This window comes from Desmodus rotundus, chromosome 1 (genome assembly GCF_022682495.2).
Source record: "Desmodus rotundus isolate HL8 chromosome 1, HLdesRot8A.1, whole genome shotgun sequence".
Lineage (NCBI taxonomy): Eukaryota > Metazoa > Chordata > Mammalia > Chiroptera > Phyllostomidae > Desmodus > Desmodus rotundus.
Genome location: NC_071387.1, coordinates 86,772,518 through 86,916,696, shown reverse-complemented (window position 1 = coordinate 86,916,696; position 144,179 = coordinate 86,772,518). Strand labels below are relative to the sequence as shown.

The window sequence follows — 144,179 nt, the reverse complement described above, 5'->3', positions numbered from 1 at the left end:
AGCGGGTTTACTTGTATTCACAACTCACATCTTGTGTTGTATGTGATCAGGGGCGGGGCAACGGTGAAACGGTTAAGACAGCAAGAGAGTATTCTATGGTATTTAAAGAACTAACAGGTAGAGAACAGAGAGGAGATCCTTTGGAGAAGTTCAGCAATAACCGTGATATTTCCCCCAACCAGCCTCTTTTTATAAAAGCTGAAAAAGAGATGACTCTTATTAAAAGGGAAAAAGAATGTGAGCTGACTTTAGAAAACAGAACACTTATACAAGGTTAGATGGTGAGATATAGTGAGAGTAAGGGATAGAAACTTGGCGTAGTATGTGAAAGTATAAAGTTAACCACAATATTAATTAAGCTCAGGAAGATGAGAAAATGAATTAAGACTAGGGTAAGGTGCTATGTGGGATTTGTAATAACAATAATATAATTAGAAATACATTATCTGAATAAAAGAATAGAATGTAAAAGATCAAGAGTAGTGTGTTATTAAATATGAGTGAAGTGAAAGAAGAAATTTTAAAATGCAATATCAAAGGGATAGTAAAGAAAACTGATCAAACAATAAAATCAAACACAAACAAATAGAACCAAAAAAAATGCTGAACAGAAAGAAGAGAAATAGAAAAAATAACTAAAAATAAAAAATAAAAATAACAAGTAAGTTCTGGCCAAGATGGAGGCATAGGTAGAAACCCTTCACTTCCTCACACAACCAAAAGGAGGATAACAACCAATCTAAAATCAATAAACAACCCAAAGTGCCAGGAAATCAAACTGCATGGAACTCCGACAACAAAGGAATTAAAGAAACAGTCAACCAGAACAAACAGACCAGTGCCCTGGGACAAAGAAACAGGGCCCAAGTGAAAGAACAGAAACTTCAAAAGCAAAACTTCAGAAAGAAAGCTAAGTAATGAGATACTCAACCTATCTAATGGAGAATTTAATGCCCTGGTAATCAAAATGCTCACAGAACTGATTGAGCTTGGTCAAAAAAATGAAAGAACAAATGACAGATACCCAAAATGAAAGAAAGCAAAATATTCAGGGAACCATCAGTGACAGGAAGGAAACCAGGACTCAAATTAATGATTTGGAAGAAAAGGAAGAAATAAATTTCCAACCGGAACAGAATGAAGAAACGAATTTGAAAAAATGAAGAGAAACTTTTGAACCTCTTTGACAACTTGAAACGTTCCAATATCTGAATTATAGGTGTGCCAGAAGGAGAACAACAGCAAGAAATTAAAAACTTATTTGAACAAATAATGAAGGAGAACTTCCCCAATTTGGCAAAGGAAAGATTTCCAGGAAGTCCAGGAACCCCAGAGAGTCCCAAAGAAGTTGGACCCAAAGAGGAACACACCAAGGAACATCATCATTAAGTTACCCAAGATTAAAGATAAAGAGAAAATATTAAAAGCAGCAAGAGAAAAGGAGAGAGTTACCTGCAAAGAACTTCCTACAAGACTATCAGCTGATTTCTCAAAAGAACCCTTGCAGGCAAGAAGGGGCTGGAAAGATGTATTTGAAGTCATGAAAGGCAAGGACCTACATCCAAGATTACTCTATCCAGCAAAGCTATCATTTAGAATGGAAGGGCAGATAAAGTCAAGTCAATTTCTTCTTTCACTTCACTCGTATTTAATAACACACTACTCTTGATCTTTTACATTCTATTCTTTTATTCAGATAATGTATTTCTAATGCTTCCCAGATAAGGTCAAGTTAAAGGAGTTCATCATCACCAAGCCCTTATTATATGAAATGTTAAAGGGTCTTATCTAAGAAAAAGATCAAAACTATGAACAGTAAAATGACAACAAACTCACAACATCAACAAATGAACCTAAAAAGAAAAACAACAAAAACAAAAACTAAGCAAACAACTAGAACAGGAACAAGATCACAGAAATGGAGATCACATGGAGGGTTTTCAATGGGGAGGGGGAAGGGAGGAATAGGGAAAAAGGTACAGGGAATGAGAAGCATAATTGGTAGGCATAAAAGAGACGGGGAGAGGTCAAAAATGGTATAGGAAACAGAGAACTCAAAGAACTTATATGTACAACTTATGGACATGAACTAAGCGGGCAGGGGGGGAATGCTGGATGGTTGGGAGGTGCAAGGCAGAGGGGGGATAAAAGGGGGGGAGTTGGAAAAACTGTAATAGCATAATCAATAAAATATACTTAAAAATAAAAACAATAAAAATAAAATGCAAGTTCTGAAGGATAATGAAGAGAAATTTGTCTCAGCCCTTGCTCTTAACCTTCTGACTTCTTTCTGGATCTGTCTTTGAACTTCTCACAGCTCCAGGTCCTTTGGGCTTACCGTTAAGGAAAAAAATAAAAAAGCCTGCTGCCTTTAAACCTGCCAAGCAGGTTTTTCTGTTCTTCCTGGATGCTGCAGGCAGGATGGGAGCTGGACTCGGTACTTTTTTCTCTTTCCTGTGTTTCTGCAAAAATGGGGGCTCAGTCTGGTCTACAATATTCATGGGTGCCCAGTTTCAGACCCATGCTCTCAGAGCATTGTGCAGTCCACACTGTCCACTGTGTATATACACCAGGCCTCTAAGTCACCTTGTTGTGTTCTGCACTCTTTTAAGTAGATCGTTAACATTGCCTTGCCAATACCTACTCAAAAAAATAAATGGTGAACCTATTTTAACTTCTAAACACACACTGTTAACTATTATCCTCACAAAGACACACCCAACTTTGCTAATACTCGAAACCCTTGAGCCGTCATTATTGCAAACTCTAATCAATAGCCAGGTGCAACAGCTTATTCATACCTGAATATTCACTGAAATATTAACCAGACTTCAAACTGAACTGTATAGCTAAGGATAACTTCCATTCTAATATAATTCAAGCAATAACACGGGACAAAGCAAAAGTGTTTTCTCTTGTTTAACCTGGAACTTGAAACCAAGACTAACACTGACTGTAACATTTCTCTCACAGAATGGTCTAATGTGTAAGAATTCACTTGAATGTTATCTTCAAATCCATTGTGTACACCAACATTAACTCAAATGCCAGCCCTTAAATTCTGACTTCCTATAGAAGTGATCATATTTCACAAATATACTCAAAAAGATCTTTACACAGAACAGTACTTATTATCTCAGAAGCCACTAGCATTCATCACATGCTGAACTTATGTCTATATGGCCTATAAATGCCACAGAAGTGTTTACAAAATACTCACTAAATACAAAATAAACTTTGTCCAAAGTGATTTTCAGGTGTTCTAACACTTCGCTACAGTTTCCTCAGAATGAAATGTACTTGGAAGAAGAGAAGTGGACTGTTATGTTCATATTCATTTTGACATTCACAAACCTGCATAGTCCAAGTCATGTAGGAAACTGTACATGCATGTCCTAGTTGGATTATGCTTTTCCACTTGGAAGAATACATTACAGAAAACTGTGGTCCAGAAACTTATTCTACGAGAAATTTGACATGGTTGCATGAATTGAGTCATTGTTTTGCACATGAAACAGTGATTTTAATAGGTCTTTAGCAACCAAACAGACCACTGAAGTGATCATATTTCACCAAAATACTTCAACAGAAATTCACAGACAGAATATACTATCTCAGACACCACTAGCATTCATTACATATTGTAAAGTGTACATGAACATATCATATAATTGCTGCAGGTGTGGTTTCAGGAAAACCCACTTCATATGAAATATTCTTATCCCCAAATGGTTTTGAGGTGTTCAAACTCTTCACTACAGTTTTATCAGAATATAATGTACTTGGAGCATGATAATTGTACTGTTAGGTTCATATTTAATTTGATATTCACAAACCTGTATAGTCCAAGTCATATAGTAGACAATATGTGCATGTCCTAGTTAGGGTATTCTTTTCTGCTTTGAAGACTGCATTATAGAAAACTGTGTTTCAAAAGCTTGTTCTACTTCAAAGCTGACATATTTGTATGAATCCATTGACTATTTTGCACATGGAAGAGTGATTTTGAAAGCTCATTAGCAATGAAAGTTACACTAAAGTGATCATAGTTCATAAAAATACTTCAACAGATGTTTGCAAAACAGGACTTATTATCTCAGGTACCACTAGCATTCATCGCATAGTGAAATGAGTACAAGTACATGGTGTATAAATGCTGCAGATGTGTTTCTCAGAGTACCCACTTTATACCAAATATTCTTATTCCCAAGTGGCTCTGAGGGGTTAAAACTCTGCACTACAGTTTTATCAGTATGACATGCACCTGGAGCTGGACTGTTGTTTTCATGTTCACTTTGATATTCACAAACCTGTATTGTACAAGTCATGTAGTATACTGTACATGCATATCCTAGGTATGGTATGCTTTTCTGCTTGTAAGAATATATTACTGAAAACTGTAGGCCAGAAGCTTATTCTACTTAAAAACTGATATAGTTATGAATCCATTCACTGTTTTGTTCATGGAACAGTGATTTTAATGGCATGAAACTTACCACTAAAGTGATCATATTTCACAAAGACACTTTAGCAGATCTTCACAAAAACTGTTTGTTATTTTATTATCTTAGACACCATTAGCATTCATCACATATTGAAGAGAGTACATTTACATGGCACATAAACACTACCGATATGTCAACCTGAAAACCCGTTTCATATGAAATATTCTTATTACCACGTGATTTTAAGGTGTTCCAACTATTCACTACAGTTTTATCAGAAATGCATTGCAGCATGAGAAGTGGATGGTTATGTTCATATTTACTATGATATTCTCATACCTGTATAGTCTAAGTCATATACTAGATGGCATGTGCATTTCATAGGTGGTGTGTGCTTTTCTGCATGGAAGACAACATTACAGAAAATTGTGATCCAAGACTTTATTCTACTTCAAAAATGACATATTCATATGCATTCGTTCACTCTTGTCTTCATGGAACAGTGATCTTAACAGTTCTGTAGCAATGAAATGATCATATGAGCACTGAAGTGATCATATTTCCTAAACATACTTCAACAGGTCTTTACACCAAACAGTACTTATTAACTGAGACACCACTGACATTCATGGCATACTGAAATAAGTACATGTCCAAGGCATATAAATGCTGTAGATGTGTTTTCAGGAAACCCACTTTATATTAAATATTTTTATTCCCAAGTGGTTTTGTGATGTTCAAACTCTTCACTACAAGTTTATCAGAATAAAATGTACATGGAGTATGACAAGTGGACTGTTATATTTATATTCACTTTAACATTCACAATACTCTATAGTCCAAGACATGTAGTGGACTGTACATGCATGTCCTAGTTCTGGTACACTTTTCTGCTTGGAAGAATACATTGCTGAAAACTGTAGTCCAGAAGCTTATTTTACTTAAAACCTGATATAGTCCTATGCTTCCATTCACTCTTTCTTTTTTACTGTTGAACATTCAAGTACAGTTATCTCCATTTTCACAGCACCACACCTACCCTCCCACCCTCAAACCTACCCCCCTTGGCTTTGTCCATATGTCTTTTATACATATTCCTTGATGGCTGGTCCCCTGTTATCCCCTATTATCTTTCTCCCCCCTCCTTTCTGGTTAGGATGACACACAAATTTGTGAAGTGTTCCACTCACTCTTTTGCACATGAAAGAGTGATTCCAGTAGATCTTTTGCTATCAAACTTACCATGGAAGTGATCCTATTTCACAAGACACTTCAAAAGATCTGCTGAAAACAACTTTTATTTATCTCAGACACCTCTAGAATTCATCACATAATGAAATGAGTACACTTAATTTGCTTTATAAACACTACAGTTGGTCTTTCCCAAAAATGAGCTTCGTATGAAATATTGTCATTCCCAAGTGATTTCAAGGTGTCAAGGGCTTCACTACAGTTTTATCAGAGTGAAATGCACTTGAAACTTGACAAATGGACTATTATATTTATATTCACTTTGACATTCATAAACCTGCATAGTCCAAGTCATGTAGTAGACTGTACATAAATGTCCTAGTTGGAATAGGCTTTTCTGCTGGAAAGAATACATTGCAGAAAACTGTAGTCCAGAAGTTTATTCTACTTCAAAGCTGACATAGTCCTATGCATCCATTCACTCTTTTACCCATGAAAAAGTGATTTCAGTAGCTTTTTTGCTATCAACCTTACCGCTGAAATAATCATATTTCAAAAAGATACTTTAACAAATGTGCTGAAAACAGCAGTTACAATCTCATAAACTACTAGAATTCATCACATACTGAAATAAGTACCAGTACATGATAATACATAGCCTTTTAATGAGATTTCCTGAAAACCTGCTTCGTACAAAATTTTCTCATTCCCAGGTGGTTCCAAGGTGTTCAACCCCTTCACTACTATTTTATCAAAATGCAATGCACTTAGAGTATGGCAAGTGGACTGTTATATTCATATTCACTTAGACTTTCACAACCCTGTATAGTCCAAGTCATGTAGTAGACTGTAAATACATGACCTAGTTGGGGTGTACTTTCGTGCTTAGCAGAACACATTGCAGAAATCTGTGGTCCATAAGCTTACTCTACTTCAAAACTGACATAGTCCTATGTATCCATTCACTCTTTTGCACATGGAACAGTGTTTCAGCAGTAGTTTGGTTATCAAACTTACCACTGAACTGACAATATTTCATAAAGATACCTCAACAGTCCTGAAAGCAGCCCGTATTATCGCAGACACCACTAGTATTCATCTACTACTGAAATTAGTACAATTACATGGCATTATAAACTCTGCATATGGGTTTTCCCAAAAACCCACTTCCTATGAAATATTCTCATTCTTGAGTGATTTTGACATGTTCAAACCCTTCACTACCATTTTATTATGTCAGACACCACTAGAATTCATCTTGTATGGAATGAGTAAATTCACATGGCGTTATAAATGCTGCAGATGAGTTTTCCCAAAAACCCACTTGATATGAAATATTCTCATTCCTGAGTGATTTTGAAGTGTTCAAACACTTCACTACCTTTTTATTATTATGGACTCCACTAGTATTCATCTCATACTGAAATTAGTACATTTGAATGGCGTTATATACATTGCAGAAGGGTTTTCCAATAACAATGAAACATCACCGCACAAATGGTTGTGTCTGTGTTCATGTTCTTCCCAGTATTACCTACACAGCTGCCTGAACCATACACTTCCGTGTAACTGCAGTTCTGATGACATGAAGAGAAATAACAGTATACCAAGTGCAACGCAGTTTCAGCCTTATTCTAAAGCTTCCAATGAAAACTCACACTGCCAAAACCTTTGCCTGTCTATGAACATTCTCAGGTGTAGAAGTAACCAGAATTTTATCCTCCAATCCATGCTCAATCCTATACTTCTCCCTTGAACACAGCTTATATATATGGCTTTACACACACATAGCTCTTCAATTATTGAACTTTCCTTTTCACACCATCAAATGTCTTCTGTATGTTTTATCATGAGTAAAGGCAACGTTGTGTATTACATCATGATGAGAGTTTGTATTTATGAATGTTAGCCTCTGCTAAGTGCTCCCAAATCTCACTTGGTATTCGTCAAACTTAAGCATGTTCAAACACTGCACTTTTGCTTTCTGAAAAGATAAGCAGACTGAGAGCAAGCAGTAGATTCTTCTACACACATTTTCTTTTTCTTGGGGGGGTGTTATGCTGACTCCTTTTCCTTTTTTATTGTTTTTTTTTCTTATGTACTTTTTAATGTTTTTTTAATATATTTATTGATTATGCTATTACAGTTGTCCCATTTCCCCGCCCCTCACTCCACTCCATCCTGCCCACCCCCACCCCCTCCCTCCCACATTCCCCCCCTATAGTTCATGTCCATGGGTCATACTTGTAAGTTCTTTGGCTTCTACATTTCCTACACTATTCTTACCCTCCCCCTGTCTATTTTCCACCTATCATCTATGCTACTTGTTCTCTGTACCTTTCCCCCCCCTCCCCCTCCCACTCCCCTGTTGACAACCCTCCATGTGATATCCATCTCTATGTTTCTATTCCTGTTCTAGTTGTTTGCCTAGTTGGCTCGTGTTTTTGTTTTAGGTGTGGTCGTTAATAACTGTGAGTTTGCTGTCATTTGTTTTGTTTTTTTGTTTTGTTTTGTTTTGTTTAGATTTGGTTGTTGATAGTTGTGAGTTTTCTGTCATTTCACTGTTCATATTTTTTATCTTCTTTTTCTTAGGTAACTCCCTTTAATATTTCATATAATAAGGGCTTGGTGATGATGAACTTCTTTAACTTGACCTTATCTGAGAAGCACTTTATCTGCCCTTCCATTCTAAATGATAGCTTTGCTGGATACAGTAATCTTGGATGTAGGTCCTTGCCTTTCATGACTTGGAATACTTCTTGCTAGCCCCTTCTTGCCTGTAAGGTCTCTTTGGAGAAATCAGCTGACAGTCTTATGGGAACTCCTTTGTAGGTAACTGTGTTCTTTTCTCTTGCTGCTTCTAAGATTCTCTCCTTCTGCTTAATCTTGGGTAATGTAATGATGATGTGCCTTGGTGTGTTCCTCCTTGGGTCCAGCTTCTTTGGGACTCTCTGAGCTTCCTGGACTTCCTGGAAGTCTGTTTCCTTTGCCAGATGAGGGAAGTTCTCCTTCATTATTTGTTCAAATAATTTTTCAATTTGTTGTTCTTCCTCTTCTCCTTCTGGCACCCCTATAATTCAGATGGAACGTTTCAAGATGTCCTGGAGGTTCCTAAGCCTCTCCTCATTTTTCCGAATTCTTGTTTCTTCATTCGTTTCTGGTTGGATGTTTCTTTCTTCCTTCTGGTCCACACCGTTGATTTGAGTCCCAGTTTACTTCGCATCACTATTGGTACCCTGTACATTTTCCTTTGTTTCTCTTAGCATAGGCTTCATTTTTTCATCTGGTTTTCGAACAAATTCAACCAATTCTGTGAGCATCTTGATAACCAGTGTTTTGAACTGTGCATCTGATAGGTTGGCTATCTCTTCGTCGCTTAGTTGTATTTTTTCTGGAGCTTTGAAGTGTTCTGTCATTTGGGCCTTTTTTTTTTTTTTTGTCTTGGTGCGTCTGTTGCTTAAAGTGGCGGAGCCTTAGGTGTTCCCCGGGGCGGGGTAACACTGGTCACTGCGCTGTGACGCTGTACGTGGGGGAGGGGCCGAGAGGGAGCAATGGCGCCCGCTCCACTCTCCACCAGACCCCAATCTTTCACTCCGCTACCCACAATCAAACTGGGCCCCTCTGGTGCTGGTTCCCAAGTGGGTGGGCTTGTGCACGCCTTAGGCCTCTGTGGGTCTCTCCAACAACCTCTCCTGTGAGGCTGGGAGTCTCTCCTGCTGCTGCCCCAACCCCCCATGGGCGTTTTCAATCAGAGGTTTAAGGCTTTATTTCCCGAGCTGGAGCCCTGGGTTGCGTGGTCTGCTTCGCTCCCTGCCATTTGTCTGGTTTATCTGTGCACAAATGTGGGGCCAGGGTGCTACCTGCCACTCTGCCTGCCCCGTTCTCTGCCACTCTGAGTCCGGCCCTCTCGGCCTATCTGCCCGAATGTGGGGCCGCAGGATCTGCTAGTGGTCGGACTGCCTGCCCTGTTCGTCCCACACTCTGCCAGTCTCGGTCCCGCCAAGGCAACGCGAGTCCTCTCCACCCGGCTGCCCATCTCCACCCCTCCTACCGGTCTGGGTGAATGTTTATTTTTTATTTCCTTGGTGTCGGACTTCCCTGCTGTTCGATTTTCTGTCAGTTCTGGTTGTCCGACTGTCAGTTCTGGTTGTTCGAGGAGGCGCAGTGTGTCTACCTACGCCTCCATCTTGGTTCTTTCTCCTTTTTTTTTAACATTATTTTATTGTTATTCAAGTACAGTTTTCTGCCTTTCCCCCCACCCACCCACTACCCTAGCCCTCCCCATCTCCCTCCCCTGTTTCTACCCCGCCTTGTTATTGTCCATGTGTCCATTATAGTTGTTCCTGCAAACCCTTCACCCTTCCCCCCTATAATCTCCTCCCCTCTCCCCTCTGGTCACTGTCAGCCTGTTCTCAATTTCAATGTCTTTGGTTATATTTTGCTTGCTTGTTTGTTTTGTTGATTAGGTTCTTGTTAAAGGTGAGATCATATGGTATTTGTCTTTTACTGCCTAGTTTATTTCACTTAGCATAATGCTCTCCAGTTTCCCTTGTAAACTTGAGCAACTTCCTGATCTCAAATAATTTAAGACCATGCTTTCACACAGCCCCAACCTGAGACCTGGCTTCTAACCTGGATATATGCCTGATTTTGAAATGAATCAGTGAACTTTCAGTACTGGGTTGATGCCCAACCCACTGAGTCACACCAGTCAGGGTTCTTCTTTAGATTTTTTGTTATTTGTGTATATGAATGTGATAAATTTCATCATATTACTGTTGTATTTTGACACCTCAGTAAATGTGTTAATTAATTCTATCCATTTTTGTTTGATTGTCTAGGGTTTCTCTACGTACTTTGATATCACCTGCAAAAAGTGACAGTTTTACTCTTTTACTTATTCTATAAATGCATTGAATCATTTTTAGTACACTGTAGCTAGAAATTCAAGCAGTAGGTTTAATTAGAGTGGAGAGAGTGGACTTTTTTTATTATTATTTTTATTCATTATGCTATTGCAGTTGCCCCAATTCCACCCTTTATACACTTCTACCCTGTACCCATCGTCCCTCTAGCATGCCCCCCCCATTAGTTCATGTCTGTGGGTCATACACATAAGGTCTTCAGATTCTCCATTTCCTATACTATTCTTAACATCCCCCTATTTTGTATGTAGCATTTATTCTTCTTTTTTAAAATATATTTTATTGTTTATGCTATTACAGTTGTCCCATCACCCCCTTTATTTCCCTCTGCCCTGCACAACCCCTGATACCCACATTCCCGCCCCCTTAGTTCATGTCCATGGGCCATACATATAAGACTTTTAAGTTCTTTGGCTTCTACATTTCCTGTACTATTCTTAACTTCCCCCTGTCTATTTTCTACCTACCATTTATGCTACTTACTCCTTGTACCTTTTCCCCTACTCTCCCCCACCCCTTCCCCTCTGATAACCCTCCATGTGATCTTAATTTCTGTGGTTCTGTTCCTGTTCCAGATTTTTTCTTAGCTTGTTTTGTTTTTTTGTTTTGTTTTGTTTTGTTTAGATTTGGTTGTTGATAGTTGTGAGTTTTCTGTCATTTTACTGTTCATTCTTTTGATATTTTTTTTCTTAGTAAATCCCTTTAACATTTCATATAGTAAGAGCTTAGTGATGATGAAGTCCTTTAACTTGACCTTATCTGGGAAGCACTTTATCTGCCCTTCCATTCTAAATGAAGCTTTGCTGGATAGAGCAATCTTGGAGGTAGGTCCTTGCTTTTCATGACTTTGAATACCTCTTTCCAGCTCCTTTTTGCCCATAAAGTTTCTTTTGAGAAGTCAGCTGGTAGTCTTATGGGAACTCCTTTGTAGGTAATTTTCTCCCTTTTCTGCCTTTAAAATTTTCTCCTTATCTTTAAGCTTGGGTGATGTAATTATGATGTGCCCTGGTGTGTGCTTCCTTGGGTCCAACTTCTTTGGGACTCCTTGAGCTTCCTGGACTTCCTGGAAGTCTATTTCCTTTGCCAGATTGGGGGAGTTGTCCTTCATAATTTGTTCAAATAGGTTTTCAATTTCTTGCTCTTCCTGTTCTCCTTCTGGCACCCCTATGATTTGGATGTTGGAACATTTAAAGTTATTCCAGCGGTTCCTAAGCCTCTTCTAATTTTTTTTTTGAATTCTTATTTTTTCATTCTGTTCTGGTTGAATGTTTATTTCTTCCTTCTGCTCCAAACCATTTATTTGAGTCCTGGTTTCCTCCCCTACACTGTTGGTTTCTTGTACGTTTTCTTTTATTTCACTTTTCATAGCCTTCACTTTTTCCTCTATTTTGTGACCAGACTCAACCAATTCTGTGAACATCCTGATTACCAGTGTTTTGAACTGTGCATCTGATAGATTGGCTATCTCTTTGTTGCTTATTGTATTTTTTCTGGAGCTTTTATCTGTGCTTTCATTTGGGCCATTTTTTTTCATCATTACGTAGTAAGTGCAGAAGCATTAGGTATTAGCCAGGGCAGGACAACCCACGTGGCTGAGTTGTGCAACTGTATGTGGGGGAGGGGTCTGAGAGGGACCAATACTGCCTGTTCAGATCTCTGCCAGCTTTCAGTCACCTCCGCCGCTACCTACAAAAAAATCAGGTCCCTCTGGTGCTGATTCCCCAGGTGGGTGGGTTTGTGTACATTCTAGGACCTTGTAGGTCTCTCCAACAAACTCTCCTGTGAGTCTGATAGTTTCTCCCTCCACTTCAACCCCCACAAGTTTTTTCAATCAGAAGTTTTGAGGCTTTATTTCACCACACTGGAACCCTGGATTGCGTGGTCTGTCTTGCTCCCCAGTTTTTCCTCCCTGTTTATCCACATGAAAATATGGGACTTCCCGCCTTGCTAGCCACTGTCTTGCCCAGTATACCAGCTGCCACCTTGCCCTCCTGGTCCTCCAGCCACTGCCTTTCCACATGTTCTCTCTGCCCTGGTTGCCCATGTCCGCCCCTCCTACCAGTCTGGATGAATGTTTCTTCTTTAACTCCTTGGTTGTCAGACTTCCATACAGTTTGATTTGGTCAGTTCTGGTGTTTTTTTTGTTTGTTTGTTTTTAAATGCGCTGTTTTCCTCCTTTTGGTTGTGCGAGGAGGCACAGTGTATCTACCTACACCTCTGTCTTGCCTGGAAGTCCATTTTTTTTCTTTCTCTGATCTTTTTAAAAAAGCTTCCTTTTCCCCCCACAATTGAGTATGATAATAGCTGTGGGATTATCCTACATAGCCATTATCAAGGTGGATTTTCATTGTATATTCTCCTTGTTGAGAGTTTTTTAAATCATAAATTGATGTTGAATTTTGCTAAACACTTTTCTTCCTGCATCTTTTTTAATAATCATAAGACTGTAATTCTTGATTTTGTTGATTTGTAAGTCACCTTAATGTTGAAAAAGATGTTGAGCCACGTGTGTATTTTTTGGAATGATTACTACTTGATTATAGTGTATAATTCTTTTAAACATACTGATCAATTCACTTTGCTATTATTTTGTGAAGAATTGCGGCATCTGTGTTTGTTAGTGATATTGGCTTGTATATTATTTCCTTTGTTGTATCCTTGCTTGGTTTTGTTATCACATTAATGCTGGCTGTAGACTATGAGTTTGAAAGTATTATTCTATGGTTTTTAAAATAGTCTGAAGACAAAAGGTACTAATCATTATTTAAATATTTGGTAGACTCTACCTGTAAGCTATCTGGTCCTGGGATTTTGTGTTTTGGGAAATTTGATTACTGTTTCAATTTTGTTGATAGGAATTGATTTATAGACATTCTCTGTTTCTTTCTAGTTGAGCTTTGGGAAGCGCTGTTTTTGAAGAAAATCCATTTTACATAGATTGTCAAATGTGTTGGTATGTAATTGATCAAAATGTTCTTTAATGATTTTTTAAATCTATGGCATCACTTGAGATTTTGCTTTACATTTTGATTTTATGCATTTTTGTTCCCTCTTTCTTGCCTTTTTTGATGAGTCTGACTATTGGGTTGTCCATTTTATTTATTTTTCTTTGAATCAGCCTTTATTTTCTTTGTCTTTTATCTTGTATTTTTATTTTACTTATTTGTGGTCAGATCTTTGTTATATAAATTTTCTTCTACTTATTTTTGTTTGCTTTTATTTCTGTGATTTCTTCAGTAGTAAATTGAACTGATGTTTTGGATTTTTTCACCTGCTTTGTTGGTAGCCCTATATATCAATACTGTTTTCTCTTTTAACTGCTTTTTCTTTATTTTTAAAAGTATTTTATTGTTCAATTACAGTTGTCTGCATTTACACCCCCAACCCTCTCCTGCCACCCCATCCATCCTCACCTCCCTCCCTTGCTTCCACCCCCCCTTGATTTTATCCATGTATCTTTTATTGTTGTTCCTGACAACCCTTCCCCTCTTCCCCCCATTATCCCCTTCCATCTGCCCTCTGGTTACTGTCAGATTGTTTATAATTTCAATGTAATTTCAGGTATTATGATCCCTCCTACTTTATTTTTCTTTCTCAACATTGCTGCAGCTATTCGGGGTTGTTTATGGTTTCATATAAATTTCTGAAATGTTTATTCTATACTGTGAAATCTGTCAAAGGTACTTTAATAGGGATTGTGTTGAATCTATAAATTGATTTGGGTAGTATAGACATTCTGATGATGTTAATTCTTCCAATCCATGAGCATGGTGCATGCTTCCATTTGTTTTTGTCTTCCTTAATTTCTTTCTTCACTGTTGTGTAGTTTTCTGAGTACAGGTCTCTTACCTCCTTGGTAAGGTTTATTCCTAGGGGCTTTATTTTTCTTGTTGCTATATCAAATGCTTATTTTTCCCCCTTATTTCTGTTTCTGATATTTTGTTGTTCGTGTACAAAAATGCCTTTGATTTTTGGATATTGACTTTGTATCCTGCTGTTTTGCTTAATTCACTTATTAGGTTGAGTAGGTTTTTCGTGGAGTCTATAGGATTTTCTATGTACACTATTATGTCATCTGCAAACAATGGCAGATTTGGATCCTCCTTTCCAATTTGGATGCCTTTTATTTCTTTTTCTTGTCTGATTGCTGTGGCTAGGACTTCTGATACTATGTTGAATAGTAGTGGTGAAAGTGGACATCCTTGTCTTCTTCCTAATCTTAGTGGGAAAGCTCTAGTTTTGCTCATTGAGTATGATGTTGGCTGTAGGTCTCTCATATATGATCTTTATTATGTTGAGGAATCCTCCCTCCATTCCCACTTCACTGAGTGTTTTTATCATAAATAGATGCCGTACCTTATCAAATTATTTTTCCACATCTATTGATATCATGTGATTTTTGTCTTTTGTTTTTTATGTGATGTATTACATTTATTGATTTGTGAATATTATACAATCTTGTATCCCTGTGATGAATTCCACTTGATCCTAGTCTGTGATGTTTTTAATGTATTGCTGGATGAAGTTTACCAATATTTTGTTGAGGATTTTAGCATCTATGTTCAGCAGCAATATTGGCGCTGAAGTTTTCTTTCTTTGTTGTGTCTTTATCTGGTTTTGGGATTAGGATGATGCTGACTCATAAAAAGAGTTTGGGAGTCTTCCAGTCTCATGGTTGTTTTGGAATAGTCTGAGAAGGATAGGGGTGAGCTTATCCTTAAATGCTTTGTAAAATTCTCCTGTGAAACCATCCAGTCCAGGGCTTTTCCCTGTTTCTAGTTTCCCTGTTGTTTTTGGTAATTCTCAGTGAGCTCATTGAGCTTCCTTATAACTATTGCTTTGAACTCAATGTCTGATAGTTGAATTGCCTCTATTTCATATAGTATTCTTTCTGATGCTTCCTCCTTTCCTCTCACTTTGGGTTTGTTTGTTTGTCTTCCCATGTTTGTAAGAGTCTACTAGTTAACCTCTACTTCTTAAATTGATCTGTTCTGACACCCTGTATTTGTGGTGTGAACTTCTGTGGAAGGAGACCTGTGAGATTTAATGGTGCAGTCTCCTTGATCTCATGAACTAACTGCTCTTGGGATGTCATTTATGTTGGCTCTCTGGATGTCTTTGGGTTTTGATTGATGTTGGTTCATTCTTTTGTGTGTCCTTCTCTCCAGCTGGTTAACTGAGGGTCCCTCAGCTCAGCACATATTGGATGCTGTTTTGTAGTGCAGACAGGTTTTTTCGAAGCTAGTTTTTCTGTCTGTCTGAGGTTATGTGGCTTCTCTCTTGCTATTGCTTAGTTTTTTGTTCTGGGTAATTTCTCCACTATTTAGTTGTAGTTCTAGATTGGTCCTGGGTGGAGGTTAATGTGGCTTCCACTCAGTACTTCACCTTCTTCCGTTATGTTTTGGTGGTTCCTTTGTTGGTGGATTCTCTTCCAACAGGTATACTTGTTTTCACAGCTCCCACCTACTCTTTTATGTGATCAGTTAGAGGAGGAAGGCAAAATGGATTAAGACAGTGGGAGTGTATTCTATGGGACTTAAAACACCAAGTTTTACAGAAAAGATAGGAGATCCTTTGGACAAGTATAGTGTGAACAGTGGTATTTCACCCAACTAGTTACTTTTTAGACAGGGTGGAAAAAAGATAAGACTCTTGTTAAGGGGGAAAGAATTATGAGTTGGATTCAGAAAACAGTGATCTTGTGGGATGTCAGATTATGAGATATAGTGAGAGTAAGTGATAGAAAATAGGTGTAGTGTGCAAAAGAATAGAATTAACCACAAGAGTAATAAAGTTCTGGAAGACAGTGAAATGAACTAAGATCCAAGAGGTGTGCTGTATAGTATTTACAATTGTATGGAACAACAATTATTGACAATAGTAATGGAGCAACAATCATATGACAGAATCTATGTGATCTGAATAACAAGAATAGGAAGTACACGACCTAGAGTAGTGTGGTATTGGAACACAAGTGAAGTGAAAGACGGAAAATTAAAAATACACTATGAAAGAGAACAAGGAAAACCAGTCAAACAATGCAATTAAAAAAACAAATAATTAATTAAAACTAAAAGAAAGAACAGAAATTAAAAAACTAATAAAATAAAAGAAGTAAAATAATAAAAAAATAATAATAATACAAATAAACAATCACTTGCAAGTTCTCTAGAATAGCAAGGTGAAATTTGTCTCAGTTTCTCAGTTGTTGGGATGACCCCTCTTTGTGTCTGACTCTGGTCATTTCACAGCTCCAGGGTTTATTGTCTCACTTGTGGGGGGAAATATAAAAAGAAAGAAAAAAAGGAAAAAAAAGAAAGAAAGGAATAAAAAGCCTCCTGCTGGCTTGAACCTGGCCAAGCATCTGCTGGTCTTCCAGGATGCAGCAGGCTGAGAGGATTGGGTTTCACTTTTCTCCCCTTCCTGTGGTTTTGTGGATGGAGGCCAGGTCTGAGCTGCACTCTCCACAGTTGCTCAGTCTTCTGCCAGGTTCCTTCAATTCCCCAGTGCCCTTCTGCGCCAGTCCTATGCCTTCAGTCTGTCTTTGTGCTGTCCTTGAAGTGCACCAATTAGGGGCAACTCACATACCAACTTCTCTCTCTTTGCGTCCTAGGTGCTAGGGACTCTCAGAATCTCTTCAGGGTAGTTCAGCTCCCCCACTGAGTTAACTCTTTCTGGGGACTGCTGAGCCCTGCTGCTCTCCTCTGTGGTGGTGGTTGGGGGCGGGGGGGTGGGGGGGGTGGGCAGAGCTCAGCCTTCCTCATAGCAAGCCCGTACTGCCCTGCAGGGAGGGAGTGCCACCTCAGCTGCTGGGGCAGGGGCAGGGAGAGCAGCTGTGGTGGTGGCTGGGTTGGGCGTGCCAGCCCCAGAGCTGCTGCACGGGCGGGCACTCTCTGCTACTGTGGCTGGGGGAGGGGTGGGGCGTGGCCGCAGTCTTGATGGCAGGGACAGGCCCACTGCTGAGTCTGTGGAGGCTGCAGGGGTACGGTGGGGAAGGCGGGGCGGCTGCTGTGGGAGAACTCCACTGTGGGACAATTCCCTAAACAGCCACTGAAAGCCTCTTTTTCTGAAAAATTCCTCCTGTTCAAGCCTGCCACTCCAAACAAGCACCTGACCTCTCACACAGCCCAACTTAGCAACCAAGCCAGAGACTATCCGGGCCCATCATGGCCCTACTCTTCTCCCTTTTCTAGGCATCACCGGGCTCCCCAATTTCTCTGTTAATGATCCAGCCAGCATCTACAGTTTCAGCAGGTGCACAGCGGCCTTGTGTGTTTGCCACTTTGTCTTTATCCCCTCCAGAGACTTCAAGCACCCAGGTACATCCTGGTGCTGCTCAAACTTCCCAATTCAGCAGGGGAGGAAGCCATTTACCTGGCTCTCTTCCAAGAATCCTGTGGCTGGCCAGGCAGGTGCCTCGCCTGGGGCTTCAGCTGCCCTGGTCCCGGAGCTGGTCCCTGGGACCTTATTGTCCCAAAGCAATCTCCTTATCATCTGATTTTTCAATGTCCTCTACAATTTTGGCCTCCAACCTTCATATATGTTGGGATACTGTTGGCTGTTTACTCTGTTCTTCAGAAGATGAGCTAGGTGTTCCACTTGTGTGCAGGGGGAAGTGGACTCTGCTCTGACCTATCTCGCCACCATCTTTGTCAGTTTAATTGCTTTTTCTTCACAGTGGAGTTTGTTAGGTTGTTTTTCAACTTGTGTGAGTCTCAAGGCAGATTCAGTTTTCTGTTTGGTTTCTTCTTTGATCTATTGTTTAGAAGCATGTTGTTTAATCTTCACACATGTGGTTTTTTCTTTTATTTTTTTATACTTAATTTTAATTATAAAAATAACATGGTGGTCAGATAATATAGTAGATATACATTAAGTTTCTTGACTTTCTTGAGGCTTGTTTTGTGGCCTAGTACATGATCTATCTTGGAAAAGTTTCCATTGAACTAGGAGTAAATGTCATAAAATGCAGTGTTTGCATTAAATGTTTTATAAATGTTGATGAGTAAAACTAATCCACTGTGGCAATTAGGGCCATTTTTAAATTAATTTTAAGATACATTATTTAAAATAAAATGACTTTTTAAATTTATATTTATATTTTATTTTATTTTCTCTCTGATATTTTTTATTTTGGCAATTGCAAAGGTATCAAACTGAATCTTTACTTCTTTTATTTTTCCTTTTCTTTTTATTGTTGTTCAAGTATAGTTGTCTTCATTTTCCCACCAGTACTTCCCCCCCCTCCACCTACCCCACCTCCCACCTTCAATCCTACCCTCTTTGGCTTTGTCCGTGGGTCCTTTATACATGTTCCTTGATGACCCTTCCATTTCTTTCCTCCATTAAGCCCTTCCACCCTCCCCTCTGGTTACTGTCAGTTTGTTCTTTATTTCAATTTCTCTGGTTATGTTTTGCTTCTTTTTTTGTTTTATTGATTAGGCTCCACTTATAGGTGAGAGCATATGGTATTTGTCTTTCATCGCCTGGCTAAAATGACTCTTTTTAAACATCTCATACCACATTTCACTTAACCATTAAAGACTGGACTTAAGGTGGTAAAAGCACAGTACAATATATGCATTTCTTATTATAAACTTTTACCCTTGAAATGATATAATTTTAATAACCAATGTGACACCAATAAATTCAATTATAACATCAAAATAGTCCTTTGGGGAAAGTGCTTTTTGAATTGCTGTATTACAATGGAGAAAATAATAAACATGTTCAATATTTGAGTTTACATAATTTACCAGTGTCAGGTGTAAAATTATTCCTGTTATTTTAAACTGAAAGCTGGAAACTTAAAATATATGGATTGTTTCTAGCAGGAACTATCCCCAGGTTTGTACAACTGACTCTGTGGTCTGACTTCAGATTCTTGCTCTATGTCCTCTATATTGCACAGGTTAATGATGGTGAAGTGAAGGTTGAAGGGCACCAAAGCTAGGCCAGAACCTGAGGTGGAAATGACAAAAAAAGAGACAATATCTTCAGACAGACTTGAATCCAGGGTGATGCCAGGCCCTCCTAACACCCAACCCCATGCTCTTCTTTCCAAACCGTGTTTCATAAAAAAAAGAGGAAGAAAAAAAGGCCCCTTTTTAGAGACTCAAAGTTCACTAAAATTTTTACATAATCCTGTCATCAATTATTCCAGTCAGCATTAAGGCCATTCCTCCAGGTGCACAGAAGACTGTGAACACACTCTCTGACTAAAGCTAAAGCTCAGGACTGTGTCAATTATTTCACTGAGGTATGCTAAATGTTTCAGAAAGTTACAACATATATTAATGTATGGGGAACCGTTCCAAGCATGGGAAACGTGGCTCAGCCCCCACTCAGAAAAGCCAGTGGGGAGCGAGGTTGGCGGGCAGGACCCACGTCCATGGATAGGTTCTCCAGGGGGAAATCAGGTCTGCATTGTACCTTGACTGCTGTGAGACTTGCTCTTGCTAAAACTCCCTCACCCTGAATTGAGGCAGCAAATGTTTACTGAGTATCTTTGTCTTCCTAAAATCTGTGCTAAACCACCCAAGTATGGAGTGTGAGCAGTTTCCACCTTGAGCTGTAACATCCTTCTCTTTGAAGTAATTAGCAGTGTTCTGTCCTTTGTTTTCCTTAAAAGGTAACTGTCCTTTGTTTTCCTTAAAAGGTAATCACCTATGGTGAACCTGTGCATAGTAAATGAGGACCATCCTCCATGTAATGTGCCCAGAAAAGCAATAAAAGCCTGTCTAGGCTGGGGCAGCTCTCTCTCTTGGGCTCTATCTAGCCCTTTTGCCCTCTCTCACTTAGAGAGTGGCCACGCAGCCCCTTTTTCTCCACAGGATTTCTGTAGTCCGTGTGTATTTGTATATTGCCGCCACAACACAGGATCCCGTGGGCCGGGATCCGCGTCATTAATGTATCTTACCCATAGTTGCATGAAGGAACTCCATCTAAATTCACCCAAATATCTGAGTTGGTCTGTGCATTCTCTCCTACTTCCAGAGATCTCTAAACTGGCAAGAAGAGATTGCACCTTAAACTCCATGACAGGTTCATTTCCAGGTGCTTTTCCAAACCCAGAAAGGCAACAAGCCTTGAGAAAAGAGGCAGATAGCTTTCATGCAGGAGTGGAAATTTCTAAAATTAAATGACCACAGCAGGTCCTGCAGCATATTCTGTAGAACCAGGCAGCAGGTAACCACCTGTCTTGGATGATCCAATTAATTTCATAAAATACATATATACTAACACTCATTTTTCAGAGAAGAAAACTGAGCCTCATAGAGATGAGTGGACATTCCCCAAAGACAACGTAGAGTTGGCAGGGTCACTGTTTATGAAGAAGGTGGCCAGTGTTCACCTAGTATTAATTTGGGCTGGATGTGTTGGATCCTGTTGAATGCCATATAGGTGATAGGGTACCTAGTTGTGAATGATGCTTCCACATAGGAAAGCTACTACCATAATCACTTTGGGACACTTTACTATTATGGTGTCTGGCAACTGGGTGCAAATTAGACCAACCTTGATCGCCTAGCTACAGATGGATTCATCATCCTTTAATTAGGATGACAGCCAGCCACACACTCCCCATTCCCTCGCTTGCCCAGTTATTCCCTTGGGATTGTTATCTTAAAGGCTTCCACTTTATCTATTCTAGATCACATAAAGATACTCCACATGATATGTCCAAATGACAGATAGGCAGACATTCTCATCAGACACTTAAGAAATATATCTTCTTGACTCTATTTACAAAAGAGGAAATAAAGACCCAGGGCATTGGAAGACCTCCATGAGTCCTCACAGAGTGGGGTTTCTGAGGGGATTGATGATACTGCTCTCACTTAGGGGCAGCTGTGGCTGATCAGAGGTGATTGGCCTGAGAGTCCCTGTTTAAGATAGAAAATACCCCATATCTTCTCAAATGTGGCAGAATTGTGGGACTTCACCTTGGAGATTTCTGATTTCTATTCACTGATGAGAAAACTGAGTCTGAAAAGTTTTAGGATATTTCTTTGAATACATAATGTACAGGTTCTTGCACAAATAACAGCCCCCCTTTTTTATTACAAAAGCTTCTATCACAAAATCATGAGCATGTAATTCTGTAACAGAACAATATCACATTCAAACACACCATATGACATTTTAGGTGAAATGTTCAAATTAAAATTATAAGTTATTACACACATATTATGGTACCAACCACACTCAAGCAGGTGTCAATTTTGCCAGATGCTGTATTTTCAGGGATAGTTATTTTACCTCAGGATTTTGTTTTTGAATTCCAGACTAAGAACCAAGGAACATGGAGAGGATTATTTATTTATTTATTTATTTATTTATTTATTTATTCATTCATTCATTCATTCACTCATTCATTTAGTATTGAATGTGTATGGTTGACATTCAGCAGTAATTTTAAATAGATTTCAAATGTACAATTTTATTATAATTTATCTGAATATATTATTGTGTTCACCATCCAAAGTCAAGTCTTTTTTAATCAACAATTAATTATTCTTACCCTCTTCTACTTTGCTCCACCCTTCTCCCCTGCTTTGATCACCATATTTTTGTCTTTGTTCATGAGTTTTTCCCAGCTTAATTTTACTCTGTTTATAAGCTACTTTCCAAACCTATCTCCCCTGACACCTGTCAGTCTGTCTTCAGTATCTATGACTCTATTTGTATTTTGTTTATTTGTTTGTTTTGTTTATTAGGTCATAAATATAAGTGGATTCATATGGTAGTTTTCTTTCTCTGACTTGCTTATTTTACTTAGCACAATATACACTAAGGCCATCCCCATTGTTCCAAAAGTTACCTTTTCTTCATATTTATGGCTGAGCAATATTCAATTGTGTACATACTCTCATGCACTCTTGCTGAGCATACAGATTAATGCAGCAACCAGACAAAACACTATGTAGTTTCTTCAAAAAATTAAAAATTAAGCTGCCTAATGATCCAGCAGTTCCACTTCTGAAAATCTAACTGAAGAAAGCTGGAACACTAACTAGAAAATGTATATGCACCCCGGTGTTTATTGCAATGCTATTTAAAATAGCCAATATTTGGAAGCAGCCCAAGTGCCCATCAGTACATAAGTGGATATACTCATGAGCTCTCAATTCTGATCCACTGTTGTACGTGTCTGTTTTTGTGCAAATACTTTACTGTTTTGATCATTAGAACTTTGTAGCATAGTTTGAGACCATGAAAACAAAATAATATCTTCAGCTTTATTCTTTTTCTCAAAATTGCTTGGAACATTTGGGGTCTTTTTTGGTTCCATATACATTTGAAAATTATTCAACCCAGTCCTGAGAAAAATAACATTTGCATGTTAAAAGGATTTCACTGAACCTGTAAATTGGCTTGAGAACTACAGTCATTTTAACAATTTGAACTTATCAATTACTTCACACAATTTTTTCTTTTATTTTTTCTTCTCTAAATTTTTTCAATGTCTTCTAAATTTTTTTATTATCTTATAATTTTGGTAGTACATGTTATTTACTTGTTTGCATACATTAATTCCTAAATAGTTAATTCTTTCTCATGCAATTGTAAATGGAATTATTTAATTTATTTCTTCTTCTGATTGTTATTACTATATATGAACATGACAGATAGGTAGATATTTTTATTTTATTATTTTACTGAATTCTATTTTTAAAGATTTTATTTCTTTGTTTTTAAAGAGGAAGGGAGGGAGAAAAGGGGGGTGAGAAACCTCCATATGTGGTTGCCTCTTGCACGCTCCCTACTGGGGACCTGGCTTGCAACTCAGACATGTGCCTTGACTGGTAATTGAACCTGCAACACTTTGGTTCACAGGCTGGCACTCAATCCACTGAGCCACACCATACAGGGCTACTGAATTCTTTCAATAGTTATATTAATGTTTTTGGATTATCAAGTTTTCTATTTATAATATGTCATCTGCCAAAAATGACAATTTGTGTCCATATTTTTGTTGTCTTTAAATTATTTTTCTTGTTTGATTGCTATGGCCAAAATAATAAAGTACTGTGTTGAATAATAGTGGTAAGAGTGAGCATTCTTTTCTTCTCCCTGATCATAGTATTCATTCATGATTCTTTTCTTACTTTTGGTGTTAGTTGTAGTTTTTCCTTTTTAATTCCTGATTCTATTCATTTGTGTTCTTCTCCCTTTGTTGTGATGAATCTTTGTTTGTCAGTATATTTATGTTTTGAAACAACCATCCTTCATACGTATTGGGTTTTCCTCTCTTTTACATTTCATTACTTTCTGCACTGATTTTTAGTGTCTTCTTCTTCTTTCTTTTTATTTTCTTTGCTTTTCTAGTGGCAAATTTAAATTCTTTCACTGGGATTTTTTTTTTTTTACTCTTCTGACAGTCTTGTACAGATATAAACTTTCTTTCTTCTTACAACCATTTATGATGTATCTCTGGCTTAGTAAGTTTATTTTCATTTTCATCAAGGACTATTTTTGCTTTTAAAAAATTTTTCTCTTCTCTGATGTATTGGTTGTTTAGAAGCATGATGTATAATTTTCTCATAATTTTCATTGTTTTTTCTTTACCTATTTTTGAATATAAGTTACCACTGTGTTCAGAAATCAATAATGATATAAGTTCAAATCTTTTGAATTTTTTGGATCTTCTGTGTCACTTTGTAAGTTATCTATTTTGAAAATATTCCATGTGCACTAGGAAACATGTCAAAGTGCCATTTTTTGATGAACTGTTCTACAAGTATCTGTCAAGGCAAAATGAACTAACATGGCACTTAAGGCCAGTATTTTCTTATTAATTTTTAAAACACAATATGTTAAAATATAAATACACTTTCCACACTTAACTAGAAAATAACACTGTAGGATCATTGCTTTGTAGCACTCAATATTACTGATAAGGAATTCAAAAGGCAAGTTTGCTACTTTCCAGTCACATCACTTATTTGTGGCAATTCCAGATTAGACCTGAAACTGTTCCTTATCAGTCCACATCATCATAGAATTTAGAAAGAAAATTCAATGAGAGGGGGGAGAAAGCTGAAAAAATGGGGAGCTTTTATCATGTGTTCTAACGAGGTTTTCACAGCTGACTTTGTGCAGTAGAACTTCCACAGAGTCTGGCCTCATGCCCTCTGTATTGCACAGGTCAATGATGGTGAATTTGAGGGTGAAGGACACCAGGACAAGGCAGGCAGTTTTATTGGAAAAGAATAGGAGGTCCACACTTTAAGACAGGATTGGGTTACATTTAAATTTGTGCCAGATCCTCCTCACCAACAACTCAAATTCTTTTCCCCCAAAACAAGTTTTTGGAAATATGAGGCCTTTCTGCTGGACACAAAATTTACACACATTTCAATGTCCTATGATTTGTCATTCTGGCCATAATTTATACAATGTTTCCAGATGCAGAGAAGATTATAAAAATAACATCTGCAACTAAATAGAAATGTGACTTCAAATGATTTCTAATGTGACTGTCTGACCCTCTAAGACTTAGTTTTAGGCTTCTGTCTGCATCTTTTATTGAGATATGCTACGTGTTTCAGAAAGTAACACAGGTAGCAGGTGTTTTAAATACTAGGTACATGAATGAACTCTATCCAAAATTACTCCAAGTATTCCTAGTGGGCCTGGTGTTTCTCTGCTGCTGCCAGAGATCTCTAATCGTTCACATCAAAAACCAAAACTGGGGCCAGAGGCATGGCACCACGAACTTTGGACAGGTTTATTTCCATGAGCTTCTCCAAAATCACAATGACCATAGGCCAGTGACAAAGCAGGCTTGTCATAGAGGAAGGAAAATTTACAAGATGAACAGACATAGTGGGTAAAGCAGTATATTTTACAGTCAGAGGCCCAGAGAAGCACCAGCCATGTCTAATCCAATTAAATTTACACAATCTATTCAAGGTTTATTTTCTACATCAACTTGTTTAGACAATCCAAATGAACCTCAGAGAGATGAGGGGATATTTCAAAGACAGAAGCTGGAGGTGGGCTGTCTCACCTTGTGCTGAGGAGCTAAACAGTGCTCACTTAGTAACCAGTCTCTACAAGATATTTTGGATGGTGTTGAATGTCAGAGAAGTGAACAGGTAGGTAGTCATGGAAACAATGGTTCTGCATGAGAAGATGGTATTGTGGACAAACAAAAAACTCTGGTTTTAGGTTTTCTTTTTTTTTCAGATTCTACCCGTTTTTTAAAAATATATTTTATTGATTATGCTATTACAGTTGTCCCATCTTCCCCCCTTCACTCCCCTCCTCCCTGCACACTCCCCCATCCACATTCCCCCCACCCTTTAGTTCATGTCCATACATCATACATATAAGTTCTTTGGCGTCTACATTTCCTATACTATTCTTATCCTCCCCCTGTCTATTTTCTACCTACTATTTATGCTACTTATTCTCTGTACCTTTTCCCCCTCTCTCCCCCTCCCACTCCCCTGTTGATAACCCTCCATGTGAGCTCCATTTCTGTGATTCTGTTCCTGTTCTAGTTGTTTGCTTACTTTGCTTTTGTTTTCATTTTAGGTGTGGTTATTAACTGAGTTTGCTGTCATTTTACTGTTCATATTTTTTGTCTTCTTTTTCTTAGATAAATCCCTTCAATATTTTATATAATAAGGGCTTGGTGATGATGAACTCCTTTAACTTGGCCTTATCTGAGAAGCACTTTATCTGCCCTTCCATTCTAAATGAAAACTTTGCTGGATACAGTAATCTTGGATGTAGGTCCTTGCCTTTCAAGACTTGGAATACCTTTTTCCAGCCCCTTCTTGCCTGTAAGGTCTCTTTGGAGAAATCGGCTGACAGTCTTATGGGAACTCCTTTGTGGCTAACTATGTCCTTTTCTCTTGCTGCTTGTAAGATTCTCTCCTTATCTTTAATCTTAGGTAGTGTAATTATGATGTGCCTTGGTGTGTACTTCCTTGGGTCCAGCTTCTTTGGGACTCTCTGAGCTTCCTGGAATTCCTGGAAGTCTATTTCCTTTGCCAGATTGGGGGAGTTCTCCTTCATTATATTTTGAAATAAGTTTTCAATTTCTTGTTCTTCCTCTTCTCCTTCTGGAACCCCTATAATTCAGATGTTGGAATGTTTAAAGAAGTCCTGGAGGTTCCTAAGCCTCTCCTCATTTTTTTGAATTCTTGTTTCTTTATTCTTTTCTGGTCAGATGTTTCTTGCTTCTGGTCCATACAGTTGATTTGAGTCTTGGTTTCCTTCCCATCAATATTGGTTCCCTGTACATTTTCCTTTATTTCACTTAGCATATCCTTCATTTTTTCATCTAATTTGTGACTAAATTCAACCAGTTCTGTGAGCATCCTGATTACCAGTGTTCTGAACTGTGCATCTGATAGGTTGGCTATCTCTTCGTCGCTTAGTTGTATTTTTTCTGGAGCTTTGATCTGTTCTTTCCTTTTGGCCACTTTTTTTTTTTGTCTTGGTGCACCTGTTATGTAAAGGGGAGGAGCCTTAGGTATTCACCAGGGTGGGGCAACCCACTGCCCTGTGATGTTGAATGTGGGGAAGGGGTCTAAGAGGGAACAATGGTGCTTTCTCTGCTCTCTGCAGGCTTTCAGTCACTTCCCCCGCTACCCACAAGCAAAGTGGACCCTTCTAGTGCTGATTCTTGGGTGGGTGGGTTTGTGTACATTCTGGGACCCTGTGGGTCTCTCCAACAAACTCTCCTGTGAGTTTGGGAGTTTCTTCCACTGCAGCCTCAACCCCCAAGGGGTTTTCAATCAGTGGTTTGAGGCTTTAGTTTCCCTCGCTGCAGCCCTAGGGTTGCGTGGTCAGTTTTGCTGCCCCTTTGTTCCTCCCAGATTATCTGCGTGTGAATGTGGGACCACAGGGTCTGCCAGCCACTGCCTTGTGCCATCCGCCAGCTTCTCCTTGCCGGCCAGATGCAGCCTGCACTGCCCAGCTCCACAATCCCCCGCCGCACTGGGTCTGCCAGCCACTGTTTTGCTGCAAGTCCTCTCTGCCCAGCTGCACATCTCCGCCCCTCCTACTGGTCTGGATGAATGTGTCTTCTTTATTGCCTTGGTTGTTGGACTTCCATACAGTTCTATTTTCTGTCAGTTCTGGTTGTTTTTTGTTTTTAAGTTGTTGTTGTCCTTCTTTTGGTTGTGGAAGGAGGCACAGTGTATCTACTTACGCCTCCATCTTGGCCAGAAGTCCTTGGTTTTAGGTTTTCTGAAAGTCTTTCCAAATGCAAGCCTCAGCCGAAGCAAGTTGATGTGCTCTCCACACTAAGAGAAATAAAACAGAACTTAAGGAACACCACCAGAAACCACTGAAAGAACCAATATCTGGTGCTCGCCCTGAGATGTCCAGTTTTTGAGGGACGTGAAGACCTGAGCTAAAAAAATAATCTCAGAAAAGTACAATTTGGGATTAGTCAGATGGGTGTATTTCAATTATATCCCTCAAAGCATTATGTTACCTGAGGAAAACAAACCTATTTGTGACAATGTCATTACCCCTCTTTGATGATGGCTAATTTCTTGCATGCGGCATGACGTTGAATTTATCATTCTTTTAAATTTAAACCACTCTTGTGTTCATGTTCCATTCTATCACAGTGGTTCTTATGTACACTTTTTTCAATGACACTTTGAGTCATCTGTTAGGTATTTAATATTAAAACTGATGTGCTTTTTCCTAAGTCATCTCAGATTCCTTCCCTGAAATGGGCTGTCTTCCTGAAATCTTCAAGTATTTGTCACTTTTCTAAGTCTGAAATCTCCAAAAAGAGAGAATCACAATTCAGTTTAAAGTGAAACAAAGAACAAGCAGTATCTTTACTTAAAATTAACATTCTCATTGTGTATGTTGTCCCTGCACACGGTCTCCAAATTGGGGACAAGTTACATTCACCAGATTATTTCCCATCATGCCAGGGGCAGATGAAGCCTCATAGCATAAAGGGAATGTGGTTCACCCAGACTTTAGAGGGTTCTCAGTGCTGACCTGTAGGATCGAGCAGCCAACTGATATCTGTATGCTTCTCTCTTCCTTTTTCTACAATCAGGTTGTTTGACTGGAATTTTCTCAAAGGCAGAAGGAGGACTCAGATTTGGTAGCATGTGGAAAAATCCATCACCTAATTATTTGAGATGGAAGGCTTATGATAGGACACTTTGAAGCCATACAAAGGAACAAAATACTGATACATGCACAAACATGTGTGACTCTACATGTAGTAAACTTTGTGGTACATGATATGAGCCCAGTCATCAAACATGACAGAGTATGATTCCATTCCCATGCCATAGCCAGAAGAGTGAAACCCTAGAACAAGACAGCAGATTCGGTGGTCTGGATTTGGGATAGGGAGAGTGGTTGTGTTGGTGATGGTGGTGTGGTGTGAGGTGGGGTAGGATGGGTTGGGATGGGGTAGGAGGGAAGAACACCACAGAAGCCATGTGCTTAATGACACTAGGAATGGGTATTATTCTGAGTGCTTTGCCTTTTTTTTTTCTCAATGTTTTCTCTCCCCTGAACCTAAGGAAAAATAACCTGGAGAGTTAAACAAGGAACAGCCACTACACTGCCACTGGAATTTAGCAGAAAATAAAAATGAAGGCAGGGGGAAGAGTGGGAAGTAATCACATATTTACACTTCTGCAGGTACCAGGCATCAATATTCTGAAGTGATGTGACCTCATTTCACATGTACATGAAAGAAATTTATAATTGATAAATTATAAATTTATCAATTATGATAGGACACTTATCTCATAAGTGTCCTATCATAATTGAGATACTTCTATGTGTTATTTCTAAATGATATGAATAAGTGAAAACTGTAATGGCTGTTATGAATGCCTACCTTGATCCTCAAAACTGCCTTTGGCTCTCCACTGCACAATGTGTGCACCTATCTCCCCTCATTCCCTATCCTCTTTCCCTGCTTGCCTCCATCAGCCCTCCACATCTCCTGTCACTCCCAGCCCAGCCATGTGGTCAACCTTTTTCTTCTGGAAGCTATAAAAGTGACCACCAGTCCAGTGGGGACTAACTACTATGGGCTCCATACAGAGCCCTCCAGGTTAGAAACATGGCCAGCCACTCAGCTGCTATGCCTACTCTAGTATCATGGCAGCAGAAGAGGACTTTGGAAACTTTATTCTCTCTCTTCCTCTTTCGTCTTTACTCTGTCTCCTCTCTGTCCTTTCTTCCTTCCTTTTATGTTCCAACACCACTGGGACTGGGATGTTCACCATGTCAAGGAATGACTCCTCCCCTATGCTTCTACAGAGACAATGCGAGGCCACTGAAGAGTTTATTTGAATGCAAGTTTGGTGAACTTGGAAAAGTCACACAGGGCTTCCACCTGGGACAACTGGTTCTGTGCCAATTTAGAAATTTCTTCAAAGGAAGGGGTCAACTGTGTACCCTTTGTGGGCAGAGACACTGTGAAACATCCATAAGCAATAGGCAGTAAGAAATGGTAATCATTGCAATGATGATATGATAAATGGTGACAACTGATGGTGACAACTGATGGTGAAAACTCATATTTACTCTTTTTTTAAAAATAGAGGTATAACTTTAATAATCTCATCATAAGTTTTCATGGTGACAACTGAACAGATATTGTGGGCTGATCACACTATAGGCAAGGTAAATGTCAAATCGCTGTATTGTACATCTGCAAGTAACAGGCTGTTCTGTACCAGGCATAGTTGCAAAAAATAAAAAGTGTTACATAGCATTTATACCTCTGCCTTCCATCCCCTTCCACTTGGAGAAAGCTTAACCATACTGTATGCAGTATTTTCAAGTGAGCAAGTTGGCAAGTATGTGACTGACCGGTCAGTTTCTCGACCCAGTTGCTGTGCCCAGCAGTCTTGAGTCCAGGCCTGGTCAATTTGTCAACATCAGCACCCAGGTAAACAGTCATCCAGGTGGCCAGAGATGCACCTTGTAAAGTCAAAAGTCATGGGTGGGTGGCGCTGGAGAACCAGGAGTGGACACCTGCTCTGCTGGACACCTAGGAAGGATGTGGGAATAGGAAGAAGTGGAGAAGTCAGTAGGCAAGACAAAAACAGTGTCCAGCCTTCCTCAACCACAGGACAGCTCACTGCACTCCCCAAATTGGGGACTTTGGAGAAAACAGTGTAGAAAAATTAAGTCCAATAGCTGGGACCAAGGCTTACCCATGTCCAAAAAACTCACCTCCAAGTGCCTCCATGCAGAGCCCATGGCTGTCCTCACCTCTGGAACTTGACTTAGCAAGAAAGTCTGCTTTGGTGACCAGCACCCAGGCCAACACACACACAGGCCAGATAGACAGCAGCTGGAACCCACATAGGCAAAGGGTTGCCTGTCTCTTCACATCTTCGGATCAGGACTTAGAAAAATTTCAGAGGCACTGCCAAGGAAGGGAAGGACCCCAGGAGCAAGACAGCCAGGTGTGGACCACCCTGTCCATCCACCCCATACACCCAGAGCTGGTAGGCACCTCTGGAGCAGACTCCAGCCATCAACATCTGCTGTTGCCAGGCAGCATCACCATTTGGTCTTTGGGTCCCAGTGGGTGAAGGAGCAGCATGAGTGAGTGCAGGTCATCCTTTCCAGGTGTCCTTGGAGATGCAGGGAGCCACTCTCTCAATAGTCCTGCAGGTCCAATTGCCAGAACCCAGGCTGGGCGCTGAAGCCCCGTATCACCTGCAAGATCGCCCCAGTGCCACTGGCGCACTGGAGTCATCCTTCTCCACCACCGCTGCCAAATCACCTCCTTTGTGGCTCTGCAGAAAAGAAATATACAAGCGGCCGATAGGTGGCACCCAACAAGAGGCTCGAACACCAGTGGGACTGAATCGGTTGGCCCTCTTTGCAGGATGATCTCATCCTCAAACAACTGGGATCATGTCTCTCAGCCCTTGGTGGGTGGTGGGGAGTCTACCTGGGAGTTCCTGGCTGGCACACTGTGACCATAGCAGGGGAAGGAGGACAGGGAAAATCGTGGGGTCTCTGGGGGCAGCAGTCAGAACAGGGGACCAACCTGGCATCACAGATTTGAAAGATTTCCCTGAAGTCTGATGCATGCAGGCCCAAGCGTTCCAGTGAGACACCAACTATTGCTGGGCTCCCAGGAGGACCTAGGAAAATTTTTGCACCTAGGAACTCTAAAACCTAAGCCAGGTGAGTATTCACAGGACAACAATGGAAGAACCATTTTCTGGTTTTTCTTTTACTTTTTCCTCTTTTAAATATTAAATTTATTTGGGGTGCATTGATTAATAAAACTATACAGATTTTAAAGAAGTAATTAAGCAGTATAAAGAATCCTTCTATGGAATTCCTAAAAACTAAAAATCCCTACAGATTTTTAAGTCTACACCTGAAAGAAACGTCATCTAGCACTCACTGCACAAATTATAAGGTGTCATTTCCTCCTGGTTTATCCCCACATTTTCCCTTCGTTGTCTTTGATTTCCCCCACCCCACCATAAATCTACTACATCCAGAACAGGTAGGCGGTCTTTCCAAGGCATACAAATGATACTGGAAGCCATACAGGCAAACAACCATAAACCGGACCACATAAAAGTTTAAGAAAAACGTTCTGCCCTCTCTGATGTGGCTCAGTGGATTGAGCACCAGCCTGCAAACCAAAGGGTCACTGGTTCGATTCCTAGTCCGGGCACTTGGCTGGGTTGTGGGCCAGGTCCCCACTATGGGGGGCGGGAGAAGCATCCCCACTGATATTTTCCTCCCTCTGTTTCTCCCTCCATCCCCCTCTCTCTAAAAATAAAAAAATTCTTTTAAAAACAGTTTAAGAGAAATATGTCTCTGCATATACCACAACAAAGCCCAACGAAAGTAAGTGGATGGATGTTGGGAACTTTGGTGCAATGTGGGTTGGTTGTGGATTTCAGCATTACTTACCATAACAACAACAACATGAGAGCAATGTGTGGATTATGTAGGTTTGAAATAAGTTAATAAGTGATGAAATGTTCCATGAAACTTAAAAACCAATTGATCTGGCCCTGTCTAGGTAGCTGAGTTGGTTACAGCATCCTCCCTATATTATACATTAAGGTTGCAGGTTTTGTATGTGCCTTATGCCCATAGTCAGGACATACAAAAATTGAACAAAGAATGCCTAAATAAGTGGAATAACAAATTGATGTTTCTCACTCTCCTACATTTCTCTCTCCAAACCATTAAATTCATAAAATAAAAATTATAAATATATATACGCATATATGCAGCAAGAGATCTGCTGAAAACCGCACAGGAGCAAAAATAGAGCATATGGCCAATGGCCTAGTGATGCGGTCACCAGCCTGCAGTGTCCACATCATTGTGGCTGATACAAGACAAATTCACATAGACTACTGAGTCATGTGGAGGAAAAGGGACAGCATGGCCACTCTCTCAAGGCGAGAGTGCCTTGGAGTGCCTCAGCCACTCTTTCAAGAGGAGAGCACACAGACCCTTGCTTTGACAGGCTCTTACCACTTTTCTGGGCACATTACATCCAGGATGGTCCTCCTTTACTATGCACAGGTTCACTTTAGGTGGTTACCTTTTACAGAAAACAAAGGAGAGGATGTTGCTAATTACATCAAAAAAGAAGGATCTTTATAAATGTAAAGGGAAAAGCGGTTGAACTGGTTACACTCGTCCTTGGAAGGCTTAGCATAGATTTTAGGAAGTTACTTTGAAGATATGCAGTAAACGTTTGCTGCCTCAATTCAGGGTAAGGGAGTTTTTAGCAAAAAGCAAGTCTCAAAGCGGCCTAGATACAATGCAGGCCTGATTCCCCATGGGAGGACCTATCCTTGGGCAGGGGTCCTGTGTGCTGGACCTCGCTTTCCACTGGCCTTTCTGAGTGGGAGCTGGACCCACACCACGAAGAACGGTCTCCTATACTACCTCATGCTTTATCCTCTATTCCCTCAGTGGCTGGGTGTCCATGAAGTGATTGTGCAGATTTGCCCATGATCACATCAACATGGTTGGGAAAGGAAAATAATGGAATTTGCCAACATATTTGATAAGGGTTTGATATCCAAAATTCATAAAGAACATAGAAAATAAACACCAAAAATGCAGCAATGCAATTTAAAAAATAGAAAAAGAACCTTAATAGACCCTTCTGCAAATAGGGCAGAAGAGGTTAATAGACTATGAAAAGATTCTCAATGTTTCTAATCTTTACAGACATGCAAATTAAAAGCTGTAATAGTAAAAGTCAAATGCCAGATGTTTTGAGGTATTTCTTTCTTTTTTTTTTTTAGGCAATAAAACTTACCCAGTGATTCGCATAGTAAATTTTTAATAAAAGCCTTTTTTTTAAAAGATTGTGTTTACTTATCTTCAGAGAAAGAGGGGAGGGAAGGAGAAAGAAAGGGAGAGTAACATAAATGCATGAGAGAAACATTGATATTTTGCCTCTCAGGTGCTCCCGAAAGGGGACCTGGCATGTAACCCGGGCATGTGCCAGCTACCATTTGGTTCACAGGCCAATGTTCAAACCTCTGAGCCACACCAGGCCAGGCAAGAAAATATTTTGTAAATATCTATGGTGTCAAGAGTTTTAAAGTGGCAGTTGAGGTCATTATTTATAATTATTTATTAACATACAGTATTATAAGTTAAAATTACTACTTTAAAAAATTTCACTCCACGTTTATTATCTCAAGGACATTTTGAGTCAAGTCCCTTTTAATCTCAGCATTTCAGATAAAGAAACAAAAGGTATATTTTGTACATTAAAATGACCACCTACCTCTGGCTGTTCCAAAATTTTAAACTTGGAACTATGTATGCTTTTAGCTCTTCATATCCTCTATAAGTTTGGAAAAAAAACTCAAGGAGAGTTTGGATAAACCTGGAAAAAGAAGTGGGCTTTCTTGCTAGTGGTTCTACCCAGGTTTGTACAGGTGATTCTGTGGAACTTGACTTTACAGGGTCTGGCCACATGTCCTTTTATGGCACAAAACAATGATGGTGAAGGCAATGGTGATGGACACCAGAGCGGGGCCAGCATCTCCAGTGAGAACAAATCAAAGATGATACACATTAGGGTGGACTTGGAGGAAATCCAGGATTCTGCCAGGCACAAACTAATGCTGTTGAATTAATCCTATGTTCTGTAGAAACATGAGGCCTTTCTTCTGAACACAAAAATCACTCTCTTGTATATGGTCCTGTGATCCATCCTGATCCATCCCACTAGTCGCCATTTGAAAAATGCCACCAGATGCAACAGAGGCTATGAAAATAGTCCAAGTAAACTATGGCAAAGAGATTTCAGGTAATGTCTTCTACAACTTATGTTGTAATGTCTGACTCTCTTACTAAAACTGAAGTTAACTGATTTTGTTCTGCATCCTTCACTAGTGTTACAACTTGTCTCAATGTGTCTGCATTAGCAGGTGTATAATATATAGTTTTATGGATGAAGTGTATTCAAAATCACATGAAAAATCTGAGTGGGCCTTGGTATTTTTGCCATCTGCCTAAATGCCTAATCTGGCTACAGAAAAACACACCAGGATCCCATAAGTGGCATGACATGCCATTTGAATGTGTTTTTCATGTACTTTTTATAACTCACAATGGCCACAGGTCAGTGAGAAAAAAGGCAACTGATTTTTATGGAGCGTTGAAATTCATGAAATACAATAAGCGCAGCTGGGCCAGCTGCATATTCTGCAGGAAGAAGCACCACTTGGCAGGGGAAACCTGCCAAGACTGATCCATTTAATCCATCTAAAATTACCCAAGGTTTATTTTATGCAATCCAGTTTTCAGATATGCAAACTGAGTCTCATACAGATGAGGGAAATCTCCCATGAGAGAAGCTAGATGTTGGCAGAATCATCTTGAGCCAAGAGGATGACCCAGTGCCCACTTCCTTGAAAAGCAGTCAAGAATGTGTTTGGTGTTATGCCAGATAAGTGAGCAGGTAGGTTGTCATATAAACAATGGTTGTACAGAGGAAGGCTGGTATCATACAACACTTTGTCTCAATAGATTCACTCAGAAATGGGGCTGTGGATAGAAAGATAGGCATATGAAATATTTATATATATTATAGCTATAGCCTGATTCCAAACTGAATAGTCTGTAGCTGTCACATTGTCATAATGTCTCTCTGATTTTAGCTACTTTATTGCAAACAGCCGGACCGTGAATTTATCATTCTTTTAAATGGAAACCACCCTTATGTTCTAGTCTCCAAATGTGTTTTTCCATTGGTCATTGACGAGCACTTGTTTTAATGGTAGTTTGAGGCACCTGTAAAATGGTTTACCAGCAAAACAGATTTCTTCCATCCCGAGTTATCATACAGATTCTTTGCTGGAATGTGCTATTTGTCTTCTTGAAATAATTAAGTATTTGCCACTTTTAGAAATTTGGAATCTCCGTAATAGGAGAATCAAAATTCAATTTAAAGTAAATCAAAAAGCAATCAGTATCTTCATTTGAGATCAAGAAGGTTCTCATTGTGTGTGTTGTTCCTGCACACTGTCTCCAGATTGGGAAGGAAAGGCATTGTGCAGACATTTTCCTCCTTTTCATGACTGATGAAGGTTCATGAGCTTAAACCAAATGTGGCTCATCCAGACTTTAGTGGGTTTGTAGTTCTGGCCTTTAAGCCTTTGAGGGACAATTTGAAATATTGAATATTGAAGCCTCCCTTTTCTTTGTTTAATAATCTCTAAGCCTTTCATTTTTTTATTATTGTACTCTTTATTTATTTATTTTTAATTTTATTTTGTTCATTTCTTTATTGTTGTTCAAGTACAGTTTTCTCCTATCCTTATTTCTATAGTCAGGTTGTCAGTTTCAGACTCATTGACACAATGCTCTTAATATAGACTACCCATAAAGGGAGACCAGTTGTTCCTTAGCTAACAAAATACCTTGAGAACAATAATTGAATAATTTTTCTCACCATTAAATTCAAATTCCACATTTATAGCTTAGAATTTTTTCATGTTGTGTACACCTGTGACTGCAAAAATATCTCTGAAGTGCTGAGTGTTCCTGGGTGAACTCCAGAAGTTTATTTTTCTGTTTGTAAATGTAATGTGGCTGACATTTTGTCCCTTTTTAAAAAATCATTTATTGTGAGCATGACATCAATTTGTCCCTGGATGAGGCTTGCACACTGAGTGATCTCCAAAAAGCATAGTGCTTGAAGTGCCCATAACGTCTATGCAACTAAACTTCACATGTAGGACCTTTGTTTACATGACTACCTACCTTTTTTCCTTTCTGACATTCAACAGCACCCAAAATATCCTGGACCAGTTTTTCACTAGGTGAGCACTGGCCAACTATACTCACATGGAGACTCTGCCCATTTCTAGGGTGTGTCTTGGGGCTAATCCCTCATCTCTCTGAGTCTCAGTTTGCTTTTGTGAAAGATGTTACAATATATATTTTATGCAAATTTGCATGGATATATTGGATCACCCATGGCTGTTGTTTACCTGGTACATGGTTTTACAGAATATATTGCTGGAATTGCTGTGCTTTTTGATGTTTATAAATTTCCACTCACTCATAAGAGGCCTTCTGCCTCCATCTTCACTTGCCTGTGGTCCTCTGAAGTTAGAAACAAACACCTGGAAAGTAAACTGCCAAGGAGTTTCAGATGCCATGTATCTAGTCCGGGTTTTTGGTTTTGGTGTGGCCTGTTTAGGGATTTTGGGGGGCAGCAGAAAATCCCCACGCCCACTCAGATATTTGGAATCATTTTGAATGCAGTTATTTCATTCAACTCTGTATCTCATATACCTCATTCAAACAGGCCCACCCTGAAACACTTATCATAACTCAGTAAAAAAAAAGCAGACACATCAATTAATCTTCAGTTTTGTCAAAGGATCAGGGAGTCAAAAAATACATCACTTGATGTCTCCTCCATATATGGCTTATGTGGTATTTTCTTAGAATGCTTTGTATCTGGACGCATTTTCCAAATGTGGACTTGAGTGAAGGATCACAAGACAATAGATATAGGTTAGTGATCTTTCAATCCAGAGGAAACACCTTCCATTTTTATAGCATGTACAGAATGGCATTATGAGTGAGAAGTGCCTGCAAATACCCTGGATTTGGTTCAACCCCTTCTAAACTTGTTACCACTTTGTTATTTTTTACACTTCAACTGCTGTCCTTGTTCTAATGCCTTTGCACCATCAACTGTATCATCTTCATCCCGTGCCATATAGACAACCTGTGGCTAGACTCTGTGACCTTCAGACACACAGAGTCAGGTGTAAAAATACTGCTAAGAGTCCCTTGCTAGAGCCACCTAATCCTCTTTTCCATCCATCTTGCTAATCTATTTAAACTTCCTTAGTGTATTATTACTAGATATGGATGGCTGGGGAAATAGACAGTTCCTAGATGAAAAATTAGAAATGCTATTAATGGTGTTGTGAATTTAAAGTAGCTAAAAGACCTTTTACTTTCCTCCTCTGTAATGCTGAGGTAAAAAAGCATTTATTTCAAGGGTTCCTTTTGAGAATTAAATGTGGTATGAGATGATTAAAGAAGAATAATCTTATTTTAAAACACTGTGTTTTAGACAATTAAAAACATAAAATTAGACTAACTCCAAAATAGGTATCCTTAATAGATATTTATAGACCATTGCATTTAAAACTGCAGGGTACACATTTTTTCTCTATTTCACATGGAAAACATTCCACCACAGATCTTACACTAGGAGAAAAAACAACCCTCCATAAATTTAAAATTGTAAAGTTATATTAATAATATTTTTCTTTGCTCTTTAAAAAAGATTTTATTCATTCATTTTTAGAGAGAGCAAAAAGAAAGGAGAAAGTGAGGGAGAGAAACATCAGTGTGTGATTGCTTCTTATGTGCTCACAACTGGGGACCTGGCCTGCAACCCAGGAAATATGCCCTGACAGGGTATGCAACTAGTGACCCATTCATTTGCAGGCTGAGCTCAATCCACTGAGTCACAACAGCCAGGGCTATGTTAAGTGTATTTTCTGACCATAATGGTAAGAAACTGGAAATCAAATATAGGAAAGAAAACAAAAACAAGCAATACATTTGCAAATTAATCAACATACTACAAAACACTCAATAAATCAAAAATTAAAACAGAGGCCCTGTCTGGTGTGGCTCAGTGGATTTTGTCCCAGCCTGTGGACCAAAGTGTTGCTGGTTCGATTCCCAATCAGAGCACATGCCTGTGTTGCAGGACAGGTCCCCCGCAGAGGGTATGTGAGAGGCAACCACCCATTGATGTTTCCCTCCCTCTCTTTCTCTGTAACTTCCCCAGTCTAAAAAAATAAATAAATAGAATATTAAAAGAAACAGAAAAATCATATGTACACTGAGACAAATATAAATTCAAATATGATCTTAGAAAACCTGCATATATGAAAAGCTCTTATAGAAGGAGACTATAACTATACATTTCTAACTAAAGAGCAGAAAAAAATCAATAAAATCATTTGAATTTCTAAATAATTTTTAAAAGAATTAAAAAGGAGTAAGTTGAATTAAAAATAAAGCAAAGATCAGTGCCATAATAAAAGATGGAGAAAAATGTAAAGATAGATAAAACTAATGGATCCTTCTTTAAAATGATAAATAAATTTGAAAAACCTCTAATAAGACCCATTAAGCAGTAGAGAGAAAAAACAAAAAGAAATAAAAGCATAAAAAAGAGAAACAACAATCAACAATAGAAAAACACAAACAATTTTTAAAGAATACCATCAACAATTATATACAACACATTTGACCATGTAATAAAATGGAAAATTTTAAAATCATACTCCCTTTGAAGGCCAAATCATGACAAATCACACTATCTGAACAAACCAATTCCTAGAAATACATTTGAATCAGTAACTAACCCCACCTCCCAAAAAGCCCAAGCCCACAGAGATTTACAGGGGAATTATAAGAAATATGACAACAATGATTAGTACATAGCCTTCACCAATTTATCTTAAGAGGCCAGCATTACTTTGATACCAAAACTGATACAAGAAACTGCAAAAAAAAATGAGAAAGACTTACAGGCCTATATTCTTGATAAATCTACACACTGAAATTCTCAAGAAAATTGTAGCAAACCAAATTGAAATATATAGTAAAAAGAGTACACACCTTGATCAAGTGTGAATTATACCAGTGATGCAAGAATGGCTCAACATCCAGAAACCAATTATGTGATTCACCACTTCAAAAAATTCATATGAATGTTCAAGAGATTCTGAAAAAGAATAGAATATACATTACTGATAAAAATATTTCACAGAAGGCTTCTACAAGGAAACAATCTCAGCTTGATAAAGAGTATATGTGACCACCTCATGACTAACTATATACTCGACTGTGAAATGATGAAAGCGATCTCTTGAAAAATCAAAACAAGTGAAGGATATCCACTTTCATTTCTATTATTTGAAGTAGCATTGGAATAATTACACTTGCAATCACAAGGGGAAATAAATAAGACACATCTAAATAAAAAAGAATTAAAACTGTCCCTATTTGCAGATGATATGGTGCTCTATAAAGAATTAATTAAAGAATTCAACAAAATTAATTGAATTAAGAAAATGATTCATTAAGAAACAAAATGCAAACTGTACAGAAATCTGTCACATTGATATAGAATAATACACACAGGAAGAAGAAGTAAAGAAAGTAATCCCATTGACAATTGTATGAAAGAGAAATGATTGCCTCTGAATTGACATCAACAAAGAGGTGAAAGACCTGACTCTCAAGATTATAGGACAGTGAAGGAGGAAATTGAAGTTAACACAAAAAAATGGAAGGATAGACAATTCCTATTATTGGAATGATTAAATTGTTGTAATTACCATATCTCCCGAAGCAATTAATTGGTTCAACTGAAATCCTATCAAACTATAATTCACTTTCTTCTCAGAAATGAAAATCTTAAAATTTACATGGAATAACAAATAGCTTAATAAGAAAATATGTTTAGAGAAGAAAGAACAAAGTTATAGATGTCATTCTCTGTGTTGTCAAACTATACTATAAAACTATAATAATCAAACTAGAAAGGTATTGGCACAAAACAGACCCTTAAAACAATGGAACAGTATAGAGTGTCCAGGATTAAATCCTCTTACATGAACAACTAATGTATGACAGAGAAGGTAAAGATGTACATTGTTGACAGACTTTTCAACAGCTCATCCTGGGAAAACAAAATAAACATAATCAACAGAAACTGGACACTCTCCTATAGCATATTGAAAAATAAACTTAAGCTGATACCAACCTTGCCCATCTCTTCCATATTTTCAATTGATGCCAGCCCTGCTTCTCTCTTACCCTCATCTCCTGGCCTTCCAATAGAAGTTAGCACCCAAAGCATTCCCTCCTTCACAAATAATTCTAGATCCACCCACCACATTTTGCCTGCCAACTAATGCCTTTCTTGCCTATGTTCCCTGCTTTCCAACTGATGCCAGGTATGGTTTAGTCACCTTGTATTTTAACTTATGCCAGATATAGGGTAAATGGAGGCAGTCTGGTTTCCTCACCCAGATGTCTGGGTTATTAAGGGAAGAAGTCTCCATAACCTTGAGAATGGGCCTGATAAGTATTTTTCTCATAGCCTTGAGACTGTTTCTGAAAAACTGTTCCCATAGCCTTGATTGGGCTTGCATGCATACAATGAAGCTCTGTTGCATAATTCTGTTGGCACCTAACTGGCTTTGTCTATTATCTAGTATTTGAAGATGTAGGGGATCCCTTTGGCTGCCACACTCGGTGAGGAGAGGCATGCGGTAGGCCACGGTGGATGCCATGCTGGGGTGCTGTGCAGAGGGGACAGGTGACATGCAGGGACATGCAGGGGGACACGCAGCTTGCAGCATGTGTGGATTGCCCACCCTTGATGTGAATAAACGCACATCAGACATCCCAATGACTCCGGGAATTTTCTTCTGTCTGCCTGAATCTCATGAACCTGTCTGGCTCTGAATGGATACAACACGCCTGATGTTTCATAATGTTGAATGAGTGAACTTCATCCAAAGCAGTACCAGTTATCGCAGTGGGCATTTTACTTGTCTACTCCCCTGATAGACCTTTGATCTGGCCACAGAAAGGACAAATTTCATGACCTGGTGGAAACCATCTCAAATTCCTTGAAAAGATTGGATTCTACATCTTTTTCAAACTGTCAAGGTCCACGAGCCAGTGAAGAAGAAGGTAGAAAAGTTTCATAGGTGAGTGAAATGCATTTAGATGAAAACTCCCAGCAGATCCAGAAGTATGTACTGAAAGATCAGGTAGTAGGTAAGCACTTGCCATGGCTGATCCAGTTGATCCCACCAAAATAACACAAGGTTTGTTTTCTGATATGCAATTTGTATACAAGCAATCTGAGCCTCAGAGAGATAAGGGATATTCCCAGGACAAAACATGGGGTTGGGAAGAGTCATGTGTTACCAAGGATGTGGCCAATGCTCACATAGTAAAAAGCTGGTATAGGATATGTTGTACTGTAGTAAATACCAGACAAATGAACAGGTGGATCATCATTTTTAAAATGTTTTGACAGGGGTAGGCTGCTACCATGGATATTATGAAATCCTATGTATTATACATCTAAATGGCCCTCAAGGTGACAAGCAGATATCACCTTCATATTTAGTTAAAAAAAAAGGACACACTGTAAACAACATCACCAATAACCACAGAAAGAACAATGAGGAGCTCCTGTAGCAACTCAGAATTCTTCAGGGGCACATGTATAAAGACAAGATGCCCAAAGTGAAACAATTTCTGACCTTTAAATGTATTATCATAAGATAGTTGATCAAGAAGAATTATATGATTTTTCTTTTCAAGGCATTTTTTAGCTTAGGATTAAGAGACCTCCCTTTATGAATAGTCTATATAAAAGGATTTTCCCAGTGACTTCACAACAGGTAGCCCAAATGTAGGGATGGAAGTACACAGACTTAAATATGTCAAACAGTTCTCAAGTTCCTGCAGGCCAGTACTGAGAACCACCAAAAGTCAGGCAATACCACATTCAGTCTGAGATACTGAGCCTTGGCCTCCCCTGACATGAAATGGCAATTTCTGGAGAATTTTATGCCTCTGCAATTTTAAGACAGTGTACAGGAAACAGAATCATGAAAGGAATCCACTTGATTTTGTAAAAAACAAGGCACTGATTTTTTTTTTATTTAATCAAGTTTTGAAGCCTTCATTGTAGAGGTGACAGAATTAGTAAAGAGACAAATACTTGGAGATTTAAGGAAGAAATATAGCTCTTCCCAAGGACAGTATCTGATCACGTGACATGGAAAAAAAAGTCCACATCTCTGGTAATTGGCTGACATCTGACACATAATATTGGTAAAAGAAATACTGCACACAATGACAACTGTGATAGCATTGGACAACTTGACACCATGAGGATTGGGTTTGAAACAATTATAAATTTCAGGTGAGACTTGATTCAGAAAGCAACTGCCATCAGAGACTGCTGGTGGCAGTGTCATTGGGAAAGAACATTTAGTTCATATGTGGCTATACCTATGACACACATGAATATATTACATATGCATGTCTTTCTACCTATAGCCTCATTTCTGTGTAAGTCTCTTCAGCCAAGCAGGAGCAAGTGTTAAGAGCTCAAATGCCTGGGGTGGGGTGGAGGGATGGGGATAAAAGGCAGACAATTGTAACTGAATAAAAATAAATTAATTAATTTTTAAAAAGTTAATGTAAAAGCTTGTCCCATTGGTGGTACTACTCAACAGGCTGGAAAAAGCAAAAACCAAATAAACAAAGAAGCTACTTTGGAAAAAAAAATTCACAATTTGAAGTCTAAAGGCCCATTATTTCCCAGTGTGCCTGTATTTCGACTGATAGTTTTTAGGGGAATAATGTTAAGTGAGTTAATCTGTGGGAATCCTAATCCAGTAAAAGTGGAGCCTTTACCTAATGGTCAGGTCACAGAGAAGCATAGAGGGAATACCTGGGAACAAGAAGTTTAAACACACTCACCTGCAAGACAAAGAAAGGGTCCTCAGGAAAAAACAATCCAGCCCACAACCTGATCTCAAAATTCAACCTTCCAGAACTGTAAATAAAAAAATATGTTGTTTATACCCACCAACACAGCACTACATTTTGACAGCACAAGCAACTAATATTACTTATCAGGAGACATTTTAGATATTTTTGGCAGAACTGCTGACATGGCAACTCAATGGAATCATGTCGTGTTCTAGTGGCATTGGTAGGTTGTAACCCTGTGAAAAATGGTATCCACTGTGGAAATTCATGAAAAGAACTGAGGTTGCAGCTTCTGACCTTAGTGGTCTAGGTTTGTTATGTGATGAGGTGCAGAAAAACTGCTGGAATGACACATCTGCCATTTAGTGTATAAACATGCTATTAAGTATGATATTGTGTGATGGGGTGTCTCCTCCAGCAGAGCTCCCCTTTGTCATTGCAGATGAGAAAAAATGGCCAATGTGTGATCTGCTTTGAGAGGAAACATTACCAGTCCCTCAAAGGAGAAAGGTACTGAACACCTCTTTCCTCATATTTTTATTGAGTTCAGCTCATACAGAGAGATACATAGTATGCACATAAAGTTCATCAACTAATGTCCAAAAAGCTACAGTCATGAGAAACTGACATCATTTATATATAATAGTTGGAGAAACACAGAGATTGTCTCAGGTCAGGGTTAGCTTTAGCTCAAGTGTCTGTTTCATAGCAACAGGGCAGAGCAAGTCTCAAAGGAAACAATGTATATTCATTCTCTGGCCAGAATTACCCCTGGGAGCCATCTGTTCCAGGACAAGGATTCAGCTGCCTCTGGCACTGTTCCCAGGCTGAGGCACATGGGGAGAGCAAAGCAGCCAAGAGAGTAGAAGACATTACAGAAAGACTGAGGACTGAGGCTATGACAAAGCCAAGGGGTGATTGTCCTTCTCTCTCTTCTCTGAAGACATCTAAGTCCTTCCTTGATGATCTGTTGTGACTGTGCATGCCTTAGGTTGCCCCTCCCTTGTGGGATCTTACCTGTCATTTCCTAACCAGCCATCCACCAGGGCCAAGCTGGGGGATGTGAGGGAGGCAGGGGCTACACTACTGGCGAGAGGAAATATTCTGTCCCCTTAGTGGCTCACGTGACCAAGGCCTTTTCACTCAGCTCTAGCGATGGAACCTTATTGTCTGCTAATGAGGCTGCAGTCCCTGAAACCAGTCAAGATGGCTCCCAACAAGTGGGTAAGTGTCTGAGAAGGTCTGAAAGGACAATGGAGCTGACTGCTACGCAAACACATAAGGAACATAGTGCCACAAAATGTATAGCCAAATGAAAGATGTTTTAGCTGGCTGTGAAGTCAAACAACATACCATTTTCTCTAATATTCCCATAAATATGTGAGCACTGACTTTGTACACCTTCATTTAGCAGCTGGTGGCAGAGAGAATGGACAATCAGATAACATTGGGAGTGGGACAGAGTGTGATCTAGTGTGAGACTCTTGGAGTGTCCCAAGGATTGCATAGACCCTAGTCTGGATTATGGGCTAACCCTCATCATTTTAAGATTTTGTCTGTATAGACCTTCTGTGCCCACTCTCACCTCTGACAAGATTTGTCTCTTGTTTTGGTTTAACTTCCACTTTTCTAAGGCTAAATAGAATTTGTATCTGTCTGACTGCTCCTCCATGAATTTCTGTGTGGAGCTTTGTAAAGATGTCTGGTATTCAGTCAGGTAATATTAGGGGGTTGCCTGGGAATCACTGCAGAATGGAACTCCACCATAATGTTTATTAATTTATTCCTATCACTTACAGAGGAAAAACTACATATACCTGAAACATTAAGAAAAACCAAAGGACACCTCAGTAGCTCAGGATTATAAGAATGTAGAATAGCTGGTTCTCCACCACTCATTTCTTATTCTGCAAGTCATGACTAGAGGTACATGACAGACAGACTCAGCAGGATTCCAACACCTAACAAACTGCTTCTGACCAGGAAAGCCACCCACTACTCCTGACATTTTCCCCACAACACAACACAAAAAATTGGCAATGACTACAATGCTGCCCACATGGGATCACAGTAATGACCTAAGTTACCTGAGAACACTCACAGCTGAATGAGCAAAGTTGTTAAAGGGAAAGCCAGATTCAGTGTTTATAGTGAGGGAAACAGTTATATTATGGCCTTTCCCAAAAGACACATCCTGAGAATGTGTAGTGACAGCTGGCAAACATTTTGGTCTCTCAAACTTCTTCACCAAAGTAAACTTGATAGGGATCTGTCTCTAGAATGTGAGCAAGTACGAGATTTCTTCTGTTTTGTTCTCTTAGTGAGGAAGGGAGATAACTTTTTAAAAGTTGCATTAACTGGGTACTCTTTTCTAATTAGACTTCCATGAAAGGTTCTCAGGGCTCTTGACTACTCACCCATAACCCCTCCATTAATATACAAATGCATCAGGTGCAGCTATTCCCACAGGTCCTAGAAAGTTAACAAGGGTCCCAGGTTTCAGAAGGAAGAGCTGAGTACAAACACTTGTTTTGTGATCGCATTAGTGCAATTGTGTTGCTTTGGAGTCTCCAGTGGCCCAGCGGGCTCACTGGGGATGAGGACTGGAACTATTTTCTAGACACATTGTCACAGGGTATGACATACAACTCAAAACACTGGGGACTGGTGTTCCATGTGTTTGGTGGAAAACCCCAGACATGGCAAGATTACCAAAAAAAAAAAAAAAAGTAAAATGTAACTGGAAATACTAATTAAATCAGGTCTGAGATTCAACAACACGATTTTGGAAAAATCATACTTCTCAGGACAACATTTTTTGGTACTCACCTTTATGGGGTTAACATTAAGAAAGCATCTAAATGTAATTATTTCTGCTGTACAACTTTCCATGGACTCCTGTTATACTTGGAATCAGACCTTGTGCTCATATTGGCCTCCGTGGTGTGCGGCCTCCATAAATGGTTTCCTATGAATGCTGTCTGCCGATATGAACATTTTGTGTCACCGCAAAGTGCTTTTGAACTAATTTTCCACAATAAAGCCAGCGTGATGTGAAGTCACATATGTGTTCCAGGTAAAAACAATGTCATCCTGGTCAGGTGGCTCAGTTGGTGCAGCATCATCCTGTTACCAAATAGTTGCTGGTTAAGTCCCCAGTCAGGGCACCTGAGTAGGTTCTGGGTTCAATCCCTGATAAGGCAGGGTATATAAAAAGCAAGTGATCAATGTTTCTCTCTCACATAAATGATATCTTTCTCTCTGTTTCTCTCTCTCTTCCTCCCTTGTGAAAAATAAATAAAATATATCTTTGAGTGAAGATTTTTTAAAAATTATTGTTAAAATGTCACTTTTCACTCATTTACTCCTTTGAATATTATATTTCTCTATATTCGTTTTAACCTCTTTCTTTTTCTAACTCTCTCCCTCTCTGTCTTTGATTCTCTCTTTTAAATATATATTTTAGGGGTTGGGGTACTATAGGCATATATTGGGTTGTGGAAGAAGGCTACAAAATACCCTACCATGCAGAAGGCATCACCCAAAACACAAGTGATTTGGCCAAAACTATCAATGGTTAACACACGACAAGAGCCCCAACACTGATGCACATGAAGTATTTACTGTGTGTTAGTTTTCAGATCCTTTATACATGGTGTGTGGTTGGAAGCACTGAAGGCTGTTGATGCAGCTCCTCTGTTGGATCACATGTGTATTCTTTATGACTTATACGCTAAAAAACTGTGAGGTGTTAAATTTTGTCATGTTACTTCCCGTCAATATTCAGTGAGGGAGATATGAGGTTCAGAAGAATAGAAATGTTCAGAGCACGGCCTGGGGACCAGTAACCTGAGAGACGAGCTGTTCCCGTTGTAAAGCTACAAAAGCATCTAAGGTGTCACCTGAGCAAGGCCAGTCTTCAGCCACAATGAAATTCTGCAAACACAGGTGTTCTTACGCACTCCTGTTCTCAGATTCTGAGCTGTTGAAGGAAAAGGAGCTGAGTGAAAGATAACTACAGGGAGTGCGTGAGCACTGAAAATGAGGAGCAAAACTAGCATAAATTAGAAAACAAGGAGACTTAGCCATACCTGACATCAGTTGGAAGGCAGGGAATATAGGCAGGAATGGAGTCAGTTGGAAGGCAAAGAGAGATGGGTGGTCTGGAAATTTCTGTGAGACAGGGATCTGTGAAGTGCTCACTTCAATGGAAAGACAGGGAGAGGTGGGTAAGAAGGAAGCAGGGCTGGTGTCATTTGAAAATATTGAACAGTTGGGCACAGCTGTTATCAGTTTAAATTTATTTTTGTATATGATGTAAGAATGTAGACAAGTTTTATTGCATGCATAAATTTTGTTTTTCCAAGACCAGTTTTTGAAAAGTCTCTCAACTCTTCAGTGTATATCTACACCTTCTCTCTCATAGATAACTTGTTCATGTAAGAGGGTTTAATTCTGAATTCTCTATACTCTTCCATTGATTTAGGTATCTCATTTGTGCCGATACCTTCCTGTTTTGATAGTTTAATAAAGTATTAAATTATTAATATACTTTCATATGTTTATTATATATAAATATTCATATATAAATTATATGCATAATTTATATTATATATTTATCAAGGTATTATTATACTTTAATAGAACAGTTTGAGAACCCAGAGTGTGAATCTCCAACACTGTTTTTTCTTCTACAAATATATTTCTCTATTTAAAGTATTTGTTGTTCCACATAAATATTAAGGGTTTTGTTTTTATTCTGAGCAGTAATTTGATAATGGTTGAAATGAACTAATAGCTTTGGGAAGTATTGCAATTATAACAATTTAATCTTCCCATTATATAGGACGGATTTACCCTTCCATTTATTTTGTTTTCTTTTCACATTTCTCTTTTCAATGTCCTTTAATTTTGAGAGCACAGGTATTTCACCTCTTTGTTTATTCCAATTCGTAGGCATTTATTTCTTTCCCACACACTTGTAAATGGGGTTACTTTCTCTTTTTTTAAATATATTTATTGATTATGCTATTACAGTTGTCCCATTCCCCCCCCACTCCACTCCATCCTGCCCACGCCCTCCCTCCCTCATTCCCCCCCTATAGTTCATGTCCATGGGTCATACTTATAAGTTCTTTGGCTTCTACATTTCCTACACTATTCTTACCCTCCCCCTGTCTATTTTCCACCTATCATCTATGCTACTTATTCTCTGTACCTTTCCCCCACCTCTCGCCTCCCACTCCCCTATTGACAACCCTCCATGTGATCTCCATCTCTATGGTTCTGTTCCTGTTCTAGTTGTTTGCCTAGTTTGCTCTTGTTTTTGTTTTAGGTGTGGTCGTTAATAACTGTGAGTTTGCTGTCATTTTTACTGTTCCTACTTTTTATCTTCTTCTTCTTAGGTAAGTCCCTTTAACATTTCATATAACAAGGGCTTGGTGATGATGAACTTCTTTAACTTGACCTTATCTGAGAAGCACTTTATCTTCCCTTCCATTCTAAATGATAGCTTTGCTGGATACAGTAATCTTGGATGTAAGTCCTTGCCTTTCATGACTTGGAATACTTCTTGCCAGCCCCTTCTTGCCTGTAAGGTCTCTTTGGAGAAATCAGCTGACAGTCTTATGGGAACTCCTTTGTAGGTAACTGTGTTCTTTTCTCTTGCTGCTTCTAAGATTCTCTCCTTCTGCTTAATCTTGGGTAATGTAATGATGATGTGCCTTGGTGTGTTCCTCCTTGGGTCCAGCTTCTTTGGGACTCTCTGAGCTTCCTGGACTTCCTGGAAGTCTGTTTCCTTTGCCAGATGAGGGAAGTTCTCCTTCATTATTTGTTCAAATAAGTTTTCAATTTGTTGTTCTTCCTCTTCTCCTTCTGGCACCCCTATAATTCAGATGTTTGAACGTTTCAAGATGTCCTGGAAGTTCCTATGCCTCTCCTCATTTTTCCAAATTCTTGTTTCTTCATTCTTTTCTGGTTGGATGTTTCTTTCTTCCTTCTGGTCCACACCATGGATTTGAGTCCCAGTTTCCTTCACATCACTATTGGTTCCCTGTACATTTTCCTTTGCTTCTCTTAGCATAGGCTTCATTTTTTTTATCTGGTTTTCGAACAAATTCAACCAATTCTGTGAGCATCTTGATAACCAGTGTTTGAACTGTGCATCTGATAGGTTGGCTATCTCTTCGTCGCTTAGTTGTATTTTTTCTGGAGCTTTGAAGTGTCCTGTCATTTGGGCCATTTTTTTTTTTTTGTCTTGGCATGTCCATTACTTAAAGGGGCGGAGCCTTAAGTGTTCCCCGGGGCGGGGTAACACTGGTCGCTTTGCTGTACGTGGGGGAGGGGCCGAGAGGGAGCAATGGTGCCCACTCCCCTCTCCACCGGATTTCAGTCTTTCACTCCACTACCCACAATCAAACTGGGCCCCTCTGGTGCTGGTTCTTGAGTGGGTGGGCTTGTGCACACCCTAGGCCCCTGTGGGTCTCTCCAACAACCTCTCCTGTGAGGCTGGGAGTCTCTCCTGCTGCTGCCCCAACCCCCACGGGCATTTTCAATCAGAGGTTTGAGGCTTTATTTCCCAGTGCTGGGGCCCTGGGTTGCGCAGTATGCTTCACTCCCTGCCGTTTGTCTGGTTTATCTGTGTGCGAGTGTGGGGCCGTGGGGTGCTACCCGCCACTCTGCCTGCCCCGTTCTCCGCCAGTCTGAGTCCGGCCCTCTTGGTTTATCTGTGCGTGAATGTGGGGCCGCAGGGTCTGCTAGTGGTCAGACTGCCTGCCCTGTTGGTCCCACACTCCACCAGTCTCGGTCCTGCCACCGCCACGCGAGTCCTCTCCGCCCCAGTGCCCATCTTCACCCCTCCTGCTGGTCTGGATGTATGTTTCTTTTTTATCTCCTTGGTGTCGGACTTCCTTCCCGTTCGATTTTCTGTCAGTTCTGGTTGTGCGAGGAGGCGCAGTGTGTCTACCTACGCCACCATCTTGGTTCTCATATATTTGTTCTTTTTCAGTTTTAATTTTTGATTTATTGGGTGTTTAGTTGCCTGTTTTGTAATCTCCAAATATTTGTGTTTTTTTGCTTTATTTGATTTCTAGTATCTTATCTAGAACATATTCTCACTGTGTTTAGAGAATATGGTTAGTATAAATTTAAATAGTTAAATTTTAATTAGGATTGTTTTTTCTCCTAGTAGAAGAGCTATGTTGGGAAATTTTGTGTGTCAATTAGAGAAAAATGTGTACTGTGTGGTTTTAAATGCAATGCTCTATAAAAATCTATCAAGTAAACCTAGTCTAATATTGCAATTGAGTCTTTTTATTTTTTAATATATTTAAACAGTGTTTTTAAATAAGATTACTGTTCCATAATCATCTCATATGACACATAATTTTTAAAGGGACCCTTTGATAGAAATGACTTTTCATCTCAGCATTACACATCGGAAAATAAAAGGCATTACATCTACTGTAAATTCACCACAGCTTTCTGTGTCCTTTCCAGTTTTTCAACCTGGAACAATCTATTTCTGCAGCCATCCCTCAAAGGGTACAGAAAGGATGTTTTAAAAGTCGAAGGAGAAAGCTGGAAAAGAGGCGGGGCTCTCAGCAAGGGGCTCTCACTAGTGTCTGTACAACTGACCCTGTGGGCCTGAACTTCACAAAGACTAATTCCATGTTCTCTGTAGGCACAGAATAAAGATAGTACAGTTTATCTGGTACATGCCTAAGCAAAACACCCTCGGCTAAAGGAAATAAGACAAAGTGGCAACAGTTTTAGGAAGTCTTTTCAATAAATTGTCTTCAAAAATCAGAAAATACATGCCAAAAATAAATCTGGACAACTCTGTAACAGCATTAACAAGAAAAAAATTAAACTGATGTCAGGCCTGCCTCCTCTCCCAGAATTTCAACAGATGGAAATTCCATGCACCTTACATTTACTTCTGATTCATTCTAGCCCTGTCCAACTTCCATTCCCTCAAACTGACAGCAGCACCATACCTCTCCGTGCCTTCCAACTGATACTGTTCCTTCCCACCTGTCTTTGCCTTCATACTCACACCAAGTCCACACACCTTTTTCAGGGGTTCAACTACTCTGGACCTGCATACTTCTCCCTATCTTCCAACTGAATCGTCTCACCCATGTTTCCCTACCTTCCAACTTGTGGCAGTTCCCCCTGTGTATGCTTAACTTCCAACTAACAAAAGCCCTGTTCGTTTAATCCTTACCAGCCCTGTTTCTATATATTTTTTCACTTAACTCCTTTTTCATCAAAAGCCCAGAATTGGTAAACACCAGTGTGCAGAAACACCAATATTGGCTCCCCTTTATTCTGGTTGGAGACTGAGCTTCCTCAAGTGAGATATCCCAAGAAGACGTCCAAGCAAGACAAATAAGAAACTCTTGCTCCCAGTTCTCTAAAACTGGGTCTGTTTTTACACTTCAGCTCTTTCTAGCTCTCCATTTAGTATATATCTCTCTTTATACATCCCAGTGCTTCCTTCTGAATGCTTCCATGCTTTGGTGCCTAACATATCCCATGCAATATTTATTACATAGAGCAAGACAAAATGCAGCAAATCAAATCCTTTTCCCTAAGTACCTCGTAAATGACATACCTTCCATACATCACAAAGGCCACATCCTCAGCTTACAGCATCTCAAAACCCACACCGCATATAAATATTTTGAAAGCTAATCCCCAACATGCACAGTGTATGCATTCACACTGGGGCTCTTATGTGCATAAATTATTGACATTTTAAGTCAAATAATTTATTTTTAGCTTCCTTCCACATCGTAAAATATTTGGCAGCACCTTGGTCCATACAGAATTAATGCCTCCAGAATCTCAACCCCACAAAGAGATAGAGAAGAGAAGGACATAGATTAACTGAGAGCAAAAGAAGAGGAAGATGAAAACAAGTAGAGCCAGGAGTGATGTGGCCCAGTGTGCTGGACATCATCCTGTGAACCTAAATGTCACTGGTTCAATTCCAGTCAGGACCCATGCCTGGGTTATAGGCCAGGCCCCTGTTTCAAGAATGTCAGGGGGTGCAAATAGATATTTCTCTCCACTTTTTCCCCTACCTTCCCCATCTCTCTGAAAATAAATAAAATGTTTTTTTAAAAAGATGAAAATATTTATGTGGAACCTAATCAAATAAAACACAAAGCAAGCAAAATATAACCAGACATTGAAATTAAGAACAATCTGACACTAACTACAATGGAGGTGGGGGGGCATAACGGGGGGAAAGAAGGGGAGTGATTCAGGAACAACAGTAAAGGACATATGTACAAAACCAAAAGGGGGTGGGATCAGGCGAGGGAGGTAAGGATGGCTGGTGTGCAGGGGAGTGGTGGGGGATAAATGAAGACATCTGTGCTTGAACAACAAAAAAATAATTTTTAAAAAACAAAAAAAAGAGATGAAAATATATTTTGGAGATCAAAACCTTGTTTGAGGTATCATTGGCAAATAAGTTTTCCCATACAGTTGGTCCCCTTTACACTTTGCTGATGCTTTGTTTATCCATGCAGAAGTTTTTATTCTGATGAATTCCCATTTGTTTATGTTTTCCTTTATGGCCCTTGCTTTAGGGGACATATTGGAGAAAATATTGCTGAGCAGAGTATCTGAGATTTTCCTGCCTATGTTCTCCTGTAGGACTTTTATGGTGTTGTAACTTATTTAAGTCTTGTATCCATATGGAGTTTATTTTTGTGTATGGCATAAGTCGGTCGAGTTTCAATTTTTTTTTATTTTAGCCATGCAGATTTCACAACACCACTTGTTGAAGAAGTTATTTTCACTCCATTTTATGTTTCTGCCCCCTTTGGCGAATACTAATTGACCATAGAGACTTGGGCTTATTTCTGGGCTCTTCTATTCTGTTCCACTGACCTATGTGTCTGTTCTTATGACAGTACCAGACTCTTTTGATTACCATGGCCTTGTAATATAGTTTGATGCCAGGTATGGTGATACCTCCTATTTTGTTCTTCTTTCTCAAAATTGCTGCAGGCTTTCAGGGTCATTTACGGTTCCAAATAAATTTTTGAAATGTTTGTTCTATATCTGTGAATTATGTCATTGGTATTTTACCAGGGATTGTGTTGAATCTTTAAGTTGTTTTGGGTAGTATGGACAATTAGATGTCGTTAAAACAACATGCTTCTAAAGAATTAATAGATCAAAGAGGAAAACAAATAGAACTAAATCTACCTTGAGACCCACAGAAATGGTTGTGGGTTGTAGTATGTTAAAGCAGTTAAAAGAGAAAAAATAGCTATATAGGGCTACCAAAGAGTAGGAAAATAATCCCCCCAAAAATCTGTTAAATTTATCCCTAAAGAAACCAGAGACCTAAAAATATATTAACATATAAATAGAAGAAAATTTACAACAAAGATCTGAGTACAAGTAAGTAAAACAAAAATATAAGACAATGACTAATAAAATGAAGCCTGATCCATTGAAATGTAAATAGAATGAACAACCAAATAGTAAGGCTCATCAAAGGGGGAACAAAAATGAATAAAATCAAAAATGAAAATGTTATCTGATGCCACAGGTTTAAAAAATCATTAAAAATTTTACAAACCATTACATACCTACATATTTGACACTCTATATAAAATAGATTTTGCAGAAAAACATGCACCCTCCCAAGGCTCAACTAGAAAGAAACAGAGAATCTCTATAGACTGATTCCTAGCAATGAAATTGAAGCAGTAATAAAAACTCCCAACAAAACACAAAATCCCAGGATCACATGACTTACAGGTGAAGTCTACCAAATATTGAAGTAATAATTAGTACATTTTCCCTTCAAACTATTTTAAAAATCATAGAATAACACTTCCAAATTCATATTATGAGGCCAGCACTAATTTGATTTAAAAATCCAAAGAAAGAAAAAACAAAGGAGAAGGTTACAGGCCAATATTCCTAAGAAACACAGGTGCCACAATTCTTAACAGAAAATAGCAAACAGTATTTTTAAGTATGCCAAGGCTGGTGTGGCTCAGTGGATTGAGTACCAGCCTGTGAACCATAGGGTCACTGTTTCCATGACCAATCAGAGCACATGCCTGGGTTGGGGACCAGATGCCCAGTAGGGGATGCATAAGGGGATGCACACATTGATGTTTCTCTCCCTCTGTTTCTCCCTCCCTTTCCTCTCTAAAAATTAAATCAATAAAAACTTAAAAATAAGAATTTACCAGTGTCTTCAAAGAACTATACGTTATAATCAAGTAGGAATTACACCAAAAACACATATGTGCTTCAACATTTTAAAACATTAAGGTGACTAAACGAATCATCAAAATCAAGAATTATAGTCATGTGATCATCAAAAAGTTGCACAAAAAGCATTTGGCAAACTCAATATCAACTTATGATTAAACAACATTCAAAAGTGAATATACAATGAAAATCTCTGAAGTTGATAAAGGCTATATAGGATAAGTCCACAGCAATGATCATACTCAACCATGGAAAACATGAAGCTTTCTTCTTAAGATCAGAAAAAAGAAAAAGAAATGTCTACTCTATTTCAACCTACTGCTAGAACTTGTAGCTACAACATACTAAAACCAAACAAAATGCATTTATTCAATAAGTAAAAAAGTAAAACTGTCCCTTTTTGCAGGTGATACCGTAATAGAGAAACCCAGGAGAATCAAAAAATGGATAGAATGAATAAAAACAAACTTACTGAAGTATCAATATACAATGTTAACATGTGGAAATTTTTCACATTTGTGTACACAAACAACAAAAAATCTGAAGAAGAACCCTGACTAGTGTTACTCAGTGGGTTGGGCATCATCTCAAAAATTGAAAGTCACTGATTCACTTCAATGTCAGGGCACATGTCCAGAATGCAGGCAAGGTTCCAGATTGGGTGTGTGTGAGAGGCAAGTGACCCATGCTACTCTCACACATTGATGATTCTTTCCATCTCTTCCTCCACGTCCCTCTATCTAAAAATTAGTAAATAATATCTAAACAAAAATCTGAGGAAGAAATAGAGGAAATAATCCCATTACTGGCAGCTTAAAAAGAGTGAAATGTTGAGAAACTAATGTAATTAAATATATTAAAGTACTCTAGAATCATTCTTATAAGACAATGAATAAAAGTCTGAAAAGGACACAGAAAAAAATCATGCTAATAAATAAGAAAGGTTAAATTATTAAAAATGACCATACTTTCCAAAGAATTTACAGGTTTAATGCAACTGCCATCAAAATACCAAATTCAGTCTTCTCAAAACCAGAATGAATGATTCTAAAATTTATATGGAATCAAAAAGACTCAAAATTGCCAAAACAATTGAGAAAGTAGAATAGAATTGGAAAGGTCACAATCCTAGATCCCAAACCACACTACAAAGAAATAATAATCACAACAGTATGTTATTGGTGCAAAAAGTCCATGAAGATTAATGGAAATAAATAGAGAGCCCAGAAATAAATTTTCACTTTTATGGACAAGTAATGATGCGGATCCCGTCCCGCAGGATCCTGTGTTGTGGCTGCAATAGACAAATACACACGGACTACAGAAATCCTGTGGAGAAAAAGGGATGCCCTCCCTCAGTGAGAGAGGGTGAGAGGACTAGAGAGAGCCCAAGAAAGAGAGATGATCCCCTCCTGGACAGGCTTTTATTGTTTTTCTAGGCAACTTACATCCAGGATGGTCCTCATTTACTATGCATAGGTTTGTTTTGGGTGGTTATCTTTTGCAGACAAAGGAGAGAATGTCGCTGAATACATCAAAGAAGGATATTTTCAATGTAAAGGGAGAAGTGGTCTAAACCAGTTATGCTCCATACTTGGGAGGTCTAGCTCAGATTTTAGGAAGTTAAAGATACTCAGTAGACATTTGCCACCTCAATTCAGGGTGAGGGAGTTTTAGCAAGAGCAAGTCTCATAGCAGTCTACGTACAATACAGGCCTGATTTCCCACGGGAGAACCTATCCATGGACGTGGGTCCTGCCCACCAACCTTCCTCCTCATTGGCTTTTCCGAGTGGGGACTGGGCCACATTTCCCACGCTTGAAATGGTTCCCCATAAAGTAATGTGTGACAAACGATGCAAAAATCTACACTGCGGTAATGACAGTCTCTTTAACAAGTGGTGTTCAGGAAACAGAACAGAAACATGCGCAAAACAGACCTAGACAACCTCTTAAGCAAGATACAAGAGTACACTTAAACTGCAGCCAGCTCTACACAACTTTCCCAGAATTCCAATTGACACAAGCCCTGATCACCACTTTTTGTCTTTAAAGTGATGACAGATTTTCCATTACTATTTATCTTCCAGCTGACACCAGCTCTGCTCACATTTCTGCAGTCCAACTGATGATCTCCCTGTCTTCCAACTGATGCCAGCCCCACCTTTCTTATCCCAGACCTGCCTCTGTTCTTCTAATGTTTCTTCACACACCTAATTTTTCAAAATGTCAACACCTGGGATCACAAGTGTTAAAGAATTTCAGAGCTGAAACACACCTATCCTAGCTGAAACCTGACCTGACTCATTGAGACCTTCAGAGAAGATGCCCCAGAAAAGCACATTGGAGGTTCTTTCAGTTTTCTAAGACTGGGTCTTATTTATGGCTTCAGCTCTTTCCAGCTTTCCACATGCAAAAGCCACTGTCTGGTTACTAGCACCTGGGCCCTGCTACTAACCTCTCTACCCTCCCCAGTCTCAGCTTTCATGCCATATCTGCTAAATTCAAAATGGCAGAGTGTAGCAACTCAGAAATATTTACCATATCCCTCATAGATGACACAGCTTTGATCAATCACAGAGTCACACCCACAGCCCACAGCCTTTATATATGGGGTGCAAATATTTATATGCACCCCACATATAAATATTTTTGAAGACTGAAGAAGAGCAAACACTTAGTATGCATCTGCATTGGGCTTTTCAAGTTTAGTAACTATTGACGTTCTAGGCCAAGTAAGCTTGTTCTGGGTGGCTGTCTTCTGAATCAAAGAATATTCAGCATCCTGTCCTCTACCTCTCTGAAAATGCTTGTAGTGCCACAATATCCGATATAGATATAAAAAAGGAGAAAGAGACAGGGAGAGAGACAATGAGAGACAAAACAAGAGAGTGAAACAAAATAAAATGAGAAAAAACTACTCAAAGAGTAAATAAATTTGGCATTATCTTTAAATATATCTTGTGTGTGACTTCTCATCACCTGGCTGTTGTCTGTTGTGGAGGATCTGGTTGGTAACCATTCAGTGGTGACACAAAGATGTATATATGAGGAGGCAGGGCCTACTGAAAGCCAAATAGGAGTCTGCCTACCGTGTAGGCCTATATCATGCACAAAGCCTGATGATAAGTATAACAAGGATAACATAGAATGTTGTATGAAATAAATAACACCTTTGTCTTCTTACCTTTAACCTCTTTAAGGGGAAGAGTTAAAAATGTGGCCTAGTGCAGCATGCCTCTCTCAGGATCACATTGCTGAAAATCAAGCCTAAGGCCTTCTTGTAATTTTGCCATCTCTGAGTTTTCACATCAAACACATGTAGCAGATGCCCACAGATGTTATAGGATTTTTGTTATATGCACCTAACAATGTCTCTAGGAAATAGTTTCTTGCATCATCTCCACTGTGCAGCTATGGTTACTCAGGAGGGTCAGGAAGACACGTTCATTATGCAGGAAACTAAATGAGTCAGAAATCAAAGGTCTACCTGCAGCTCCCTCTCCTGAAAGATAGGACCCTGGCTTCACTATTGAGAAGTCATGGGGAGGGTGGGTTGGAAATCTTTGTATATTTATGGAGGTGTCGTAAGTGAGCAGGTGAAAGCCCTGAGTGGTTTATAGGCAAAGCCCCATAGAATAGAATGTTGAAGAAGTTACTTCATTTCTTTGGTGACCAAACAATACAGACGTTAGAACTCTGGTAACCAGGCACCACATTTCTGACACTGGCCCCTATTACCTTACTTGAGTGAAGAGAGTGGAGAGAGCAGGATGTTTTCCCATCATCTCCAGAATTTCTTAGATTTTGGCATTTGGAATTCCTATATTAAAACTGTTTCACTCACTATAGGCAGTGACTCTAACCTCTTCTTTAAGGCCTGAGGTCAGTCAGCAGTATGGAGCCTGGGGTCATTTATGGCAGCCCAGGGCAGACCCACCGAGGTAACACCATGACTGTGATCCAACGTGGGAATCCTACCAGTCCCTGCCACTTCTCCAGCTCTTGTGTGTGTTGGGGTTGATGAAACTGCAAGCAATTGTTCACAGCTTTCTTTAATGATTCTTGTCTGTGGTGTCAGTTAAAAACGTGTTTTAAGAAGTTTTGTTTATTTATTTGTCTTTTCCTGCTTGACAAGTTACAAGAAGCTTGTAAATTTTAAACATTTTTTTCAAAGAATTAGCACTTACTTTTATTAGCCTTTTCTTTGTATCCCAATTGTATTTATTTGTGCTCTGATATATGTTATATCTATTCTTATACATGAATTGTTTGTTAATTCGTCTGGTTTCTTCAAGAATAAATTGAAATGTGTTTTTCATATTTTCTCCTGTTGAGGTAGTCCTGAAAGCTATAATTTTTTTTCTATAAATACTTTTGCTGTGTCTCAGACTTAGTTAAGTTGTTTTTCTATTTCCATATGTCTCAAAGTAGATTCTGTGTTTTTTGTTAGTATCTTTAATTTATTGGTTGTTTAAAAAAATGTTGGTTTATCTTCAGTTACTCATGTTGCTTCTGTTTTATTTTCTTCATGCTTGATTTCAAGTTTCTTACAATTGGGGTCAGATGATATGGTAGATATAATTTCATATTTTTAAAATTTATTGGAATTGGACTTGTTGCGTAGTACAAGTTTTGTCTTAAAAATGTTCCATGTACACGAAAATATGCATAAAATGTAGTATTTCTTTAAGTGGTCTATAAAGGTCTTCAATAACAATCTGGTCCAATGTTGCAGATAAGGTCATTAGTATCATTTTAAATATTTTTATCATCAACTGAAAATATATTTTTCATTGATTTTAGAGAGTAATGAAGGGATACAAAGAAGGTGGAGAGAGAGAGTAAACGAGAGGGGGAGAGAGAGTTGAAGAGAAATATTGATATGAGAGACAAACATTAATCAGTTGTCTTTCCTGTGCACCTAGAGTGGGGATCAAACCTGCAAAATAGGTATGTATCCTGACCAATTGAACTCACAATCTTTTGGTGTAACACTTAAACCAATCGGGCCACCTGGCCAAGGGGAGTTCTTAAATGGCTAATACAGTATTTTAAAAATAAGAACTGTACTTGAACAACAATACGAAAGGTAAAAAAGTAAAAAAAATAAAATAACATTACTTTAAAATAACAAGTCATACCATATTTAACTTTGATGAGAAACTTTAGGTGACTTCACTCTGTGTGATGGGCACAACACAATATATATATGACTTACTATAGCATTATACACTTGAAATATTTATAATTTTAATAAGGCATGCCACACCAATACCTTTAATTAAAAATGTTTAAAAAATGACCTTTTGAGGTGTTTTTTAATCATATTCTTACAAATGAGAATACAGTCAACAAATTCTGCACTTTAAGTGTTCATCCCTTATCAGGGGCAGGTTCAAGTTTGAATATGAAATTCTCCACCTCACCAGTGCTTCATATCTCCCAATGGTGTAGCATTTAAGCTCAGAGAGAGTAAAAAAGAAACCCTGATAATAGGAAATGGGGTGTTCTCATCAGGCTTTGTAAAAGCAACTGTGAGGAGCTCACTTCATAAATCTGGCCATAAGTTCTCTGTATGGCACAGGTCAGTGTTGGTAAATTTGAGGGTGAAGGGCAGCAGGGCTAGGCCAACTGCTTCAGTGGGAAAGAAAAGAAGAGGTCACACCTTCAGAGTGGCTCAGACTAAGTGCAGGGTTATGCCAGGCCCTTCTCACATACACTTATATGCTCTTTGCAAAGACATCTTCTGTAGACATGTGATGAGTTTATTATGGATACAAAATCAATTAATCTTGTAGATGGTCGTGTGACCCATCTTTCGGGTCACCATTTGTAAATGCATTCAGATGCACAGAAGACTATGAGGATACCATCTGTGATGTATAAAAAAGAGACCTCAATGATGTCTAAGGTGACTGACCCTTTGACTAAAACAAAAGCCCAGGATTGTGTCCACTTGTTTCACTGAGTTATGCTAAGTGAATCACTGCATGCCTGGAGGTAGCAGGTGTATCATATGCACTCTTGAAAGAGGAATTAACCCAAATTTATCCCAAATATTTGAGTTGGCCTAGAGCTTCATTGCCACTTTCAGAGATCCCTAATTTGGCCACAGATAGGACAAGAAACAGGACCCCATGGATGACATCTGAGAATACATGACAGGTTGCTTTCAATGTGCATTTCCAGTCTCAGAATGTCAACAGGCCTGTGAAGAAATAGTCTGATAGCTTTCCAAGTGTGAGTAGAAATTCATGGACCTGCACAGTGACAGCAGGTCCAATTGTATCTTCTGGAGAACTAGACACCAGAGAAGTAACCTGTCATGGCAAGTGTTAAACTAGATTTATTTGCTGGTTTGACACAAGGTTAAAAAAGTTTGAGTTCTAAACATATAATAATAGTATAGGACTATACTATTAGTATAGTGGGAGAGGGTGGGAGAGGACTATCCAATTATTATTCTCAAGGAAATTTTTTAGATGTATTAATAGTTTGTAATGAAAGCATTGCCCCAAAAGTCTGCAACAAAACCAGAGTTTCCTAAGCTGTTCTTGTATCCTTGCTTTGTCTACAGTCTTGGAAATTGCCTAGCAACACAACCATTGTTAACACCATGAGGAATTCATGTTTGTCATGAGAAATCTATTTGTTTCATTATTCAGAACTTAGAGAGGGCATCTATTATTTGGTGCTTACAGTGTTATCAGAAAACCTGTGTAGCTTGAGGCTTGGTAACAATTATTGAAGAAATAAAGGGCAATACAACACATGGAGACGAAAAAGTTTTGCTGAAAAAATTTTCATGTGATAGATACACCTATCAGCTTTGGTCTTGCTTTAACACAAGGTATGTATTCCAGCATCCTACAGCTTTACAGACACTATGGACTTGCACCCCCTCCCCCATCACACAAACTCAGTTGCATGTGGGTGGAAATAATGATGCCTTTCTCATTTTATATCTCAGGATTTGACAACTTTACAGCATGTCCACTAGAGCCTAAAAAATCTTCTTATTGACAGATACTATTTGTGTTGTTAAAGTATCATTTTTCTTTGTGTATTTTTTTTAGAAATGGTTTTCTCTGGTCCCATAGAAATGTGGATGAGAAGAATTTTTCTAGGATCATCACAGTCAGTTTCTGCATAATGTCCCTGTGTGGGAAGGCAGCTGAATTGTCTGGTACCCAGTCTTCACATTAATAACTTGTAGGCTCTTGGAGCACCATTGCATTTGGAGCACAGAGCCTTGCAAAACCAGAATTGTTGGTGCCAGAGTGCTGCTTCTTTGCTAGGATGTGCTTTTTTTTTTCTCCCTGAGTGTCAGGAAAAAACCTGTAATTAGAAGCTTCTTGAAGCACCGCTCCAGTTGACACGGGTTTCAAATGTTTTATCATCTCACTGTATAGTCTGTGTGTCCTGGACAGAGTTCTTGACCATGTTATTTCCTAAAGAACCACAAAAACAAGAACAATAAGAAGAAAAAAGGAACTGTTGCTGCTAAAATGGAGTGTATCCTAGAGGAAATATAAAAGGGAGAATAATGATGAAAACTGCTGAGAACCATTGTTTCTTTGGTTTCTTTTGTCTAACAGAAATGACAAAATGATCCAAAACTTGTACCAAAAACATCTATATTGCCCCTTCTGCTCTGCTCTGCATCTTGGGCACTGTCTTTCTACAATCATATATGAAAAAAGACAGAAAGACACACACACCAAAAAAAAAAGAATCCAGCTACATATCCTTTGCCCCACACTGCCAGACAGAGGGAAATATGTCAAAATTCATATCTAGAGATTATTCTGTATACAGCTTTTACACGGTCTTTTGCAACTGGTAGCAAACTAGAGCAATTTCGATCAAGTAGCTACAAGTGGATTCAACATTGTTTAATTAGAATGATAGCCAGTCACACTTCCTGTTATCTCTCTTGCCCAGGTCTTCCCTCATAATTGTTGTTTTAATGACATCTCCTTTATTTATTCCATGGCACATAATTAAATATACTTTTTCTTTCCTATCTCAAATACTTTACTTCAATATACAGGCAACTATACAAAGATTGTCTCTGTCTGCTGATGGCTGTTCCTAAATACAAAAAATTAACTACTGTGGCACAGATTCTGTTTCTAATTCAGAAATTTCATAGAGTGCTTTCCTCTCTAGTGTTTATTTAATTTCCTACAGGCATATTGCACATAGTGGAAGTTATATTCACATTCAGTTAAGGAGTACAGAGAAGAAACATATAGATTTAAAATGTCCCCTCTATATTTGAGGCTGAAAGAGGAGGAGAGGTCTTGATCCTGTCGATGTTGCCTTTACTTCTTAAATATGGAGAACACAAATAGCAATGGCAGTAGTTCACCTTCCAAATAAAGCACTGTTTAGGTTTTGGAAACAAATGAGAAATCTCAGAGAAACTTCCCCAATATAAGTATAAATTAGTTTCATAATAATTAAGCATAAGTCACAATATATATAACAATTAAAAATAAACTGTTTGCAACCTGGTGGTATTTTCCAACCACAAATGCAAAATATAGCCAACAAATGAGGTAATGAGGTTAACCAAAGGGACAATGTGGAGCAGTGGATTCAGGGCAATGTCTACACTGGACTGAGGATGATTCCTAGTTTGTTGATAAGCACACGCCCAAACATTGGACAGTGTACCACTATAATACAGACCTCTATATCCAAGTGACAGATAAGCAAACAGTCTCAACACACACCTGAGAAATAGAAATGCATGTTTCTATTTCCCAAAAGAGGAAATAAACTCCCAGAGGCCTGGAGGACCTCCACGAGTTCACAATAACTGGGTTTCTCACAGGACTGGTGCTGCTCTCACTTAGGTGCGACTGTGGCTGATCGGAAGTGATTAGCCTGAGAAGCCTACTGTGGGATACAAGGGAAATGCCTCCTCTTCTCAAAGGTGGCAGCATTGTAGGAATTAACCTTGGAGATTTCAGACTTCAATTCACTGACAATGACACTTATTCTCAAGAGTTCCAGGGTTAGTTTTTTTTCGAGTGGATCCAAAAACTATGGTATATTTACACAATGGAATTCTATGCAGCAGAGAGAAAGAAGGAGCTTATACCCTTTGCAACAGCATGGATGGAACTGGAGAGCATTATGTTAAGTGAAATAAGCCAGACGGTGAGGGACAAATACCATATGATCTCACCTTTAACTGGAACATAATAAAAAGAAAAAAAAGGAAACAAAATATAATCAGAGACATTGAAGTTAAGAACAATCTAACAATGGACGGGGGGAGTGGTGAGGGGACAGTGAGGAGAGGGGATTACAGGAACTACTATAAAGGACACATGGACAAAATCAATAGGGAGGGTGGAGGTGGGGGAGGGAAGGGGGGTTTGGCCAGGATGGAGCGATGGGGAGAAAAGGCACACAACTGTAATTGAATAACAATAAAAAATTAAAATTAAAAAAAAAGAAAGACAATGTATTTTGGGGGATAGCTATTTTACCTCAGGTTTTGGTGTTTGAATTCCAGAACAAGAACCAAAGAAACATGTGGAGGAGTTTTTATTTATTTATTGCATATTGAATTTATAGAGTTTATATAGCATAATAAATCAATAAAGGTTTCAAGTGTACAAGTTTATTACACATTATTGGTCTATATTATTGAGTTTTGATTATCCAAAGTAAAGACTTTTTCTATGAATACTTATTTTTCCTTATTCTACCCCCTTCCATTCTTTGATCATCATACATTTCTCCTTTTCTATGATGTTTTTTCTTTCTATTTTTTTTCATTATTTCTGAAGAGCTTTCAAACCCATCTCTTCTTGACACCTGTCAGTCAGACATCTCTATTGGTTTCTCTATTGGTTTCTATGACTGCATTTTGCTTGTTTGTCTTTTTTGTTCATTATATTATACTTATAAATGAATCCATGTGGTCTTTTTCTTTCTCTGTCTTATTTCAATTAGCATAATACACCCTATGCTCAACAATGCCACTACAAAAGATACCTTTCTTATGGTCGAGGAGTATTGAATGTGTAAATTTTTTCATGCACTGCCTCTTTAAAAGATTTTTAGTTACTTATATTTAGAGAGGGAGCAGGTAGAGAGAAAGAGGAGAGAAACATAAATGTGTGCCTGCCCCTCAAGCTCCCCCCACCAGGGTCGTGGTCAGCAACCCAGGAATGTGCCATGACTGGGAATCGAACCCGCAATGCTTTAATTCTCAGGCTGGTGCTCAGTCCACTGAGCCTCACCAGCCAGGGCCTCATGATCTATTTTGAGAATGTAAATTACTGCAGCAACCATAGAAAACTCTAGGTAGTTTCTTCAAAATATTAAAAAGTAAATTGCCTAACGACCCAGCATTCCCACATCTGGAATTGTGTCTGAAGAAACTTAAAACACTAATTAGAATGAATATATGCACCACTGAGACAGATAGATCTAATAACTCAGATCATTGGGGAAGTAAAGAGGGGCTATAGGAGGAGTTTGCCTAGACAATGATGGGCAGTCTAGGATGGTATTGTCCAAGAAACTGAACGCTTCCACAGCCAGTTTGTAAAAAAAGAGGGATGGCTCTCTCTAACTGTGATGCTTTGGGGCTCACTGGAACTCTCTGACTCCTGAGGTGGGGCTCTCTGTCTTTTGCTTTCAGGCTGTTTTTCCAGAAGGAGGCCTGGATGATTGTGCTACAGCTGCCTGAATTTCCCAAAGGATCAAATTTTCTATGGATAGGAACTAGGGGCAAAGTCTAGGGTCAGGCTGTCCTGGAAGAGGGTGGCAGGTTTATTTTTTCAGTATTCTGCAGAGAAAGGCTCTGAGGCAGAAGCCTGCCATTCTTCCAGAATTGTGTAGTTTTTGTATATTATGTTGTTTTCATTTTGTAAGCTAACCCTGTAGAAACAAGACAGCTATTGAAACTAACAGGGAAAAGCTAGGGTAACTCAGGTGTTAGAGTTTAGCCTTAATTGATGGGCTTAAGTGATTAAAGCTGTGACATTATAGGCTTCAGCATCTGATTTTGAAAAGAGACCTTTTCCTCAAATTTTTGCCTCTGGAGAGTGGTAGTGGGCAGCAGAACCCAAAGTACTGTTCAGTAACACCCCTATTTATTGCAATGTTATTTACATAAGCCAATATTTGTAGGCAGACTTAGAAACCATCAGTATATGAATGGGAAAAATACCTCATGAATCTTTTTTAAGTTATGCTCCTTCACTTACTTTGTTTACAATTTTGGAGTTTCCCAGAACACACAGTTTGTGGTAAAAGCAATTGTGTTTGAATTTTCCTTTTTTTATATAGCTGATTCTAGTTTCCTGTAATTCTGCCATTATTATCTTAGTAACATATTTAAAACTCAGTACTTTAAAATAAAACTATTGTTATTTGACCATTTTATTCCACATTTAACTCTCAAAACAGCCCTCTGAGATAAGTGCTTTTTAAAATCACATTATTAGAGAAGAAAGAGGCAAAATGCAAATTCTGTACTCTATGGCAGTTTCAAGATTCTAAAGTGAAATTTTTGGCCACATTATCCCTCAATATCTTTTTAAAACTGTATCAGAAAAACTCAGAGTGCAGAAAATGTGGGGGAAATAGGAGTATTCTTCCCAGGGATCTCATAATGTTTTGTACAACTGTCTTTGTGTAGCAGAACTATAGAGACTCTGGCCTCACAAACTGGTTGGTGCAAACTGGTAATGAAGAATTTGTGTGCGAAGGGCACAAAAAGAACACCATTAGCTGCAGTGAAAAGGATAAAAACAGTCCGCACCATAACATAGGCTTGGACAGAATCCAATCTTCAGCTTGGACATCCTCACTGAGAATGCAAGGCTTTTCTTTCCAACACAATGCTCTGGTAACATGAGGCCATTTTTGTAAAGTCAAAGATTAATCACATTGTTAAACGTTCCTGTGGTCCATCATTATTGGCAATGTTGGGAACATGCCTCCAGATGCATAGAATGCTCTAAAGATACCATCTATGCTACATGGAGAAGAGAACCATATGATGCCTAGTTTCTCTAAATTTTTACTAAAACTGAAGCTCTGGAATTGTGTGCAATTTTTTTATGAGTTATGCTGAGTCACACAAACTGCCTGTAGCTAGCCTAAGGAATCATATATATATAATATATATATATATATATGTATGTGTATATATATGTATGTGTGTGTGTGTGTGTGTGTATAATGCAGATCCCGGCCCACAGGATCTGCTGTTGTGGTGGCAATATGCAAATACACACGGACTACAGAAATCCTGTGGAGGAAAAAGGGGCTGCGTGGCCGCTCTCCAAGTTAGAGAGAGGGACCCTGACCCCTGCCTGGACAGGCTTTTATTGTTTTTCTGGGCACATTACATTGAGGGCGATCCTCATTTACCATGCATAGGTTCACCACAGGCGATTACCTTTTAAGGAGGACAAAGGACAGGACACTGCTAATGACTTCAAAGAGAAGGATGTTACAGCTCAAGGGGGAAGCTGCTCACACTCCATACTTGGGTGGTTTAGCACAGATTTTTAGGAAGATGAAGATACTCAGTAAACATTTGCTGCCTCAATTCAGGGTGAGGGAGTTTTAGCAAGAGCAAGTCTCATAGCAGTCTACGTACAATGAAGGCCTTATTTCCCACTGGAGAACCTATCCATGGACGTGGGTCCTGCCCACCAACCTCGCTCCCCACTGGCTTTTCCGAGTGGGGGCTGAGCCACATTTCCCACGCTTGGAACCGTTCCCCACAGCAGTCCCCTGAAAGACTTGACACAGCAGGGAGCTGAACTACCCTGAAGGGGGGCTGAGAGTCCCTAGCATCTAGTACAGCAAAGAACAAGAATGTGGTGTGTGGGTGGCCCTAATTGGTGCACCTCAAGAACAGCGCAACTGGTGGACTAAAGGCCTAGGTGGGGAGGAGAAGGGCACTGAGGAACTGGGCTGGAGTCTGGACAACAGCGAAGAGCATGACTCAGGAAGGGAGAAGAGTGAAACCAATCCCTCCCCAGCCTGATGCAGACAGGAAGACCAGCAGAAATGGCCTGACTGGCATAAAGCCAGCAGAAGGCTTTTTTTTTTTTTTAATTCCTTCTTCCTTTCTGTCCTTCTTTCTTTATTCCTTCTTCCTGCCTTCTTTTTTAATTTTAATTTTTTTTAATTCTTCTTCCTTTCTTTCCTTCTTTTTGTATTCCTTCTTCCTTCCTTCCTTTCCTTTTCTTCTTCTTTTCCCACAGGTGAGACAATAAAACCTGGAGCCGTGAAAAGACCAGAGTTAGACCCAAACAGGGGTCATCCTAACAACAGAGACAGTGAGACAAATTTCACTTTGCTACTCCAGAGAACTTGCAAGGTGGGAGCGGTGAACACCAATACACCTGCTGGAAGAGGAAACCCACCAAAAAGGAACCACCAATAGATAACAACAGAACAAGGTGAAGGAAGGAGTTGAAGTCATACTAACTTCAATCCAGGACTGATCTGGAAATACAACTAAACAGTGGAGAAATTACTCAGAACAAATAACTGAACAAGAGTGAGAGAGAAGCCTCCAAACCTTGTACACACAGAAGAATCAGCTTCACCACAACCTGTCCACACCTACACAACAGAATACAAGGCGTGGTGGATGGAGTGACCCTCAGGTAACCAGCTGGAGGGAAGGACCCACCAAAGAAAGACCCAACGACAATCAAAACACAAAGACATACAGAGAGCCAACATAAATGACAGCCTAAGACCAGCGAGCTCAGAAGATTAAGGAGACCATACCACTGAATCCCACAGGAGTTCACACCATAAACCCAGGGAGTCAGAACAGGTCAATTGAAGAAGCAGAGGCTAACAAAAAGAGTCTCATAAACAATGGGTAGACAAAGAAACAATCCCGAAATGAAAGGAAAGGAGGAAGCCTCAGAAAGAATGCTAAGTGAAATAGAGGAAAGTCAATTATCAAATGTTGAATTCAAAGCAATGGTCATCAGGAAACTCAATGAGCTCACAGAGAACTACCAGAAATTACAGGGAAACGACAATGAACTCACTGCAAACTATATCAACATGAAAAAGGAAATAGAAACTATCAACAAAGGCCAACAGGAAATGAAGAATACAATTTCAGAACTGAAGAACACAGCAGAAGGAATCAAAAGCAGGCTCAATGAAGCAGAGGATCAGATCAAGGAGCTAGAGGACAAGGTAGAAAAAAACACCCAGAAAGAGCAAGAAAATGAAAAGAGGCTTAGAAAGAATGAAGAGGGATTAAGGGAAATGCAGGACAGCATGAAACGTAATAATATCCTGTAATAGGGATACCAGAAGCAGAAGAGTAGCAAGGTATAGAAAACATGGTTGAAAAAGTAATGATGGAAAACTTTCCTAATTAAATGAGAGAAAATGTCACACAAATCCAAGAAACACAGAGAGTCCCAAGCAAGAGGAACCCAAAGAGGCCCACTTAAGACACATCATAATTAAAGTGGCAAAATTCCAAGACAAAGAGAGAATCTTAAAGGCAGCAAGGCAGAAACAGGAAGTAATATACAAGGGAGCCCCGATAAGGTTAGCAACTGACTTCTCAATGGAAACACTCCAAGCCACAGGAGAATGGCAAAAAATTATCCAAGTAATGAGAACCAGAGGCCTGCAACCAAGACTACTTTACCCAGCAAGGCTCTCAATCAAGATAGAAGGCCAAATAAAGAGTTTCCCAGACAAAAGAAGTCTAAAAGAATACAACTCCACCAAACCAGCTCTGCAAGAGATGCTAAAGGGACTGCTTTCAGGAAAGGAAAGAAAAAGGAGAGAGAGGAACACAGGTACAAAAAAAAATGGCAATGAATAAGTACCTATCAATAATAACTTTAAACATAAATGGATTAAATGCTCCAATTAAAAGACATAGTGCAGCTCAATGGAAAAGAAATCATGACCCACACATATGCTGCCTACAAGAGACCCACCTCAGGACAGGAGACCTACACAGACTGGAAGTGAAGGGCTGGAAACAAATTTTTTCAAGCAAATGGACAGGAAAAGAAAAAAACAATGGGGTAGCTATACACATATCAGACAAAATAAGCTTCAAAAAGAAGGCCATAAAGAGAGACCCAGAAGGTCACTGCATAATATTCAAGGAAAGAATCCATGAAGAAGACATAAACATTGTAAATATATATGCTCCCAACATAGGAGCACACAAATACATAGAGAAAATCTTGGAAGACTTCAAGGAAGATATTGACAACAACACAATTATAGTAGGGGATTTAAACACCCCACTGTCAAAGACAGACAGATCTTCCAAACACAATATCAACAAAGATATTGTGGCATTGAACAATGCCCTAGATGAAACGGACTTTACTGATATATACAGAGCCTTTCATCCCAAAGAAGCAAAATACACCTTCTTTTCAAATGCACATGAAACATTTTCAAAGATAGACTACATGATAGGATACAAAACAAGCCTCAACAAATTCAAGAAAATTGAAATCATATCAAGCATTTTCTCTGACCACAAGGGACTGAAGCTAGGAACCAATGCCAAGAAAAAAAACCCAACACACTCAAAATCATGGAGATTGAATAGCATGCTATTAAACACTGAATGGGTCAAGAATCAAATTAGGGAAGAAATAAAAAACTTTCTGGAAACAAATGAAAATCAATTCACAACAATCCAAAACCTATGGGACTCAGAAAAGGCAGTCCTGAGAGGGAAGTTCATAGTGATACAGGTTTACCTTAAAAAAGATAGAATCATTTCAAACAAATAACCTAACCCTACACCTACAAGAACTTGAGGCACAACAACAAAGACAGCCCAGAGCAAGTAGAAGGAAGGAAATAACCAAGATCAGAACAGAGTTAAATGACATAGAGACTAAAAGCACAATTCTAAGGATCAATGAATCCAGGAGCTGGTTCTTTGTAAAGATAAACAAAGTCGACCAGCCTTTAAGCAGGCTCATCAAGAAAAAAAAAGAGAGAGGATCCAAATAAACACAATCAGAAATGAAAGAGGAGAGGTTACAACTGATACCACAGAAATAGAAAGGATTGTAAGAAATTACTATGAAGAACTGTATGCCAAGAAATTTGAAGAGCTAGATGAAATGGACAAATTTCTAGAAAAATATAATCTTCCAAAACTGAATGAAGAAGAAGCAGAAAACCTGAACAGACCAATAACAGCAGACGAAATTGAAGCAGTCATCAAAAAACTCCCAACACACAAAAGCCCTGGACCAGATGGTTTCATAGGAGAATTCTACAAAGCATTTTAGGAAGAGCTCACCCCCATCCTTCACAGACTATTCAAATAAAAATAATGTAAAATGATGGTGACTCCCAAACTCTTTTTATGAAGCCAGCAGTATCCTAATCCCAAAACCACATAAAGACTCAGCAAAGAAAGAAAACTTCAGCCCAATATCACTGATGAACATAGGCGCTAAAATCCTCAACAAAATATTGGCAAACCGCAATACGTTAAAAAGATCATACACCATGACCAAGTGGGATTCCAGCATCCAGCAATACATTATAAAGATCTTAAACCATGACCAAGTGGGATTCACCCCAGGAATGCAAGGATGGTACAATATTTGCAAATCAATAAACATAATACATCACATAAATAACAGCAAAGGCAAAAATCACATGATCATATCAATAGATGCGGGAAAAGCATTTGATAAGGTACAGCACCCATTTATGATAAAACACTCAGCAAAGTGTAAATAGAGGAAGCATTCCTCAACATAATAAAGGCTGTATACAAGAGACCTACAGCCAACATCATACTCACTGAGCAAAAACTTAGAGCTTTCCCACTAAGACCAGGAACAAGAAAAGGATGCCTGCTCTCACCACTCCCATTCAACATAGTATCAGAAGTCCTAGCCACAGCAATCAAACAAGAATAAGAAACAAAAGGCATCCAAATTGGAAAGGAGGAAACAAATCTGTCATTGTTTGCAGATGACATGATAGTGTACATAGAAAATCCTATAGACTCCACCAAAAAACTACTCGACCTAATAAGTGAATTTGGCATAACAGCAGGATACAAAGTCAATATTCAGAAATCAAAGGCATTTTTGTATACCAAAAATGAAACATCAGAAGCAGAAATCAAGAAAAAAATTCCATTTGATATAGCAACAAGAAAAATAAAATACCTAGGGATAAACCTAACCAAGGAGGTAAGAGACCTGTACGCAGAAAACTACACAACACTGAAGAAAGGAATCAAGGAAGATGCAAACAAATGGAAACATATACCGTGTTCATGGACTGGAAGAGTTAACATCATCAAAATGTCCATACTACCCAAAGCAATTTATAGATTCAATGCAATACCTATTAAATTACCCATGACATATCCCACAGATATAGAACGAACACTTCAAAAATTTATATGGAACCATAAACGACCCCGGATAGCTGCTGCAATTTTGAGAAAGAAGAGCAAAGTAGGAGGGATCACAATACCTGATATCAAACTGTATTACAAGACCATTGTAATAAAAACAGCCTGGTATTGGCATAAAAAAAGACAGATAGACCAATGGAACAGAAAAGAGAGCCCAGAAATAAATCCAAGTCTCTACGGTCAATTAATTTTTGACAAAGGGGGCAGCAGTATAAAATGGAGTAAAAATAGCTTATTCAACAAATGGTATTGGGAGAGCTGGACAGCTACATGCAAAAAATGAAACTCGAGCACCAACTTACACCATACACAAAAATAAATTCAAGGTGGATAAAAGACTTAAATATGAGTCATGATACCATTAAAGTCATAGACGAGAACATAGGCAGGAAAACCTCAGATATTTCATGCAGCAGTATTTTCACTGATATGTCCCCTAAAGCAAGGGACATAAAGGAAAGAATAAACAAATGGGATCTAATCAAAATAAAAAGTTTCTGCATGGCTAAAGAAAACAGTATTAAAATAAAAAGAGAACCAACCGTATGGGAAAACATACTTGCCAATGATACCTCAGAGAAGGATTTAATCTCCAAAATATATAAAGAACTCAGGCAACTCCATTCTAAGAAGGGTTCAGCTGGGGTGGGGTGGAGGGATGGGGAGAAAAGGCATACAACTGTAATTGAATAACAATAAAAATTAAAAAAAAAAGAAATAGAGATCATATTGAGGGTTATCAGTAGGGGGTAGGTGGGGGGCAGAAAGGGGGTAAAGGTACAAGGAATAAGAAGCATCAATGTAGGTACAAAATAGACAGGGAGAGGTTAAGAATAGTATAGGAAAAGGAGAAGCCAAAGAACTTATATGTATGACCCGTGGAAATGAACCAAGGTGGGGGAAAGCTGGTGGGCGGAGGGGTACAGGGTGAAGGGGAATAGGGAGAAAGAATGGAACAACTGTAATAGCATAATCAATAAAATATATATGAAAGTGAAAAGGAAAATCTCAAAGGAGGCCACAAGTTTAAAAAATCATGAACAACTTTATGAACAATTACCTACAAACACATTTGACAATCTAGATAAAATGGAGTTTCCTCAATAACACTCAACTAGAAAGAAACAGTGAATGTCTATAGAACAATTCCCAGCCATGAAAGTGAAGCCATAATCAAAACTTTCAAAAAACAAAATTCCAGGACCAGATGGCTTATAGGGGAAGTCTACCAAATATTTAAATAATAATTAGTACTTTTTCCCTTCACACTGTTTTAAACACCATAGAATAACACTGAAGAGAGTGTATGAGGGCATTGTCACAGTGGCTTTGGGTATAAAGCAGTGAGGAGGTATTAGAACCTCATTTGGGGGGAAACCTATAACTCTTCCCTAAAACTGTGCTTTGATCCCAAACATCACAGGTTTTGTATGTCTCTTGGGATCACGTCCCTGCATGGCAAGTGGGTGTGGACCAGGTGAATAGCCAGATGGCAATTTGAAATTATTCTCATCCTGTCTGGGCAAAGAATCCACCAAAAAAAAAAAAATGGTAACAGGTGGATGTGTAAGAGATTACCAGAAGCTTTGATGGGAAATAATTTAGTCTCTCAGAGAAACATGATGCCTCAGGGGGAGGTAGGAATGTCAGTGAGTTTTGTCTTCCCTCACACTTTATCCTCTATTCCCTCAGTGACTGGGTGTCCATAAAGTGATTGTGAAGATTAAGCCATTATCACATCAATGTGGTTGTGAAAGGAAAATAATGGAATTTGCCAAACTATCTGATGATTTGATATCCAAATTTTATAAAGAATGTAGAAAATCAACACCAAAAAACAAGCAATCCAATTTAAAAAATAGAAAAAGAACCTGAATGGACACTTCTCCAAAGAGGGCATAAGAAAAAAATCCTCATAGACAAAGAGAAATGTATGATGATCAAAGACAGTGAGAGGTAGAATAGGAAAAAATAAGTATTCATAGAAAGACTTGACTTTGGATAATGAAAACACAATAAAGTAGACCAATAATGTGAAATAAAATTGTACACTTGAAACCTTTATTGATTTAGTATGCCATATCATTTCTATAAATGCAATACACAATAAATAAAAACTCCTCCACATGTTCTCTGGTTCTTGCTTGTAATTCAAACACCAAAACCTGAGGTAAAATATCTATACCCAAAAATACCTTGTCTTTCAAAACCAAAAAACTAACCCTGGAACTCTTGAGAATAAGTGTCGTCATCAGTGAATTGAAGTCAGAAATCTCCAAGGTCAATTCTGCCACCTTAGATAAGAGGAGGCATTGCCCTTGTATACCACACTGGGCTTCTCAGGCTAATCACTTCTGAGCAGCCACAGCTGCCCCTAAGTGAGAGCAGCACCAATCCTCTCAGAAACCCAGGTATTGTGGACTCATGCAGTTCTTGCAGTCCCCTAGGAATTTATTTCCTCCTTTAGGAAACATGCATTTCTATTTCTCAAGTGTGTGTTGAGAATGTTCATTTATCTGCCACTTGGACATAGAAGTGTGTATTATAGTGGTGCACTGTGCAATATTTGGGCATGTGCTTATCAGCAAACTAGGAATCATCTTCAGTCCAGTATAGACACCGTCCCAAATCTTCCGCTCCATATTGTCTATTCTGTTAACCCTACTATCTCACTTATTGGCTATATTTTGTGTTTGTGGTGGGAAAATGCCCCCAGGTTGCAAACAAGTTTATTTTTAATTGTTATATATATTGTGATTTATTATATATACACATATATATCCTTAACGATATACATATAGTTTTATTTATATAGTGATTTAATGTTGGGAACCGCCCTGCCTGGTTTCAGAGGCTGTAACCCCTCATGGTTAAGGCTGAGTCAGAGTTGGGACCATAAGCCACTACGGAGACAAAGCTTGTCTCCCTGGCAGAAGTGCCACTTCTGCCCACTTCACCCTGCTTGGCCCTGAGCTTGGCCAGTTAGCCAATGACGGGTAAGAATCCTCAAAGGAGGATCAACCTAAGACAGGTTCTGGTCACGAAAGAGGCCTGCAGGGAAGGACTCGGGGGGCTGTGGAAAAAGGGGGTGATGGACCCTCGCCCCTCGGCTTTGAAATAGCCTGAGTCCTCATTCTGTCTGCAAGAAGTCTCCTAATCTCTTGGCTGCCTTACTTCCCTTGCCTGACTTAAGCCTGAAGCAATAACAGAGGGCAGTGCAGTCCTGTGCTGGGAGGGGCGGATTCCCTGGGGAATCAGGCCTAAGAAAAATACATACATTCCTGTGAAACCTACTTAATTTGTACCCTCAGTTTAAGAGATAAGGGTCCAGACCTGAGATGAGTCTGGCGCCTAAAGTTTTATGGCCCTCTAACTAATTGGCTGTAACTCAGAATAAGCCCTAAAAGTTCTCTGTAAATCTTGTATTGTTTAACCCTTACTGGCTGACAATGATTGATGAGCTTTATCTGTATTCCTATGCGAATGGACCTAATAAAAGCCCCTGGAGAGAGAGGCTCTGGGCCCTTCTCCCCTTGAGAGAAACGGCCACCTTTCCTCCCCAAGCAGATCATGTCTTGGTAGTCTTTTTCGTCGTCCATGGCGGAACCTGGGGGGCTGCGTTAAAGCCCCCCCACAATTTAATATTTAATTATTTTGAAGCTAGTTTATATTTATATTGAGGCAGTTTCTCTGAGGTCTCTTATTGGATCCAAAACAGAAACAGTGCTTTGGTTGGAAGGCAAACTACTGTCATTGTTATTTGTGTTATCCACATTTAAGAAGTAAGCACAACATTGAAGGATCAAGACCTCTTCTCTTTCAGCCTCAAATATAGAGGTGACGTTTTTAATCTATATGTTCCTTATCTGTACTCCTTAACTGAATGTGAATATAACTTCCACTATGTGTTATATGCTTCTGGGAAGTGAAATAAACCCTAGGGAGGAAAAAAAAGGGGGGAGAAGGAGGTACACGCGTGAACCGGGGACACGGGCCCCACACCCGACCCGACCTACCCTGAGAAAGGGGGTCTTTGGGCGCCATCCCCCGCCGCCAGCACGCAACCCCCGTCTCACCCGTCCCAGGCCGAGGGGCGTCGGGAAGGGGCAGCAAAAGCCGGGAAGGGCCAGCGAGCGCTGCGGCGACGGCCCAGGACCCGCGCCCTGGTCTCGTCTCGCGCCAGCGTCCATGGACGCCTCGCGCCGCGGCCCCTCCATCTCTCCCCGCCGCGCGCGGCCCCCGCGGTGGAGGTGAGGACGCGGAGGACACAGGCACGCACACAAGAGAACAAACCCTTGTGTCAAGGGCTGACTTTCCATACATCGCAGCGAGGGAGCTGCTCTGCTACGTAGAAAACCCTGGTTCAGCCGGGGTGGGGGGAGGGAAGGGGAGAAAAGGCATACAACTGTAATTGAATAACAATAAAAAATAAATTAAAAAAAAAAAAGAAAACCCCGACCCAGAAGCAGGTTGTCTAAACAAATGGTTTAGCGCCAGGTTCCCCACGAACGTACGTTAAACGTGAGGGGCGAGGGGGCGGCCCCCTTTCCGGCCCTGCCGCGTTTCCCTGGACGAGGGTCTCTCCACACTGGACCCAGTCCCCACTCCCGGCGCGAGCACCGCGACGTGCACAGGGGCATGCGCGCGACGGACCCCAGCAGGGGACCGGCCATCTGAGGCTCTGCGGCGCTGCCGTATCATTCCCACCGGGACGGGATTCTGACTTAGAGGCGCTCAGTCATAATCCCACAGATGGTAGCTTCACACCATTGGCTCTTCAGCCAAGCACATAACACACCAAATGTCTGAAATCTGCAGTTCCTCTCACACTGAGCAGGATTACCATGGCAACACATCAGTAGGGCAAAAACTAACCTGTCCTTTACGACCCTCTAAACCCACCTCACGTTCCCCTATTAGTGGGTGAACAATCCAACACTTGAATTCTGCTTCACAATGATAGGAAGAGCCGACATCAAAGGATCAAAAAAGCAACATCGCTATGAACGCTTGGCCACCACAAGCCAGTTATCCTTGTGGTAACTTTTCTGACACCTCCTGCTTGAAATCCCAAAGGTCAGAAGGATCGTGAGGCCCCACTTTCACGGCCTGTATTCGTACCGAAAAAATCAAGATCAAGCGAGCTTTTGCCCTTCTGCTCCACGGGAGGTTTCTGTCCTCCGTGAGCTCGCCTTAGGACACCTACGTTACCGTTTGACAGGTGTACCGCCCCAGTCAAACTCCCCACCTGGCACTGTCCCCGGAGCAGGTCGCGCCTGGCGCGGGTTTTTGCATGCCGGCTGGGCGCTTGGCGCCAGAAGCAAGAGCCCCTCAGTGCTCGGCACCCCCTGCCTCACCAGGTCAGTGAAAACCGATCAGTGTAGCGGTATTTCACTGGCAGCCCACGAGGCCGGCGTGCCCCACCGCGCCCCCTCGCGGGGACGGGCGGGTGCCGGGGCACCTCCCACCTATTCTACACCTCTCACGTCTCTTCACCGGGCCAGGCTAGAGTCGAGCTCAACAGGGTCTTCTTTCTCCGCTGATTCCACCAAGCCCATTCCCTTGGCTGTGGTTTCGCTGGATAGTAGGTAGAGACAGTGGGAATCTCGTTCATCCATCCATGCGCATCACTAATTAGATGATGAGTGTTGAGAGCTAGGCAAGAGAGCTAGGCAATTATAGGCATTGCTAAGCAGAAAACCTCTTGAAGGTCACCAGAATAGATAGGGGAGAGAAACAACATTGTCGGCCAAAGTAAAGGTAAACAATACGTGATTTGCAGAGGGCTCATTCTGAGTTATAGCCAATTAGTTAGAGGGCCATAAAACTTTGGGTGCCGGACTCATCTCGGGTCTGGACCCTTATCTTTAAACTGAGGGTACAAATTAAGTGGGACAGGTGGTTCTTATCGATAGGAGACAGGGTTTCAAAAGAAAATTTTAACATCTGATTAATGTTCCTCCAGAGCCAAGAGCTATGCAGAGATAACAGCAACTCCTGCTTTTGTAACTTGCTTGCTTGCTTCTCACCCTATAAAAGAGCTAGCCTGTGAGCGTTTGGCGCGGCTCTCATCGGAGAGTTCGCCCCTGCGCAGGTAAAAACTTTGTTTGGCCAATAAACCATCTATAAATCTCTTAAGAGTCTGAGTCCGTCAGTTCCTGGAACGAGAGATCTCGCTCTCGCATATAACATTTGGAGGCCCCAGCGGGATCCTCCATCTGGGAACTGAAAGGGAGACTGGGTAAGCGACAACAAGGATCCTCATTCTGAGTTTTAGAGGTCTAGACCAGTTTGGATTTGGGCCGGGAGATGGTCCGTCCGGTATAACACCTGGCCAGGGGGTCTGGGCCCTGAGGTGGTAGGTGGGACGCCACTGGCATTCCACCCAGGGGACTCCCAAGGAGGGGACGCCCTCGGGAGTCAGAGACGAGGGGACGCCCTCGGGAGGGGGAGCTTGGCTCCCCGGGGAGGGGGAGCTCGGCTCCCCGCGACAAGGGTTTTTTGTCGCGTCTGGTAACAGTTTCATTTTGCACGCCGTCGCATCTGGAACTAGTTTCGTTTTGCGCTGCGCTGCGCTGCGATGTGTGAGTGTGACAACCGCGGTATGTCTAAATAGGAGTGTGAACATTGTGTTTGATTGTGTGAGGACAGAGTGTGTGGCTCCACAGGCAACAGCCTACGGAGCGTGCGTGGGTCCTAACCTGCGGTTCCTTAGTCTGTCATATGGCATAACGGCTGGGAGTTTAACCCGGACTCTACGCGGGCAGCCTTAGCTAAGACAGACCTAAGTCCTCGCGAGAGGAGAGGCCAGGCGGACGAAGTGAGTAAATTGTCATTTCTGTTTGTTTTGTTTTGTGTGTTTGTCTCAGTTATGTGAAACTAACATGAAAATGGGCCAGCGGGAGTCCACCCCTGAACTCCCCACTTGATTGCATCTTGAATAACTTTTCTGATTTCCAGCATCGTGCACGCGGCTACGGGAGCGTGCAGCTCGATCCGGAGTTCCTCGGACTCTTTGCCAACTAGAATGGCCCACCTTCGGTGTCGGGTGGCCCGCAGCGGGGACCTTTGATCTCCCCATTCTCTTTGCTGTACGGGGAACAGTGTACAGGGTGCCACACACAGATCAAATGGTGTATATAGATGTCTAGTTAGATATAGCCTCAGATCACCCTGGGTACATATGTAAGTGTGAGTCTGGAAACCGGAGGACCTGCTGGACCCCGCAGTAGTCCCTCCGCCCTACCCGTTGCAGAGGCCCGATACCACCGGGCAGAAAGAGGAAACAAAAGAAATCCCCGGAGCCCTCTGCGCCACAAGAGCGGAGGGTGCCTAAACTCTACCCCCCCCCACTACCAGGACCTGGGGAGGACGTGTTAGACCCCTTGAATGCACTTCCCTCCCTACCCTAGGAGGGAAGTGCCTCATTCTACCCAGCCGGAGGAGGGAGGGACACTCGGGAGCCTTCCTCACACCCGAGGGGGAACTAGGGAAGGGGAGGAGGCTCCAGTGTCCCCAGCACCTCCGGCACTTCTGCCACTCCGTGAGGCACCGCCCGGACCGGGTGCCCCTGCCGGAGCACCCTCTCAGTTGCTATATGTTCCTTTCTCCACTAGTGATCTATATAATTGGAAACATCAGAACCCCCCGTTTTCTGAGAAACCTCAGGGTTTAATCTCCCTCCTGGAGACCATTTTTAGAACGCACCAGCCCACTTGGGATGATTGCCAGCAGATCTTACAGACCCTCTTTACCTCAGAGGAGAGGGATAGAATACTCTCAGGGGCCGCCAAGGCAGTTATGGGGGAAGAGGGAGAGACTGCGGCGGGGAAGGAGGGAGGTGGAGGATATCCTGCCCAGTCAGCCCCCTGACTGAGACCCTAACACGAGCGGGGGGGAAGGGACGCACTCCTTCAGTATCGCAGGGCTCTGTTGAGGGGATTAAAGGCAGCCGCTAGGAAGCCCACCAATTTTAGGAAGATTAGTGAAGTGATCCAGGGGAGGGAGGAATCTCCCGCTGCTTTCCTAGAAAGATTACTAGAGGCAGGTGTGGGAGTTCTTGGGAGCAATAGGATATTGCCACTTCTGGATTCTAGGGTTTGCAGAATTGGCTAAGCCTCTCCATGAACTTACGAGGGGAAAAGAGGGAAATATAACTTGAACTGAAAAAGAGAACCGAGCCTTCGAGGTGCTTAAGGCAGCTTTGGTATCTGCACCTGCATTGGCTTTGCCAGATTTAGGAAAGCTGTTCCAGCCGTGGCAGAAAACGGAGGCATTGCAAAGGGAGTGCTGAGCCAGGCTTTAGGACCCTGGAGAAGGCCCGTGGCCTATTTGTCCAAGAGATTGGACCCAGTAGCCTCAGGGTGGCCAGCCTGCTTACGAGCTCTAGCTGCCACAGCCATGCTAGTGAAGGAGGCCAGCAAGCTCACCCTTGGACAGAATTTGCAGATAATTGGGAAACATCATATAGAGAGAATTTTGAAATCCTCTCCTGATTGCTGGTTGTCTAATGCACGGCTAACTCCGTACCAGGTGCAGTTGCTGAATCCCCCAGCAGTCCAGTTCCTGAAAAGCGCCGCCTTGAATCCAGCCACCCTGCTGCCAGCCCCTGATCCAACCATCATGCATAGCTGCCATGAAATATTAGAGCGGGTCACAGGCGTGCGCCCAGACTTGCGGGATGAGGCATACGAAAAACCAGGGCTCACTCTGTTCTCGGATAGCAGTAGTTTCCTTAGGGAAGGGCAGCGGTACGCGGGGCTGCGGTAACCACGGAAACTGAAGTCATTTGGCAGCAAGCCCTGCCAAAAGGAACTTCAGCCCAGAGGGCGGAGTTGATGGGGCATTTGCAAGGTCTAATCTTCAAAAAGCTGCAGGATATCCCTGCATATCTAGGAACTTTGAGTAGAAGATGCCTGTACTGGTAGGGACTTTTGGCTGCCACGTATTGAGTTTAAGTGCTGAGTAAAAGGTTACAGTCCTTCCCAGGGTGGGAAAGGAGCAGGAATTAAAGGTAAACTGTAGTTAAATCTGGATAGGCAAAAATATATAGAAAGATTGTGAAAGTTTTAAACCTGGAGGAAAGGAAACCTCAACTACTTGTTTTCTGGTTTTATAGGAATGTAGTTTCATTTTGCTTCCGTTTCTAATCAGAAACCCCCTGTATCTGAAGACCTAGTTAGGGTCACCTGAAGACCTAGCGAAGGTCGCCTGTGACTGGTTGGAGAGAATGCCTTTGCCACTTAGGACCCAGGAAGGGTCATTTAGGCCTGATGTGTGTTTCAGCCTGAGGCAAAGGAGCATGTCTCTGCCAAGAGACCGGACCTGAATGGCATGTCTCTGCGGAGGCCCCAGTAGACGCACTGGTGCAAGAGGATGCCTCTACCTGTGTACTGTTCTTATAGAACTCTGTCTATGTTTTAGATTTTGTTCTGTATCTTCTCTGAAAAGAAAATTGAGGATTCCAGGGATAGTTAAAACTTCACACTCTGTAGGAAAGTGAACAAGGGAAAGTGCAAGATATGTAAATAAAGATGTATGAAAGGATACAGAAGGTTAGTAGATGTTGCAAAGGTCTGTGGGAAGCTGTGAAGATAGAAGAGGGTTTGTGAAAAGGTGTATAAAAGGTTATAAAAGTTTATGAAAGTTTTGGAAAGAAAGTGTGTAGGGCCAGTAATAGAAGGTATAAGGCATAGAGATGCAATCTTAGTAGATATCAGAAGGAAAAGGATTTTCCTTCGCACTTGGTATTTTTCTCCCTACTTGATCCCTCCAGAATTTGGCATTCTGAAGGAGTGAGTAATAACATAAGGTTTCTCTGCATAAATCCATTAAGACCAGTCATTAATAGTTTGTTAACTGATGCTTTGACTGGAATGTCACGCCTGAAGGAGGCATGTCTGGGTTCTGGTTGTCACCAGGAAGCCCTGAGGAACTGGGATTGACTTGTGAAGCTAGCAAAAGCCCACGAGAAGAAGCCTGGTACCTTGGTTGATTGTGCGGTTCATGGCAGTCTTTCCAGGGAAGGAACAGAGGTTGCTTTCCTGAAAGACGGCTAAAAGGAACCTGTAGGCACAACGGAAGCCTCAAGGACTTAAGTGAAATAGCTGGTACAGGCAAAGCCAGGTGGCAGATGTGTGGCTCTGCTTCTGTGCCCCGAGGGGCGGACTAAAAGTCAGTCTAAAGGTTCCCTGAGTGAGTTCCAGCGAAGCAAACTTAAAGATCATAGGCGATCCAGGCTGCTCTTAGTGTGTTTATGCAAATAAACAAGCTTCTTAATTTCATTAGGGACAGAATTGATACTGTAAAGCTTATAGTGTTGTCCCAACCATATACTAAGTTACCCCAGACCGACTGGTCAAGGGTTTGACCCATCGTCCAAGAGAAAGGGGGGAATGTTGAGGCCAGGCTTGAAGAAATTAGTGCTGTTACAGTAAAACAATCACCAGGTTTCCTGTTATGAACTTAGAAGGAAGCTGGGCTACAATGAACTCACTACGGTCGGTGGAGGGTTAAAATTAGCACAGCAAGTAATGCAGGACATGGGAAATTTTAAAGGGTTTGAGCGGTCTGTAGGCTTCACTTCAGAGCTTATCTTCCTTTTTCTGTCCTAATAGCCAAGACAGAAAGGGCCCAGAGATCTGAAAGGAGGGAAATCCTGGTATATTCCCCTCAGCCAAGTGAAGTGTAGTGAGCCACAGGGTTTTGGATAGGTGTAGCATGTCTCATACACCTTCCTCCAGATGAGCCATTCTTTACCTAGGTGCCTGCCTTTCTGATTCAGTAATTATGATTTAATTGTGCCTTCCAACTCTCTTGCCAAGTCTGTTTTCACCTCCAGAATACGACGAGGATGTCAACTGTCCAGTAAGGCCAGCCTTTGGACACCGAGCCTGCAACTTCGCAGTGACAGCCAACTGACTTGGATTAAATAAGGTCCTTCCCCTTACAGGAAAGGACTCCCTCCGTGCTGCACCCCCTTTCAGGGCACCCCTGACCCAAGGTTAGGTAGGACAACGTCCATGTCCAGCCGGAAGCAGTTACAAGAAGATGAGACCTTCGTCCATTGTCCTTTATATAATTATAAAGGGGTTATATATCTGAAAGGAAGGATTGAAGCAGGGTGCAGCCAAGAGGAGGGCCCCAAGAAGGGATTTGTAATAGGATCCAGAACTCAAGGTGTACCATTGTTTGCCACCAATTTCTTATCCAGAGTTTTGTGTAACTGGGTACATAATTCCCCAAGTGTATCTATGCAGGAAACCCAGATTTTGTTCTCCCCTCCAGGACTAGGGAGAAGAGAGTTCCCCTTATACCCATAGTAGCCACTGTGAGGATCTTAGGGTCCACCGCACTCAGTGCTGCAGCCCTCATTCAGGGAGAATTAGAGTTGAGACAGCTTTTGCAGATTTTCTCTAAGGACATATCTCTGCTGCAAGATCAAGTAGCTTATTTAGAAAGACAGGTAGATTCATTGGCAGAGGTAGCTCTCCAAAATCGGAGAGGATTAGATTTATTGTTCTTAAGGAAAGAAGGATTATGCGCAGCATTAGGAGAAACTTGTTGCTTTTATGCTAATCATTCAGGGATAATTAGAGATAGTATTAAGGTCTTAACCCAGAGACTGACAGAACAAGAAAAGCTAGAAAAACCAACGTAGTACACAGGAATCTATAAGATGTCCCCATAGCTGACTACCCTGATTTCCTCTATTAGTAGGCCTTTATTAATTATACTCCTGTTTAACTTATAGCCCCATCGTCATTAATAAGCTTACGTCTTTTATTAAGGAAAGGATAGAGACCGTCAAGCTGATAGTATTGGCCCAGCCCTACACTATCCTTCCCGATGAAGAAGATGATTCAAGGATTTGACTCATAAGTGCCAACAAGGAAATGGGGGAATGTTGAGAGCTAGGCAAGAGAGCTAGGCAATTATAGGCATTGCTAAGCAGAAAACCTCTTGAAGGTCACCAGAATAGATAGGGGAGAGAAACAACATTGTCGGCCAAAGTAAAGGTAAACAATACGTGATTTGCAGAGGGCTCATTCTGAGTTATAGCCAATTAGTTAGAGGGCCATAAAACTGGGTGCCGGACTCATCTCGGGTCTGGACCCTTATCTTTAAACTGAGGGTACAAATTAAGTGGGACAGGTGGTTCTTATCGATAGGAGACAGGGTTTCAAAAGAAAATTTTAACATCTGGTTAATGTTCCTCCAGAGCCAAGAGCTATGCAGAGATAACAGCAACTCCTGCTTTTGTAACTTGCTTGCTTGCTTCTCACCGTATAAAAGAGCTAGCCTGTGAGCGTTTGGCGCGGCTCTCATCGGAGAGTTCGCCCCTGCGCAGGTAAAAACTTTGTTTGGCCAATAAACCATCTATAAATCTCTTAAGAGTCTGAGTCCGTCAGTTCCTGGAACGAGTGATCTCGCTCTCGCATATAACAATGAGGCATTTGGCTACCTTAAGAGAGTCATAGTTACTCCTGCCGTTTACCCGCGCTTCATTGAATTTCTTCACTTTGACATTCAGAGCACTGGGCAGAAATGACATCGCGTCAACACCCGCAGCGGGCCTTCGCGATGCTTTGTTTTAACTAAACAGTCGGATTCCCCTGGCCCACACCACTTCTAAGTCAGCTGCTAGCCGCCTGCCGAGGCGCCGCGCGGAACCGCGGCCTGGGGGAGCGGACCCGGCGTGTCGCGACCCGCACCCGGCGCCGGCCGCGGAGGCGCGGGTAGGGGGCGAACCCTGAACCCGGCCGGGAGGGAAGAGCGGCCCCACTCACCACGAATGTGCACCCCTCATCCGGCACAGCTTAGGCCTGGCAGAGCGCGAGGTCACCACGTCAATCAAACCAGAAGCGAGCACACCGAGAGACCCCAGCCGGAGAGGCACGGAGGCCTGGGCAACTACAGCGGGGGGGGTGGGGGGGGTGGGGGCGGGGGGAAGGCCGCGTGCCAGGCGCGCCGCTCGCTCCTCATTCTCCCCCCACCTCCCCCGGGGCGCAACCGCGAACCACACAACAGAGCACCGCTTGGGTGCCACAGAAGCCGGACAGGGGAGTGCGAGGAAACACGGAGGCACAACCACGGCCAGCACCCGCAGAGCCGGGCAGACCACGCTTCTCTCTCCCCCGCGCGACCGGAACGAGAGTCGGGCTTTGAGTCGCAGCCCAGAAACCCCACAGGACCGACGACAGACAGCATGCCCCACTCATCTTGTGGTACAATCTGCCGACTGCAGGCACAGGAAAGACGGGTCACGGGGGAGGGGTCTATCCACCGATCGGCCCCGACCTCCCGGAAGGAGGCGCGGCCACAGGCCATGCCGCATGTCACCATCACCCTTAGAGAAGCGGGCCCCCCCCCCCCCCCCCGAAAGGTTTCACGGGCCATCTGGTCGACCCCACGCCCCCACCTCCAAAACAGCCCCGTACGTACGTACGAGGGGACCGCGCACACGCGGCGTCCCGAGGACCCGAACTTGCCCAGAGTCGCGTGCAGGCGCCCGCGACGACACGGCCTCCTCGCGGGGAGGGACCGTCCCCGTGCCCGAGCCCCCCGCAGGACGGCTCAGTGGCGCTCCTCGGCTCCGTAGAGGGGACTCCGGAGAAGAAAACGGCGGAAAGAAACCCAGGTCGACGCCCGGGACCCACGGGTGCCCTCTCGCGGGCCCACCTGCCCTCCGCGGGCCTCCACGCGAGGCCCGTGCCAGTGCCCGCCCGCCTCCGGAACGGGACTCGGACAGTTCGGGCGGCGACCCAGTCGCGCGCGGCGCCCGGGACCCAGGCGGCCAGGTGTCCGTGTAGGGAAGACCCCGGGCGACACCCCACGGGCGCGGGCTTGGCGCCCGCCCCCTCACCTCTGCAGGGTCGCCTCCGGACTTCGAAAAATTCCTCCGAGGGGCCGCCGAACAACGCACCGACGCCAGGACCGTGCGCGGACAACGTCCGAGGAGCCTCGTCCGGTCGCCCGACACGGCCCGCCTCGGTCGGCAGCTCCGGAACGGCCGCGAGCCACCCACGTCAGGCGTTCCCGCTCGAACGACCCGGCCGGTCGTTCGTTCGGTCGGTCGATCCGTCACCGCGGCCGCCCGAGCGCGCTGGTCGACCCGTGCCGGCGACCACACTGCCCTATTAGTCCTGCAGGTACTACCTCGGGCCCGGAGGTCGGGCGCCGACACGCCGGCGCCGCCGGCACGATCCCGGCAGCGCCGTCGGCCGGCTGGAAGTCCAGCGCGTGCGACGCGGCCAAATCGCTTTCCTCGTGGCTCCGGAAGGGACGGACGATATAAAAGCGGCCGCCAGGTGGCGCCCGAAAACCGTCGCCGACGTCAGCGGGATGGAGCCGGATCTCCGACTGGCCGGAGCGACCCGCCCCCGGCCGGGGGGACCGATCTCCTCCCCGCACACCACGTCCTCCTCGGAGCTCCCCGCCGCCACGGCGCGACCGCGGCAGCGGTAGGGGGACTGGGAAAGAAGACCTTGGGCTCTCGGGCCGCGGCCCGGTGACTGGCAAGCGACAGAATTTCCCCGGAGTCGCCGGCGGGCGGGCGCCACCGGACCGGACCGAGCTTCCACCCCCACGACCGTCTCCACCCCGCTACCCTCGCCGCCGCCGCCGCCCCCCCATCCCCCACCCCCCACCCCCGACCCCCGGCCCGGCCCCGCCCCGCCTCGCCGCGCCTCCCGCCTCGGGCGCACCGACTCCCCAGAGGGCCCAGACAAAACCACCGTGGTAGGCCCCGGACCTGAACGAGGCCACGACGCTCGGGATAACGCCGGACGGATCCTTTGTATTTGTTTTTTGCTTTTTTTTTCTTATTTTTTTAACTCATTCCCCCTCCTTATTTCCTTTTCTCTCGTTTCACACACATCGACTCTTTCAGGGATGCCATCTGTTCATGCAAGTACATGGGACTGAAAATGAAATGAAATCAGGGAGACTCGCTGGGACTCCTTGAAGGAAAAAGGGGCGGGGGGGAGGAGGGAGGGAGGAAGGAAGAAACCCGCACCGGTTTCTTCTAAGCGTACCACTCCGGCGAACATCATCTGCATAATGCATCCAGCACTCCCCGCCCTAACTATAAAGTCTCTCTCTGTCCCCGTTTACCCACCCACCCACTTGTATTCCTTGTCTTTTCTTTCCTTTTGGGGTCGCTCCTCCCCCGGGCCCCCCACCCTATCAATCTATCAGTTCCAGCAGCGGGATTGGGTGTATCCAAAACTGAAACAAGGGTCGCAGGTTCCGTTCTCGGTGAGGAGGGCACAAGCCTCGGTCGTGGCGCAGGTCCCTAGTGGGTGGTGTGTGACAGGCAACCACACGTGGATATTTCTCTCCCTTTCTCCCACCCTTCCCCTCTGACGAACCGTAGCTGCATGACGTCTCTCAAAAACAAGGAAGTCATACACAGATTCACGCATTGTTTTCCTCAGGACACTTGCCTCCTTTCGGATGGACACTCTCGGCCCGGGAGCGTTTTCTAGGACAGGGAACGACTGGGGCCTCGCTGGGAAGCCTGGGCTGCCCCTTGGTGACTCCGGGACATTCTCTCTCCTCCGTGTCACCCAGCTAGTTTTCCGTTCCAGCCACTGCCCGAAAAGGAATTTCCAAGTCCCGCTTCAGCCGGTCTGTAGCCCTTCGCCGGTGACACAACTGTGTACATATCAACAGGCAGGATTTACCCGGAGACATCGCGGAGACTACCACACGTGGAAGCCCACCTGAGGCACCCATGTCCGATTCTAAGCAGAACAGGACACCACGCAAGGTTCTACGGCACAGGTGATAGTGCCGGAACGGAGAGAGAGATTTCAATGAAACTGCAGGGAAAGGAAGGGAACTCAGAGAAGTCCACGTAAAAAGAAAGTGACATCATTTTCCATGGAAACAGGAACAAGTGTTGATACCACACAGTCTGTCCTTTGCTTTGGGGGAAACCAGTCGGTCAGTACTGAGTGTCCAAACAAAGATGGGTCTATGGGGGGGGAGGGAGGGAGGGAGGGTCCAGAAGTCACTGCGCAGACTGCCCCAGCCTGCAGGCTCACGGGAGGCACAGGGTCTGATTCTCAGTACAACGGCAGCTACGGAAGATGATGATACGGCAGGCTTGATCACACGTCAATTTCCCGAATGTGTCCCCTGAAGGGCAAACAGGTGGAAACGTGGCCTGAGTGGCCTGCATCTTCCAAGAGCACATTGTGGAAACCCAGGCTTTTGCCGTGGAACCCAGGTGTTTCAAGCTATGTCTCACCCTTCCTGGTACCTTTGCAACGTCTGAGGTGTCTCTCTTCCCCTCTCCTCTCCCCTCCTCTGCCCTCCTCTCCTCTCCTTTCCTTTTTTTTCCCTCTACACACGCAACACCAGCTCACGGGTGCTGTCGTCCACTCTGCATCGTATACACGTGACGATGTCCCCAGAAATGAGTTTCTCGTACCATCCCCGCTGTGGATGTAGGGCCTCTGGTGAGGCCCGGAGAGACACAGTGGCTTCTCCGGGACACCCAACTCATCCGAAAACCACAGTCCACACAGAGGTCTCCTTTCCGAAAGCTGGGATGACAGGTTCCGTACCTGTCTCTGAAGAAAACCATGGGGAGACCCCCGGCGAATGCCTCGTGACAGGTGACGGTCCACAGCCCTGTGGAGTTTCCAGGTGAGCCTGAGTTTTTTCAAAGGACCGGGTCACGGAACCTTTAGAAAGTGACCTTCCACAGAGAAGGCGGCACTCTCACGACCGGGCGTCCACAGTCCTGGCACGGGCCCCTCATCTAGCTCGCCGAACCGGAGAGAGGGGAGAGAACAGGACCAGGACGTTCGCCCTGGTCCCCACACCCCCGTAGGCGGTGAGTGTCCAAGAGCCTATCGGAAACCGTCGGTTCATGCCGATCTTCCCTCGCTGTGCGCCGCGGCTGGCTCCGGCCTCCCGTAGGACGGAACAGAGAGAGGGTGCAGCCGCGGGTACCTCACGGCAGCCCCGCGCAAGACGCAAGACCATCGAGGGAAGGTCACGAGCGGTATTACTCGGGTGAACACTGGTCACCTTCTCCACAGAAAGTGACCCCGCCCACCTCCGGCTTGTGTGTTGGAAATATCCTCTCATCTCGAGGGGCTTCCATATGCTTCTGTGAAAAGGGGGTGTCAATAAATACATCTAGTGTAATGCCAGCCTGCACAGCTCCCACGTGGGCACCATTTCAGTCCTTTTCAATTCCGTGTGCAGGGGGGTGTGTGTGGGGGGCATGGTGGGAGGAAAGGGGAGCCTTCCTGGACAGCAGCAGTTTGCTAAGTAGGAAAAGATTGCTGGGTCTGTCCAGTGTGTAGCCCTGTCAGGCAGAGGTTCTTTGGGATGGGTGGCGTTTCAGGGTTCTTACGATAAAATCCTAACAGTGGAATCGCTAGGTCAAAAGGCAGCTCCACTTTCACTTTTCTGAGGAGATTGCACACTGCTTTCCCCGGTGGCTGCGCCAGTCTGCGTTCGTTCCCACCAGCAGTGCACTAGGGGTTCCTTCTCTCCACATCCACTCCAACCCTTGTTGCGGATCGATTTGTTTAGGACGGCCATTGTCACCAGTGTGAAGTGGACTATCACAGTGGCTTTCATCTGCTTCTCTCTGATGGCTCGTGATGCCCAGCATCTTCTCATAGGTCTCCGGCCCGTCCCTATGTCCTCCTCTACGAGTGTCTGTGCAAGTCCATTTCTCTTTGTCCACTTCTCTAAGTCCTGAATGACAGAACACATAGGCTTGTCGTGACACACGTGAATTCTTCAGTGTGATGACCGATGATTTCGTCTCTAGGCAGATTCTCGACACATAGAGGGAAAACAAGGAAAGGACACGACATTTCAGAAAACTTGGGTTCTGTGTTGTGCACTGTGGGGGCCATGCTCTTATGGCAGACTCTCAATACCTCTGACAAAACTCCTAGAGAAACATCATGGCATACTTCTCCCCCGACCATGAAATTAAAAAAAAAAAAAAAAAAAGGGACACGTAGAGCTCAACATTTGCTTCCAGCTTGTGCATCCTATCCCCTCCGTCCACGTTTCCGAAGGGCTGGGAGTTTGGGGGTGAGCTGAAGACACTGACTTTTTGGTGTTTCACGGTGATGTGGCTTCTGGTTTCCCTTAGGGTGGAGATCATCCCAGCTTGTCCCCAAAGGAGGCTGTCGCCTGTGGGGCCCACTGGAAGTGTCCCATATCACCCAGGGCACTGAGTTTCCACGCAGAACTGTGGTTTACACGACCAGCTACCTAATCACCTACATAGAATCATCCCCATCCAACACACCTTGGTATCACTAGGTGAACACACTGGCCACCTTCTCACATTCTATCCCCGGGATCACTTCCCCGAAGGGCATGCTGGGTGCGCACCAAGTGACAGGCCACAAGGCTGAGGAGTGGCCCTCTGCACAAACGTGTGACTGATCGCCAGAGTCTTTGATCTCAGAGCGGGCTAGAGTTTCTGAGGGAAATGGAATGTTTCTGGGGTGGAGGAGGGGCGGCTGGGCAGCTCTGCCACTCCCTCACTCTTTAGTCCCGCTGCCCCCCCTCCCTCCCACTGTCACGGTGCTGGGAAAATAGAGGACAGAAAAGAATGGGAAGAAGACAGCTGGAGGAACTAAAACTGTCGTGGGTTAAAAACGGAGGATAAGAATGGGGAGGGGGGCGGGGGGGGCAGGCGGGGACAAAGAAACAAAGAAATGACCCAGGTCCTCCAGAGTCATCCTCCCCTCCCTCCCTCCCTCCCTCCCAACAGAAGAAAAGACTCCACTTTACAGAAAACTCGGTGTTGGTAGCTCGACTTACCACAAGGGGGTGGGCTTGGCCCTGAAGTGGGACCCAGGAGGAGGAGGAGGAGGAGGAAGAGGAACTGCTTCACTTTTCTGGTCTGAGGGCTTCCTCCCTCCCACAACCTCCTCCCCACGGGTGGGCCACACCGCAACACCTCCCCCTCCCCCCTGGACACCCAAACAGTAGGTGGCCCCGTCATCCCCTCTCCACGTAAGGGGCAAGAGACCGATGGAATGGTCTAAAAAGAAAAACGAAGATTGAAAAAGAGTGGACAGACACACACCCCACCCCCTACCACCACCCCTGAAAGTTGGTGGAGGGACAGACACGTGGGAACCCAAGCAATGGGGACCGACAGACCTATACAAACATGCTTCTGTGAGGTGGGGTCGACAGTAAGCCAAGGCAGGGGCGAGGGGCGAGAGACGTCTCACCCACTGGCTCAGCAGTGCGGCGCTCAGTCAGTGCCACAAGATGGCCAGGTGTTCCGAACATCACGAGAAACACCGTGAGAACACAGGAGGAAGGGAGCCCTTGACCTTCCAATATGTATCCTTCCCACTCTCTGGGAAAGAAAGCCTTTGAGACTGCATGTATATTCATCCCAGGGTCTGGAAGGGAGGAGAGGAGGGGCTTCACACTGCTCTAAGAAAAACCGACCGACTGACCGACCGGCCGACCAGCAAACAAACCGTATATAACTTTGGTTCACCATTCATCGCCAGCCTCTGCTCACTATCTGCCTCATGAGGTGGGGGGGGTGGGGGCTGGGGGCTGGGGAAGGGTTGCCAGCCACGATGCTCACAGGAAGAGCCAGAGGTGAGAAGGTCTCTCTCCTTCCCTTCTCCTCTGTCTCTAAAAATCAATTTTTTAAAAAATGCTAAGGATGATCAGAATGCCCTTTCCTGGGATTCGTCCACCTCACGTCAGTCTCCAGGGTCGGCCCAGGCAGAGACCCGAGGAGGGCAGAGGAATGTATCCTCCCTGACAGCTGCTGATACCATCAGTAAAATGGCTGACGGAGGCCTGGCTGGCAGGGCTCCATCGGGACACGGAGAGCCGGCCCGGGAACCGAATGGTTGCCTGTTCAATTCCCAGTTCCACCCTGCAACACGCTTGGGTTTCAGGCCAGGATCCCCAGTCGGGGTGCGGGGGGCTTGTGAGAAGCAACCTGTATCTGTCATACACTGATGTGTCTCTCCCTCTCTTCCTCCCTCCCTTCCCCTCCCTCTAAAAGCCAGCAAACCAAATCTCTTTGTAAAAATATAAAGGTAAATAAGTGAAATTGTAAAAAAAAACACAAAGGATGGCCAATGGAAATTGGGTGTGTGACACTGAGCGCGGAAATCTTTGCTGCCTGTCGTTGTTTAGGCTGTTTTTTAATAGACTGTATCCCTTCTTCCTCACCCCACTCCCCTTCTCTCCCTTTCTTTCTCAGGTTGGGGTTCACAGGGAAACTGAGCAAAGTGCACAGAGAGTTCATTCCCGTAGGCCTTGTGGGGCCTGCACAGGGCCCTTTCCTCTCCCATGACTGAGGCTTGGTCAGAAGGCCGCCAGCCAGAAGGAATGTGTGTTGTTTGGGGAGTGGATCGTCATTCCCTCCTCATCTCCTTTGGGGAGCAGCCTCCTGGCCTGCGACTGCTTCCCGAACTTTTCTTTCGGCACATACACACTGAGGTGATGTAGTTTAGAGTCACACGTTGGACATGTGCCTCCTTCGTCTGGGGCTCCCGCAAACCAGTCTAGGGCCCGGGAGGGCACGGTCTCGCTCCCACCAAAATGCCGCCGCTAGGTGCACTCCCCCATCATGTGAGTATCGAGGGGCACGTCCACGCGCGCCGGTCCTCTGGGCGGAGTTCTCGGAACATCACGGACAGTGGAGCAAGCAGCTCCCCACTTTGGAGCTGCCTCCCGCATTACGGTCGGCGTCAGTTGTCACAGGACAGGATGATCTGAGAAATACTCCCGTGGAGCAGACCGTGGGTGACATCGTGCGGGCGGCGGGGGGCGGGGGGGGGGGGGGCGAGAATGGTGGGGGTGATCCCGGGGTGGTGCAGCACTGTTGGGAATCTGGGGGACTCCCCCCACAGTCCCGTGGGTCTCCAAGGGGACCTGCGGTTGGGGTGGTGGATAGAAGGGGGGTTGTTGGGGACGGGGATGGGGAGAGACGGGGGAGGGGCGGCCGAAGCAGAAGCAGGGCAGTGAGAGAGTGAGCTTAAGCTAGAGAGACAAAAAGGAGGAGATGAGAGTCTAAGGCCAGTCCCAGTCGCTTCAAGAGATGTCGCCCTCGCCCGACATTCCGTTTCCGTTTGTGTTCCGGAAAAGAACCGTTAGGGTCGCGTTCCCGTTTGCAAAGGAAGTAGTCCATGGGTTGAGGTGGCCCAAAGGCACCGGTGGACCCCTGGCTCTGAAGAATGCCAGTGGACCTCCGGTTCGACCGAGGCGTGGGTGAACCGCCTGCGCCGGAACCGGTAGCGGGGGTGGAGCCGAGGGGCGGGCCAGTCCCACACTCAGGTGTGGGCGGGCGGGGGGTGGGGGGGTCTCATTCAGGAGAGATATCTCAGATCGAGGAGTCCCACTCCCCCACCAGGTGCCGCAGCCCAGGGTTCCAGGTGCCAGGAAGACTTGTCCCCGTAACTCCCCGTGGCCAAAACCAGCGGGGATCCAGCCGTCTGCCCAAAGAAACAGCTGGAGTCCTGAGCAGTTCCTCTGAAAGAACCCGCACTTGGACTCACTCATCTCACTGCCTCTGAGCTCCAGCACCTGGGGCGGAAGCTCCCTACGCACTGGTGGTGCAAGGAGCGGGGGGGGGGGGGGGGGGGGGGGGGGGGGGGGGCTGGGGGTGGCGAGACACTGAGGCATCTGGCACCCAGTTGAGAGGCGGGGAACAGTGTCCCTTCCATCCGGCTAGCCGGGCAGAGGCCATCACATCTTGTCCCCAAGCTGCCCCCTACACCTATCCCTAAACCTCTGACCCTAAACATATCCCTAAACCTAACAGTAATCTGACCACCATCCCTAACCCTAACCCCAACCCTAGCCCTAGCCCTAACTCTAACCCTATACCTAACCCTAACCCTAAACCGAACTCTAACCCTATCATTAACCCTAACTTAACCCTATCCCTACCGTACTATACCTAACGCTAACCCTAGCCCTAGCCCTAACCCTAACACTAGTACTAACACTAACCCTATTCCTATCCCTAACCCTAACCCAAAACCCTAGCCCTATCCCAAAACCTAACCCTATACCTAACCGTAACCCTAACACTAGCCCGAAATTTAATCCTAACCATAGACCTAAACCTAACCCTAACCCTAAACCAAACCCTATCCCTAACCCTAACCGTATCCCTAACCCGAACCCTAACCCTAAACCTATCCCTAACTCTAACCCTATCCCTAACCCTAACCCTAGGCCTAAAATTAACCCTAACCCTAAACTTAACCCGAAACCTAGCCGTATACCTAACACTAACACTAGCCCAAACCTATCCCTAACCCTAACCCTGGCCCTAACTGAACCCTAGAACTAACTCTAACCCTAACCCTAACCCCAACTTTAGCCCTATTCCTAACCCTAGACCTAACCCTAACCCTAACCTTATTTCTAAACGTAACCCTAACCCTAACCCTATGTATAAACCTATCCCTAACACTAACCAAATGCCTAACCCTAACCTTAGCCCAACCCTAACCCTAACCCTCACGATAATAGTAACACTAATCCTAAACCTAACCCTAATCCTAGCCCTAACCATAACCATAATGCTAGCCCTAACCCTAACTCTATCTTTAAACATAAACAGTCTGATATATCAGAGCTGTGGGTTGTGTCCTAACCAAAATGCTACTGAAATCCTTTTCCATCAATAGTGAATGACCAGGAACGTACCAGTATCTGAACTTTGCAACACAATGAACTGCGAGTGTGGGGTTTTCGCTGCTCTATTGCCTCCAGCAAGAAAGCATACTCCGAGGACAACATGCAGGTACTGCCTACTATCTCTTGTGGACAAAACTGTTTTTCGAACGTTGATATGCACATGAAGCTCACATTCCACTTACTCTATTTGACTGAATTTCCTTCTGATAGAACAGCAAGGAATTCTTTGAAAGCTTCCAAACAACTAGGGAATCAGGATGTTTCATACAAGCGCATTATTAGCAGATTTCATCTCCAGTGTGTAACACTAGGTCAATGGACTGGTTTCAGTAGTTGAGAAATGAATGGGGTGCCGAGGTAACCGACCGATTTAGAAAGTCGTTTCAATTGGTTTTCTGTATGATCATCTTGACGGTAACTTTGCTAGCCAAAGAGTTCCTGAATCACGTTCCTCAAAACAAATGAGTGAACACAAGCACACGACTATGCCAACTGTGAAATAGAGTAAGCTTGTCTAACACTCTTTTCGCCAAATTATGCTTTCTGGGAGAAAAGCATATCCAGACGTTGAACGGCCGCAGGCCACACTACGTGTCTTGGTCTCCAAGTTTCTGAAGATCTAAGGGAATATGAATCTCAGAGTAGCCTGTGGGGCTCCCAGTGGAAGATAATACATTAGTGAAGATGTTTTTCTCCTCAAAATCACTCGGGAGCAAACCTATTTCATAGGAAGCGGGGTTTTATCCAAAGCCATCTCAGTGTTGAATGTCTTCTCAGTGGTCTCATTTCAGTAGTAGATGTAATGGGAGAAAAGACTGTAGCCTCAGAAATGCATGTAGACTATACTACGTCCCTTGGACTCCACAGGTGCGTGAAGCATTAAAGGAGGAAGAAACTAAAAGTACCACATGCGCCGACCAGGGCATTCATTCCACTCTAAGAATACAGCAGTGAAGAGTTTGCGCTCCCCTACATCATTCAGGAATTATATTAACTCCTGCGAAAAGTGTTTTCAACAAAAGCCAGCCACACTATTTGACGTGTTATCAATGTTCTCATTTCAGTAGAAGATGACGGGAGTGGTGTCTCACATAGTATGTCCTCTTCTCAGCATCCCGTAGAAGTACCTTCCTGAAATATAGGACCTCTGGCTCGTGTCATAGCCAAAGAGCTACTGAAATTATTTCCCGTCAGCTAATGAGGGAATGCTGGCACAGCACTTTGTGATCCTTGCAGGGGAAGGAGCTTCCACAGTAGAGTTTTCTCCTAGGTACTTTTTCCATCAGAAAAGCGTAGCCCCAGGAAGAAGAGAAGCAACAGCCTACTACTTCACTTCAACCATACAGTGTGTTCAATGTAGAAATGCATGTGCAGCTAGCAGTCCCCTTACTCTACTCGAGTGACTTTCTCTCACACAGCAAAGCAGTGAACGGTTTGAAAGCAGCCAAGTTACTCAGGAATGACATGTTCCTGAGAAGTGGCTTTAAACATGAACAAAGCAGTAGATAAATGTGTTCAGATCAGTTGAATTGGAAATGGGTGCCTTGCTCCATATCACATACCCTCATCAGAACTTATGATCAGCTATTTTGCTCTCTTACCATTTACCTTGTTGTGTTTGAGTGCAACGATCTACAGAATCACTTTCTACTCATAAACTGACTCAGTGAAAGCACAAGACTATGACAGCTATGAAATGCACTATCATTATGATACACTGTCCTCTACCAGCGGCGGCCATCTAGCTTTAGCCATAGCCCTAACCCTACCTGTGACATTAACACTAACCCCAATCACACACTAACCCTATCCCTAACCCTAACCGTAACCCTATGCCTAACCCTAACCCTAACCCTAACTCTATCCCTAAACCTAACCCTATCACTAAGCCTAACCCTAAACCTAACCCTAACCCTAAACCTATACCTAAACCTAACCCTAACCCTTACCCTATCGCTAAACCCAACCCTATCACTAACCCTAAACGTATCCCTAAACCTATCCCTTATCCTAACTCTATCACTAACCCTAACCCTAACCCTAACCCTATCCCTAACCCTAACCCGAATAATAACCCTATCCCTATCCCTAACCCTAACCCTATCCCTATCCCTACCCTAACCCTAAACGTAACCCTAACCCCATCTCTAACCTAACACTAACCCTAACCCTAACGCTAATCCTATCCCTAACCCTAATCTTAAACCTATCCCTAACCGTAACCCTACCCAAACTTAAACCCTAACCCTAACCCTATCACTACCCCTAACCCTATCCTTAACCCTAACCTTAACCCTAATAATAAAGCTAATCCTTACCATAATCCTAATGCTAGCCCTAACCCTAACACTATCTTTAAACAGAACGTGTCTGATATATCAGAGCTGTGGGTTGTGTCCTAACCAAAATGCTACTGAAATTATTTCCCATCACTAGTGAATGTACAGGAGCATAGCAGCCTCTGAACTTTGCAGGACAATGAGCTGCGAGTGTGGGCTTTTCGCCGCTCTATTTATTCCAGCAAAATAGCAGAGTCCGAAGATTTCCTGCAGCTACTGACTACTATGTCTTGTGGACAGAACTGTTTCTCGAACATAGATATGCACATGAAGCTCACAGTCCACTGACTCTTTTCGACTGAATTTCCTTCTGCTAGAACAGCGAGGAATTCATGCAAAGCTTCCAAACAACTAGGGAATCAGGCTGTTTCATACAAGGGCCTTATTAGCGAATTTCATCTCCAGCGGGTAACACTAGGTCGATGGACTCGTTTCAGTAGAGTGCGAAATGTATGGGGTGCCGATAGAACCCACCGATTTAGAACGTCATTTCACAGGGTTTTCTGTATGGCCATCCTGGCGGTAACTTTGCTAGCCAGAGAGTTCCGGAATCACGTTCCCCAAAACCAATGAGTGAACGGAAGCACAGGCCTGTGCCAACTAGGAACTAGAGTAAGCCTGGCTACCACTGTTTTCGCCAAATTGTGCCTGCTGGGAGGAAAGCGTATCCGGACGTTGGAAGGCCGCTAGGCCATGCTACGTGACTTGGACTCCAAGTCTCTGAAGATCTAAGGGAATATGAATCTCAGAGTAGCCTGTGGGGCTCCCAGGGGAAGATAATACGTCCGTGAAGATTTGTTTGCGCCTCAAAATCACTCGGGAATCAACGAATTTCGTAGGAAACGGGTTTTTTTCCAAGGCCGTCTCAGTCTTCAACGTCTTCTCAATGTTCTCATGTCAGTCGTAGATGTGATGGGAGAAGAAGACTGTAGCCTAAGAAACCATGGAGACTATACTACGTCCCTCGGACTCCACCCGTTCGTGAAGCGTTCAAGGAGGAAGGAGCGAAAAGTACCGCATGGGCCTACCAGGGCATTCATTCCCCTCTGACAACACAGCAGTGAAGATTTGCGCTCCCCTGCATCATCCAGGGATTATATCAAGTCGTGCGAAAAGTGTTCTCAACAAAAGCCATCCACACTATTTGACGTGTTATCAACGTTCTCATTGCAGGAGGAGATGAAAGCAGTGGTGTCTCACACAGTACGTACTCTTGTCAGCATCCTGTCCAAGTACCTTGCTGCAATATAGGATCTCTGGCTCGTGTCATAGCCCAAGAGCTCCGGAAATGATTTCCCGTCAGCAAAGGAGGGAATGCTGGCGAGGCACTTTGTGATCCTTGCAGGGGAAGGAGCTTCCACAGTCGAGTTTTCTCCTAGGTACTTTTTCCATCAGAAAAGCGTAGCCCCAGGAAGAAGAGAAGCAACAGCCTACTACCTCACTTTGACCACACAGTGTTTTCAACGTAGCAACGCATGTGCAGCTAGCAGTCCCCTTACTCTACTCGAGTGACTTTCGCTCACACAGCACAGGAGTGAATGGTTTGAAAGCTGCCAAGTTATTCGGGAATGAAGATGTTCCTGGGAAGTGTGGCTTTAAGCAAAAACGCAGCACTAGATCAATGTGCTCATATCAGTTGAATTGGAAATGAGTGCCTTCTACCATATCTCATAACCTCTTCAGAACTTATCATCAGCTATTTTGCTCTGTTATCAATTACCTTGCTGGGTTTGAGTGCAAGGATCTACAGAATCGCTTTCTCGTCATCAACGGACTCAATGAAAGCACAGGACTATGACAGCTATGAAATACACTATCTTCTAGGAAACACTTTCCTCTAACTGCGGCCCTCATCGAGCTTTAGCCCTAGACCTACCCTACCTGTAACATTAACCCACACCCGAACCCTAACCCTATCCCTAACCCTATTCCTAAACCTAACCCTAACCATAACCCTATCCCTAAACCTAAGCCTAACCCTAACCCTAACCCTAACCCTATCCCTAACCCTAACCCTAACCCTAACCCTAACCCTAACCCTATCCCTATCCCTAACCCTAAACCTAACCCTAACCCTATCCCTATCCTTAACCCTAACGCTAACCCTAATAAGAAAGCTATTCCTTACCATAATCCTAATGCTAGCCCTAACCCTAACACTATCTTTAAACAGAACGTGTCTGATATATCAGAGCCGTGGGTTGTGTCCTAACCAATATGCTACTGAAATCATTTTCCATCAGTAGTGAATGAACAGGAGCATAGCAGCATCTGAACTTTGTAGGACAATGAGCTGCGAGTGTGGGCTTTTCGCCGCTCTATTTATTACATCAAAATAGCAGAGTCCGAAGATTTCCTGCAGCTACTGACTACTATGTCTTGTGGACAGAACTGTTTCTCGAACATAGATATGCACATGAAGCTCACAGTCCACTGACTCTTTTCGACTGAATTTCCTTCTGCTAGAACAGCGAGGAATTCATGCAAAGCTTCCACACAACTGGGGAATCAGGCTGTTTCATACAAGGGACTTATTAGAGAATTTCATCTCCAGCGGGTAACACTAGGTCGATGGACTCGTTTCAGTAGAGTGCGAAATGTATGGGGTGCCGATAGAACCCACCGATTTAGAACGTCATTTCACAGGGATTTCTGCATGGTCATCTTGGCGGTAACTTTGCTAGCCAGAGAGTTCCGGAATCACGTTCCCCAAAACCTATGAGTGAACGGAAGCACAGGCCTGTGCCAACTAGGAACTAGAGTAAGCCTGGCTACCACTGTTTTCGCCAAATTGTGCGTGCTGGGAGGAAAGGGTATCCGGACGTTGGACGGCCGCTAGGCCATGCTACGTGACTTGGACTCCAAGTCTCTGAAGATCTAAGGGAATATGAAAATCAGAGTAGCCTGTGGGGCTCCCAGGGGAAGATAATACGTCCGTGAAGATTTGTTTGCGCCTCAAAATCACTCGGGAGTCAACGAATTTCGTAGGAAACGGGTTTTTTTCCAAAGCCGTCTCAGTGTTCAACGTCTTCTCAATGTTCTCATGTCAGTCGTAGATGGGATGGGAGAAGAAGACTGTAGCCTAAGAAACCATGGAGACTATACTACGTCCCTCGGACTCCACCCGTTCGTGAAGCGTTCAAGGAGGAAGGAGCGAAAAGTACCGCATGGGCCTACCAGGGCATTCATTCCACTCTGACAATACAGCAGTGAAGAGTTTGCGCTCCCCTGCATCATCCAGGGATTATATCAAGTCGTGCGAAAAGTGTTCTCAACAAAAGCCATCCACACTATTTGACGTGTTATCAACGTTCTCATTGCAGTAGCAGATGAAAGCAGTGGTGTCTCACACAGTACGTACTCTTGTCAGCATCCTGTCCAAGTACCTTGCTGCAATATAGGATCTCTGGCTCGTGTCATAGCCCAAGAGCTCCGGAAATGATTTCCCGTCAGCAAAGGAGGGAATGCTGGCATAGCACTTTGTGATCCTTGCAGGGGAAGGAGCTTCCACAGTCGAGTTTTCTCCTAGGTACTTTTTCCATCAGAAAAGCGTAGCCCCAGGAAGAAGAGAAGCAACAGCCTACTACCTCACTTTGACCACACAGTGTTTTCAACGTAGCAACGCATGTGCAGCTAGCAGTCCCCTTACTCTACTCGAGTGACTTTCTCTCACACAGCACAGGAGTGAACGGTTTGAAAGCTGCCAAGTTACTCGGGAATGAACATGTTCCTGGGAAGTGTGGCTTTAAGCAAAAACGCAGCACTAGATCAATGTGCTCATATCAGTTGAATTGGAAATGAGCGCCTTCTACCATATCTCATACCCTCTTCAGAACTTATGATCAGCTATTTTGCTCTGTTATCATTTACCTTGCTGGGTTTGAGTGCAAGGATCTACAGAATCGCTTTCTCGTCATCAACGGACTCAATGAAAGCACAGGACTATGACAGCTATGAAATACACTATCTTCTAGGACACACCTTCCTCTAACTGCGGCCCTCATCGAGCTTTAGCCCTAGACCTACCCTACCTGTAACATTAACCCACACCCGAACCCTAACCCTATCGCTAACCCTATCCCTAAACCTAAGCCTAACCCTAACCCTAACCCTAACCCTATCCCTAACCCTAACCCTAACCCTATCCCTATCCCTAACAATAACTCTAACCCTAACCCTATCCCTAAACCTAAGCCTAACCCTAACCCTAACCCTAACCCTATCACTAACCCCAATCCTAACCCTAACCCTAACCCTAACCCTATCCCTATCCCTAACCCTAACCCAAACCCTAACCCTATCCCTATCCCTAACCCTAACCCTAACCCTAACCCTAACCCTATCCCTATCCTTAACCCTAACGCTAACCCTAATAAGAAAGCTATTCCTTACCATAATCCTAATGCTAGCCCTAACCCTAACACTATCTTTAAACAGAACGTGTCTGATATATCAGAGCTGTGGGTTGTGTCCTAACCAAAATGCTACTGAAATCATTTTCCATCAGTAGTGAATGAACAGGAGCATAGCAGCATCTGAACTTTGCAGGACAATGAGCTGCGAGTGTGGGCTTTTCGCCGCTCTATTTATTCCAGCAAAATAGCAGAGTCCGAAGATTTCCTGCAGCTACTGACTACTATGTCTTGTGGACAGAACTGTTTCTCGAACATAGATATGCACATGAAGCTCACAGTCCACTGACTCTTTTCAACTGAATTTCCTTCTGCTAGAACAGCGAGGAATTCATGCAAAGCTTCCAAACAACTAGGGAATCAGGCTGTTTCATACAAGGGCCTTATTAGCGAATTTCATCTCCAGCGGGTAACACTAGGTCGATGGACTCGTTTCAGTAGAGTGGGAAATGTATGGGGTGCCCATAGAACCCACCGATTTAGAACGTCATTTCACAGGGTTTTCTGTATGGCCATCCTGGCGGTAACTTTGCTAGCCAGAGAGTTCCGGAATCACGTTCCCCAAAACCAATGAGTGAACGGAAGCACAGGCCTGTGCCAACTAGGAACTAGAGTAAACCTGGCTACCACTGTTTTCGCCAAATTGTGCGTGCTGGGAGGAAAGCGTATCCGGACGTTGGAAGGCCGCTAGGCCATGCTACGTGACTTGGACTCCAAGTCTCTGAAGATCTAAGGGAATATGAATCTCAGAGTAGCCTGTGGGGCTCCCAGGGGAAGATAATACGTCCGTGAAGATTTGTTTGCGCCTCAAAATCACTCGGGAATCAACGAATTTCGTAGGAAACGGGTTTTGTTCCAAGGCCGTCTCAGTGTTCAACGTCTTCTCAATGTTCTCATGTCAGTCGTAGATGGGATGGGAGAAGAAGACTGTAGCCTAAGAAACCATGGAGACTATACTACGTCCCTCGGACTCCACCCGTTCGTGAAGCGTTCAAGGAGGAAGGAGCGAAAAGTACCGCATGGGCCTACCAGGGCATTCATTCCACTCTGACAATACAGCAGTGAAGAGTTTGCGCTCCCCTGCATCATCCAGGGATTATATCAAGTCGTGCGAAAAGTGTTCTCAACAAAAGCCATCCACACTATTTGACGTGTTATCAACGTTCTCATTGCAGTAGGAGATGAAAGCAGTGGTGTCTCACACAGTACGTACTCTTGTCAGCATCCTGTCCAAGTACCTTGCTGCAATATAGGATCTCTGGCTCGTGTCATAGCCCAAGAGCTCCGGAAATGATTTCCCGTCAGCAAAGGAGGGAATGCTGGCATAGCACTTTGTGATCCTTGCAGGGGAAGGAGCTTCCACAGTCGAGTTTTCTCCTAGGTACTTTTTCCATCAGAAAAGCGTAGCCCCAGGAAGAAGAGAAGCAACAGCCTACTACCTAACTTTGACCACACAGTGTTTTGAACGTAGCAACGCATGTGCAGCTAGCAGTCCCCTTACTCTACTCGAGTGACTTTCTCTCACACAGCACAGGAGTGAACGGTGTGAAAGCTGCCAAGTTACTCGGGAATGAACATGTTCCTGGGAAGTGTGGCTTTAAGCAAAAACGCAGCACTAGATCAATGTGCTCATATCAGTTGAATTGGAAATGAGCGCCTTCTACCATATCTCATACCCTCTTCAGAACTTATGATCAGCTATTTTGCTCTGTTATCATTTACCTTGCTGGGTTTGAGTGCAAGGATCTACAGAATCGCTTTCTCATCATCAACGGACTCAATGAAAGCACAGGACTATGACAGCTATGAAATACACTATCTTCTAGGACACACCTTCCTCTAACTGCGGCCCTCATCGAGCTTTAGCCCTAGACCTACCCTACCTGTAACATTAACCCACACCCGAACCCTAACCCTATCGCTAACCCTATCCCTAAACCTAAGCCTAACCCTAACCCTAACCCTAACCCTATCCCTAACCCTAACCCTAACCCTATCCCTATCCCTAACCCTAACCCTAACCCTAACCCTATCCCTAAACCTAAGCCTAACCCTAACCCTAACCCTAACCCTATCACTAACCCAAATCCTAACCCTAACCCTAACCCTAAACCTATCCCTATCCCTAACCCTAACCCAAACCCTAACCCTATCCCTATCCCTAACCCTAACCCTAACCCTAACCCTAACCCTATCCCTATCCTTAACCCTAACGCTAACCCTAATAAGAAAGCTATTCCTTACCATAATCCTAATGCTAGCCCTAACCCTAACACTATCTTTAAACAGAACGTGTCTGATATATCAGAGCTGTGGGTTGTGTCCTAACCAAAATGCTACTGAAATCATTTTCCATCAGTAGTGAATGAACAGGAGCATCGCAGCATCTGAACTTTGCAGGACAATGAGCTGCGAGTGTGGGCTTTTCGCCGCTCTATTTATTCCAGCAAAATAGCAGAGTCCGAAGATTTCCTGCAGCTACTGACTACTATGTCTTGTGGACAGAACTGTTTCTCGAACCTAGATATGCACATGAAGCTCACAGTCCACTGACTCTTTTCAACTGAATTTCCTTCTGCTAGAACAGCGAGGAATTCATGCAAAGCTTCCAAACAACTAGGGAATGAGGCTGTTTCATACAAGGGCCTTATTAGCGAATTTCATCTCCAGCGGGTAACACTAGGTCGATGGACTCGTTTCAGTAGAGTGGGAAATGTATGGGGTGCCCATAGAACCCACCGATTTAGAACGTCATTTCACAGGGTTTTCTGTATGGCCATCCTGGCGGTAACTTTGCTAGCCAGAGAGTTCCGGAATCACGTTCCCCAAAACCAATGAGTGAACGGAAGCACAGGCCTGTGCCAACTAGGAACTAGAGTAAGCCTGGCTACCACTGTTTTCGCCAAATTGTGCGTGCTGGGAGGAAAGGGTATCCGGACGTTGGAAGGCCGCTAGGCCATGCTACGTGACTTGGACTCCAAGTCTCTGAAGATCTAAGGGAATATGAAAATCAGAGTAGCCTGTGGGGCTCCCAGGGGAAGATAATACGTCCGTGAAGATTTGTTTGCGCCTCAAAATCACTCGGGAGTCAACGAATTTCGTAGGAAGCGGGTTTTTTTCCAAAGCCGTCTCAGTGTTCAACGTCTTCTCAATGTTCTCATGTCAGTCGTAGATGGGATGGGAGAAGAAGACTGTAGCCTAAGAAACCATGGAGACTATACTACGTCCCTCGGACTCCACCCGTTCGTGAAGCGTTCAAGGAGGAAGGAGCGAAAAGTACCGCATGGGCCTACCAGGGCATTCATTCCACTCTGACAATACAGCAGTGAAGAGTTTGCGCTCCCCTGCATCATCCAGGGATTATATCAAGTCGTGCGAAAAGTGTTCTCAACAAAAGCCATCCACACTATTTGACGTGTTATCAACGTTCTCATTGCAGTAGGAGATGAAAGCAGTGGTGTCTCACACAGTACGTACTCTTGTCAGCATCCTGTCCAAGTACCTTGCTGCAATATAGGATCTCTGGCTCGTGTCATAGCCCAAGAGCTCCGGAAATGATTTCCCGTCAGCAAAGGAGGGAATGCTGGCATAGCACTTTGTGATCCTTGCAGGGGAAGGAGCTTCCACAGTCGAGTTTTCTCCTAGGTACTTTTTCCATCAGAAAAGCGTAGCCCCAGGAAGAAGAGAAGCAACAGCCTACTACCTAACTTTGACCACACAGTGTTTTGAACGTAGCAACGCATGTGCAGCTAGCAGTCCCCTTACTCTACTCGAGTGACTTTCTCTCACACAGCACAGGAGTGAACGGTGTGAAAGCTGCCAAGTTACTCGGGAATGAACATGTTCCTGGGAAGTGTGGCTTTAAGCAAAAACGCAGCACTAGATCAATGTGCTCATATCAGTTGAATTGGAAATGAGCGCCTTCTACCATATCTCATACCCTCTTCAGAACTTATGATCAGCTATTTTGCTCTGTTATCATTTACCTTGCTGGGTTTGAGTGCAAGGATCTACAGAATCGCTTTCTCGTCATCAACGGACTCAATGAAAGCACAGGACTATGACAGCTATGAAATACACTATCTTCTAGGACACACCTTCCTCTAACTGCGGCCCTCATCGAGCTTTAGCCCTAGACCTACCCTACCTGTAACATTAACCCACACCCGAACCCTAACCCTATCGCTAACCCTATCCCTAAACCTAAGCCTAACCCTAACCCTAACCCTAACCCTATCCCTAACCCTAACCCTAACCCTATCCCTATCCCTAACCCTAACCCTAACCCTAACCCTATCCCTAAACCTAAGCCTAACCCTAACCCTAACCCTAACCCTATCACTAACCCAAATCCTAACCCTAACCCTAACCCTAAACCTATCCCTATCCCTAACCCTAACCCAAACCCTAACCCTATCCCTATCCCTAACCCTAACCCTAACCCTAACCCTAACCCTATCCCTATCCTTAACCCTAACGCTAACCCTAATAAGAAAGCTATTCCTTACCATAATCCTAATGCTAGCCCTAACCCTAACACTATCTTTAAACAGAACGTGTCTGATATATCAGAGCTGTGGGTTGTGTCCTAACCAAAATGCTACTGAAATCATTTTCCATCAGTAGTGAATGAACAGGAGCATCGCAGCATCTGAACTTTGCAGGACAATGAGCTGCGAGTGTGGGCTTTTCGCCGCTCTATTTATTCCAGCAAAATAGCAGAGTCCGAAGATTTCCTGCAGCTACTGACTACTATGTCTTGTGGACAGAACTGTTTCTCGAACCTAGATATGCACATGAAGCTCACAGTCCACTGACTCTTTTCAACTGAATTTCCTTCTGCTAGAACAGCGAGGAATTCATGCAAAGCTTCCAAACAACTAGGGAATCAGGCTGTTTCATACAAGGGCCTTATTAGCGAATTTCATCTCCAGCGGGTAACACTAGGTCGATGGACTCGTTTCAGTAGAGTGCGAAATGTATGCGGTGCCCATAGAACCCACCGATTTAGAACGTCATTTCACAGGGTTTTCTGTATGGCCATCCTGGCGGTAACTTTGCTAGCCAGAGAGTTCCGGAATCACGTTCCCCAAAACCAATGAGTGAACGGAAGCACAGGCCTGTGCCAACTAGGAACTAGAGTAAGCCTGGCTACCACTGTTTTCGCCAAATTGTGCGTGCTGGGAGGAAAGGGTATCCGGACGTTGGAAGGCCGCTAGGCCATGCTACGTGACTTGGACTCCAAGTCTCTGAAGATCTAAGGGAATATGAAAATCAGAGTAGCCTGTGGGGCTCCCAGGGGAAGATAATACGTCCGTGAAGATTTGTTTGCGCCTCAAAATCACTCGGGAGTCAACGAATTTCGTAGGAAGCGGGTTTTTTTCCAAAGCCGTCTCAGTGTTCAACGTCTTCTCAATGTTCTCATGTCAGTCGTAGATGGGATGGGAGAAGAAGACTGTAGCCTAAGAAACCATGGAGACTATACTACGTCCCTCGGACTCCACCCGTTCGTGAAGCGTTCAAGGAGGAAGGAGCGAAAAGTACCGCATGGGCCTACCAGGGCATTCATTCCACTCTGACAATACAGCAGTGAAGAGTTTGCGCTCCCCTGCATCATCCAGGGATTATATCAAGTCGTGCGAAAAGTGTTCTCAACAAAAGCCATCCACACTATTTGACGTGTTATCAACGTTCTCATTGCAGTAGGAGATGAAAGCAGTGGTGTCTCACACAGTACGTACTCTTGTCAGCATCCTGTCCAAGTACCTTGCTGCAATATAGGATCTCTGGCTCGTGTCATAGCCCAAGAGCTCCGGAAATGATTTCCCGTCAGCAAAGGAGGGAATGCTGGCATAGCACTTTGTGATCCTTGCAGGGGAAGGAGCTTCCACAGTCGAGTTTTCTCCTAGGTACTTTTTCCATTAGAAAAGCGTAGCCCCAGGAAGAAGAGAAGCAACAGCCTACTACCTAACTTTGACCACACAGTGTTTTGAACGTAGCAACGCATGTGCAGCTAGCAGTCCCCTTACTCTACTCGAGTGACTTTCTCTCACACAGCACAGGAGTGAACGGTGTGAAAGCTGCCAAGTTACTCGGGAATGAACATGTTCCTGGGAAGTGTGGCTTTAAGCAAAAACGCAGCACTAGATCAATGTGCTCATATCAGTTGAATTGGAAATGAGCGCCTTCTACCATATCTCATACCCTCTTCAGAACTTATGATCAGCTATTTTGCTCTGTTATCATTTACCTTGCTGGGTTTGAGTGCAAGGATCTACAGAATCGCTTTCTCGTCATCAACGGACTCAATGAAAGCACAGGACTATGACAGCTATGAAATACACTATCTTCTAGGACACACCTTCCTCTAACTGCGGCCCTCATCGAGCTTTAGCCCTAGACCTACCCTACCTGTAACATTAACCCACACCCGAACCCTAATCCTATCGCTAACCCTATCCCTAAACCTAAGCCTAACCCTAACCCTAACCCTAACCCTATCCCTAACCCTAACCCTAACCCTATCCCTATCCCTAACCCTAATCCTAACCCTAACCCTATCCCTAAACCTAAGCCTAACCCTAACCCTAACCCTAACCCTATCACTAACCCAAATCCTAACCCTAACCCTAACCCTAAACCTATCCCTATCCCTAACCCTAACCCAAACCCTAACCCTATCCCTATCCCTAACCCTAACCCTAACCCTAACCCTAACCCTATCCCTATCCTTATCCCTAACGCTAACCCTAATAAGAAAGCTATTCCTTACCATAATCCTAATGCTAGCCCTAACCCTAACACTATCTTTAAACAGAACGTGTCTGATATATCAGAGCTGTGGGTTGTGTCCTAACCAAAATGCTACTGAAATCATTTTCCATCAGTAGTGAATGAACAGGAGCATAGCAGCATCTGAACTTTGCAGGACAATGAGCTGCGAGTGTGGGCTTTTCGCCGCTCTATTTATTCCAGCAAAATGGCAGAGTCGGAAGATTTCCTGCAGCTACTGACTACTATGTCTTGTGGACAGAACTGTTTCTCGAACATAGATATGCACATGAAGCTCACAGTCCACTGACTCTTTTCAACTGAATTTCCTTCTGCTAGAACAGCGAGGAATTCATGCAAAGCTTCCAAACAACTAGGGAATCAGGCTGTTTCATACAAGGGCCTTATTAGCGAATTTCATCTCCAGCGGGTAACACTAGGTCGATGGACTCGTTTCAGTAGAGTGCGAAATGTATGCGGTGCCCATAGAACCCACCGATTTAGAACGTCATTTCACAGGGTTTTCTGTATGGCCATCCTGGCGGTAACTTTGCTAGCCAGAGAGTTCCGGAATCACGTTCCCCAAAACCAATGAGTGAACGGAAGCACAGGCCTGTGCCAACTAGGAACTAGAGTAAGCCTGGCTACCACTGTTTTCGCCAAATTGTGCGTGCTGGGAGGAAAGGGTATCCGGACGTTGGAAGGCCGCTAGGCCATGCTACGTGACTTGGACTCCAAGTCTCTGAAGATCTAAGGGAATATGAAAATCAGAGTAGCCTGTGGGGCTCCCAGGGGAAGATAATACGTCCGTGAAGATTTGTTTGCGCCTCAAAATCACTCGGGAGTCAACGAATTTCGTAGGAAACGGGTTTTTTTCCAAAGCCGTCTCAGTGTTCAACGTCTTCTCAATGTTCTCATGTCAGTCGTAGATGGGATGGGAGAAGAAGACTCTACCCTAAGAAACCATGGAGACTATACTACGTCCCTCGGACTCCACCCGTTCGTGAAGCGCTCAAGGAGGAAGGAGCGAAAAGTACCGCATGGGCCTACCAGGGCATTCATTCCACTCTGACAATACAGCAGTGAAGAGTTTGCGCTCCCCTGCATCATCCAGGGATTATATCAAGTCGTGCGAAAAGTGTTCTCAACAAAAGCCATCCACACTATTTGACGTGTTATCAACGTTCTCATTGCAGTAGGAGATGAAAGCAGTGGTGTCTCACACAGTACGTACTCTTGTCAGCATCCTGTCCAAGTACCTTGCTGCAATATAGGATCTCTGGCTCGTGTCATAGCCCAAGAGCTCCGGAAATGATTTCCCGTCAGCAAAGGAGGGAATGCTGGCATAGCACTTTGTGATCCTTGCAGGGGAAGGAGCTTCCACAGTCGAGTTTTCTCCTAGGTACTTTTTCCATCAGAAAAGCGTAGCCCCAGGAAGAAGAGAAGCAACAGCCTACTACCTCACATTGACCACACAGTGTTTTCAACGTAGCAACGCATGTGCAGCTAGCAGTCCCCTTACTCTACTCGAGTGACTTTCTCTCACACAGCACAGGAGTGAACGGTTTGAAAGCTGCCAAGTTACTCGGGAATGAACATGATCCTAGGAAGTGTGGCTTTAAGCAAAAACGCAGCACTAGATCAATGTGCTCATATCAGTTGAAATGGAAATGAGTGCCTTCTACCATATCTCATACCCTCTTCAGAACTTATCATCAGCTATTTTGCTCTGTTATCAATTACCTTGCTGGGTTTGAGTGCAAAGATCTACAGAATCGCTTTCTCGTCATCAACGGACTCAATGAAAGCACATGACTATGACAGCTATGAAATACACTATCTTCTAGGACACACTTTCCTCTAACTGCGGCCCTCATCGAGCTTTAGCCCTAGACCTACCCTACCTGTAACATTAACCCACACCCGAACCCTAACCCTATCGCTAACCCTATCCCTAAACTTAAGCCTAACCCTAACCCTAACCCTAACCCTATCCCTAACCCTAACCCTAACCCTATCCCTATCCCTAACAATAACTCTAACCCTAACCCTATCCCTAAACCTAAGCCTAACCCTAACCCTAACCTTAACCCTATCACTAACCCCAATCCTAACCCTAACCCTAACCCTAACCCTATCCCTATCCCTAACCCTAACCCAAACCCTAACCCTATCCCTATCCCTAACCCTAACCCTAACCCTAACCCTAACCCTATCCCTATCCTTAACCCTAACGCTAACCCTAATAAGAAAGCTATTCCTTACCATAATCCTAATGCTAGCCCTAACCCTAACACTATCTTTAAACAGAACGTGTCTGATATATCAGAGCTGTGGGTTGTGTCCTAACCAAAATGCTACTGAAATCATTTTCCATCAGTAGTGAATGAACAGGAGCATAGCAGCATCTGAACTTTGCAGGACAATGAGCTGCGAGTGTGGGCTTTTCGCCGCTCTATTTATTCCAGCAAAATAGCAGAGTCCGAAGATTTCCTGCAGCTACTGACTACTATGTCTTGTGGACAGAACTGTTTCTCGAACATAGATATGCACATGAAGCTCACAGTCCACCGACTCTTTTCAACTGAATTTCCTTCTGCTCGAACAGCGAGGAATTCATGCAAAGCTTCCAAACAACTGGGGAATCAGGCTGTTTCATACAAGGGCCTTATTAGCGAATTTCATCTCCAGCGGGTAACACTAGGTCGATGGACTCGTTTCAGTAGAGTGCGAAATGTATGCGGTGCCCATAGAACCCACCGATTTAGAACGTCATTTCACAGGGTTTTCTGTATGGCCATCCTGGCGGTAACTTTGCTAGCCAGAGAGTTCCGGAATCACGTTCCCCAAAACCAATGAGTGAACGGAAGCACAGGCCTGTGCCAACTAGGAACTAGAGTAAGCCTGGCTACCACTGTTTTCGCCAAATTGTGCGTGCTGGGAGGAAAGGGTATCCGGACGTTGGAAGGCCGCTAGGCCATGCTACGTGACTTGGACTCCAAGTCTCTGAAGATCTAAGGGAATATGAATCTCAGAGTAGCCTGTGGGGCTCCCAGGGGAAGATAATACGTCCGTGAAGATTTGTTTCCGCCTCAAATTCACTCGGGAATCAACGAATTTCGTAGGAAGCGGGTTTTTTTCCAAAGCCGTCTCAGTGTTCAACGTCTTCTCAATGTTCTCATCTCAGTCGTAGATGTGATGGGAGAAGAAGACTGTAGCCTAAGAAACCATGGAGACTATACTACGTCCCTCGGACTCCACCCGTTCGTGAAGCGCTCAAGGAGGAAGGAGCGAAAAGTACCGCATGGGCCTACCAGGGCATTCATTCCACTCTGACAATACAGCAGTGAAGAGTTTGCGCTCCCCTGCATCATCCAGGGATTATATCAAGTCGTGCGAAAAGTGTTCTCAACAGAAGCCATCCACACTATTTGACGTGTTATCAACGTTCTCATTGCAGTAGGAGATGAAAGCAGTGGTGTCTCACACAGTACGTACTCTTGTCAGCATCCTGTCCAAGTACCTTGCTGCAATATAGGATCTCTGGCTCGTGTCATAGCCCAAGAGCTCCGGAAATGATTTCCCGTCAGCAAAGGAGGGAATGCTGGCATAGCACTTTGTGATCCTTGCAGGGGAAGGAGCTTCCACAGTCGAGTTTTCTCCTAGGTACTTTTTCCATCAGAAAAGCGTAGCCCCAGGAAGAAGAGAAGCAACAGCCTACTACCTCACTTTGACCACACAGTGTTTTCAACGTAGCAACGCATGTGCAGCTAGCAGTCCCCTTACTCGACTCGAGTGACTTTCTCTCACACAGCACAGGAGTGAACGGTGTGAAAGCTGCCAAGTTACTCGGGAATGAACATGTTCCTGGGAAGTGTGGCTTTAAGCAAAAACGCAGCACTAGATCAATGTGCTCATATCAGTTGAATTGGAAATGAGCGCCTTCTACCATATCTCATACCCTCTTCAGAACTTATGATCAGCTATTTTGCTCTGTTATCAATTACCTTGCTGGGTTTGAGTGCAAGGATCTACAGAATCGCTTTCTCGTCATCAACGGACTCAATGAAAGCACAGGACTATGACAGCTATGAAATACACTATCTTCTAGGACACACTTTCCTCTAACTGCGGCCCTCATCGAGCTTTAGCCCTAGACCTACCCTACCTGTAACATTAACCCACACGCGAACCCTAACCCTATCGCTAACCCTATTCCTAAACCTAACCCTAACCATAACCCTATCCCTAAACCTAAGCGTAACCCTAACCCTAACCCTAACCCTATCCCTAACACTAACCCTAACCCTAACCCTAACCCTAACCCTATCCCTATCCCTAACCCTAAACCTAACCCTAACCCTATCCCTATCCTTAACCTTAACGCTAACCCTAATAAGAAAGCTATTCCTTACCATAATCCTAATGCTAGCCCTAACCCTAACACTATCTTTAAACAGAACGTGTCTGATATATCAGAGCTGTGGGTTGTGTCCTAACCAAAATGCTACTGAAATCATTTTCCATCAGTAGTGAATGAACAGGAGCATAGCAGCATCTGAACTTTGCAGGACAATGAGCTGCGAGTGTGGGCTTTTCGCCGCTCTATTTATTCCAGCAAAATAGCAGAGTCCGAAGATTTCCTGCAGCTACTGACTACTATGTCTTGTGGACAGAACTGTTTCTTGAACATAGATATGCACATGAAGCTCACAGTCCACTGACTCTTTTCGACTGAATTTCCTTCTGCTCGAACAGCGAGGAATTCATGCAAAGCTTCCAAACAACTGGGGAATCAGGCTGTTTCATACAAGGGCCTTATTAGCGAATTTCATCTCCAGCGGGTAACACTAGGTCGATGGACTCGTTTCAGTAGAGTGCGAAATGTATGGGGTGCCGATAGAACCCACCGATTTAGAACGTCATTTCACAGGGTTTTCTGTATGGCCATCCTGGCTGTAACTTTGCTAGCCAGAGAGTTCCGGAATCAGGTTCCCCAAAACCAATGAGTGAACGGAAGCACAGGCCTGTGCCAACTAGGAACTAGAGTAAGCCTGGCTACCACTGTTTTCGCCCAATTGTGCGTGCTGGGAGGAAAGGGTATCCGGACGTTGGAAGGCCGCTAGGCCATGCTACGTGACTTGGACTCCAAGTCTCTGAAGATCTAAGGGAATATGAATCTCAGAGTAGCCTGTGGGGCTCCCAGGGGAAGATAATACGTCCGTGAAGATTTGTTTCCGCCTCAAATTCACTCGGGAATCAACGAATTTCGTAGGAAGCGGGTTTTTTTCCAAAGCCGTCTCAGTGTTCAACGTCTTCTCAATGTTCTCATGTCAGTCGTAGATGTGATGGGAGAAGAAGACTGTAGCCTAAGAAACCATGGAGACTATACTACGTCCCTCGGACTCCACCCGTTCGTGAAGCGTTCAAGGAGGAAGGAGCGAAAAGTACCGCATGGGCCTACCAGGGCATTCATTCCACTCTGACAATACAGCAGTGAAGAGTTTGCGCTCCCCTGCATCATCCAGGGATTATATCAAGTCGTGCGAAAAGTGTTCTCAACAAAAGCCATCCACACTATTTGACGTGTTATCAACGTTCTCATTGCAGTAGGAGATGAAAGCAGTGGTGTCTCACACAGTACGTACTCTTGTCAGCATCCTGTCCAAGTACCTTGCTGCAATATAGGATCTCTGGCTCGTGTCATAGCCCAAGAGCTCCGGAAATGATTTCCCGTCAGCAAAGGAGGGAATGCTGGCATAGCACTTTGTGATCCTTGCAGGGGAAGGAGCTTCCACAGTCGAGTTTTCTCCTAGGTACTTTTTCCATCAGAAAAGCGTAGCCCCAGGAAGAAGAGAAGCAACAGCCTACTACCTCACTTTGACCACACAGTGTTTTCAACGTAGCAACGCATGTGCAGCTAGCAGTCCCCTTACTCGACTCGAGTGACTTTCTCTCACACAGCACAGGAGTGAACGGTGTGAAAGCTGCCAAGTTACTCGGGAATGAACATGTTCCTGGGAAGTGTGGCTTTAAGCAAAAACGCAGCACTAGATCAATGTGCTCATATCAGTTGAATTGGAAATGAGCGCCTTCTACCATATCTCATACCCTCTTCAGAACTTATGATCAGCTATTTTGCTCTGTTATCAATTACCTTGCTGGGTTTGAGTGCAAGGATCTACAGAATCGCTTTCTCGTCATCAACGGACTCAATGAAAGCACAGGACTATGACAGCTATGAAATACACTATCTTCTAGGACACACTTTCCTCCAACTGCGGCCCTCATCGAGCTTTAGCCCTAGACCTACCCTACCTGTAACATTAACCCACACGTGAACCCTAACCCTATCGCTAACCCTATTCCTAAACCTAACCCTAACCATAACCCTATCCCTAAACCTAAGCGTAACCCTAACCCTAACCCTAACCCTATCCCTAACACTAACCCTAACCCTAACCCTAACCCTAACCCTATCCCTATCCCTAACCCTAACCCTAACGCTAACCCTATCCCTATCCTTAACCTTAACGCTAACCCTAATAAGAAAGCTATTCCTTACCATAATCCTAATGCTAGCCCTAACCCTAACACTATCTTTAAACAGAACGTGTCTGATATATCAGAGCTGTGGGTTGTGTCCTAACCAAAATGCTACTGAAATCATTTTCCATCAGTAGTGAATGAACAGGAGCATAGCAGCATCTGAACTTTGCAGGACAATGAGCTGCGAGTGTGGGCTTTTCGCCGCTCTATTTATTCCAGCAAAATAGCAGAGTCCGAAGATTTCCTGCAGCTACTGACTACTATGTCTTGTGGACAGAACTGTTTCTTGAACATAGATATGCACATGAAGCTCACAGTCCACTGACTCTTTTCGACTGAATTTCCTTCTGCTCGAACAGCGAGGAATTCATGCAAAGCTTCCAAACAACTGGGGAATCAGGCTGTTTCATACAAGGGCCTTATTAGCGAATTTCATCTCCAGCGGGTAACACTAGGTCGATGGACTCGTTTCAGTAGAGTGCGAAATGTATGGGGTGCCGATAGAACCCACCGATTTAGAACGTCATTTCACAGGGTTTTCTGTATGGCTATCCTGGCTGTAACTTTGCTAGCCAGAGAGTTCCGGAATCACGTTCCCCAAAACCAATGAGTGAACGGAAGCACAGGCCTGTGCCAACTAGGAACTAGAGTAAGCCTGGCTACCACTGTTTTCGCCAAATTGTGCGTGCTGGGAGGAAAGCGTATCCGGACGTTGGAAGGCCGCTAGGCCATGCTACGTGACTTGGACTCCAAGAAGATCTAAGGGAATATGAATCTCAGAGTAGCCTGTGGGGCTCCCAGGGGAAGATAATACGTCCGTGAAGATTTGTTTGCGCCTCAAAATCACTCGGGAATCAACGAATTTCGTAGGAAGCGGGTTTTTTTCCAAAGCCGTCTCAGTGTTCAACGTCTTCTCAATGTTCTCATCTCAGTCGTAGATGTGATGGGAGAAGAAGACTGTAGCCTAAGAAACCATGGAGACTATACTACGTCCCTCGGACTCCACCCGTTCGTGAAGCGTTCAAGGAGGAAGGAGCGAAAAGTACCGCATGGGCCTACCAGGGCATTCATTCCACTCTGACAATACAGCAGTGAAGAGTTTGCGCTCCCCTGCATCATCCAGGGATTATATCAAGTCGTGCGAAAAGTGTTCTCAACAAAAGCCATCCACACTATTTGACGTGTTATCAACGTTCTCATTGCAGTAGGAGATGAAAGCAGTGGTGTCTCACACAGTACGTACTCTTGTCAGCATCCTGTCCAAGTACCTTGCTGCAATATAGGATCTCTGGCTCGTGTCATAGCCCAAGAGCTCCGGAAATGATTTCCCGTCAGCAAAGGAGGGAATGCTGGCATAGCACTTTGTGATCCTTGCAGGGGAAGGAGCTTCCACAGTCGAGTTTTCTCCTAGGTACTTTTTCCATCAGAAAAGCGTAGCCCCAGGAAGAAGAGAAGCAACAGCCTACTACCTCACTTTGACCACACAGTGTTTTCAACGTAGCAACGCATGTGCAGCTAGCAGTCCCCTTACTCGACTCGAGTGACTTTCTCTCACACAGCACAGGAGTGAACGGTGTGAAAGCTGCCAAGTTACTCGGGAATGAACATGTTCCTGGGAAGTGTGGCTTTAAGCAAAAACGCAGCACTAGATCAATGTGCTCATATCAGTTGAATTGGAAATGAGCGCCTTCTACCATATCTCATACCCTCTTCAGAACTTATGATCAGCTATTTTGCTCTGTTATCAATTACCTTGCTGGGTTTGAGTGCAAGGATCTACAGAATCGCTTTCTCGTCATCAACGGACTCAATGAAAGCACAGGACTATGACAGCTATGAAATACACTATCTTCTAGGACACACTTTCCTCCAACTGCGGCCCTCATCGAGCTTTAGCCCTAGACCTACCCTACCTGTAACATTAACCCACACGTGAACCCTAACCCTATCGCTAACCCTATTCCTAAACCTAACCCTAACCATAACCCTATCCCTAAACCTAAGCGTAACCCTAACCCTAACCCTAACCCTATCCCTAACACTAACCCTAACCCTAACCCTAACCCTAACCCTATCCCTATCCCTAACCCTAACCCTAACGCTAACCCTATCCCTATCCTTAACCTTAACGCTAACCCTAATAAGAAAGCTATTCCTTACCATAATCCTAATGCTAGCCCTAACCCTAACACTATCTTTAAACAGAACGTGTCTGATATATCAGAGCTGTGGGTTGTGTCCTAACCAAAATGCTACTGAAATCATTTTCCATCAGTAGTGAATGAACAGGAGCATAGCAGCATCTGAACTTTGCAGGACAATGAGCTGCGAGTGTGGGCTTTTCGCCGCTCTATTTATTCCAGCAAAATAGCAGAGTCCGAAGATTTCCTGCAGCTACTGACTACTATGTCTTGTGGACAGAACTGTTTCTTGAACATAGATATGCACATGAAGCTCACAGTCCACTGACTCTTTTCGACTGAATTTCCTTCTGCTCGAACAGCGAGGAATTCATGCAAAGCTTCCAAACAACTGGGGAATCAGGCTGTTTCATACAAGGGCCTTATTAGCGAATTTCATCTCCAGCGGGTAACACTAGGTCGATGGACTCGTTTCAGTAGAGTGCGAAATGTATGGGGTGCCGATAGAACCCACCGATTTAGAACGTCATTTCACAGGGTTTTCTGTATGGCTATCCTGGCTGTAACTTTGCTAGCCAGAGAGTTCCGGAATCACGTTCCCCAAAACCAATGAGTGAACGGAAGCACAGGCCTGTGCCAACTAGGAACTAGAGTAAGCCTGGCTACCACTGTTTTCGCCAAATTGTGCGTGCTGGGAGGAAAGCGTATCCGGACGTTGGAAGGCCGCTAGGCCATGCTACGTGACTTGGACTCCAAGAAGATCTAAGGGAATATGAATCTCAGAGTAGCCTGTGGGGCTCCCAGGGGAAGATAATACGTCCGTGAAGATTTGTTTGCGCCTCAAAATCACTCGGGAATCAACGAATTTCGTAGGAAGCGGGTTTTTTTCCAAAGCCGTCTCAGTGTTCAACGTCTTCTCAATGTTCTCATCTCAGTCGTAGATGTGATGGGAGAAGAAGACTGTAGCCTAAGAAACCATGGAGACTATACTACGTCCCTCGGACTCCACCCGTTCGTGAAGCGTTCAAGGAGGAAGGAGCGAAAAGTACCGCATGGGCCTACCAGGGCATTCATTCCACTCTGACAATACAGCAGTGAAGAGTTTGCGCTCCCCTGCATCATCCAGGGATTATATCAAGTCGTGCGAAAAGTGTTCTCAACAAAAGCCATCCACACTATTTGACGTGTTATCAACGTTCTCATTGCAGTAGGAGATGAAAGCAGTGGTGTCTCACACAGTACGTACTCTTGTCAGCATCCTGTCCAAGTACCTTGCTGCAATATAGGATCTCTGGCTCGTGTCATAGCCCAAGAGCTCCGGAAATGATTTCCCGTCAGCAAAGGAGGGAATGCTGGCATAGCACTTTGTGATCATTGCAGGGGAAGGAGCTTCCACAGTCGAGTTTTCTCCTAGGTACTTTTTCCATCAGAAAAGCGTAGCCCCAGGAAGAAGAGAAGCAACAGCCTACTACCTCACTTTGACCACACAGTGTTTTCAACGTAGCAACGCATGTGCAGCTAGCAGTCCCCTTACTCGACTCGAGTGACTTTCTCTCACACAGCACAGGAGTGAACGGTGTGAAAGCTGCCAAGTTACTCGGGAATGAACATGTTCCTGGGAAGTGTGGCTTTAAGCAAAAACGCAGCACTAGATCAATGTGCTCATATCAGTTGAATTGGAAATGAGCGCCTTCTACCATATCTCATACCCTCTTCAGAACTTATGATCAGCTATTTTGCTCTGTTATCAATTACCTTGCTGGGTTTGAGTGCAAGGATCTACAGAATCGCTTTCTCGTCATCAACGGACTCAATGAAAGCACAGGACTATGACAGCTATGAAATACACTATCTTCTAGGACACACTTTCCTCCAACTGCGGCCCTCATCGAGCTTTAGCCCTAGACCTACCCTACCTGTAACATTAACCCACACGCGAACCCTAACCCTATCGCTAACCCTATTCCTAAACCTAACCCTAACCATAACCCTATCCCTAAACCTAAGCGTAACCCTAACCCTAACCCTAACCCTATCCCTAACACTAACCCTAACCCTAACCCTAACCCTAACCCTATCCCTAACCCTAACCCTAACCCTAACGCTAACCCTATCCCTATCCTTAACCTTAACGCTAACCCTAATAAGAAAGCTATTCCTTACCATAATCCTAATGCTAGCCCTAACCCTAACACTATCTTTAAACAGAACGTGTCTGATATATCAGAGCTGTGGGTTGTGTCCTAACCAAAATGCTACTGAAATCATTTTCCATCAGTAGTGAATGAACAGGAGCATAGCAGCATCTGAACTTTGCAGGACAATGAGCTGCGAGTGTGGGCTTTTCGCCGCTCTATTTATTCCAGCAAAATAGCAGAGTCCGAAGATTTCCTGCAGCTACTGACTACTATGTCTTGTGGACAGAACTGTTTCTTGAACATAGATATGCACATGAAGCTCACAGTCCACTGACTCTTTTCGACTGAATTTCCTTCTGCTCGAACAGCGAGGAATTCATGCAAAGCTTCCAAACAACTGGGGAATCAGGCTGTTTCATACAAGGGCCTTATTAGCGAATTTCATCTCCAGCGGGTAACACTAGGTCGATGGACTCGTTTCAGTAGAGTGCGAAATGTATGGGGTGCCGATAGAACCCACCGATTTAGAACGTCATTTCACAGGGTTTTCTGTATGGCTATCCTGGCTGTAACTTTGCTAGCCAGAGAGTTCCGGAATCACGTTCCCCAAAACCAATGAGTGAACGGAAGCACAGGCCTGTGCCAACTAGGAACTAGAGTAAGCCTGGCTACCACTGTTTTCGCCAAATTGTGCGTGCTGGGAGGAAAGCGTATCCGGACGTTGGAAGGCCGCTAGGCCATGCTACGTGACTTGGACTCCAAGAAGATCTAAGGGAATATGAATCTCAGAGTAGCCTGTGGGGCTCCCAGGGGAAGATAATACGTCCGTGAAGATTTGTTTGCGCCTCAAAATCACTCGGGAATCAACGAATTTCGTAGGAAGCGGGTTTTTTTCCAAAGCCGTCTCAGTGTTCAACGTCTTCTCAATGTTCTCATCTCAGTCGTAGATGTGATGGGAGAAGAAGACTGTAGCCTAAGAAACCATGGAGACTATACTACGTCCCTCGGACTCCACCCGTTCGTGAAGCGTTCAAGGAGGAAGGAGCGAAAAGTACCGCATGGGCCTACCAGGGCATTCATTCCACTCTGACAATACAGCAGTGAAGAGTTTGCGCTCCCCTGCATCATCCAGGGATTATATCAAGTCGTGCGAAAAGTGTTCTCAACAAAAGCCATCCACACTATTTGACGTGTTATCAACGTTCTCATTGCAGTAGGAGATGAAAGCAGTGGTGTCTCACACAGTACGTACTCTTGTCAGCATCCTGTCCAAGTACCTTGCTGCAATATAGGATCTCTGGCTCGTGTCATAGCCCAAGAGCTCCGGAAATGATTTCCCGTCAGCAAAGGAGGGAATGCTGGCATAGCACTTTGTGATCCTTGCAGGGGAAGGAGCTTCCACAGTCGAGTTTTCTCCTAGGTACTTTTTCCATCAGAAAAGCGTAGCCCCAGGAAGAAGAGAAGCAACAGCCTACTACCTCACTTTGACCACACAGTGTTTTCAACGTAGCAACGCATGTGCAGCTAGCAGTCCCCTTACTCGACTCGAGTGACTTTCTCTCACACAGCACAGGAGTGAACGGTGTGAAAGCTGCCAAGTTACTCGGGAATGAACATGTTCCTGGGAAGTGTGGCTTTAAGCAAAAACGCAGCACTAGATCAATGTGCTCATATCAGTTGAATTGGAAATGAGCGCCTTCTACCATATCTCATACCCTCTTCAGAACTTATGATCAGCTATTTTGCTCTGTTATCAATTACCTTGCTGGGTTTGAGTGCAAGGATCTACAGAATCGCTTTCTCGTCATCAACGGACTCAATGAAAGCACAGGACTATGACAGCTATGAAATACACTATCTTCTAGGACACACTTTCCTCCAACTGCGGCCCTCATCGAGCTTTAGCCCTAGACCTACCCTACCTGTAACATTAACCCACACGTGAACCCTAACCCTATCGCTAACCCTATTCCTAAACCTAACCCTAACCATAACCCTATCCCTAAACCTAAGCGTAACCCTAACCCTAACCCTAACCCTATCCCTAACACTAACCCTAACCCTAACCCTAACCCTAACCCTATCCCTATCCCTAACCCTAACCCTAACGCTAACCCTATCCCTATCCTTAACCTTAACGCTAACCCTATTAAGAAAGCTATTCCTTACCATAATCCTAATGCTAGCCCTAACCCTAACACTATCTTTAAACAGAACGTGTCTGATATATCAGAGCTGTGGGTTGTGTCCTAACCAAAATGCTACTGAAATCATTTTCCATCAGTAGTGAATGAACAGGAGCATAGCAGCATCTGAACTTTGCAGGACAATGAGCTGCGAGTGTGGGCTTTTCGCCGCTCTATTTATTCCAGCAAAATAGCAGAGTCCGAAGATTTCCTGCAGCTACTGACTACTATGTCTTGTGGACAGAACTGTTTCTTGAACATAGATATGCACATGAAGCTCACAGTCCACTGACTCTTTTCGACTGAATTTCCTTCTGCTCGAACAGCGAGGAATTCATGCAAAGCTTCCAAACAACTGGGGAATCAGGCTGTTTCATACAAGGGCCTTATTAGCGAATTTCATCTCCAGCGGGTAACACTAGGTCGATGGACTCGTTTCAGTAGAGTGCGAAATGTATGGGGTGCCGATAGAACCCACCGATTTAGAACGTCATTTCACAGGGTTTTCTGTATGGCTATCCTGGCTGTAACTTTGCTAGCCAGAGAGTTCCGGAATCACGTTCCCCAAAACCAATGAGTGAACGGAAGCACAGGCCTGTGCCAACTAGGAACTAGAGTAAGCCTGGCTACCACTGTTTTCGCCAAATTGTGCGTGCTGGGAGGAAAGCGTATCCGGACGTTGGAAGGCCGCTAGGCCATGCTACGTGACTTGGACTCCAAGAAGATCTAAGGGAATATGAATCTCAGAGTAGCCTGTGGGGCTCCCAGGGGAAGATAATACGTCCGTGAAGATTTGTTTGCGCCTCAAAATCACTCGGGAATCAACGAATTTCGTAGGAAGCGGGTTTTTTTCCAAAGCCGTCTCAGTGTTCAACGTCTTCTCAATGTTCTCATCTCAGTCGTAGATGTGATGGGAGAAGAAGACTGTAGCCTAAGAAACCATGGAGACTATACTACGTCCCTCGGACTCCACCCGTTCGTGAAGCGTTCAAGGAGGAAGGAGCGAAAAGTACCGCATGGGCCTACCAGGGCATTCATTCCACTCTGACAATACAGCAGTGAAGAGTTTGCGCTCCCCTGCATCATCCAGGGATTATATCAAGTCGTGCGAAAAGTGTTCTCAACAAAAGCCATCCACACTATTTGACGTGTTATCAACGTTCTCATTGCAGTAGGAGATGAAAGCAGTGGTGTCTCACACAGTACGTACTCTTGTCAGCATCCTGTCCAAGTACCTTGCTGCAATATAGGATCTCTGGCTCGTGTCATAGCCCAAGAGCTCCGGAAATGATTTCCCGTCAGCAAAGGAGGGAATGCTGGCATAGCACTTTGTGATCATTGCAGGGGAAGGAGCTTCCACAGTCGAGTTTTCTCCTAGGTACTTTTTCCATCAGAAAAGCGTAGCCCCAGGAAGAAGAGAAGCAACAGCCTACTACCTCACTTTGACCACACAGTGTTTTCAACGTAGCAACGCATGTGCAGCTAGCAGTCCCCTTACTCGACTCGAGTGACTTTCTCTCACACAGCACAGGAGTGAACGGTGTGAAAGCTGCCAAGTTACTCGGGAATGAACATGTTCCTGGGAAGTGTGGCTTTAAGCAAAAACGCAGCACTAGATCAATGTGCTCATATCAGTTGAATTGGAAATGAGCGCCTTCTACCATATCTCATACCCTCTTCAGAACTTATGATCAGCTATTTTGCTCTGTTATCAATTACCTTGCTGGGTTTGAGTGCAAGGATCTACAGAATCGCTTTCTCGTCATCAACGGACTCAATGAAAGCACAGGACTATGACAGCTATGAAATACACTATCTTCTAGGACACACTTTCCTCTAACTGCGGCCCTCATCGAGCTTTAGCCCTAGACCTACCCTACCTGTAACATTAACCCACACGCGAACCCTAACCCTATCGCTAACCCTATTCCTAAACCTAACCCTAACCATAACCCTATCCCTAAACCTAAGCGTAACCCAAACCCTAACCCTAACCCTATCCCTAACACTAACCCTAACCCTAACCCTAACCCTAACCCTATCCCTAACCCTAACCCTAACCCTAACGCTAACCCTATCCCTATCCTTAACCTTAACGCTAACCCTAATAAGAAAGCTATTCCTTACCATAATCCTAATGCTAGCCCTAACCCTAACACTATCTTTAAACAGAACGTGTCTGATATATCAGAGCTGTGGGTTGTGTCCTAACCAAAATGCTACTGAAATCATTTTCCATCAGTAGTGAATGAACAGGAGCATAGCAGCATCTGAACTTTGCAGGACAATGAGCTGCGAGTGTGGGCTTTTCGCCGCTCTATTTATTCCAGCAAAATAGCAGAGTCCGAAGATTTCCTGCAGCTACTGACTACTATGTCTTGTGGACAGAACTGTTTCTTGAACATAGATATGCACATGAAGCTCACAGTCCACTGACTCTTTTCGACTGAATTTCCTTCTGCTCGAACAGCGAGGAATTCATGCAAAGCTTCCAAACAACTGGGGAATCAGGCTGTTTCATACAAGGGCCTTATTAGCGAATTTCATCTCCAGCGGGTAACACTAGGTCGATGGACTCGTTTCAGTAGAGTGCGAAATGTATGGGGTGCCGATAGAACCCACCGATTTAGAACGTCATTTCACAGGGTTTTCTGTATGGCCATCCTGGCTGTAACTTTGCTAGCCAGAGAGTTCCGGAATCAGGTTCCCCAAAACCAATGAGTGAACGGAAGCACAGGCCTGTGCCAACTAGGAACTAGAGTAAGCCTGGCTACCACTGTTTTCGCCCAATTGTGCGTGCTGGGAGGAAAGGGTATCCGGACGTTGGAAGGCCGCTAGGCCATGCTACGTGACTTGGACTCCAAGTCTCTGAAGATCTAAGGGAATATGAATCTCAGAGTAGCCTGTGGGGCTCCCAGGGGAAGATAATACGTCCGTGAACATTTGTTTCCGCCTCAAATTCACTCGGGAATCAACGAATTTCGTAGGAAGCGGGTTTTTTTCCAAAGCCGTCTCAGTGTTCAACGTCTTCTCAATGTTCTCATGTCAGTCGTAGATGTGATGGGAGAAGAAGACTGTAGCCTAAGAAACCATGGAGACTATACTACGTCCCTCGGACTCCACCCGTTCGTGAAGCGTTCAAGGAGGAAGGAGCGAAAAGTACCGCATGGGCCTACCAGGGCATTCATTCCACTCTGACAATACAGCAGTGAAGAGTTTGCGCTCCCCTGCATCATCCAGGGATTATATCAAGTCGTGCGAAAAGTGTTCTCAACAAAAGCCATCCACACTATTTGACGTGTTATCAACGTTCTCATTGCAGTAGGAGATGAAAGCAGTGGTGTCTCACACAGTACGTACTCTTGTCAGCATCCTGTCCAAGTACCTTGCTGCAATATAGGATCTCTGGCTCGTGTCATAGCCCAAGAGCTCCGGAAATGATTTCCCGTCAGCAAAGGAGGGAATGCTGGCATAGCACTTTGTGATCCTTGCAGGGGAAGGAGCTTCCACAGTCGAGTTTTCTCCTAGGTACTTTTTCCATCAGAAAAGCGTAGCCCCAGGAAGAAGAGAAGCAACAGCCTACTACCTCACTTTGACCACACAGTGTTTTCAACGTAGCAACGCATGTGCAGCTAGCAGTCCCCTTACTCGACTCGAGTGACTTTCTCTCACACAGCACAGGAGTGAACGGTGTGAAAGCTGCCAAGTTACTCGGGAATGAACATGTTCCTGGGAAGTGTGGCTTTAAGCAAAAACGCAGCACTAGATCAATGTGCTCATATCAGTTGAATTGGAAATGAGCGCCTTCTACCATATCTCATACCCTCTTCAGAACTTATGATCAGCTATTTTGCTCTGTTATCAATTACCTTGCTGGGTTTGAGTGCAAGGATCTACAGAATCGCTTTCTCGTCATCAACGGACTCAATGAAAGCACAGGACTATGACAGCTATGAAATACACTATCTTCTAGGACACACTTTCCTCTAACTGCGGCCCTCATCGAGCTTTAGCCCTAGACCTACCCTACCTGTAACATTAACCCACACGCGAACCCTAACCCTATCGCTAACCCTATTCCTAAACCTAACCCTAACCATAACCCTATCCCTAAACCTAAGCGTAACCCTAACCCTAACCCTAACCCTATCCCTAACACTAACCCTAACCCTAACCCTAACCCTAACCCTATCCCTAACCCTAACCCTAACCCTAACGCTAACCCTATCCCTATCCTTAACCTTAACGCTAACCCTAATAAGAAAGCTATTCCTTACCATAATCCTAATGCTAGCCCTAACCCTAACACTATCTTTAAACAGAACGTGTCTGATATATCAGAGCTGTGGGTTGTGTCCTAACCAAAATGCTACTGAAATCATTTTCCATCAGTAGTGAATGAACAGGAGCATAGCAGCATCTGAACTTTGCAGGACAATGAGCTGCGAGTGTGGGCTTTTCGCCGCTCTATTTATTCCAGCAAAATAGCAGAGTCCGAAGATTTCCTGCAGCTACTGACTACTATGTCTTGTGGACAGAACTGTTTCTTGAACATAGATATGCACATGAAGCTCACAGTCCACTGACTCTTTTCGACTGAATTTCCTTCTGCTCGAACAGCGAGGAATTCATGCAAAGCTTCCAAACAACTGGGGAATCAGGCTGTTTCATACAAGGGCCTTATTAGCGAATTTCATCTCCAGCGGGTAACACTAGGTCGATGGACTCGTTTCAGTAGAGTGCGAAATGTATGGGGTGCCGATAGAACCCACCGATTTAGAACGTCATTTCACAGGGTTTTCTGTATGGCCATCCTGGCTGTAACTTTGCTAGCCAGAGAGTTCCGGAATCAGGTTCCCCAAAACCAATGAGTGAACGGAAGCACAGGCCTGTGCCAACTAGGAACTAGAGTAAGCCTGGCTACCACTGTTTTCGCCCAATTGTGCGTGCTGGGAGGAAAGGGTATCCGGACGTTGGAAGGCCGCTAGGCCATGCTACGTGACTTGGACTCCAAGTCTCTGAAGATCTAAGGGAATATGAATCTCAGAGTAGCCTGTGGGGCTCCCAGGGGAAGATAATACGTCCGTGAACATTTGTTTCCGCCTCAAATTCACTCGGGAATCAACGAATTTCGTAGGAAGCGGGTTTTTTTCCAAAGCCGTCTCAGTGTTCAACGTCTTCTCAATGTTCTCATGTCAGTCGTAGATGTGATGGGAGAAGAAGACTGTAGCCTAAGAAACCATGGAGACTATACTACGTCCCTCGGACTCCACCCGTTCGTGAGCGTTCAAGGAGGAAGGAGCGAAAAGTACCGCATGGGCCTACCAGGGCATTCATTCCACTCTGACAATACAGCAGTGAAGAGTTTGCGCTCCCCTGCATCATCCAGGGATTATATCAAGTCGTGCGAAAAGTGTTCTCAACAAAAGCCATCCACACTATTTGACGTGTTATCAACGTTCTCATTGCAGTAGGAGATGAAAGCAGTGGTGTCTCACACAGTACGTACTCTTGTCAGCATCCTGTCCAAGTACCTTGCTGCAATATAGGATCTCTGGCTCGTGTCATAGCCCAAGAGCTCCGGAAATGATTTCCCGTCAGCAAAGGAGGGAATGCTGGCATAGCACTTTGTGATCCTTGCAGGGGAAGGAGCTTCCACAGTCGAGTTTTCTCCTAGGTACTTTTTCCATCAGAAAAGCGTAGCCCCAGGAAGAAGAGAAGCAACAGCCTACTACCTCACTTTGACCACACAGTGTTTTCAACGTAGCAACGCATGTGCAGCTAGCAGTCCCCTTACTCGACTCGAGTGACTTTCTCTCACACAGCACAGGAGTGAACGGTGTGAAAGCTGCCAAGTTACTCGGGAATGAACATGTTCCTGGGAAGTGTGGCTTTAAGCAAAAACGCAGCACTAGATCAATGTGCTCATATCAGTTGAATTGGAAATGAGCGCCTTCTACCATATCTCATACCCTCTTCAGAACTTATGATCAGCTATTTTGCTCTGTTATCAATTACCTTGCTGGGTTTGAGTGCAAGGATCTACAGAATCGCTTTCTCGTCATCAACGGACTCAATGAAAGCACAGGACTATGACAGCTATGAAATACACTATCTTCTAGGACACACTTTCCTCTAACTGCGGCCCTCATCGAGCTTTAGCCCTAGACCTACCCTACCTGTAACATTAACCCACACGCGAACCCTAACCCTATCGCTAACCCTATTCCTAAACCTAACCCTAACCATAACCCTATCCCTAAACCTAAGCGTAACCCTAACCCTAACCCTAACCCTATCCCTAACACTAACCCTAACCCTAACCCTAACCCTAACCCTATCCCTATCCCTAACCCTAAACCTAACCCTAACCCTATCCCTATCCTTAACCTTAACGCTAACCCTAATAAGAAAGCTATTCCTTACCATAATCCTAATGCTAGCCCTAACCCTAACACTATCTTTAAACAGAACGTGTCTGATATATCAGAGCTGTGGGTTGTGTCCTAACCAAAATGCTACTGAAATCATTTTCCATCAGTAGTGAATGAACAGGAGCATAGCAGCATCTGAACTTTGCAGGACAATGAGCTGCGAGTGTGGGCTTTTCGCCGCTCTATTTATTCCAGCAAAATAGCAGAGTCCGAAGATTTCCTGCAGCTACTGACTACTATGTCTTGTGGACAGAACTGTTTCTTGAACATAGATATGCACATGAAGCTCACAGTCCACTGACTCTTTTCGACTGAATTTCCTTCTGCTCGAACAGCGAGGAATTCATGCAAAGCTTCCAAACAACTGGGGAATCAGGCTGTTTCATACAAGGGCCTTATTAGCGAATTTCATCTCCAGCGGGTAACACTAGGTCGATGGACTCGTTTCAGTAGAGTGCGAAATGTATGGGGTGCCGATAGAACCCACCGATTTAGAACGTCATTTCACAGGGTTTTCTGTATGGCTATCCTGGCTGTAACTTTGCTAGCCAGAGAGTTCCGGAATCACGTTCCCCAAAACCAATGAGTGAACGGAAGCACAGGCCTGTGCCAACTAGGAACTAGAGTAAGCCTGGCTACCACTGTTTTCGCCAAATTGTGCGTGCTGGGAGGAAAGCGTATCCGGACGTTGGAAGGCCGCTAGGCCATGCTACGTGACTTGGACTCCAAGTCTCTGAAGATCTAAGGGAATATGAATCTCAGAGTAGCCTGTGGGGCTCCCAGGGGAAGATAATACGTCCGTGAAGATTTGTTTGCGCCTCAAAATCACTCGGGAATCAACGAATTTCGTAGGAAGCGGGTTTTTTTCCAAAGCCGTCTCAGTGTTCAACGTCTTCTCAATGTTCTCATCTCAGTCGTAGATGTGATGGGAGAAGAAGACTGTAGCCTAAGAAACCATGGAGACTATACTACGTCCCTCGGACTCCACCCGTTCGTGAAGCGTTCAAGGAGGAAGGAGCGAAAAGTACCGCATGGGCCTACCAGGGCATTCATTCCACTCTGACAATACAGCAGTGAAGAGTTTGCGCTCCCCTGCATCATCCAGGGATTATATCAAGTCGTGCGAAAAGTGTTCTCAACAAAAGCCATCCACACTATTTGACGTGTTATCAACGTTCTCATTGCAGTAGGAGATGAAAGCAGTGGTGTCTCACACAGTACGTACTCTTGTCAGCATCCTGTCCAAGTACCTTGCTGCAATATAGGATCTCTGGCTCGTGTCATAGCCCAAGAGCTCCGGAAATGATTTCCCGTCAGCAAAGGAGGGAATGCTGGCATAGCACTTTGTGATCCTTGCAGGGGAAGGAGCTTCCACAGTCGAGTTTTCTCCTAGGTACTTTTTCCATCAGAAAAGCGTAGCCCCAGGAAGAAGAGAAGCAACAGCCTACTACCTCACTTTGACCACACAGTGTTTTCAACGTAGCAACGCATGTGCAGCTAGCAGTCCCCTTACTCGACTCGAGTGACTTTCTCTCACACAGCACAGGAGTGAACGGTTTGAAAGCTGCCAAGTTACTCGGGAATGAACATGTTCCTGGGAAGTGTGGCTTTAAGCAAAAACGCAGCACTAGATCAATGTGCTCATATCAGTTGAATTGGAAATGAGCGCCTTCTACCATATCTCATACCCTCTTCAGAACTTATGATCAGCTATTTTGCTCTGTTATCAATTACCTTGCTGGGTTTGAGTGCAAGGATCTACAGAATCGCTTTCTCGTCATCAACGGACTCAATGAAAGCACAGGACTATGACAGCTATGAAATACACTATCTTCTAGGACACACTTTCCTCTAACTGCGGCCCTCATCGAGCTTTAGCCCTAGACCTACCCTACCTGTAACATTAACCCACACGCGAACCCTAACCCTATCGCTAACCCTATTCCTAAACCTAAACCTAACCATAACCCTATCCCTAAACCTAAGCGTAACCCAAACCCTAACCCTAACCCTATCCCTAACACTAACCCTAACCCTAACCCTAACCCTAACCCTAACCCTATCCCTATCCCTAACCCTAAACCTAACCCTAACCCTATCCCTATCCTTAACCTTAACGCTAACCCTAATAAGAAAGCTATTCCTTACCATAATCCTAATGCTAGCCCTAACCCTAACACTATCTTTAAACAGAACGTGTCTGATATATCAGAGCTGTGGGTTGTGTCCTAACCAAAATGCTACTGAAATCATTTTCCATCAGTAGTGAATGAACAGGAGCATAGCAGCATCTGAACTTTGCAGGACAATGAGCTGCGAGTGTGGGCTTTTCGCCGCTCTATTTATTCCAGCAAAATAGCAGAGTCCGAAGATTTCCTGCAGCTACTGACTACTATGTCTTGTGGACAGAACTGTTTCTTGAACATAGATATGCACATGAAGCTCACAGTCCACTGACTCTTTTCGACTGAATTTCCTTCTGCTCGAACAGCGAGGAATTCATGCAAAGCTTCCAAACAACTGGGGAATCAGGCTGTTTCATACAAGGGCCTTATTAGCGAATTTCATCTCCAGCGGGTAGCACTAGGTCGATGGACTCGTTTCAGTAGAGTGCGAAATGTATGGGGTGCCGATAGAACCCACCGATTTAGAACGTCATTTCACAGGGTTTTCTGTATGGCCATCCTGGCTGTAACTTTGCTAGCCAGAGAGTTCCGGAATCACGTTCCCCAAAACCAATGAGTGAACGGAAGCACAGGCCTGTGCCAACTAGGAACTAGAGTAAGCCTGGCTACCACTGTTTTCGCCCAATTGTGCGTGCTGGGAGGAAAGCGTATCCGGACGTTGGAAGGCCGCTAGGCCATGCTACGTGACTTGGACTCCAAGTCTCTGAAGATCTAAGGGAATATGAATCTCAGAGTAGCCTGTGGGGCTCCCAGGGGAAGATAATACGTCCGTGAAGATTTGTTTGCGCCTCAAAATCACTCGGGAACAAACGAATTTCGTAGGAAGCGGGTTTTTTTCCAAAGCCGTCTCAGTGTTCAACGTCTTCTCAATGTTCTCATCTCAGTCGTAGATGTGATGGGAGTAGAAGACTGTAGCCTAAGAAACCATGGAGACTATACTACGTCCCTCGGACTCCACCCGTTCGTGAAGCGTTCAAGGAGGAAGGAGCGAAAAGTACCGCATGGGCCTACCAGGGCATTCATTCCACTCTGACAATACAGCAGTGAAGAGTTTGCGCTCCCCTGCATCATCCAGGGATTATATCAAGTCGTGCGAAAAGTGTTCTCAACAAAAGCCATCCACACTATTTGACGTGTTATCAACGTTCTCATTGCAGTAGGAGATGAAAGCAGTGGTGTCTCACACAGTACGTACTCTTGTCAGCATCCTGTCCAAGTACCTTGCTGCAATATAGGATCTCTGGCTCGTGTCATAGCCCAAGAACCCCGGAAATGATTTCCCGTCAGCAAAGGAGGGAATGCTGGCATAGCACTTTGTGATCCTTGCAGGGGAAGGAGCTTCCACAGTCGAGTTTTCTCCTAGGTACTTTTTCCATCAGAAAAGCGTAGCCCCAGGAAGAAGAGAAGCAACAGCCTACTACCTCACTTTGACCACACAGTGTTTTCAACGTAGCAACGCTTGTGCAGCTAGCAGTCCCCTTACTCTACTCGAGTGACTTTCTCTCACACAGCACAGGAGTGAACGGTTTGAAAGCTGCCAAGTTACTCGGGAATGAACATGTTCCTGGGAAGTGTGGCTTTAAGCAAAAACGCAGCACTAGATCAATGTGCTCATATCAGTTGAATTGGAAATGAGCGCCTTCTACCATATCTCATACCCTCTTCAGAACTTATCATCAGCTATTTTGCTCTGTTATCAATTACCTTGCTGGGTTTGAGTGCAAGGATCTACAGAATCGCTTTCTCGTCATCAACGGACTCAATGAAAGCACAGGACTATGACAGCTATGAAATACACTATCTTCTAGGACACACTTTCCTCCAACTGCGGCCCTCATCGAGCTTTAGCCCTAGACCTACCCTACCTGTAACATTAACCCACACGCGAACCCTAACCCTATCGCTAACCCTATTCCTAAACCTAACCCTAACCATAACCCTATCCCTAAACCTAAGCGTAACCCTAACCCTAACCCTAACCCTATCCCTAACACTAACCCTAACCCTAACCCTAACCCTACCCCTATCCCTATCCCTAACCCTAAACCTAACCCTAACCCTATCCCTATCCTTAACCTTAACGCTAACCCTAATAAGAAAGCTATTCCTTACCATAATCCTAATGCTAGCCCTAACCCTAACACTATCTTTAAACAGAACGTGTCTGATATATCAGAGCTGTGGGTTGTGTCCTAACCAAAATGCTACTGAAATCATTTTCCATCAGTAGTGAATGAACAGGAGCATAGCAGCATCTGAACTTTGCAGGACAATGAGCTGCGAGTGTGGGCTTTTCGCCGCTCTATTTATTCCAGCAAAATAGCAGAGTCCGAAGATTTCCTGCAGCTACTGACTACTATGTCTTGTGAACAGAACTGTTTCTCGAACATAGATATGCACATGAAGCTCACAGTCCACTGACTCTTTTCGACTGAATTTCCTTCTGCTCGAACAGCGAGGAATTCATGCAAAGCTTCCAAACAACTGGGGAATCAGGCTGTTTCATACAAGGGCCTTATTAGCGAATTTCATCTCCAGCGGGTAACACTAGGTCGATGGACTAGTTTCAGTAGAGTGCGAAATGTATGGGGTGCCGATAGAACCCACCGATTTAGAACGTCATTTCACAGGGTTTTCTGTATGGCCATCCTGGCTGTAACTTTGCTAGCCAGAGAGTTCCGGAATCACGTTCCCCAAAACCAATGAGTGAACGGAAGCACAGGCCTGTGCCAACTAGGAACTAGAGTAAGCCTGGCTACCACTGTTTTCGCCAAATTGTGCGTGCTGGGAGGAAAGCGTATCCGGACGTTGGAAGGCCGCTAGGCCTTGCTACGTGACTTGGACTCCAAGTCTCTGAAGATCTAAGGGAATATGAATCTCAGAGTAGCCTGTGGGGCTCCCAGGGGAAGATAATACGTCCGTGAAGATTTGTTTGCGCCTCAAAAACACTCGGGAAATCAACGAATTTCGTAGGAAGCGGGTTTTTTTCCAAAGCCGTCTCAGTGTTCAACGTCTTCTCAATGTTCTCATCTCAGTCGTAGATGTGATGGGAGAAGAAGACTGTAGCCTAAGAAACCATGGAGACTATACTACGTCCCTTGGACTCCACCCGTTCGCGAAGCGTTCAAGGAGGAAGGAGCGAAAAGTACCGCATGGGCCTACCAGGGCATTCATTCCACTCTGACAATACAGCAGTGAAGAGTTTGCGCTCCCCTGCATCATCCAGGGATTATATCAAGTCGTGCGAAAAGTGTTCTCAACAAAAGCCATCCACACTATTTGAGGTGTTATCAACGTTCTCATTGCAGTAGGAGATGAAAGCAGTGGTGTCTCACACAGTACGTACTCTGGTCAGCATCCTGTCCAAGTACCTTGCTGCAATATAGGATCTCTGGCTCGTGTCATAGCCCAAGAGCTCCGGAAATGATTTCCCGTCAGCAAAGGAGGGAATGCTGGCATAGCACTTTGTGATCCTTGCAGGGGAAGGAGCTTCCACAGTCGAGTTTTCTCCTAGGTACTTTTTCCATCAGAAAAGCGTAGCCCCAGGAAGAAGAGAAGCAACAGCCTACTACCTCACTTTGACCACACAGTGTTTTCAACGTAGCAACGCATGTGCAGCTAGCAGTCCCTTTACTCGACTCGAGTGACTTTCTCTCACACAGCACAGGAGTGAACGGTTTGAAAGCTGCCAAGTTACTCGGGAATGAACATGTTCCTGGGAAGTGTGGCTTTAAGCAAAAACGCAGCACTAGATCAATGTGCTCATATCAGTTGAATTGGAAATGAGCGCCTTCTACCATATCTCATACCCTCTTCAGAACTTATCATCAGCTATTTTGCTCTGTTATCAATTACCTTGCTGGGTTTGAGTGCAAGGATCTACAGAATCGCTTTCTCGTCATCAAGGGACTCAATGAAAGCACAGGACGATGACAGCTATGAAATACACTATCTTCTAGGACACACTTTCCTCTAACTGCGGCCCTCATCGAGCTTTAGCCCTAGACCTACCCTACCTGTAACATTAACCCACACCCGAACCCTAACCCTATCGCTAACCCTATTCCTAAACCTAACCCTAACCATAACCCTATCCCTAAACCTAAGCCTAACCCTAACCCTAACCCTAACCCTATCCCTAACCCTAACCCTAACCCTAACCCTAACCCTACCCCTATCCCTATCCCTAACCCTAAACCTAACCCTAACCCTATCCCTATCCTTAACCTTAACGCTAACCCTAATAAGAAAGCTATTCCTTACCATAATCCTAATGCTAGCCCTAACCCTAACACTATCTTTAAACAGAACGTGTCTGATATATCAGAGCTGTGGGTTGTGTCCTAACCAAAATGCTACTGAAATCATTTTCCATCAGTAGTGAATGAACAGGAGCATAGCAGCATCTGAACTTTGCAGGACAATGAGCTGCGAGTGTGGGCTTTTCGCCGCTCTATTTATTCCAGCAAAATAGCAGAGTCCGAAGATTTCCTGCAGCTACTGACTACTATGTCTTGTGGACAGAACTGTTTCTCGAACATAGATATGCACATGAAGCTCACAGTCCACTGACTCTTTTCGACTGAATTTCCTTCTGCTAGAACAGCGAGGAATTCATGCAAAGCTTCCAAACAACTGGGGAATCAGGCTGTTTCATACAAGGGCCTTATTAGCGAATTTCATCTCCAGCGGGTAACACTAGGTCGATGGACTCGTTTCAGTAGAGTGCGAAATGTATGGGGTGCCGATAGAACCCACCGATTTAGAACGTCATTTCACAGGGTTTTCTGTATGGCTATCCTGGCTGTAACTTTGCTAGCCAGAGAGTTCCGGAATCACGTTCCCCAAAACCAATGAGTGAACGGAAGCACAGGCCTGTGCCAACTAGGAACTAGAGTAAGCCTGGCTACCACTGTTTTCGCCAAATTGTGCGTGTTGGGAGGAAAGCGTATCCGGACGTTGGAAGGCCGCTAGGCCATGCTACGTGACTTGGACTCCAAGTCTCTGAAGATCTAAGGGAATATGAATCTCAGAGTAGCCTGTGGGGCTCCCAGGGGAAGATAATACGTCCGTGAAGATTTGTTTGCGCCTCAAAATCACTCGGGAATCAACGAATTTCGTAGGAAGCGGGTTTTTTTCCAAAGCCGTCTCAGTGTTCAACGTCTTCTCAATGTTCTCATGTCAGTCGTAGATGTGATGGGAGAAGAAGACTGTAGCCTAAGAAACCATGGAGACTATACTACGTCCCTCGGACTCCACCCGTTCGTGAAGCGTTCAAGGAGGAAGGAGCGAAAAGTACCGCATGGGCCTACCAGGGCATTCATTCCACTCTGACAATACAGCAGTGAAGAGTTTGCGCTCCCCTGCATCATCCAGGGATTATATCAAGTCGTGCGAAAAGTGTTCTCAACAAAAGCCATCCACACTATTTGACGTGTTATCAACGTTCTCATTGCAGTAGGAGATGAAAGCAGTGGTGTCTCACACAGTACGTACTCTTGTCAGCATCCTGTCCAAGTACCTTGCTGCAATATAGGATCTCTGGCTCGTGTCATAGCCCAAGAGCTCCGGAAATGATTTCCCGTCAGCAAAGGAGGGAATGCTGGCATAGCACTTTGTGATCCTTGCAGGGGAAGGAGCTTCCACAGTCGAGTTTTCTCCTAGGTACTTTTTCCATCAGAAAAGCGTAGCCCCAGGAAGAAGAGAAGCAACAGCCTACTACCTCACTTTGACCACACAGTGTTTTCAACGTAGCAACGCTTGTGCAGCTAGCAGTCCCCTTACTCTACTCGAGTGACTTTCTCTCACACAGCACAGGAGTGAACGGTTTGAAAGCTGCCAAGTTACTCGGGAATGAACATGTTCCTGGGAAGTGTGGCTTTAAGCAAAAACGCAGCACTAGATCAATGTGCTCATATCAGTTGAATTGGAAATGAGCGCCTTCTACCATATCTCATACACTCTTCAGAACTTATGATCAGCTATTTTGCTCTGTTATCAATTACCTTGCTGGGTTTGAGTGCAAGGATCTACAGAATCGCTTTCTCGTCATCAACGGACTCAATGAAAGCACAGGACTATGACAGCTATGAAATACACTATCTTCTAGGACACACTTTCCTCCAACTGCGGCCCTCATCGAGCTTTAGCCCTAGACCTACCCTACCTGTAACATTAACCCACACGCGAACCCTAACCCTATCGCTAACCCTATTCCTAAACCTAACCCTAACCATAACCCTATCCCTAAACCTAAGCGTAACCCTAACCCTAACCCTAACCCTATCCCTAACACTAACCCTAACCCTAACCCTAACCCTACCCCTATCCCTATCCCTAACCCTAAACCTAACCCTAACCCTATCCCTATCCTTAACCTTAACGCTAACCCTAATAAGAAAGCTATTCCTTACCATAATCCTAATGCTAGCCCTAACCCTAACACTATCTTTAAACAGAACGTGTCTGATATATCAGAGCTGTGGGTTGTGTCCTAACCAAAATGCTACTGAAATCATTTTCCATCAGTAGTGAATGAACAGGAGCATAGCAGCATCTGAACTTTGCAGGACAATGAGCTGCGAGTGTGGGCTTTTCGCCGCTCTATTTATTCCAGCAAAATAGCAGAGTCCGAAGATTTCCTGCAGCTACTGACTACTATGTCTTGTGAACAGAACTGTTTCTCGAACATAGATATGCACATGAAGCTCACAGTCCACTGACTCTTTTCGACTGAATTTCCTTCTGCTGGAACAGCGAGGAATTCATGCAAAGCTTCCAAACAACTGGGGAATCAGGCTGTTTCATACAAGGGCCTTATTAGCGAATTTCATCTCCAGCGGGTAACACTAGGTCGATGGACTAGTTTCAGTAGAGTGCGAAATGTATGGGGTGCCGATAGAACCCACCGATTTAGAACGTCATTTCACAGGGTTTTCTGTATGGCCATCCTGGCTGTAACTTTGTTAGCCAGAGAGTTCCGGAATCACGTTCCCCAAAACCAATGAGTGAACGGAAGCACAGGCCTGTGCCAACTAGGAACTAGAGTAAGCCTGGCTACCACTGTTTTCGCCAAATTGTGCGTGCTGGGAGGAAAGCGTATCCGGACGTTGGAAGGCCGCTAGGCCTTGCTACGTGACTTGGACTCCAAGTCTCTGAAGATCTAAGGGAATATGAATCTCAGAGTAGCCTGTGGGGCTCCCAGGGGAAGATAATACGTCCGTGAAGATTTGTTTGCGCCTCAAAAACACTCGGGAAATCAACGAATTTCGTAGGAAGCGGGTTTTTTTCCAAAGCCGTCTCAGTGTTCAACGTCTTCTCAATGTTCTCATCTCAGTCGTAGATGTGATGGGAGAAGAAGACTGTAGCCTAAGAAACCATGGAGACTATACTACGTCCCTCAGACTCCACCCGTTCGTGAAGCGTTCAAGGAGGAAGGAGCGAAAAGTACCGCATGGGCCTACCAGGGCATTCATTCCACTCTGACAATACAGCAGTGAAGAGTTTGCGCTCCCCTGCATCATCCAGGGATTATATCAAGTCGTGCGAAAAGTGTTCTCAACAAAAGCCATCCACACTATTTGACGTGTTATCAACGTTCTCATTGCAGTAGGAGATGAAAGCAGTGGTGTCTCACACAGTACGTACTCTTGTCAGCATCCTGTCCAAGTACCTTGCTGCAATATAGGATCTCTGGCTCGTGTCATAGCCCAAGAGCTCCGGAAATGATTTCCCGTCAGCAAAGGAGGGAATGCTGGCATAGCACTTTGTGATCCTTGCAGGGGAAGGAGCTTCCACAGTCGAGTTTTCTCCTAGGTACTTTTTCCATCAGAAAAGCGTAGCCCCAGGAAGAAGAGAAGCAACAGCCTACTACCTCACTTTGACCACACAGTGTTTTCAACGTAGCAACGCATGTGCAGCTAGCAGTCCCCTTACTCTACTCGAGTGACTTTCTCTCACACAGCACAGGAGTGAACGGTTTGAAAGCTGCCAAGTTACTCGGGAATGAACATGTTCCTGGGAAGTGTGGCTTTAAGCAAAAACGCAGCACTAGATCAATGTGCTCATATCAGTCGAATTGGAAATGAGCAACTTCTACCATATCTCATACCCTCTTCAGAACTTATGATCAGCTATTTTGCTCTGTTATCATTTACCTTGCTGGGTTTGAGTGCAAGGATCTACAGAATCGCTTTCTCATCATCAACGGACTCAATGAAAGCACAGGACTATGACAGCTATGAAATACACTATCTTCTAGGACACACCTTCCTCTAACTGCGGCCCTCATCGAGCTTTAGCCCTAGACCTACCCTACCTGTAACATTAACCCACACCCGAACCCTAACCCTATCGCTAACCCTATCCCTAAACCTAAGCCTAACCCTAACCCTAACCCTAACCCTATCCCTAACCCTAACCCTAACCCTATCCCTATCCCTAACCCTAACCCTAACCCTAACCCTATCCCTAAACCTAAGCCTAACCCTAACCCTAACCCTAACCCTATCACTAACCCAAATCCTAACCCTAACCCTAACCCTAAACCTATCCCTATCCCTAACCCTAACCCAAACCCTAACCCTATCCCTATCCCTAACCCTAACCCTAACCCTAACCCTAACCCTATCCCTATCCTTAACCCTAACGCTAACCCTAATAAGAAAGCTATTCCTTACCATAATCCTAATGCTAGCCCTAACCCTAACACTATCTTTAAACAGAACGTGTCTGATATATCAGAGCTGTGGGTTGTGTCCTAACCAAAATGCTACTGAAATCATTTTCCATCAGTAGTGAATGAACAGGAGCATAGCAGCATCTGAACTTTGCAGGACAATGAGCTGCGAGTGTGGGCTTTTCGCCGCTCTATTTATTCCAGCAAAATGGCAGAGTCCGAAGATTTCCTGCAGCTACTGACTACTATGTCTTGTGGACAGAACTGTTTCTCGAACATAGATATGCACATGAAGCTCACAGTCCACTGACTCTTTTCAACTGAATTTCCTTCTGCTAGAACAGCGAGGAATTCATGCAAAGCTTCCAAACAACTAGGGAATCAGGCTGTTTCATACAAGGGCCTTATTAGCGAATTTCATCTCCAGCGGGTAACACTAGGTCGATGGACTCGTTTCAGTAGAGTGCGAAATGTATGCGGTGCCCATAGAACCCACCGATTTAGAACGTCATTTCACAGGGTTTTCTGTATGGCCATCCTGGCGGTAACTTTGCTAGCCAGAGAGTTCCGGAATCACGTTCCCCAAAACCAATGAGTGAACGGAAGCACAGGCCTGTGCCAACTAGGAACTAGAGTAAGCCTGGCTACCACTGTTTTCGCCAAATTGTGCGTGCTGGGAGGAAAGGGTATCCGGACGTTGGAAGGCCGCTAGGCCATGCTACGTGACTTGGACTCCAAGTCTCTGAAGATCTAAGGGAATATGAAAATCAGAGTAGCCTGTGGGGCTCCCAGGGGAAGATAATACGTCCGTGAAGATTTGTTTGCGCCTCAAAATCACTCGGGAGTCAACGAATTTCGTAGGAAACGGGTTTTTTTCCAAAGCCGTCTCAGTGTTCAACGTCTTCTCAATGTTCTCATGTCAGTCGTAGATGGGATGGGAGAAGAAGACTCTACCCTAAGAAACCATGGAGACTATACTACGTCCCTCGGACTCCACCCGTTCGTGAAGCGCTCAAGGAGGAAGGAGCGAAAAGTACCGCATGGGCCTACCAGGGCATTCATTCCACTCTGACAATACAGCAGTGAAGAGTTTGCGCTCCCCTGCATCATCCAGGGATTATATCAAGTCGTGCGAAAAGTGTTCTCAACAAAAGCCATCCACACTATTTGACGTGTTATCAACGTTCTCATTGCAGTAGGAGATGAAAGCAGTGGTGTCTCACACAGTACGTACTCTTGTCAGCATCCTGTCCAAGTACCTTGCTGCAATATAGGATCTCTGGCTCGTGTCATAGCCCAAGAGCTCCGGAAATGATTTCCCGTCAGCAAAGGAGGGAATGCTGGCATAGCACTTTGTGATCCTTGCAGGGGAAGGAGCTTCCACAGTCGAGTTTTCTCCTAGGTACTTTTTCCATCAGAAAAGCGTAGCCCCAGGAAGAAGAGAAGCAACAGCCTACTACCTCACATTGACCACACAGTGTTTTCAACGTAGCAACGCATGTGCAGCTAGCAGTCCCCTTACTCGACTCGAGTGACTTTCTCTCACACAGCACAGGAGTGAACGGTTTGAAAGCTGCCAAGTTACTCGGGAATGAACATGATCCTAGGAAGTGTGGCTTTAAGCAAAAACGCAGCACTAGATCAATGTGCTCATATCAGTTGAAATGGAAATGAGTGCCTTCTACCATATCTCATACCCTCTTCAGAACTTATCATCAGCTATTTTGCTCTGTTATCAATTACCTTGCTGGGTTTGAGTGCAAGGATCTACAGAATCGCTTTCTCGTCATCAACGGACTCAATGAAAGCACAGGACTATGACAGCTATGAAATACACTATCTTCTAGGACACACTTTCCTCCAACTGCGGCCCTCATCGAGCTTTAGCCCTAGACCTACCCTACCTGTAACATTAACCCACACGCGAACCCTAACCCTATCGCTAACCCTATTCCTAAACCTAACCCTAACCATAACCCTATCCCTAAACCTAAGCGTAACCCTAACCCTAACCCTAACCCTATCCCTAACACTAACCCTAACCCTAACCCTAACCCTACCCCTATCCCTATCCCTAACCCTAAACCTAACCCTAACCCTATCCCTATCCTTAACCTTAACGCTAACCCTAATAAGAAAGCTATTCCTTACCATAATCCTAATGCTAGCCCTAACCCTAACACTATCTTTAAACAGAACGTGTCTGATATATCAGAGCTGTGGGTTGTGTCCTAACCAAAATGCTACTGAAATCATTTTCCATCAGTAGTGAATGAACAGGAGCATAGCAGCATCTGAACTTTGCAGGACAATGAGCTGCGAGTGTGGGCTTTTCGCCGCTCTATTTATTCCAGCAAAATAGCAGAGTCCGAAGATTTCCTGCAGCTACTGACTACTATGTCTTGTGAACAGAACTGTTTCTCGAACATAGATATGCACATGAAGCTCACAGTCCACTGACTCTTTTCGACTGAATTTCCTTCTGCTCGAACAGCGAGGAATTCATGCAAAGCTTCCAAACAACTGGGGAATCAGGCTGTTTCATACAAGGGCCTTATTAGCGAATTTCATCTCCAGCGGGTAACACTAGGTCGATGGACTAGTTTCAGTAGAGTGCGAAATGTATGGGGTGCCGATAGAACCCACCGATTTAGAACGTCATTTCACAGGGTTTTCTGTATGGCCATCCTGGCTGTAACTTTGCTAGCCAGAGAGTTCCGGAATCACGTTCCCCAAAACCAATGAGTGAACGGAAGCACAGGCCTGTGCCAACTAGGAACTAGAGTAAGCCTGGCTACCACTGTTTTCGCCAAATTGTGCGTGCTGGGAGGAAAGCGTATCCGGACGTTGGAAGGCCGCTAGGCCTTGCTACGTGACTTGGACTCCAAGTCTCTGAAGATCTAAGGGAATATGAATCTCAGAGTAGCCTGTGGGGCTCCCAGGGGAAGATAATACGTCCGTGAAGATTTGTTTGGGCCTCAAAAACACTCGGGAAATCAACGAATTTCGTAGGAAGCGGGTTTTTTTCCAAAGCCGTCTCAGTGTTCAACGTCTTCTCAATGTTCTCATCTCAGTCGTAGATGTGATGGGAGAAGAAGACTGTAGCCTAAGAAACCATGGAGACTATACTACGTCCCTTGGACTCCACCCGTTCGTGAAGCGTTCAAGGAGGAAGGAGCGAAAAGTACCGCATGGGCCTACCAGGGCATTCATTCCACTCTGACAATACAGCAGTGAAGAGTTTGCGCTCCCCTGCATCATCCAGGGATTATATCAAGTCGTGCGAAAAGTGTTCTCAACAAAAGCCATCCACACTATTTGAGGTGTTATCAACGTTCTCATTGCAGTAGGAGATGAAAGCAGTGGTGTCTCACACAGTACGTACTCTGGTCAGCATCCTGTCCAAGTACCTTGCTGCAATATAGGATCTCTGGCTCGTGTCATAGCCCAAGAGCTCCGGAAATGATTTCCCGTCAGCAAAGGAGGGAATGCTGGCATAGCACTTTGTGATCCTTGCAGGGGAAGGAGCTTCCACAGTCGAGTTTTCTCCTAGGTACTTTTTCCATCAGAAAAGCGTAGCCCCAGGAAGAAGAGAAGCAACAGCCTACTACCTCACTTTGACCACACAGTGTTTTCAACGTAGCAACGCATGTGCAGCTAGCAGTCCCTTTACTCGACTCGAGTGACTTTCTCTCACACAGCACAGGAGTGAACGGTTTGAAAGCTGCCAAGTTACTCGGGAATGAACATGTTCCTGGGAAGTGTGGCTTTAAGCAAAAACGCAGCACTAGATCAATGTGCTCATATCAGTTGAATTGGAAATGAGCGCCTTCTACCATATCTCATACCCTCTTCAGAACTTATGATCAGCTATTTTGCTCTGTTATCAATTACCTTGCTGGGTTTGAGTGCAAGGATCTACAGAATCGCTTTCTCGTCATCAAGGGACTCAATGAAAGCACAGGACGATGACAGCTATGAAATACACTATCTTCTAGGACACACTTTCCTCTAACTGCGGCCCTCATCGAGCTTTAGCCCTAGACCTACCCTACCTGTAACATTAACCCACACCCGAACCCTAACCCTATCGCTAACCCTATTCCTAAACCTAACCCTAACCATAACCCTATCCCTAAACCTAAGCCTAACCCTAACCCTAACCCTAACCCTATCCCTAACCCTAACCCTAACCCTAACCCTAACCCTACCCCTATCCCTATCCCTAACCCTAAACCTAACCCTAACCCTATCCCTATCCTTAACCTTAACGCTAACCCTAATAAGAAAGCTATTCCTTACCATAATCCTAATGCTAGCCCTAACCCTAACACTATCTTTAAACAGAACGTGTCTGATATATCAGAGCTGTGGGTTGTGTCCTAACCAAAATGCTACTGAAATCATTTTCCATCAGTAGTGAATGAACAGGAGCATAGCAGCATCTGAACTTTGCAGGACAATGAGCTGCGAGTGTGGGCTTTTCGCCGCTCTATTTATTCCAGCAAAATAGCAGAGTCCGAAGATTTCCTGCAGCTACTGACTACTATGTCTTGTGGACAGAACTGTTTCTCGAACATAGATATGCACATGAAGCTCACAGTCCACTGACTCTTTTCGACTGAATTTCCTTCTGCTAGAACAGCGAGGAATTCATGCAAAGCTTCCAAACAACTGGGGAATCAGGCTGTTTCATACAAGGGCCTTATTAGCGAATTTCATCTCCAGCGGGTAACACTAGGTCGATGGACTCGTTTCAGTAGAGTGCGAAATGTATGGGGTGCCGATAGAACCCACCGATTTAGAACGTCATTTCACAGGGTTTTCTGTATGGCTATCCTGGCTGTAACTTTGCTAGCCAGAGAGTTCCGGAATCACGTTCCCCAAAACCAATGAGTGAACGGAAGCACAGGCCTGTGCCAACTAGGAACTAGAGTAAGCCTGGCTACCACTGTTTTCGCCAAATTGTGCGTGTTGGGAGGAAAGCGTATCCGGACGTTGGAAGGCCGCTAGGCCATGCTACGTGACTTGGACTCCAAGTCTCTGAAGATCTAAGGGAATATGAATCTCAGAGTAGCCTGTGGGGCTCCCAGGGGAAGATAATACGTCCGTGAAGATTTGTTTGCGCCTCAAAATCACTCGGGAATCAACGAATTTCGTAGGAAGCGGGTTTTTTTCCAAAGCCGTCTCAGTGTTCAACGTCTTCTCAATGTTCTCATGTCAGTCGTAGATGTGATGGGAGAAGAAGACTGTAGCCTAAGAAACCATGGAGACTATACTACGTCCCTCGGACTCCACCCGTTCGTGAAGCGTTCAAGGA

The 144,179-nt window shown here is 43.7% G+C and overlaps 1 long non-coding RNA gene across 4 annotated transcripts; it reads right to left on the bottom strand.

The window, feature by feature from the left end:
- Window positions 1–25,887: 25,887 nt before the first annotated feature.
- LOC123479725 (uncharacterized) lies at window positions 25,888–86,598 on the bottom strand. 4 transcript variants are annotated; one of them, XR_008427013.2, is made up of 7 exons: window positions 86,205–86,598; window positions 43,616–43,691; window positions 39,716–39,821; window positions 33,053–33,122; window positions 30,761–31,332; window positions 30,304–30,575; window positions 25,888–27,828 (listed from the first exon to the last, which is right to left on the bottom strand). It is a non-coding gene; the product is annotated as an uncharacterized lncRNA (long non-coding RNA). The 4 variants fall into 4 exon arrangements; XR_008427012.2 differs by having other exon boundaries at window positions 30,395–30,575; XR_008427010.1 differs by lacking the exon at window positions 25,888–27,828 and having other exon boundaries at window positions 28,835–30,575.
- Between the last annotated feature and the right edge of the window lie 57,581 nt (window positions 86,599–144,179).